Source organism: Bidens hawaiensis, unplaced genomic scaffold, assembly GCF_021521415.1.
Source record: "Bidens hawaiensis isolate Kalapana, Puna unplaced genomic scaffold, B.hawaiensis_p1.1 tig00013397_1, whole genome shotgun sequence".
Classification (NCBI taxonomy): domain Eukaryota; kingdom Viridiplantae; phylum Streptophyta; class Magnoliopsida; order Asterales; family Asteraceae; genus Bidens; species Bidens hawaiensis.
In genome coordinates this window covers 467,606-611,784 of record NW_027492135.1, presented here as the reverse complement: position 1 = coordinate 611,784, position 144,179 = coordinate 467,606, and the positions used below count along the sequence as shown (strand labels likewise).

The 144,179-nt window shown below is 36.1% G+C and overlaps 6 protein-coding genes and 2 pseudogenes across 6 annotated transcripts; all 8 read right to left on the bottom strand.

Annotated features, from left to right (window-relative positions):
• Positions 1-11,970: 11,970 nt before the first annotated feature.
• On the bottom strand, positions 11,971-14,223 carry LOC143543973 (putative inorganic phosphate transporter 1-9). The gene is made up of 2 exons (XM_077036166.1): positions 13,484-14,223; positions 11,971-12,860 (listed from the first exon to the last, which is right to left on the bottom strand). Exons 1-2 carry the CDS (start codon positions 14,221-14,223, stop codon positions 11,972-11,974), a joined length of 1,629 nt encoding a protein of 542 aa, XP_076892281.1. The 3' UTR covers position 11,971.
• A 16,811-nt stretch (positions 14,224-31,034) lies between these two features.
• LOC143543971 (putative inorganic phosphate transporter 1-9) lies at positions 31,035-56,137 on the bottom strand. Its single transcript, XM_077036165.1, has 2 exons — positions 55,330-56,137; positions 31,035-31,987 (listed from the first exon to the last, which is right to left on the bottom strand). Exons 1-2 carry the CDS (start codon positions 56,073-56,075, stop codon positions 31,081-31,083), a joined length of 1,653 nt encoding a protein of 550 aa, XP_076892280.1. The 5' UTR covers positions 56,076-56,137; the 3' UTR covers positions 31,035-31,080.
• A 4,605-nt stretch (positions 56,138-60,742) lies between these two features.
• Positions 60,743-62,618, bottom strand: LOC143543970 (putative inorganic phosphate transporter 1-9). The gene is made up of 2 exons (XM_077036164.1): positions 61,867-62,618; positions 60,743-61,698 (listed from the first exon to the last, which is right to left on the bottom strand). The coding sequence occupies exons 1-2, from the start codon at positions 62,616-62,618 to the stop codon at positions 60,813-60,815; spliced, it is 1,638 nt and encodes a 545-aa protein (XP_076892279.1). The 3' UTR covers positions 60,743-60,812.
• A 9,579-nt stretch (positions 62,619-72,197) lies between these two features.
• On the bottom strand, positions 72,198-74,290 carry LOC143543969 (putative inorganic phosphate transporter 1-9). Its single transcript, XM_077036163.1, has 2 exons — positions 73,463-74,290; positions 72,198-73,038 (listed from the first exon to the last, which is right to left on the bottom strand). The coding sequence occupies exons 1-2, from the start codon at positions 74,206-74,208 to the stop codon at positions 72,198-72,200; spliced, it is 1,587 nt and encodes a 528-aa protein (XP_076892278.1). The 5' UTR covers positions 74,209-74,290.
• A 4,586-nt stretch (positions 74,291-78,876) lies between these two features.
• LOC143543968 (putative inorganic phosphate transporter 1-9) lies at positions 78,877-80,753 on the bottom strand (annotated as a pseudogene).
• Positions 80,754-95,334: 14,581 nt separating this feature from the next.
• LOC143543967 (putative inorganic phosphate transporter 1-9) lies at positions 95,335-97,118 on the bottom strand. Its single transcript, XM_077036162.1, has 2 exons — positions 96,679-97,118; positions 95,335-96,254 (listed from the first exon to the last, which is right to left on the bottom strand). The coding sequence occupies exons 1-2, from the start codon at positions 97,101-97,103 to the stop codon at positions 95,348-95,350; spliced, it is 1,332 nt and encodes a 443-aa protein (XP_076892277.1). The 5' UTR covers positions 97,104-97,118; the 3' UTR covers positions 95,335-95,347.
• Positions 97,119-112,807: 15,689 nt separating this feature from the next.
• Positions 112,808-114,973, bottom strand: LOC143543966 (putative inorganic phosphate transporter 1-9). Its single transcript, XM_077036161.1, has 2 exons — positions 114,153-114,973; positions 112,808-113,727 (listed from the first exon to the last, which is right to left on the bottom strand). The coding sequence occupies exons 1-2, from the start codon at positions 114,896-114,898 to the stop codon at positions 112,821-112,823; spliced, it is 1,653 nt and encodes a 550-aa protein (XP_076892276.1). The 5' UTR covers positions 114,899-114,973; the 3' UTR covers positions 112,808-112,820.
• A 28,223-nt stretch (positions 114,974-143,196) lies between these two features.
• The window catches only part of LOC143543965 (alkane hydroxylase MAH1 pseudogene), a 1,517-nt pseudogene continuing 534 nt past the window's right edge, over positions 143,197-144,179 (bottom strand).

Here is a 144,179-nt window from a genome sequence, read left to right as displayed (position 1 = left end):
CAATCATCGTCAAGGTGAAGCTGTGTTGGATTTGGTGAAAAGATTTGAGAAGTTAATGGTAAGAGTTAGAGCTGCAAGTGTCAACATCACCAACTCTGAGGTCAATCACAAGTTGATAAATTCTCTACCATACAGCTGGAGTACCAACACAATTACAATCAAGAGAACCACAAACTTGAACGCCGTGACAAATTTTGATTTGATCTTAACCATCAAGTCATTTGAAAAGGACAACCAGATGAGAATGAATAATCATCTGAGTTCTCTGAATCAAGCAGGGATGAGTACTGCATCTTCAATACCAACTGCTTTTATTAGCAAAACTCAGCAGAATGTGTACCCTGTGAACACTCTAAAGTACTCCTCAAGTGTTCCTCCACAGACTACTGCCTTTATCTCAACTGGAAGTCAATCTGGATCGTCAGAGTCTAGCTCATTTCAAAAGGCAGTCGATAGTGCAGTTGAGAAAGCCTTAAAAGCTCATGGGATTTCCTCATCTTCAAAACCTCAACCTAGCAAACAGTCGATAGTGCAGTTGAGAAAGCCTTAAAAGCTCATGGGATTTCCTCATATTCAAAACCTCAACCTAGCAAACCTTCAAGCTACCGTGAATGATTCAAATATCTCAATAGTTCATGCTTTTCTGTCAAGTCATGAAGAGTTGATGCAAGGAAATCTATTGCTGCCACAATTTGAGATTGGTGATTTGAGAGATATCAATCAAAAGGATCTCAAAAAGATGGATATCAAGTACCAAATGGCAATGGCCATGCAAAGAGCTACAAACTTCATGAAGATGTATGGAAATGATAGCTTCAAGGATTCTGACAGGAAAAGGATCGGGTTTGACAAGTCGAAGCTACGATGTTACAACTGCGGTGAGATGGGTCACTTTTCACGAGAATTCACGAATCCGTCAAAGCCAGCCAATGATATTCGTGTGACTGAGGTGACTGAGAAGGAAAACAGCAAAGCTGCCGGAAAGAGGCATGAGGTGCAGAAGCCAAGCAGCTCAGCTCAAAGAATTGGAAGTCATCTACACAAGGGCAACTCAAGTTCAAACACAAAGGCCCTTGTCTCTCAAACCGAGGTCCAAGTTGGTGTGGATTGGGATGATCAATTTCAAGAGATGCAGAATCCTCTCAACATGGCAGGCATGGCTTTCACAACAAACGAGGAAGCATCCTCATCCACTGCTGCAAATTCTGATGAATCACCCATTGATGAGGTAAATCACAATCTTTGTACTCAAGCTTGCATAAACAAGGTGACATATTATAAATATCATCAAGACGAAGTTTTGAAAGAAAATGCAAAACTTCGTAAATTAAATGCTGAGTATGTTAAAGATGACAAGATCTATGTTGAAAAGATAAAAACTCACCATGATGATGTTGCAAATCTTAAACTTAAGAATTTCATAAAGGGGCAAGATGTCATCTATTATAAAAATATAATTAACGAGTTAAAAGATGAAATTGAGAAACTAAAACTTGATGCTTCTGATAAAAGAAAGAAGGAAAAACAAGTTGAAAGATTTGAAGCATCATCTGAGCAATTGGATGATCTTATTGGAGCCCAGAGAAGTACTAAAGTTAAAGCAGGGCTAGGATATGATTATTCAGCGGTACCTCCACTGATGAATGATAATTACACTATCCTGCCCCACTTTAGCTATAATACTTCTCCTGATGAAGAAATGGCATATGGAATTGGTAAACTACCAAAACCAGTGAAATTTGTTTATGCTGTATCTCCATCAACTGCTCCAATTCCATCATCTGATAAGTCTAATGCCAACGTGTCTTGTGTAGCAGGTGATGTAAGTGGTGATTGTGGGAAGGTTAACCAGGGTTGTAAGCCAAAAGGAGAGTTAGAACCCCGTTTTGAGTCTTGTGTGGGTCTAACAAAACCAATTAACAATCTAGTCTGTAATAAAGTGTGTGAGTTAATGTTAGGAAGTCTAATGTCAGGATCAAAAGCTGTATTTTGTGAAACATCTAGTGATGACAGTTGTACAAATGCCAGTAATGAAAGTGAATGTTCTTCATCTGATTATGAATGTGAAACTATTTTTGATGAAACAATCGAGGCTAAGGTTGATGAACATAAAAGTTCTAGCTGCTCATCAATTGATCATCATTTTGAGAATCTAACTAAAGAGAAATCCAGTTTTGAAAATGAAAATCCAAGCACTTCCTGTAAATATGTGCCACTAAAGAAAACTTCATTTTCTCAAAATACTTATTATAACAACAGTTCTCGATATTATGATCAGTTTGATAATGCCTATTACTATTCTCAACAAAAACCAAGGCATTCAAATTATTTTGCTTCAAAATTTTCAATTTTGCTTCAAAATTTTCAAATGTTCATTATTATCAGACAGATACAGGTTACAGACGTGTTAACCCTACTGCATCACCTTATCCCACATATCTCAGTGATCAAGATATCTATAATTGCAATAAGAGAAAATGCTGCTTTGTATGTGGCAATCTGTCTCATCTTGCAAGACATTGCAAGAACTGGCATAAGCAACAAAGAGACTTCAACAGTAAGTTTGGTCAGACATTTCCTAAGTTTAACGCTCAAACTAAGAAAATGCCTAGCCAAACTTACACTTCAGCCAGTAAGATGGATTTCAGACCCAAGAGAACTGACAAACCCAAGAAACCTTTCTGGTTAACCCAAAGAGAACGGAGGTGGTTAGCAAAAGGGTCTGAAGCTGAAAAGCCCAAGAACCCTTCAAAGGTTTTTACTAAAGAAAATAAAGAATATTTTGTGGTTAGGCCTAAACCAAAACGAAGGCAATCCAGAAAACCATTTCAAAACCGAGGAAATCATAAATCAAGTTCATCGAGGGATTGCTCTTCAGATTCTGACTCACCAAGAGACTACATTTTTATAAATCATAAAATTAAATTTGGTGATTTTGTGTTTAATTTTCTCGAGACAAGTACGTCTCGGGAAACCCTCCACTAAATGGTTGTTCGTGTGTGTAGGGTCAGCCTGGAAGGCTTGTCAACAGTATTTGGTACTTAGACAGTGGCTGCACCCCGACACATGACAGGAGACGAGTCGCTATTGTTTGACATTAAACCATTCGACGACGGGCACGTTTCTTTTGCCGGTGACATTGGAGGAGAGATTACAAAGCAAGGAAAGGTCTCGAATGGTACTTTGACATTCGATGAGGTCAATCTGGTGGAACAGCTCAACCACAACCTGCTCAGCGTATCTCAAATTTGTGATAAGAAATTCTCAACCCTATTTACAGAAAATGAGTGTCTTATTTTGAAACCAGGTTTTAAAGTCCCTGAAGAGTGGATCATTTTGCGTACTCCGAGGCACAATGATGCATACATTCTAGAAATGAGAAGCAATTATTCCATGCGTTTTGCTTCTTGTTTGATGTCCAAGGCCTCGGAGAATGATTCATCCTTATGGCATCGACGTTTGGGTCACGTCAACTTTAAGAACTTGAATAAGTTGGTTAAAGGTGACCATGTGAAGGGGCTTACTAGTAAAATCTTTTCATTGTGCTGAAAGATGTTTATCTTGCTCAAAATGCAAATAGCACAAACTCCCTCACAGACCCAAGACTGTCAATTCCATCAATTCCACTCTTCAGCTGTTGCACATGGACCTTTTTGGTCCAATTCAACCAATGGCAATAGGTCGAAAAGCCTATTGTCTGGTTATTACTGATGACTTTTCGCGTTTCAGTTGGACATTTATATTAGGGCACAAGGACGAGACATCACAGTTCCTGCTCAGGTTTATCGTGCTGGTTGAAAATCAAATTGACAAGAAGGTTAAGTGTATCAGAAGTGACAACGGCATAGAATTCTGCAATAAGGTGGTGAATAAATTCTGTCACAACAAGGGAATTCTTCATCAACTCAGCGCACCCTACACTTTAGAACAAAATGGGGTGGTTGAACGAAGAAACCGTACGTTGGTTAATGCCGTTAGAACAATGCTGTCATAATCTAAACTACCATTGATTTTCTGGGGTGAAGCCATCAACGCAGCTTGCTTTACCCAGAATCGTGTGCTTCTGAACAAAAGATTGAACAAGACTCCGTATGAAGTTTTCTATGGAACAAAGCCAAGGGTAAATTTCTTCAGAACGTTTGGATGTCCCTGTACCATACTCCAAACCAATGCTGGAACAACCTCCAAGTTTGCTGAAAAGACGGATGAGTGCTATTTTGTTGGATATACTGCTGACAAATGTGCTTATTGGGTCTACAACAAGAAAATTAGAGTGATCTTGGAGTCTTTCAACATTGATTGGCAAGAATTGAACCCTACCGATGCACACAATGGTCCGGACTGGATGTTTGATTATGAAAGATTGTTCAGGCAGTTTCGTGGGATGTATGTGACACCCGTTGTATCAACGGTTTCCCCTGTTGTTTCTGCACCGGCTCAACCTGCTGATGACCAATCTATCCTGATGCATGCCGTATTGAGAGATCTTGGACATGTTGATATAGCTACTGCTGCACCTGTACTTAATGTACAACCCGTGGCTAATCAACCAGCCTCGGTCAATAATGTGCAGCCCTCTGCAGACACCACATAAATGCCAGTTGTTGAAGACATGACTGATTCAGATTCTGATTCATATGTGTCAGCCGACAACAATGAAAATGTTCAAGTCGAACAAGCAGAGCCACCTCCTACAGAACCAAGTATGGTGGAATCTGTCCCCACACCTCCCTCAGAAGAAGACAATCAAGGTTCTGCAGTGGAGGTCGATGCATCAAATGTGCAGGTTGATCCATGTCCGAATGAAGCTTCTGATAACACTAACACAACCTCTGTTCCAACCGTTTTTGTCCCATTTTATGACAACCTATGGGAAGGTCCCATTGCTCCAGAACACTTGGTCGATCAAGAAGAAGGTGAAATCGATCCTCAACCAAGTGCTTCTGTCCCTGCGACCACTATTTTTCATCCCATAGAGAGCTTGACCATTCAACTTGAGGCAACACCAGTCGAGCATGTCGAGCAAATTCCACAGTTACCAATTCATCGTCGACATCCGACTGAGAATATCATTGGAGATCCATCCGCTGGCATTCAAACACGCAACACCTCTGGTACTATTAACAGATGTCTTTTTGCTTGTTTTATTTCATAGGTGGAACCCAAGGACTACAAAGTTGTACTGAAAGAGAACTCCTGGGTCGAAGCCATGCAAGAAGAGTTGTTACAGTTCAAGAAGTTGAATGTTTGGAGGCTGGTGAAGAAACCAGAAAATAAGAAGCCAATCGGAACGAAATGGGTGTTCCGAAATAAGAAAGACTACAAGGGGGTGATCATTAGAAATAAAGCCCGGCTTGTTGTGCAAGGCTTTTGGCAACGTGAAGGTCTTGATTACGATGAAGTCTATGCACCGGTAGCCAGATTAGAAGCAATTCGTATCTTTCTGGCATACGCCTCGTACATGAACTTCAAAGTGTATCAAATGGACATCAAGACTGCTTTCTTGTACGGGAAAGTAAAAGAATAGATTTACGTCAGTCAACCTCCAGGTTTTGAAGATCCAAGTCATCCTGATTATGTTTACCGCCTTGACAAAGCATTTTATGGTCTTCACCAGGCACCTCGTGCATGGTATGCCACACTGGCCGATCATTTAGTGAAGAATGGATACAAGAGAGGAATCATCGATCAAACTCTCTTTGTCAAGAAGGTCAAGGGTGATTTAATTCCCGTTCAAGTGTATGTTGATGATATTATCTTCGGGTCCACGAATGAGAATCTGTGCAAAGAGTTCTCTGAGGTTATGCAACAACGATTTGAAATGAGTTCCTTAGGAGAGATGACTTTCTTCCTGGGCTTACAGGTTGAACAAAAGATGAACAGGACTTTAATTCATCAAGAAAAGTACATTCACGACATTGTTCAGAAATTTGGTTTCAAGGACTCAACATCTTTCATGACACCAATCGCTATGCGACCTGTTCTCGCTCCTGATCCATTAGGAAAACCAGTCGATCAATACCTTTATAGGTCAATGATTGGTTCCCTGATGTATCTCACTGTAAGCAGACCGGACATCATGTTCCCTGTTTGTCAGTGTGCCAGATATCAGTCTGACCCGAAAGAATCCTACATGATGGCTGTCAAGCGTATTTTCAGATACTTGAAGGGTAGACCACGTTTGGGTCTTTGGTATCCAAAGGAATCTCCCTTGGAACTTTATGCTTACACCGACAGTGATTATGGGGGATGCAACTTGGACAGAAAATCAACATCGGGGGGATGTCAATTCCTGGGAGACCGGTTGATCTCGTGGCAATGCAAGAAACAAGTCACTGTGTCCACATCCACATCAGAAGCTGAGTACATTGCCACATCCAGCTGCTGCTCTCAAGTGATATGGATCCAGCATCAGCTGCTGGATTACGGTTTGAATTTCTATGGAACCACGATCAAATGTGATAATGATGAGGCCGTTGCAATTATTAAAAACCCGGTCCAGCACTCAAAGACTAAGCACATTGACATCCGAGTACACTTTATTCGTAATTGTTATGATCGTAAGCTTATCGATATAAAAAGGTCCATTCTGACTATAACTTTGCAGATCTCTTTACCAAAACTTTTAGTCGAGCCTGATTTTTGTATCTCGTTGAGTCATTGGGCATGATTTCTTTTGAGTAAATTTTATCTTTAGTTTTTAAATTGTAAATATTTGTCAAATATATCACAATTTTAGAGGGAGAAAATGAGTTAATCTTAACTCACCAAAAAGATTTTAAATTTACTTTTAGTAAAACAAAAATCAAGTTACTTGACTTAACAAAAAGATTTTAATTTTTATATATAATATTAATTTCATCTTTACTTCTATTTAAGAAAATCTTAAGAAAACTCTAAAAGTGTTGTCCCGTTTAGAGAGAGCTCCTTCGTAGAGGGAGTCGGTTATTTTAAAATTTTCAATTAAGAATTTGATCCGACCTAATGGAAAGTGATAGTACATTGGTATGTGATGATTCTAGCGCGTTAAAAGAGTAGAACAAAAGGCTACAAGGTCATTCATAGATGTGTAAATAGGCTTGACAAACAAGTAAGTGTTGGGTGATATAAACTTAAACTACTGCCGTTGCTAGTGGCTATACATTTAAGAAGCGGTTGCATGATTCCGTGAAGTCATATTCATGAAGGCAAAAATGTAATTATACATGTCATACCCAAGCCTCTCTTTACCTGATCACAGTTTTCTTATGAAATAAGTGTCAATTTTTAATTTTTATTTGAGTCAAGTAAAGCCTCATAGAAAGGCAAGAAAAAGGAAAAACAAAAAGAGTCAAGAAAAGAAAAAGAAAAACAAAAAAACAAAATGAAAAATCAAGAAAAAGAGTCTTTTAGGTTTTTAAATTCTGCTTTATTTCTTCATTTATTTTGATTCAAGGCTTGGACTTTCTCTGTTTGTAGTCATACAAGATCTGATTGTTAAGGCCCTGAATCTTCTGCTTTATTTTAACTTTTCTAGATCGAGTCAAGTGTGCAAAGCACAAAGTGTACAATATACAAAGTACAAAGTGTCAAGTATGTTAATAAGAGTACTGTGATCAAATAAGATAGGTTTAAGTCAAGTTGAGGTGATATGTTAACACAAAGTAAGCCCGATATATGATGGAATCAGCAACATGTCTGATTAAGTGGGAACCACATAATCACCGTGCCCAAATTGAACTTCAAATGTATGACTTAAGCACCAAAACATTTGTCAAGTTTAACAAACGGACAATATCTACAGTCAATGATGAATTTGTGTCACAATAATTTCAAAATGGAAACGTGATCTAGGGCTGTGCAAATCAATATGATTCCATGTCGCGATCGTTCTTTGTAAATTAACTAAAGAAAAAATCTATGTAAATTAATTCAATATTATTTTTAACTTTAGAAGATTTTAAATTTTTTTTGTTTTTGTTTTCTAAAATATTAAGTACTTGTATAGTGTAATATTTTAAGTTTTATTTTTAATTTTTACTTTGTTTTAATTTTATTTTATCTTATTTTAATTTTTATTTTTATTTCTATTTTTATTTTTATCTTTAATTTTATTTTTATTTGTATTTTTTTTAATCTTATTTCTATGTTTATGTTTAAGAGATCGTTAGTGCAAAGGTTAACAGTAACGTACCGACAAAAGAAAATTATGAAAATAAACAAGTGTCTGGATTCAGTGAGTAAATGTTTTTCGGGTTTGAATGTGAAAATAATTTTAAAGACCAAGGACCGAGAGTGTATTTTTAGGTGAATACTCGCGATGTTTTGACCTTATCGCGAGATAGGTTGACCCTATATATAAGGGAAACCTAAAATATCTTTCACAATTCACCAAACCCTTTTACTTTTCACTCTCTCTCTTCTTTCTCATCTTCATCCTTCAAACCCTAATCTTTTTCAATTTTTTTCAAAGAATCCGGCCCTCTTTATCAACTATGCCGTTGAATCCAGATCCCACTCCACCGGTATAACTTCATAAACACCATGGATCATCCTTCTTCTTCTTTGTTTCTGGGTTCTGGTGAATCGGGGTGGCGGTTCATATGAACCGTCGGCCAGATCTGGAAATCAAATCCTCATATATGTGTTCATCATTTTGAATATAAACTGATTATTAGGATTATGGAACTTGATTGTCATCATTAAATTGTTAGATTATTGGTTTGATTGTAAAGTTTGTAGATCTAGGGTTACTTCATAAGTTCAAGGGTTTAATTGACCAAGTATACCAGAGAGTTTTTGGTTTAATCTCTCCAGAAACCCAATTCGGGTCTAGGCGACAGAAACCCAATTCGGGTCTAGGCGACACAAATGGAAGGAAAGGAAATCAAAAATTGGCTAAGTCAACTTTTTCGCATAAGAGTGTTTTTCGCTTCGCATGCCCATGCGAAGCGAAAAAGGTTTCTGTTTTGCTTCGCACGCCCATGCGAAGCGAAAAGGCTTTCTGTTTCGCTTCGTATGCCCATGAGAAGCGAAACTAGACCCTATGCGAAATTCTCATGCGAAAAGGTTACACTTTGAAAATTTTTCAGAAATTGAAACTGTGGCTACTGGACTGTTTGGACTTCTTTGGACTGTTTTACCCTTGGACTATTATGGACTTGTAAAACATGTAAATTATGGTCTAATTGACTTATAAATATACCAAATTAACTTTTCAACTTATTAAAACTAAAATGTAAATAATTAGTCAACTTTAAGTTAAGTAATTAAGTTTCTTGTATATTATATAACTTATTTTATGTAAATATGTTAGATGATGATTCTCATGTTTTTAAATGTCTAATTTCAGGGTCACAATCTGTTTTGTGCTCTCAAGTTACCAAAGGCTAAAGCAGATAAAGTGTTTACTTCTATGGTCAAGGGTTTAAGACCATCACATGTTGCATATGCTATATCTGCCGATCCAGCTGTTTACTACAAGTGGGTGTTGGATTTCTGGGCATTTGCAAAGCCTGCTGATGACGCTTTATCATTTACTACAAAGGTGGCTGGGAGGGAACTGACTATCACTGAAGGAGATATAAGGAGGGTGTTGAAGATCATAGATGAGCCAGATTACAAGTATGAAAAGGGACACAGGGCTAAGTTGGAAAACTTTGTAGCACAGATGGGGTACGATACCGAGTGGAAGAGTTTGGAAAAGAAACATCTCCTTCCCCTATTGGAGTTTCCTCTTCCATATCGTCACACATTGTTTTGCTGATATTCGGGGTGGGTATGACAGCATGAGATTAGATTGGGTACGGATCATGTACACCTTAACAACAAAGGAGAAGTTCAATTACTCAAGACGGATATTCTTATGCATATTTACAAATGCAAAGAATGACTCAAAGTGGCTTATGTATCCGAGATTTGTACAGATGCTGTTAGACGATATGACTCCAGAGGTTCCAAGACCAGGGTCAAAGAAGGCTAAAGACAAGAAATCTCTTCCTGTGCCTTATCACGTCAACGAGATCAAGACGTCGATCTTTGGTGTGTTGTTGAGCACCAAAGGAAAGGGATATCAGTATGAGGGACCAAGGCCGGGTTCTAAGTTCGGGTTATTTAAGGAAACCGAGACTGCGTGGGGTTCAACAAAGGAAATTGAGGAAACCGAGGAAAGGGACCACCTGCTAAACAACCACCACAAAACCAGGACCACTAGGCGCCACAACAAACCCACCCCATTTAACAGGCTTTGAGCAAGAGAAAAAGGCCATTGGGATTATTTTAACCCCCTCCAGTATACTTTTTTTTGGGTTAGTTAATGCCCCATTGCCTACATGGCCATGATGTAGTAACAATTTATATTAACTAACCCTCTCCATAGCACATAGTCTAATCTACACATACCCTTGCAAATCTTATATACTTAACAGCATAATAAACTTTTATGCCTAAAAGTAGAGTAATAATATTTTTTAACAATATAAATTAGAATTAAACTAGTATTTTCTCTACGCATTGCGCCAGGTAGGTCCGTAAAACCAGGGTGGTGGTAAAACCCAAGTGTTGAAACGGTAAGTCGATGCGAATTCGGTTGGGTTCGGTTACGTGCGTTATTGTATCGAAACTAAAACAAAAAAAATAAAAATTGGGATGGACCAATGGCGCTGTGTCAGCCTGTAAAACTCAATCGTTGGTAAAACCCAATCATTATCGATCCTAGACGTTAAGGCGGTTGAGTCTACGCGAAATCAATCAGTTTTCGTCATGTTCGTTAGGGTACCGGAACAAAAAAAAAAGCATAAATCAGCATTCAGTCGGTTTTCGTTACGGTACTAGAACTAAAGCAAAACGCGGTGAGTCTACGCAAATTCGGTCGGTTTCCGTGACGTTTTACACGATACCGGAACTAAAACAAAAACAAAATTCACATTCGGCATGTTTTCATTACGTTTATTACGGGCTGAAACTTAGAAATAAAAATACTACCACTATGGTGCCGCAAAGTGGCCCAATAAAGGCTTTGCGGCACCAAAGTTATAAATTATTATATATAAATATAATAAGTACTAAAAAATATATCAACATACAACTTAAAAACTAGAATGATATATCTTTTAGTAAGACTACATGCATACATAATAACTAGGGTTAAGTTATTTTATAAAGGGAGACAAAAATGAGAAGAATGAAAAGTATTTATAGCAGCATAAAAAAACCCTTTTAAAAGAAAATTAAAAAAAAATCATAACTCAAAATTTAATAAAAAAACAAAAAAAGTAAAAATATAAAAATGTTTCCACCGTCTTTCTCGTTCTTAAAAAAAAACACAATGTTGAGAGAAAAAGATTATTGTGTCTTTTGTTTATCATTGTGTTTTGTGTTCATTTTCGTCATTGATTGTGTTTTTTTCCTTGACATTGTGTCTTTTTTTCTTAATATTGTAATATATTAGTCAACATTGTGTTATATTTTGTTCGGCGTTGTGTTATATTTTGTGATTTATTGTTTCTTTTTTTAGTTATAATTGTGTCTTTTGTTCATTTTCGTCGTTGTGTTTTTTGTCTCTGTATTGTGTCTTTTTCAGAGTTTTTTTTTCTTTTTTTTTGTGGTACGAGAATAACGAGGGAAACATTTTTGTTTTTTTTTTAATTTTAATTTTTTATTTATATTTTGAGTTATGATTCTTTTATTAATTTTTTGAAACTTTTTAAAAAGATTTTTTGTGTGACAACAAATCTTCTCACCCTTCTCATTTTTGTCTCCCTTTGTATTTTAATTTTTCCCTAATAACTAACACACCACATTTCCTTATTACCGAAACAAGTATGATACAATACAATATCAGTTTATCTTCGTACATATCACTATTTAACCATCTACATAACATCACCTCTACTTTCCTTATCTAAAAGGTATTTGGGACAGCTAATCGATTATGATTATTATATTGTATCAAACCATGCATAAGAATATCTTTAGACAGGATGGAGAGACATTATTCACCGATATTCATTCCATTTATTTTAGCCCAAGGCCAAAATCTCACGAACCAAACACCCGTGAACTCATCAACATTCTCATTCTCCTCCAACGACCGCCCCATTGTCTCTCTAGTAAAGAAATACGTCACAAAAAACCCTAAAACACACACCACCCCCATCACCGTTAACGTATGCGACACCCCAAACCCATGCGGAGGTTCACGAGAAGCCCACAAAAACCCGATTGTCCCGATAATCGCCCCTACTTTTCCAACCGCGCCCGAAATCCCATGGCAAGTTGCTCGAAACCTAGCTGGGAACAACTCCGCTGGAACTATGAAAGTCGTCGTGTTTGGCCCGAAATTGGAGAAAAAGAATGTAAGTCCATAGAGAATAATGAAACCTACACCTGGATCAGATCCCCAACCGCCCTTGTTAACTTTTGCGATTGTGAACAAGCTTATCGCCATGAAAAAGAACCCGGCTGCTTGAATCTTGACTCTCCCGATGTAATCAATCATGTAAACTGTCACGAAATATCCGGGAATCGTCGCACAGATCGCAACGAATGCTTGGAATTTCGCAATCTGCAGCGCATCTTTGTATATGTTCATGTGGCTCTTTGGAATCATGCGACCTCTAAATGCATGATATTGGAATAAGTTGAGACTGTAAAAAACAATGTCGATGATGCACCAATTGAGGGATGCGGCTATGAGATCCCGGCCGTGTCTTCGAAAGAATTCACGAGAGAAGAAAGGGTAGGTGTTCGAGAAAGCTGCGCGAGTGTTCGGTGTGTTCATCATCTCTACATCTTCCTGGATTGTACTCAGTGGTACATTCATCACTTTCTGCATGTCTTTAGCGGCTTGTAGTGTGTTTTTCTCAACCAAAGCTGTATATCTATGGAAGTAACATAAAAAACAAAAAATTAAATGAGTTAAGAATAGGATACCGAAAATCCCACGCCCAGATTTTAATATCCAACTCTTAACTCATTTAATTTTTATTTTAGTAATCAACTGACGGATTTTACCAACGGATTATCAACAGAATTACCAATAAATTGTTATAAATTAAAAAAAAAAAAAACAATTTGCGACAAATCATGTTGGAAACAACGCGAGCAAAAACCATCAATATCTACCTACTAAACACATTTTGGTTTACATCAAAATGGGTCGAATTTGACATAAATTGTTATCGAATCTAAAGTATATTTCTTTTGGATAAACCAAAATTTTAAAACTTGCCTATTGATGTCTCCAGACCGGTTACCACTAATTTAAAATTAAGTTTGCTACATTTATATTTTTTTAACAGAAGTATGTTACCGAATAGACTTATATTAACTATTTAACAAAAGTATGCTGTATATATCGTACTAAAATGTTTTGACTTATGTTAACTACTTAAGAAAAGCATCACGTACTCATATTACATGTTTTTATAAAAGAGTTGTTGATTTGTTTTCTCGTGACAGAAAGTTTGATAGCTACATGAAGTCAACAAGTTTTGGTTAGTACCGTGGGGTTTCAGGCATATTCATCCGCCAATAATAAGTCATAGATGCTGGAATTGCACCAATCATGAGAATAAGCCGCCATGCCAAGTCTGATTCCGGTGGTACCGGAGCAGTTTTTTCTGATAGTGGGAGGTCCGATGGAGTCGTTAGCTCGCCCGCGCTGGCTTGAAAAATAGAGCAAACGATCATCGTTATCAGAGAGCTCAAAAGTATTCCAAACCCTTGCATGGAGAACACCCCGGCAATAAACGCTCCACGAGTTCGCTTATTGGCAAACTCCGCCATAATTGTGGCCGATAACGGATAATCCCCTCCTATGCCTATACCAAGCAATATTCTAAACAATCCAAGGCTCACAAACATCATTGAGGTTAACTTCGAGAGGGAAAATCCGCATCCGATAGATCCTGCGACCATCATCATTAGTGAAACACCATACACATGGCGCCGGCCAACACGGTCACCTAGATGGCCAAAAACTAGCTGACCAATAACGGTCCCTACTAATGCTAACGCAATCATTGTGGATGCAATGATCGTTGGAACCTCGAACCATTTTTTCTGGTCCACGGTTCTATCCACTTCAGGATAATATATCCTTCCTATCATTCTCATGATAGGAGGGATACAAAATAAATCATAACTGTCGGTAAATAATCCCATACCGGCAATTATAATCGCTTTAAAATGATAATACTGCGTCTTGGCGACATCTAGAGCCGACAAAACTTTAAGTGCCATATTGTATTGAAACTAGTTTACTTTACTTGATTCGAACACAAGAATTTATAAAACAAGATAACGTACATAGTAAGTATAAATTGACATAAATACTAAAATTATTTCATTGGAAATTGCCAGGGAGTTTCATGATGGGACAGCATTCTTGAAGTTGTCGAATCTAAGGTTTATTTTTGTCTTTTATATGTGTACTGTGATGTCCTTCCATTTGGTTGAATTAAACAAATGAACGTATCCTTATGTTTGTATGGGTGTAGCATTGTTTTTTTATACTGTCGTTATTGTATAACTTGCTGACCTGTTAAAACATGACGAGTCTTGTATTCTGTTTAATAATATGTTAGTGTATAAAATATTGAATCTAAAGTACACTGTACACATTTATCCTAAGGGAGTGTCTAAATGGAATCAGCCAGAAGCAAACAACAAAATTGGAACCCGAGGACGAACCAGGAGAAATTGGCTTGCTTGGTCTCGAGTTTAATGGGCTAGGGTCGAACTAATTTTATGCTTAGTCTGGGTTTTGGAATCTAGTGGACCGATTGTATGTACATTTTGAATGTTCGATGCACAAACCGAATTTTCCATGAACTCAGGTCGGTTTTAAAACCTGTTCGGTTTTGGTCAACAAAAGTTAAACCAGTTTTAGGCCAACCCGATTATGTTTGAAACTGATTATTTAGGGAAATAATCCAAACAGAGAGCAACATCTTTGGACCGGATCGAGTTAAACTGGCTTAAAAAAAGAGGGTAAATTTCTTGATTAATAAACCACTCTCTAAACTAAAGATTCACTTGAAGTAGGCCACACTTGGATGAGGTATTTGATGATCGGCATAAATCATGTGTATATATGTATTATTTCATGTATTTCAATTGTTTATATATAGCGAACACGATTACTTTAGGTTCTTTTATGATCGCATGTGCTCGGAGCTTAAACGAGTTAATTCAGAGTCATCCAGATGAAGATTAAGCGAGTCTCGAGAAGATGGAAGCATAGGAAAGAATATATGGATGGTTAAGAAGGATTCGGGAAAGGTTTGGATGAGAAACCTAAAGCCGAAGCGAAACAGAACAAAAACAGGTTAATAGGAAAGTATGTTTAAGTAAAACGGGTATATCTCGGGCTAGAAAATAAGTTACGGGACCTATAATATATGAATTTTGGGTTTCTCATTGAGACAAATCTGATTATGAGGTTATCTTAGCTTGTGCTATGCCCAAATCCTTCGCGCTATGCGAAGGATCTAAAAAGCGGGAAAAAACACTCTAGTTGACATTATAACCAGTTTTCAGCCTTCATTCGAGAGATCCTTCATTCCAGAAGCCATAGACGAGAACTAGGGCAATTTTGTATCATCTCTTAGCATTTGGTTTGTTAAATCAGTCCATGTTTTCATACTTTCATCAGATAAGCGAGTTAATTATCATGCAAATGTTGGGCTAAAAACCTTTGTAATCACTTTAAGCCAGGGGTTTGTGTAAACTTGCTACGAATGAATTCTACGTTCTTAATTGTTTCAAAGCTTGATTGCTTATCTTATTTTATCTTGCTTGGCTTTTGTGTTGATTGTTTAAACAGTTTGTAATCTTATTATCATATTTCGAATCAACTATTCAGTTGTGTTCATCAGCATTTAGGACTAGGTTCTTATAGCCATTGATCCAATAGCCGTTAGTCATTGCTTAATATATTTTTTTTACTACTTGGAATTTTCATAGTTTAATTAAAATCAGCAAGGTAATTGGTCTTTATATTATAAAACTAGTAATTAGGTAGATCGCGTTTAGTTGTGTCAACTACTTGGACTAGGTTCTGTTTGTCGTCACAACCAAACTACTAGGTCTAATAATTACTACTTGGACTAGGTTCTGCTTGTTATCACATTACTTGAACTTGAAGTGAATCATTCTTTTCTTATAATTGTTTACAAATCATAAAAGTAATTGTGTTGCATTCAAATTATCTTTCAAAACTGTTTTCAATCGCCTGTCTATTTAGTTTAATACTTTAAAAAGTCATGAGTCAAACTTGCACTTTCCACTGATTTCCTGTGGAGACAATTTTACTTACCCGTACTAGTTATAGTTATTTAAGTGATAAAAATACTTGTTTTTTTTATTAGAATACAACATCTACATCAATGGGGATGACACTAACATGACCCACTCTGTCTGTACCCACGCCATCTGAACCTAGCCCACTTTGTTAATTGCCCTAATTATACCCATCTCAATTATTATAACCTTGGTTGCTCTGTTGATACGACCCCGTTTGGTAATTCCCTGAGCTATAATTTTGTGAATTTCCTTGAAAGTTTGGGTTGGATCGAGAACTTGCATTCCCGTAGCTAAAATTTGGGTGGTTGATGTAGACGTCGTGCTCTAATCAAAAACAAGTATTTAAAAGCTTAAATACTTTTAACTAGTATGGATAAGTAAGGTCGTTTCCTCATGCAATAAAAGGAAAGTGCAAGTGAAGTTCATGACTTAAACTATTACACTATGCGGACAAGCGATGTCAAGCAGGTTTTGAATGATGATTTAAAGCAGCACGATTACTGGTATATTTTGTAAGCAATTATGAGAAATGAGTGATTCACTTCAGGGTCAGGTAAAGTGGTAACAAGTTAGTCACGGATTTAATTTATTCGATTGCGCAATAATTATTAGACCTAGTACTTTGGTTGTGATGACAAACGAAACCCTATCCGAACTGTTGACACAACTGAACGTGATCTACCTTATCTCAAGATTATGCATTGATACTTATGATATTGTTCTTTTCTCTAAAAATACTTGTGTTTTGTAGGCCTCTTCTCTAAAGAGGCCACAGGTTCTTGGTGATATGCTAAATGGTCTTTACCTTCTCGAGGCCACTAAGCATTTTTCTGTCAATTCTTTTGTTTCAAATAATGTTATAAGTTGTGAAACTTGGCACATCAGACTTGGTCATTTACCAAGCTACAAACTGAAACAATTATCTTTCATTTCTAATGCTTTTTAAAATCTGTTGAGCATTGTGATATTTTCCTAAAAAGCGACAACATAAACTGCCATTTCCTACTAGTACCACATCAACTAGTAAGGTTTTTGAGCTAATTCATATAGATGTTTGGGGGCCGTATCATACACCTAGAAACAATGGTTTTAGATATTTTCTAACCATAGTGGATGATTTTAGTAGGACCACATGAAGACACTTGCTTTCACCAAAAAGTAATGCTTTTCTTATGCTTCAATCTTTTATTGAAATGGTTAGCAACCAATTTGGCACCAATGTGAAATGCATCAGATCCGATAATGCTTTTGAACTGGGGTCTGGATCAATCCAAAGTGCTTATTTGTTGAGTAAAGGAATTATTCATCAGACCCCACTTGTGTAGTTGTCCCTCAACAAAATGGCAATATTGAAAGAAAGCATAAACAATTTTTTGAAACCTCAAGAGCTCTTATGTTTCAATTTAAGCTCCCGGTTCAGTTTTGGGGTGATTGTGTGTTAACTACAACACATTTAATCAATCGGTTTCCAACCGAATTTCTTAAAAATAAAACCCCTTATGAGGTATTAACAGGAAAAACTCCTTCATATAATCATCTGAAGTCATTTGGCTGTCTTGCTTATGCTTCCACATTGTCTCATAGAAGAGATAAACTCAAACCAAGGGCTACGCCTTGTGTTTTCCTGGGTTTTCCTCTTGGTAAAAGGGCTTACATATTATATGATCTTGACACAAATAAAGTTATCATATCAAGATACGTTGTTTTCTTTGAACTTTATTTCCCTCAATAACTAAATCCAAAGAAAGTTTAATTTTTTTATATATCTATCTCATCAATTAATTTTTGATGATCCTTTGTCTACTCCCCCTTTAGTTCATGATCCTATTTCTCCTTCATCTTCATCTTCATCTTCCTTTCCTATTCCTAATCCACTTCCTAATGATCCTACTGAACCTGTTTAGAGATCTTCGAGAACTTCTGTTCCGCTCTCATACTTAAATGACTATGTTTGTAATAACTCTGAATCTTCTCATTATTGTTTCCATACTGTCACTAATTCATGCTCCTCTCCCATCTCTTGCTCTTCTTATCATCTTCTTCCTTCCAGTTAGTCTCTGACTCAAGCGATCTTTGATTTACATGAGCCTACTTCTTATGAAGAAGCTGCCGGTATTCCTGAATGGCAAGATTCCATGAAAGTTGAATCTCAAGTTCTTGAAACCAATCAAACTTGGGTTGTTGCTGATCTCCCCCGGAAAGAAAGCCATTAAGTTCAAATGAGCGTTTAAAGTTAAACACAACGACGATGAGACTGTTGAACGCTGCAAGGCAAGATTGGAGGTGAGAGGAGATACTCAAAAAGAAGGGATTGATCGCACTGAAACTTTTTCTCCTGTTATCAAGATGACCACTATTAGAAGCCTTGCAACTGTTGCTACAAAGATAAGTTGGCCTCTATTTCAGCTAGATGACAATAATGATTTTCTTCATGGGGATTTAGATAAAGATATCAATATGATGCCACCACCTGGTATGTAACTTCCTAATAATCACGTGCTTAAACTTCAGAAATCTTTGTATGATTTAAAACAAGCTTCTAGACAATGGTATGGGAAATTGTCTTCCGCATTAAAGTCAAGAGGGTATGTGGGTTCTCAAAATGATCATTCTTTGTTTTCAAATACTATAGGATCCTCGGTGGTATATGTTGTTGTATACGTCGATGATAAATTAGTTACTAGGAACAATTTGGAAGAGATCAATAATCTCAAGACATTCCTGGACTTAACTTTCTAAATCAAAGATATAGGGAGTTTCAATTATTTTTTGGGTATGGAAGTTCTTTACACTACCAAAGGTTCTATCATGTATCAACCAAAGTTTTCTAAAGACATACTTTCTGAATTTGATACTTTCAATCTTCCTTTCACAAACTCACCGTTGCTTCATTATTTACAACTTAAAGCTCATGAGGCACATGTTCTTGATGATCCTTTACAACTAATTGATGTCGAAAGGTCAATCAAAAACATTTATAAATTACCTTTACTAGCTAGGGAAAGTAAGGTGTCGAATCCACAGGGAATCAGTGGAAAGTGCTAATCAAGTTTAATGCTTTTTAATTAATTAAACTAGGGTGGACAAGCGATGTCAAGCGGTTTGAATATTGATTTGTTTGTAAAACAGTTAGAGAAAACAGTGACACACTTCAAGTTCAGGTAATGCAATGAACTGATTGACGATAATTTATAACAATTGGGAAATCACATAGACATGATTGTTTATTAGAATAGATAAATGATTACTAGACACAATAGTTTGGTTATGATGATTCACAGAACTTAATCCCAAGAATTGACACAACTGAACACGGTATATCTAATTACCAGTTCATTAATATAAAACTTAGCATCTATCAATGATTAATGGTAAACGGTTCAATGACAATAAGAACTTAATCCTAAATGTTGATGAACACAAACAAAATAATTGATGATAAACGAAAGTCCCAAAAACACAACTGTTTAATTAGTTCCAATAAACATGTAGATTCAATCAACCAAAAGATTAATCAAAACTAAATCCCAATACATGTAATGTTCATAAAAATAACCAGTTCATATGCAAACACTACACCTGAAGTGGTCACGAGTGATTTAGCCTTGCCTCTTCATCATAACTAGCTCGATTATGGATTGGAAGGATGAAACCATGGATAATCATGGTGATTGAGAGGTGTTAGAATAGTGGAGAATGGCCCCAAAATCGCCCAAATATGCTAGGGTATGAAGCCTAGACGTCATAGGGTTGAACTGGGCTTAAATATGGAAGAAAATACCAAAAAATCGTGTTTTTCCGCCCAGGAGACCGTAGCCTACGGTATCCCCACCGTAAGCTACGGTGGGGACCGTGTCCTACGGTCCAAGCTCACTGCCTTACGGTGACTGCCCCCTCGCGCTGTTTTACCCATAACTTCTTCGTTATAGCTCCGTTTTACGCAACGTTTTCGGCCACGTCTTCGTCTTCAAATTCTTTATCATTCCATGCAATAAAATCTCCATTCCAATCTATCTCATATGCGCCCATTTAGCTCCTTTAAGCTCCGCTCACCTGTAAATGTAAAACCACTCAAAGTAATCGTGTCCAAGTCATATAAACACATAAAATACACGATATAACTTACTTAACACACATCATTTCACCCACACATCATATTCCCACACTTATCCTTTTTCGTCCCGAAAAAGATTTACAATGGAATCAGAACCAGAAACTGTTTTTACTAAATACTCAATTTGTTTTTTATTATTAACAGATAACACAAAAACCGCGATTGTTGATATTGCTATCCATAAGGTGTGACAAATTCATTAGTTTATATGATTAAGTGGAACCCATACATCAAAGCCTTGAAGCTGCCTTACCATGCTTCATTATGGTTTTACCGAGCCAGACCACCCCAACTTGACTTAAACCTTTAGAGTCAGATGATCAAAACTATGCACAACCATGTGTACCATTTTAAGCCCATATGTAATAGCTAAAACAATCATGGATATTTTATCGAACCAATACCTAAACTTAAGCATCAAAGTCTACCAGAATGGCCATTAGATACGATTAAGGTATAATTATGCAACTAACTATCAAATAGCCCCCACTACATGGTATACCCCCGTTATCAAGCAACTCCCCAAAGTGCATCTCCATAGGTGAGTATGCACGAATTCATCTGTAGGGCTTACATATGACGTGTCCCGTGTGGTCCGTTTCTTAATGGTAATGAGACGCGAGCACGGGGATCCCATATGACTAACAGCGTGGATGATCAAGTCAATAGTGTAACTGTACTTTAAAAGTACGTAATGATCATGTTTAATGACTTATGTTTGGCAGATTGATGTGTGTCTAATAACCCTATAAATATGAACCTCACAACTAAGCTTTAATATTAAAACGAAAATCCTAAAACCACACACAACCGGCAAGTGTACCGATCGCAAGTAGTATCGAACACGTGGAAGTCCGAGTATCGAACACGTGGACACGTCAGAACGCTAAAGATCACTAACCCTAGACAAAACCTACCTTAGAATAATAATTATATTGATTTTTGATTTTTAAATACTTAACTGAACTAACTAGACTGACTAACAAAACTTACCAAAAATAGAAAACTTAACGGGGAACTAACTGTGTTAACTTAGGATGGAGAAAAACGTCTACCTAGGTCTGAATCAAATTGTAGGCCTAACAAGCTAATGGATTTAATGATATCTAGACACCGGTCCCTAAAGATGACACGACTAAGGATCGCTCGGGCTCACTGGATTACCTCTCGGTCTCACACAACAAACCCTAACTACTCAAAATCGGCTAAAACGACCAAACTGGGAAACAATTGCTAACGTGTTCTAATGAAGGATCACCTCTCGGTCTCACCAACACTCGACCCTAATGGCAATGAATACTACACAACCAAGGATAGAGGAACAATTCAACTTAAACCAAAATAGATCAACTAGTCGCTCAAACACCTAAACCTGACAAGAAACGAACTCGCTCTCGCGCAATCCTTATTCTAGCATGCAAAGGCAATGAGACAACCCTAACTTCCTATCACCTCTCGGTCTCAAGGAAGGTGTTTAACCGCTGTACTTAATCCAATTAATCCCACAACAAAACACTACGGTTGTTCCTACCGCAAACAAACCCTAAACACCAAGTCTAGAATCAAACAATGCACCGATCAATCAATACAAAACTAATCAATCAACACACGGGGTTTATGCAAAAATTCACCAAAATTTCCAGCCCTTAAACACAACCTATTTCATGTCTCAATCAAACTTTACAATAACAATTCAAGTCTATTAATCAAACAATCCATAAAACCTAACAAGAATCATCATTCCTAGGTAGAACTAACAAGATTAACCAATGATCATATTTGGACAGCCATGAACATTAAATAAAAGCATCATAAAACTCATACCAAACATCTTAACAATCATCCAACAATCAATAACAATCATAAACAAGTCAATCTCTAACACAATTGCAAAACTATGTAGTCAATTGAACAAGTGAAATAATATGATGAACAATGTAAAAGATGGAAGGATATGGAGTGATTCCGGGCTGCTCCTTGGCTGTAAAATTGATGGTGAATGATTCCGAGGCTTGGTTCTTGCTTGTTCTTCCTTCCCTAGCCACCACAAGCTCCAAACCCTAGCACACAAAACTTTTTCTCTTTTCTTTTCCTTGCTGAAACTTCCGATCGGCAGGTCCCCTTGGCTGCTAGGGTTTTTATTTATTTTATATAATATAATATAATATGGTCTTGGGCCTCCATGATGCATATGGGTCGGGCCTTGAGCTTTGTCTTGAACTTGTATGCGTAAAAGGGCTCGTAAAATTCTCGAAAAGTCCCGGTTTCTTCCTTTCTTTTACCCAAAACCTACAAGATTAATAAATGTATGTAAAACCTATCTAAAACGAGTTAAAACATATAAAATATAATATAATACGTAGATAAAACGTGCGAAAAATACGAGTGTTTTACAACATATCACAGATAAACTGCGGGTTTGCTCTTTGAGCTCTTTTAATATTCATAAATCCACTTAGGAGATATGAATATCCAGATGATATACCGCATAAAGACCCATGGTCTCTTAACCCTAGAGCATCCCATCAATACATGATTTAAGGTTATAAAACCATACACTTATAAAGCGTTAACCACTTAAACTAGAAGCGTTTCTCTTTATGTTTATATCACAAGCCATCTAGCAACTCTAACGTTAAGCCTATCCAAGCATCATTCAATAGTCTATTCATATTTTAAAATTTTCTTTTGGTGATCAACTCTAACAAAAGGCTTGAGTATGGCCCGACCTTTCATCCTGGTCCTTACACAGGCTTAGCTAAACAAACAAAACCTGTAGATGTTTCCCACTAAAATCAAGCAATTAAAAGTTCAATTAAGTCAACAACCAAATTGTCCTTTCATTCTTAAAGGCTAAGCCTACCGACACATCCCAAATTAAGTGTGTTATTGTTCTTTTATTATTATTATTATTATTATTATTATTATTATTTATTTTATTTTTATTTATATAATTTTTTTACAAAGAGTTACAGTTTTTCTATCATTTTCTATTGTTTTTGAAAAAAATTTTAAATTCGGGACATTTTTAACTTTTTTCACGTTTTCTACTCTAATCCCGCATCCCCACACTTAAAACTTTACGTTGTCCCCAATGTAATTTACTATTAAAAATTGAGTGTAGTACACGAGAACTTAAAAATTTAACAACCAAAGTAAAGGAAATAAACACATGCACCTGATTCGAATCTCTCTTGTCAAACGGGTCCTGCTGATAAGTACTTTTGCAACCTTGACCCGCACTCCTTAACTATGATGTGATAATATATGCTTCACCGAATCATGACTAGACCACCATGAACTTCCCCACACTTCGGGTTTAGTATGACTAATAAACACACACAAAAAGTAAAATGCAAAATGAAAAACAAAAACAAAGACAAACAAAACAAAAGTTCGGGTTGCCTCCAGGTCAGCGCTAAGTTTTTGTTAAGGTCATCAGCCAGACCGTTACCTCATTTTGCGGTTATAGTGGTCTAATGGAGCATTTACCTACCGAATTTCCCACGCAAGCTCGATAGTTAAGATGCCAAGGTTGTGTTTCCTCTTTCACGATCAACATCTCTAGTGAACCAATACGGGACGGTGTGAACGCACATTTGCCTTTTGAATTTCCCACATATGCTCGATAGTTAACTCGTCTAGCCCAAGCATCGTTCCTTATCTTCAAAGCATCAAATGTTGATCGGCGAACCGAGCATTTTCCCACTGAATTCCCCGTGTATGCTCGGTAGTTAAGGTGTTATGTCCAGACTTTCTTTCTTGTGGTGGACATGTTAGTAGAATCAATATGGGCCCATCTCATCATGTTTTGTTCAAGGTCTTCCAAACCCACATTCCTTTTCCTTGAACTTGAATCATTCCCCCCGAACTTCGTTTATTGGTGTGCTTAATATAAGAGAACAATTGGGATTAACATGGGCTACTTTAATCACAAGCTCTTCAAAGGTTGATATGCCTTCAACCGGGTCTAAAATTTCAACTTCATGCCCCAAAATATCTGAACCATCTCCCTCTACATCACCATAATCATCAAACCCAACCACTGCATTCAGTGACTCTTTAGTAATTGATAGAGTTGGCGTTGTATGAGTCTCCACAACCTCTTCTTCAACTTCGTTCTCTAGAAGATCAATAGCCCCGTCATCTATCACATCATCATCAGCCATGACGCCACTAGCCAACTGCTCTCGTTCTCATTTAATTTCGGCCACCTCTTCTAATAGTTGACTCATCAGTTCATCTTGGGTAGCATTAGACGTTTCTTGAATCTCTAACCTTTCATTTATAGCCTTATTCTGAGCTTCTATATCTCTCTTCATCTCCTTTAGAAAATCCATAACGTCTTTCATAGACTCTTCATTGTTAACCGAGGAATCTTCTTGATCTTGCTGATAATTCCTTTGACACATACCACCATGATTATAATGTTTAGTGACTTCCTTATATATTGGTTGTGGGTACTCATCATAATAGTAGTCTTCCTCCTCTCGATAACTTACAAAAGTTGGCGTCTTGGGCCCATCACTATCATACTCATCAGCTGACTCATAATACCCATGATCATTAGGTGGAGGCGGTGAATAATTTTGGTACTTATTGTTACGACCTTGCTGATTGAAGTTCATTTGGTTAAAATTATTTGACTTGAAGTAGCATTGAAGGTTTGGTGAAGGTGGTTCATGATATGAAAATGGAGGGTACGAATCGTAGTCCTCCACGACCTTATATCCTTCAACTAGGTCATAAACCCAACTCCACGTCGTCTTGAGTTACCTGCATATATGAAACACACAAATACCTCGCGTAAAATCAAACGAATAAATGTAAAAAACAAAAACTAAATTACTAAACTAAACTAGCACTTTGCGTTGATTCCCCGGCAACGGAGCCATTTTGATCGATGTCGAAAGGTCAATCAAAAGCATTTATAAATTACCTTTACTAGCTAGGGCAAGTAAGGTGTCGAATTGATGTGTTGTAAAACACACGTATTTTTCGCACGTTTTATCTACGTATTATATTATATTTTATATGTTTTAACTCGTTTTAGATAGGTTTTACATACATTTATTAATCTTGTAGGTTTTGGGTAAAAGAAAGGAAGAAACCGGGACTTTTCGAGCATTTTACGAGCCTTTTACGCATACAAGTTCAAGACAAAGCTCAAGGCCCGGCCCGTATGCATCATGGAGGCCCAAATCTTACATTATAATATAATATATAAAAAATAAAAAAACCCTAGGGGCTGGAACATACCTGCGATCGGCCAGAGGAAAAAAAAAGAGAAATTTTTTTTGGGAGCTAGGGTTTGGACTTGTAGCGGCTAGGGAAGGAAGAAGACACAAGAAAGGTCAATCAAAAAGCATTTATAAATTACCTTTACTAGGTATGGAAAGTAAGGTGTCGAATCCACAGGGAATCAGTGGAAAGTGCTAATCAAGTTTAATGCTTTTGAATTAATTAAACTAGGGTGGACAAGCGCTGTCAAGTGGTTTGAATATTGATTTGTTTGTAAAACAGTTAGAGAAAACAGTGACACACTTCAGGTTCAGGTAATGCAATGAACTGATTGACGATAATTTATAACAACTGGGAAATCACATAGTCATGATTCGTTTATTAGAATAGATAAATGATTACTAGACACAATAGTTTGGTTATGATGATTCACAGAACTTAATCCGAAGAATTGACAAAACTGAACACGGTATATCTAATTACCAGTTCATTAATATAAAACTTAGCATCTATCAATGATTAATGGTAAACGGTTCAATGACGATAAAAACTTAATCCTAAATGTTGATGAACACAAACCAAATAATTGATGATAAACGAAAGTCCCAAAAACACAACTGTTTAATCAGTTCCAATAAACATGTAGATTCAATCAAGAAAAAGATTAATCAAAACTAAATCCCAATACATGTAATGTTCATAAAAAGAATCAGTTCATATGCAAACCCTACACCTGAAGTGGTCACGAGTGATTTAGCCATGCCTCTTCATCATAACTAGCTAGATTATGGATTGGAAGGATGAAACCATGGATGATTATGGTGATTGAGAGGTGTTAGAATAGTGGAGAATGGCCCCAAAATCGCCCAAATATGTTAGAGTATGAAGCCTAGCCGTCATAGGGTTGAACCAGGCTTAAATATGGAAGAAAATACCAAAAAAAATTGCGTTTTTCCACTCAGGCGACCGTAGCCTACGGTCTCCCCACCGTAAGCTACGGTGGGGACCGTAGCCTACGGTCCAAGCTCACTGCCTTATGGTGACTGCCCCCTCGCACTTTTTTGCCCATAACTTCTTCGTTATAGCTCCGTTTTACGCACCGTTTTCGGCCACGTCTTCGTCTTCAAATTATCTATCATTCCATGTAATAAAATCTCTATTTCCACTCCATCTCATATGCGGAAATTTAGCTCCTTTAAGCTCCGCTCACCTGTAAACGTAAAACCACTCAAAGTAATCGTGTCCAAGACATACAAACGCATAAAATATACGATATAACTTACTTAACACACATTATTTCATCCACACATGAACAACACAGGAAGCTTGTTGATAAACTTAATTACCTTACTCACGTAAGACCTGGTCTTGCTTTTGGTGTTCAGATTTTAAGTCAATTCATGCAAGATCTGAGGATTCCTCATTGGAATGCTGCTCTTTATGCCCTCTTTTATGTCAAAGGAACTTTATCTCAGGGATTATTCTTCAATAATAATTCTTCCTTTAATCTACAAACATTTTGTGATTCAGACTGGGCAGCATGTTCGAATACTCGCCGATCGGTTAGTGGTTTTTATGTTTCTCTTGAGGGCTCTCCGATTTCTTGGACACCTGAAAAGCAACCAACAGTTTCTTTGAGCTAGACTGAAGTTGAGTACTGATTTCTTTGACGCATGACTGCTGAACTTGCCTAGATGACAAGAATTCTCTCGAGTTCAGTGTTCCTAACATTAGTCCTGTCACGCTTAAATGCGATAATCAGGCTACAATCTATATTGCCCAAAATCCTGGTTTTCATGAACGAACTAAACACATTGAAATAGATTGTCATTTTGTTCGTGAGAAGTAAGACGGTTTGTTGACTTTGTTTCATACGAACACGAAAGATTAGCTTGCTGATATTTTTACTAAGAGTTTACACGGACCTCATTTTCACTTGCTGTTGTGCAAATTGGGGTTTTCTCAACCTCCAACTTGAGGGGATGTGAAGATATCTCACATATACGTCATATATGTTATACGGCGTCTAACATATGCGCCGCATATGTCTCGCCTAAATATATAGTTTTATTTTTTCTTGTAATTGCAATTTTTCATTCTGATAAAATAAAATATTCTTTCCCTACTTTTCTCTTCTTTTCTTCTATGTCATTATTTTTCAACGATTACACCTAAATATAATAATTGCTATTCTATGTAGTCGAGAAATCAAAAGATAATAGATCTTGTGAATATAATTTTTAATTTTTAATCACTGACACATGCTTTAAATCTTTTGAGCTGGAGTGGATTCTCTTACGCATTTAACTGCATTGTGAATACGTTGGACTATTTTATTGTGTTTTTTTAGGAAGACAATGAGGGCAGTATGTTGTGAGACAGCCCCCAGTCCTAGACAATGAAGGAGGCGTCCGACCACCTCCTGATGAAATTGGCACTAACTAGTATCCTGCCAATCTTACTCAACTTAGCCCCATCATCCATTATAAACTTGAATATATTACCCCCCCCCCCCCATCTGATACTCCAATAAACTAATCGATCTGATGAAAGAGTTAGAATACCATATATAACATTATTGTCAAAGAATTTAGCGTAAAACCTTTCCTCCTTGTACCTAACTTTAACAAAAGTTCCCAAGAATGACCCACAGACTAGGACTATGATCATTCAAATTCAGGATCGCTTACTACAAATCAATCAAATTCTAATTTTTAGAAACTTTGAAAGTATTGTAATCCCATATAGAAATGAGACCTCTCGATCTCCCCATTACGTCCACCATAGCACACCCCATATTAGTTCTATCACAAAAGTTAGCCATAAAAACACCAGACCAAGCCGAGAGCTGAGTTTTCTAAAGAGCCGTGAATGATATATAACTTATTCTTTAACTTCAACTTTCTCACCGACGCAGGTTTATCCAACCAGCCGACAACTTTCAGAAGTAGGGACATAAAATTCATCAGGAATTTGTAGTCCCCATGTCTCCCTAAACCAATTTCCTAACCTGATTGATTATGGAGCCTCTTCACCCCATGCAATTTTTCATATATTCTTTAATTTATTTATTATCTTATAAATTAAGTTGTGTACCCTATAAACTTCTAGATTCCTAGACTGTTGTACACATTTATTTTGAGTATTATAAAAACCTCATGCTAACTACTAATTACATGTATTTTAAGTGTTTAATTATATAATAATATAATTTTAATTCTAAAATTTTGTCTTTTGAAGAGATTTAAGTACCTTGAAAATAATCCTTTTAAACTTTAATGAATTCTTATATTTACTCTTAGAAGAATATGGAGATCATGAAACAATTTCTCAAAGCATGTTGTTAGATTAATTTTTTAGATTATTAGAATTAGGTATGAGATAAAAACAAAGAAAAACAAAAATGATAAGGATGAGAATAAATCTAATCCATTGATATTATATTTGAATGGTGAAAATTAATTTAATAATAAAAATTGATTAGAAGAACTTGAAAGTAATAACCCATTTAAGATGACTTTATCTCTCCAAATGCAAGACACATGTCAATTCCCCCATCATTTAAAACGTCTATAACTTTTTCATACGACATTTTTTTATAAAAAAATTTGATCATAATAACTATTGTTTTTTATCTTTAATATGAATATTATATTATTATATAAAAATAAAAAAAAATTAGTGGGTTTTTTATTGTGTTATTTGGTTGTTCAATGTGTTTTTTAATTGAGTTTTTCTATGTATTATGCTGTAGATTTTGGTGATTGTGTTTTTCAATTGATACTCATATTGAAGATAAAAATTTACAAAATCATTACATCATTGTGTCTTTTGTTCGTCATTGTGTCTTTGTTCTCAACATTTGTCTTTCTACTTATTATTGTGTTGTAGTCATTGTGTATTACGTTCATTGTCTTTTGTTCTGGATTGACATGTGGCATTCACTTAATTTGAGAAAAATAATTTACGTTCATTGTGTAGTACGCTCAAGTCATTGTGTAATATGTAGTTCTCAATGTGTTTTACGTTTCAAATCATTGTGTTACATGTATTCACCATTATGTCTTAGGTTTCAGGTCATTGTTTTAAATGTATTCACCATTGTGTTATATGTATTCATATTGTGTTTTATGTATTAGATAATTTGTTTTTTTTATCATTATATTTACAAATTATTATTACATAACGATGTTATTAGTATTAAAAAAACACAATGATGAGTTGAAAGACACAATGACGAAAAAAGACCCAATGGTGAGTTAAAACATACAATGATGCAATTTTTGTTTTAGTTTTTATATAACAAAATCATACTAATGTTAAAAATAAAAAAATGCTTGTTATTATACGATTTTTTTTAAATAATATCATATGAAAAAGTTATAGACGTTTTAAAATAATGGAGGAATTAACATGTGACTTGTATGTGAAGAGAGAAAATATGTACTATTACTATATACTCTTTTTATCCGTTGTTCCTTAATTGACACATACCAATTAATTATGACTTGTTACACTTCTCATTTTTGTTAGCCTTTATAGAATAGCTCAACCCATTAGTGTTAGTACTTTTTTCTGTTGCAACATGTATGGAGAAATTTTTGCAGTGTGAATTCTGATTTGCATAACTGAATTGGCGATTAGAATTTGATTGATGCTTGTATTTGCTATACTAACTGAATTGGCGATTAGAATTTGATTGATGCTTGTATTTGCTATACTAAAAAACAGTTACACGGAAATCTTTCTAGATAATGTACTAACTAGGTATTAAAAATTAAACCTGTGGACAGCGAATGCACGAATGTTGTATTTCTATATATCATGGGTTTGACTTATACTTGTATTTGCTATACTAAAAAGTAGTTACTCAGAAATATTTCTAGATAATGCACTGACTAGGTATTAAAAAAGAAACCTGTAGAGAGCAAATGTGCGGAGGTTGTATTTCTATATATCATGGATTTCTGGTTACGTTGAACATATTTTTATAACGTTTTAAGTTTGTTTTTAAATTTTAGTTGTGTGGCCAACCCGACCCAAACGAACCATGGAAAAAGTAACATTTGGCAACAGTCATCGATCCCAAATAACTTCCGTCCACATGAAAAACATACTGTAGTTTTGCATTTTATTCTCGACAATCGGTTTTGGGTTAACACATATTACATATCCAAAAGAGACACCGTTCGCCTTTCTTTATTTCATTTCTATTCTCCCAAACTTATTCACCTTTCTTTATTTCATTTCTATTCTCCCAAACTTATTCACCTTTCTTTATTTCATTTCAGTTCTCCCAAACTTATTCATCTTTTTTTATTTCATTTCTATTTTCCCAAACTTATTAACCTTTCTTTATTCCATTTCTTCTATTCTCCCAAACTTATTCACCTTTCTTTATTTCATTTCTTCTATTCTCCCAAACTTATTCAACTTTGTTATTTCATTTCCATTCGCGCAAAACTTGTTACATCATTTCTTTTCGGCCAAACCTTATGAGGCCAAAATCTCACGAAACAAACACCGGTAAGCTCATCAACATTCTCATTCTCCTCCAACGACCTACCCATCGTCTCTCTTGTAAAAAAATATGTCACAAAAAACCCTAAAAGACAAACCAAGCCCATGACTGTTAACGTATGCCACTCCTCAAGAGCATGTGGATGATCCGGAGAAGCCAATATAAACCAAACCGACCCAAATATTGCCCCTATTTTTCCAACCGCACCTGAAATCCCATGGCAAGTTGCACGAAACCTAGCTGGAAACAACTCCGCTGGAACTATGAACGTGGTCATGTTGGGACCGAAATTGGAAAAAAAGAAAGTAAGTCCATAGGGAATAATGAAACGGACATCTCGATGATCTACTTTCGTGTGGACATGCTCGAGTGTAAGCAAGCTTATTGCCATGAAAAAGAACCCGACTGCCTGGATCTTGACTCTCCCGATGTAATCGATCATGTAAACGGTCACAAGATATCCAGGGATCGTTGCACAGATTGCAACTAGTGCTTGAAATGTCGCGATTCGCAATGCATTATCATACACATTCATGTGGCTCTTCGCAGTAAGCTGGCTTCTAAATACATGATATTGGAAGAAGTTAAGACTGTAGAAGACGAAATCGATGAGAAACCAATTGATGGATGCCGCGATGAGATCACGACCATGGCGTCGAAAAAATTCCTGAGAGAAGAAAAGGTAGGTGTTCGACATAGCTGCACGAGTGTTTGGTGTGTTCATCATCTCCACATCTTCTTGGATTGTACTCAGTGGTACATTCATTACTTTCCCTATATCTTTTGCTGCCTGTAATGTGTTTTTCTCGACCAAGGCCGTGAATCTACGGAGAAAAAAGCCAGGATCAGTTGATAGTTAAGAAAACCTTACCTTTTTCTTGACAAGACTTATGCTCTTTCTAATTTTGTTTGACGTGGAAACTCAAAGTGAAATTTACACGATTTAGAAAGATATCTATAATGTATGTTGGAAATTTATTATAATAATTGTAATATAAATATGATTACTAAATACAACTGTATTTGAATGAGAAATTGATAAGTTGTAAGAGTTAATTGAATTATTCAAGTCTCATAACTGTTGCATTCAAATTCAACTTAACTTTTATATTTAATGGTGTGCTAACTCAAGGCTTTTGGTTGAGACTTGGCTCATGTATACATACTACCATAGGTCTTGGTTCATTTTTGGTGGAGAGAAAAATTGTTCATGCAATCTCACATACAAGCAAAAGTATTTCCCGACTTTTCGATCTTGCACACTCTTTTTTCAGGTATAGTTTAGGTGCTAGGCTAATCTTGACAGTACAGTCTGCTTAGGCTGGTGTACCCTGTGAAACAGACGGGTTCACCTGGGTGGCCCGAAAATCTGTTTTAAGGGAAACTTGTTTTACACATGCCTCAATAACCTTGTTTCTCGTATTGTTATTTCTTTCTAATCTTTTTGTAATCTAGTTTCTATATTGTAATTTTTCATTTCTTGTTCGTGTATTGTAATTTGGATTATTGTTAATAAAATTTTTAGTTTTTGTTTATTTAATAAACGATTTCCTACAAGCTTAAACAGATTTAAAAAAAACAAAAAAAAAAACACCATTCATTAGTTTATTTCTTTTAAAGTTCCATGGACTTTCAAATAATGAAATAATAATGTTCTCTTTATATTTTTTCCTTTATACCGAGCTGTTCCCTTTTGACATCTTCTATTATTTTTTATAAAATTTTTCCTTTTATCCAATCTATCTTTTAACATTTGTTGACTGATCTCTACCATTGTCGGATTGGTATTAATAAAATTTCCGGTTAAGTTTTCTATTAAATCTCCATTTTATGTAAACCAAATTTTGTATTAATTGACTAATATGCTCTTGTTTCAGAAATGGCGAGTAATGTTTCATCCTCTACTACCGTGTCTACTGGATGCATTATTATTGGATCAACTTGTTCCACCATGGGACCATTGGTTGGTACCCACGCAACCCAACTGTTGCTAACCACGCAGAAAAACCAGGAAAGAATTCTAGTGTGAACTTCAAAAGTTGGTAACAAAAGATGATGTTTCACTTAACCACTTTGAACCTTGTGAGGTTTTTGACCGAGTCTTCCCCTCAACTAGAGGAGGGTGCGGGAGTTCAAGCGTTGAGTGATCTTGATGCTTGGAAGCACTCCGAGTATATTTGCCAAAACTATGTTTTGAATGGCCTTGCTGATAAATTGTACAATGTGTATTGCAAAATACCAACTGCGAAAGAATTATGGGAAACTTTGGAACGCAAGTACAAAACTGAAGATGCGGGTTCAAAGAAATATGAGGTGGGCCGGTTTTTGGACTTTAAGATGATTGATTCTAAAACTCTTATGAGTCAAGTTCAAGACTTGCAAATCTTAATTGACGATATGATTTATGAAGGAATGACTTTTATTGAGACATTCCAAGTGGTTGCCATGATTGAAAAATTGCCTCCAAGTTGGGTAGATTTTAAGAATTATCTTAAACACAAGCGAAAAGAGATGACTGTTGAGGACTTAGTTGTCTGTCTTCGAATTGAGAAGGACAATAGGGTGGTACTAAAGGGAACTCAAGTGGAAATTTCTGCAAAGGAAAATATGGTTGAACATGGTCAATCGCCAAGGGAGTACAAAGGCAACAAGAACCACAAACCGTGTGGCAAAGGCAAGGGTAAGTTTGATCTTGGCCTAGAAAGGGTGGTGTGAAGAAAAAGTTTTCGGCCTTCAAGGGAAAGTGTTATAATTGTGAAGAATTTGGTCACCGTGTTGATCGATGCAACAAACCGAATAAGGAGAGGGAAAACATGATTGATGAAGATGAGAAACTTGTAGCTATGATCACTAATATTACTTATATGATGGATGAGGTAAACTTAGTGTCTAACCACCCTAAGGGGTGGTGGATCGACACTGGGGCTACTCGTCATGTGTGCCCGGACAAGACCCTCTTTAGCAAGTTTTTGAGGAGGTTGTAGGAGACGAAAAACTCTACATGGGAAACTCAGCTATAGCAAATATCAAGGGTGAAAGTGAGGTTAAGGAGTCTTGTGTTCCCGATCTGCGCAAGAGTCTTGTGTTCGAATGGTTACTAAATAAGTTTGATTTTTATTTAGTTTTTGAAAGTGATAAGTTTGTGTTAACTTAGAATGATGTGTTTGTTGGAAAGGGCTATGCCCTTAATAGTATGTTTAAGTTAAATGTAATGGCTGTGACCAAGAATAATATGAATGAAAAGGCTACAACTTCTGCTTACTTGACTGAGTCTTTTAATGTGTGGCATGGTCGTTTAGGTCATGCTAACTATAATTCAATGTGTCGTTTGACTAAACTAAATTACATACCATTTATTACTTTCAACTCAAAAACTAAATGCGAAACATGTGTTTGCCAAAGAAACAAGATCATCATTTTAATCGGTTGAATGAATAACCAAGCCCCTTGACATGATACACGTTGACGTATGTGATCTACTTAAAGTATTTCATCACATTTGTTGATGATTGTACAAGGTATTGTTATGTATACCCAATGTTGTAAAAGTCGTTAGGCGGTCCTAGGTGGTTGACTGGGGAGTTGTGAGTACTCGGGAGTAGTCGGGGATAACTTGGAAAATACCTAAGGAGTACTCGGCCAAGGCGGGGAGTTCCTGATCTAGGCGGGGAGTAATCGGGGAGTACTCGGTCGCCTACTCGGGAGTTTTACAACATTGTGTATACCTACTTAAAAGTAAAGATGAAGCCATGAACAAGTTTTTCATGTATAAAAATGAAGTTGAAAACCAACTAAACAGGAAAATTAAAACTGTAAGAAACAATAGAGGTGGTGAATATGTTGCACCATTTGTAGCTCTATGAGCACAAAGTGGGATTGTTCGTGAGAGTACCCCACCATACTCCCCACAATCTAATGACATTTTCAGAACGTAAGAATCGCACCTTAAAAGAAATAATAAATGCCTTATTGTTGAATTTCGGGTTAAGCCTGGACATGTGGGGGGGGGGGGGGAAACGTTTTATCAGCTAATTATCTTTTGAACAAAATACCTTTCAAGAATAAGGATGTAACTCCTTATGAATTATGGACGGGTAGAAAATCATTTTATAAATACTTGAAAGTGTGGGGTGCCTCGCAAAAGTGGTTGTACCACCACCAAAGGCTCAAAAGATAGGACCCAAAACAATAGATTGTGTATTTATAGGGTATGCTCATCATAGTAGTGCATATCGGTTTCTTATTTATGTGTCAAAGAATCCTGAAATACACAAAAATACTATAATGGAATCAAGGAATGCATCATTCTTTGAAGATGTGTTTCCATGTTTGAAAATGCACATGCTAGCTCATCTACACATGCTAGTTCATCAATGCGTGCTAGTACATCAACACCTGTTGATGAGATTGTTCAAGATGAAACTCAAGAGCAATCTGAGCCTGAGGAGGTTTAGCCAAGAAGAAGCAAAAGGCAAAGGACTGAGAAGTCCTTTGGACCTGATTTTCTTACCTACATGGTTGAGGGTGAGCCCCAAACCTATCAAGAGGCGGTCAACTCTTCAGAATGACCACAATGGAAAGAAGCTATTAAAATGAAATTGATTCTATCTTGCAAAATCATACTTAGGAACTAGTGGATCTTCCACCGGGTTGTAAACCACTTGGATATCATTGGATATTCGAAAAAAATATGAAAACTGATGGTTCCATTGATAAGTACAAAGCAAGATTAGTAATCAAATGGTTTAGACAAAAGGAAGGTCTTGACTGTTTTGATACATACTCACCTATGACTCGAATAACCTCTATAAGGTTGGTGCTTACAATTGCTGCTTTGAGAAATTTGAAAATACATCAAATGGCTGTAAAAATTGCATTTCTAAATAGGGAGTTAGACAAAGAAATATATATGGAACAACCTGAGGGTTTTTCAACTCCTGGCCAGGAGGGTAAAGTTTGCAAACTCGTCAAGTCCCTATATGGTTTGAAGCAAGCTACAAAACAATGGCACCAAGAGTTTGACTAAGCCATGTTGGAAAATGGTTTCAAAATTAGTGCGACAAATGTGTCTACGTGAAAGACACATCTAGAGGTTATGTGATTTTATGCCTGCATGTGGATGATATGCTTATCATAGGGAGTGATGATAAGATGATCAAATCTACTAAAGATATGTTGAAGGAGAGATTTGACATGAAAGACATGGGTTTAGCCGTTGTGATTCTTAGAGTTAAGATCACTAGAACCCAAAATAGTCTTGTGTTAAGTGAATCTCATTATGTAGATAAAATCCTTAAAAATTTCAATGCGGGAGACACGAGTATAGCTCAAACTCCGATTGATACTAGCCAATATTTGCGAAAGAATAGAGGTGAGGGTGTTGCTCAGTTGGAGTATTCAAGGATAATTGGCAGTCTTATGTATCTTATGTCTTGTACCCGGTCGGACTTAGCATATGTTGTAAGTAGGCTAAGTAGATATACTAGTAATCCTAGCTCTGAACATTGGAAGAGTATGACAAAACTATTAAGATATTTAAGATACACAAGAAGTTATGGATTGCATTATGGCCAAGACCCAGCTGTTGTAGAAGGATACAGTGATGCTAACTGGATATCCAACATGAAAGATCGAAAATCCACAAGTGGTTTTGTGTTTACCCTTGGAGGAGCTGCTATACTTTGGAAATCCTCCAAGCAAACGCTTATAGCTAGATCTAAGATGGAATCTGAGTTAATTGCATTGAACAAAGCTGGTGAAGAGGCAGAATGGTTAAACCAATTTTTGGAATATATTCCACGATGGCCAAAACCTGCTACGGCTATTTGCATACATTTTGACTGCCATTCGGCGATCGAAAGAGCTCAAAGTGCAATGTATGACATAATACTATACAACTACTTCTCTTAATAGGAGTTATCACTATTGACTATGTGAAGTCAGGGGATAACATTGCGGATCCACTTACAAAAGGCTTAAGTAGAGAGGTCGTATACAAGTCTTCGAGAGGAATGGGACTAAAGCCCATGAAGTAAGTTTCTACTAAGGAAAACCTATCCTAGAAGAGTGGAGATCCCATGATCTAGGTTCAATAGGACAACCAAACTGTACAAACTGAGGTAACTATGGGGGAGTACCTTAACATATAAAAGGGAGTTCTATACTTCCTAGTCCATTCTGATAATAAATAGTGATATCAAAGGAGGTTAAGCATAACGCTTTTAATGATTTATAAAAAAAAAACACCTATGTGAGAGAGAAGTGGGGGTCGCTTCAAATGGATTTGTGGGGCGCGCAAATCCTAGAGCTCTTGCCGAACCAGGCTAGTGTTCCATGACCATAACGGACACGACAATGAGGGGTTAGCCAGACCAAGAAAAGTGTTTTGTGAAATGTAATAACGTCTACGTCAAAAGGGGTTGGTTCAAGGACATCGCGTCTACTAACCGCTAGGAGACAAAGTATATTTCACAAAGGAGGGTTCAAAGGGAACACCTACTTCTCCTACAGCACTCAACCGTTGTAACTATATTTGACACTTGGGTGTACGGACCGATCTCCTTTCATCTGGAGAATTTTTAGAAATTTATTATAATAATTATTGTAATATAATTATTATTACTAAATGTAACTATATTTGAATGAGAAATTGATAAGTTGCAAGAGTTAATTGAATTATTCAAGTCTTATAAGTGTTTGTATTCAAATTTAACTTAACTCTTATAGTTAATGGTTTGTTAACTCAAGGCTTTTGGTTTGGACATTGCTCATGTATATATACTACCATAGGTCTTGGTTCATTTTTGGTAGAGAAAAAAATTGTTCATGCAATCTCACACACAATCAAAAGTATTTCTGACTTTTCGATCTTGCACACTCTTGTTTCAAAAGTCTTAATACATTAGTTTGAAATTCAGACAAAACTTAATGGGGTTAACTTGTTTTTAACAGAGACACAATGAGAAAAAAAATATAAAAGGTGGGATTGGTAACAAGAATATTTTTATGTGTGTTTATTATCAGTCAACTCAAAAAAAATGGAATTATAATTAAAAATCCAATTTCCAAAATAATAATATACAAGGGAGATGTGAAATTGCCTTTGATCGTATGATAACAAATGGTTCGTTACACGTAGAGGTCATTGAGTGACTCTGCATTTGTATTATATAATTAGAATACACCTGAATAACGTTCTTTATTTCTTTCTTATTCATTTTGTTTACTTTTACCCTTTTTCTTATGTCCTTCTATTTTATTTTCAAAGAAGTTTCTAAAAATGTTTCATTATTTTTACACGTTTATTTTATTTGGAGCTATAAAATAGTCTGGACCATTACGACCGAAAAACATTCGTAATTTCGGAAACAATACTAATATTCATACAGTTTGTATGATTTCCTATCAATTTAAAATACATGTCGATATTCTTTTAGACATCACGAATTTATTTTTTTGTTTTTCTCTTTGGTTGCCATATCAAGTCCTCAAAACGTAACGAAGCGAACTGATACTGATCGTGTCCTCACCGCGAAACATGAGTTCAGTCTTACTAGTTATGATCATAAGAATAAAATTTATACTAGGACCCGAATATGTATTTCACTTAGGACCCAAGAATACTAACAATTAGCCTCTAATGAAACTATGATACAACTAGATCACATACCGTTTGGTATCTATTTTTGTATGCTATGCATACACTTTCATTTGTTTAACTTAAATAAACAAATGGAATTATAGTTTTGTTATTGATATATATATACCACGATATTCATATAATCATATTATCAACATCTTGCTTTCTTGTTATGGGAAAAATAGATAAACTTAAAATGAGAAAATACTTAATTGGAAAATTATTGTTTATTGTTTATGTTTATGTCCACATCATAATAACTGCATCTTGGTCCTCGTAATTAACTTCTTCTTTAATTAGTACTTCTAAGGCTGAGGGGTGTGGGGGGCTCTAATGGGGGCGCGAGTGGGGGCAACAGCCAATAATATTATGACGTGTGACAGAGAGAAAAGGACAGATGCAAATAATCAATGTCACTGGGACACTTGACTTATAAACCACACGAATATTCTTTCTTAGAAAGATCCCTTTTTGCGATAATTGATGACTTGGATACTTGACAGTCGAACCTTCCTACAATCATACCACCTACACAAAGTCATTTGAGGTTTCTGAAACCTAGACCAACTAATTAATAACTTATTGTCTTAGCATTTTTTAACAACTATAACAGTCTTCAAACTATTATTTGCAAAAGATCATGGAAGTTTCAGAGCGGTTGGACCGGGAACTAGCCTGGTTAAGCCTATTGAAACGTTCCCTGTTGAGCCTATTGAAACGTTCCCTGTTGAGCCTATCGGTTATTGGTCGGACAATATTTTCAGTATTCCTTTTCGATCATTTCCTTCCCTTCAAAAACTCATTTTATGGTTCATATTCCTCATCTTATTTATATTTTAATAAACTTACAGAGTCATATCAAAACAGAAAGTATTTTCATATTTTTTTATACTAGATATCGAGCCAGGGGTCTCGCTGGAAGCAGCCTCTCTATTCTTATGGAGTAGAGGTAAGGCTGTCTACATCTTACCATCCTCAGACCCTACCATAGCTTTGCTATTGGTGGGATATACTTGTTAGGATTAAACGCACACACGAAACTGAACACACACGCGAAAGCAATAACGAACACGAGGATTTAACGTGGTTCGGTCTAAACTGACCTACATCCACGGGTGGCAACTAAGTATTTCTTTATTGAGTGACAAGGGATTACAAGTACATATCGTTGTTTAAATAGAGACTACTCTAGGGTTTGTAAATTATTGAACAAGAAATCTAAACCGGGCCGGGCTTCGGTCTGGCCACCCTACACCCGTCTGCCCTTTGGACTTCAAATTATAAATCGGGCCTAAACAAAAGGCCTACGAAACCCAACAATCTCCCACTCGGAGGCCTTGAGCACTCTTGTCTGCACTCCTGATCGTACTTCTTCAATCTAACCATTTAACTTCCTCTAGTTGCCACCGCCTTCTCATCAATGAACTTGAAGGCCCGTTGAAGCTCCCCGGAGCTCCAACACGTCAGTCATGGCTAAAACTGCCCCTGACTCGTTCTCTGTCCCTACCGGCTCCCACTGTAACGAACTACCGGATCCTGAGATAACCTGAGAACAAACACTCTCCAAATTCAGCAAGTAATTCACTGGAGAGACTTTTACAGCTAGAATACTGGTTTTCTTAATCCACTGCCGACCTGGAACTGTAACTGAAAGACGACCTGTGCTCCCACTGTCACGATGTCCCCCAACTGATTTAACCTTCCTAGCTCGTTCATCCTGAATCTTCACTTTGGCTCTGGGTTTGTTACTTGCAAAACGAACCTTCTTCTGCCCACGAGATTCTGTGAACCGGATTTTGTCTTTCACCAAAACTGGATCCACTCCTTTCGGTGACAGATCAACCATATACAATGAACCTTTTTTCTTTCCACGAGCAACCACGAGATTCCCTTTGATTACCTTCCACTGCCCATTCCCGAACTTAACATCATGCCCCTGGTCATCCAACTGCCCAACTGAAATCAAACGTTTCTTCAAACTTGGAATTACCTTCACGTCTTTCAAAGTCCAAGAAGTACCAGCTGAAGTTATCAAATCAACGTCTCCCATACCCGTAACATCTAAAATATCATCATTCGCTAGTCGAACCTTCCCAAAATCCCCAAACTTAAGATTCTTCATCGTTTCACTACAGTGAGTGGCATGAAACGATGCACCAGAATCCATCACCCAAGCATCAACGTACTCTCAACACTGCAAACCAAAGCCTCATCACTACTGACTCCGTCATTTGTGTCGTCTTCTATATTGTTCACCTCTTTCTTACCATTCGGACATTGATTTCTGAAGTGTCCCTTCTCTTTACAATTCCAGCATTCAATATCTTTACGAGTCTTACACTGACTCCTCTTCCTGCTCCCACTGCCTCGCTGTTTTCCCCTACCTCTACCTTCTGTGACTAACATATTTCCTGATGATTCACCTGAACTTCTGCGTCCTGAATCTTCTCCCAGAATCAGGTCTCGAATCCCATCAAATGTAATTTTTGTAGACGAACTACAAAACGCAGTCACCATTTGCGACCAACTTTCGGGTAAAGAGGATAATAACAATAGGCCTTGAACTTCATCATCAAACTTAATGCCAACTGACACTAAGCGGGACATGATTGAATTAAGATTATTGATATGCGTTGTAACTGACCCACCCTCTTTCATTCTTGTTGTCACTAGCTCTCGGATAAGATAGACCTTATTCGCTGCCGAATGCTTCTCATACATGTTAGATAGTGCCTCCATCATACCATGGGCTATGGTTTCTTTCATGATGTTAAACGCGACATCTTCCGACAACGAAAAAGTAATGCAAGCCCTAGCCTTCTTGTCTAACTTCTTCCAATCTGCTTCTGACATCTTTTCTGCTTTTTTATCCTCAAGCACTACATCCAAGTCTTTCTGACAAAGTATCGCTTCAATCTGCATCTTCCACCAACCAAACTTCTGTCCGTCAAACTTCTGTATCGAAACCTTTCCATCTTCTGCCATGAAAATGACTAAACGAAAAAAAACTAGATAAAAACAGAGACAGACACAACAATGGCACGGGCCTGAACTTAACGGCTGTTCTACTGAACTCTGTTAAAAAATCAACCTATTCAACGCAGTGGAATAACGAACCGAAAATCAGAAACTGAAAATTTTAAACTGAAACGATAAAACTTGACAATCGCAGTTGGCACTGGTTCCCCGTTTCTTTAAACGACTTCTTCTAACTTAACAACTGTTATTCAATAAAATAGGATCTTGATTCAACGCCCCGTACTTTGCAAGATAGGATTTCGACTTAAATTAACTTTTTGGCAAAGCTACCAAAAAATATTAATATAACCCAAAGTAATTCAATCACACCCTATCCTTTTTCTTTTTACGGCTCAATACCATAAAAAATTTGGTCCAAAACTTCTTCCAAGTTCACGGCTCAAATAAAAAAAGGGAGATCAAAAAATAGGCCCAACAGTATAACTTGTAACTAAGCAAAAACCCAAATCTCATGCTCCTGCCTATCTGCCAAACTTATGACCTTCTTTGTAAGACCCCGAATCCCAGGAATCCTACAGTTGGTAATCATATCCAAGATTCATACCAATTTAAAACCATGTAAAATTCGTTTTATTTAAAACCGATTCAGAGTAAATAACAGCGGAATAATAAGTATCAAGATTCCCAAAAACTTAACAAAATTTTAACCCACAACAATTCATTTTATTTGAAAACCAGATCAGAGTATAAAATCAGCAGAAAATCATAAGTACTAAAACAAGTTCCCCAAACCCGGGGACTATGCCCAAAACCAAAATTAAATAAAACTAGTAATAATTGAAAAGAAACAGTGTTCATTATTTAAATCCCTGACTAGATATGCCTTCAACCGTCCAAGTAGTCTCGAGCACGTCCAAGCGGTGAGCGTCCTCTTCTTAACCTGAAACTCACACTAACATACACACAAAGTCAGCTTAAGCTGAGTGAGTTCAAGTTTTAATAATTGACATTTTTATAAATCATCCCAAGAATTTAAATATAAAACGGGATATGAACGGTTAGGCCAAAATAAACGATAAGTCGTCATACTTATATATCTATAGAATCATATCCCTATACATGACATCCAACTAATAACATCAGGGTCGAGCACACGTACAATCCAAACACGTAACATTCCATCCAAGTAATAACATCAGGGTCGAGCACACGTACAACCCAAACATGTAACATTCCATCAACGTATGCAAACACAAAGTAGGCATACGCAAACATCCTTAGTCGATAACGACTAATAAACATCGCCAATTATTGGCCATAAAATAACACATATATAAACATACATAAATATCATCCCAAGGCATACTCTATACAAGAAAGCCCATGCAAAATAGTTTAAACGGTTCATCAAGCAAAATCAGTTAGGTGTGTATGCTAGCCCAAAACTTGAAAAGAGTGAAAAGGGGCATCATGAACTCACCTGACACAAGGCACGAAATCACCACGAGCTAGAGAACTCCTAAGTATCCCCACAACTCAAACGCCTGTTGGTTTACAAACAATCATTACTAACAATACCGAAAAGACTCGTTTATCCTACGAGACGTTCTAACATGGTTCGAGTTGCCTAAAGTCTCGACCTCATCAAGTTCAATTATAACAGCCCCCGGGGCCTTATATTCATCAAAACCACCCCTTAGGTAATCCCGAGAACAAAGAATTCCCCAAATTACCCCCGGAAGTGCTAGGTGAGATGAATACGCGCGTTTAAGAGTTGTTTAGGCACTTAACATCCAACTCAGCCCCTTGTGGGCCAAATTTGATAAAATCACAGCCTACTCGCCCACACGACACTACACGAGTTGGATGGGTCGGTAGCTCGCAAGCACAACGCACCAAGTATTCAATAAACGCGAATTTGCGTTGTACCGACCCGATTGAGTAACCGACAACCAATTCAGCCCCATTACCTTTAAAAATCAGTTTCTTAAAGCCCACAACTCATACCGAGGCTACAACATTCGAACTAGTTGTTAGTTCCCTCAAACAACGCGCTAGACATCACAATTCACAAACTAGTCAACCGAATACTAGTTTTCAAGCTACAACTAGTTGACCAATCAAACGAACACCAATGCACATGATTTTAAAGTATGTTATATGGAACATACCTAAGAAGATTGTGGTGCGAAAACCTTAGCCGAAACAGCCCCGAAACTGCCCAATTGGACAGCCACCCGGTAAGCCTAAAACAAGCGGTTTAACGATCAATACGCGATGTATAAGGATGGTTTATGGTGTAAAAGACTAGAGGGGACATGGGACTAACCTTGAATTGAAGTTTTACACCCCAATGTTGGCTGGAAAAAAGAAAATCGTGGCCTTGAGCTACTGCCCTGGTTGCGATCGGCTGGAACAAAGAGGAAGGCTAGGGTTTTGTTAACATATTATAAAAGTTACACTCTAGCCGCCTGAGTTGAAAGGATGTAGCAATATTGGATGAAAAGTAAGTTATTTTAACGTACCGGGATGACGAGAGTGTCCCCGAGAAAGGCCAGATAAACCCCGAGAGATGTACATACTTTACATGCTTTGAATCATTGAACCGAAATTAACGGGCGTTACATTCTTCGTGGTAAACCCTAGAGGTTCTCTGCCGGTGACCTTTAATTCTTTCTTTGCTCGGTAATGAAAGCTGATGACTTAAATTTTCTGCAATCCTCGCGCGTCGGCTTAACTGCCCTACACAGCGATTTGTTGCGGAGGTAAACGGTGGTCGATAAAGCTTTCGAAATAAGAAACAGAACCTAAAACTCCAGCAACTATCCTTCCTGCCGCGGCGCAAAGAAAACAGACTGTGGGTATCGCAGCGAAACCCTAGCTCCGACTCTTGGTGCGGCGACGACGTACGAGACTGGTTCAAAAAAAACGTGTTCTTCGTGTGATACGAACCTAAGCTCTGATACCACTTGTTAGGATTAGACGCACACACGAAACTGAACACACACGCGAAAGCAATAACGAACACGAGGATTTAACGTGGTTCGGTCTAAACTGACCTACGTCCACGGGTGGCAACTAGGTATTTCTTTATTGACTGACAAGGGATTACAAGTACATATCGTTGTTTAAATAGAGACTGGTCTAGGGTTTGTAAATTATTGAACAAGAAATCTAAACCGGACCGGGCTTCGGTCTGGCCACCCTACACCCGTCTTCCCTTTGGACTTCAAATAATAAATCGGGCCTAAACAAAAGGCCTATGAAATCCAACAATACTGAGTACGATGATTCTATACTAGATATATAAACTGTCTTAATTTTATTTTATTTACAACATCATCTGATTGTTTCTAAATCTAATCCAACCAGTCCGACGGTAATACAACACCGCCAATCTTGATCAACTTAATATCAATGGCATTACAAAGGTTTTTGTACAAAACAGCAAGAATAACAGTGCTCCAACTAATCAGAATTTTTTTTCAAAATAGGAAATTAAAGAAGGGTGAAATGGTTTTTAGGAGAGAGAAATGGTTGTAATGGTTTATAGGAGATCCGCCATTTAAAATGGCGGATCTCAGATTATATATAGGTCATGTTAGTTTGTGACGGGTGAGGTAGACAACTATTGGGTGTTCCGCCATTTGAAATGGCGGATGTGATACTTTATTGTGTGTTCCGCCATTTCAAATGGCGGATGTCACTTTTCTGATTCGCCACTTTGACTGACGATTCACGTTTCCCAAAATAGCTTGCCCCTATGTGTAAAAAAGACATCTGCCATATGAAATGGCAAGTGTCGTCTTGACATCCGCCATTTCAAACGACAAGTGTGAACTGTACATGTACTAACAGATTTGACCATTGATTGACAAGCATAATGCCCCATTTTTCTTTTTATATTTATTAATATATGTTTTTTACTTTTATTTTATTTTTAAAAAGACATTATTTATAAATAATATAATTAATTATTAAAAAATAATTTATATGTTAAAAGGACTAATCTGTTCTTACTTTTAATTGTTAATTGTTAATAATTAATTAGCATTATCTAAAAAGCTAATAATTAGTATTATTAATTAAAATTAGAAAACTAATAAATATAAAAATTGAGTTACTACCATAAAGCAATGGCTCGTACGGTTCGATCTACAACACAACAATTGAACATTTGAAATAGTTATCTACTTACTCAAATCAAAAGTTCGTATAATCTAATAAACCAAACATGTAACTCATGAATCTTTTTTCAAAATACGAAATTAATAATACTAATTAATTTTAATAATAGTGAGAGGTAGGAGGTTCAAAGCTCACTATTACCAATTTATATGGGAGATATGAGGGATAACCCTGGCTTGCCAGGGTTCGAGTCTTGATCTCACCCGGTTTTACTGGCTCCTCGCTGTCGTGCCGTTTGGCGGGCGTGAGGGTCGGGTTTTATCCGGGGAATCCCTCAATAGGTGGACCGCTAGGGGCTCCGTCCGTCCGGACTCGTGGCCGGCTCAGACTACCTTTAGCCATTGGGGGCCGCGTACAGAGTACCTGACGTTACTTAGTTGGTCGTTCCAAAAAAAAAACCAAACATTTGAAATAGTTCTCTAATTACTTTTATTTATATTTATTAGCTTTTTAATGTTAATTAATAATACTAATTATTAGTTTTTTAATAATACTAATTAATTATTAATAATTATAAAAATAAAAATAAAAACAGATTAGTCCTTTTAGTAATACAAATTATTTTTTTAATAATTAATTATATTATTTTTATAATTAATGTCTTTTTAAAAAATAAAATAAAATTGAAAAACATATATTAATAAATATAAAAAGAAAAATGGGGCATTGTGCTTGTCAATCAATGGTCAAATCTGTTAGTACATATACTGTTCACACTTTTCATTTGAAATGGTGGATGTCAAGACGACACTTGCCATTTCAAATGGCAGATGTCTTTTTTACACATAGGGGCAAGCTACTTTGGGAAACGTGAATCGTCAGTTAAAGTGACGGATCAGAAAAGTGACATCCGCCATTTGAAATGACGGAATACATAATAAAAGTATCACAAATGGCGGAACACCCAATAGTTGTCCACCTCACCCGACACAAACTGACATGACATATATATAATCTGAGATCCGCCATTCAAATGACGGATCTCCTATAAACCATTACAACCATTTCTCTCTCCTAAAAACCATTTCACCATTTTTTAATTTTCGATTTGGAAAAAAAATTCCAACTAATCATATCATATTCATTTAAATCATTTGGGTGATTTAAAAATTTAACAAGGACCCAATTGTTGTCGGATTCAGAAAATATTGTTCCACCGATTACAAGTAAAATTACTGCTCTTGCTCGTTGCATACATCGAAGTTCTCGGTAGGAATATCAAGAAGTTAAGTTGCCTGAGTGGCTTTTAGAATAAATGTCGAGTTTAGTCTTTGCGATCTCATTTCATCACTGGTGATCATATTACTGGTTAATTCATAAAAACTTGATATAATTTCCTCGTTTGACTATTAACGTTCAACGCCACACAATACAGTACCATCAATCGTAAACCGAACAAAGTTTCCACATCTTGTAAGGCTACATTTACTTTTCCGAATAACATATGAAACGTGTGTGTTGCTAGACACATCTTTCAACTAGTGAAGATATTAGAGCATCGTCAACCCTCGGGGTCTCACATTGAACGAACACCCTTGAAACTAGCCACACGTATAAAATGCTTTACATCATCAGAGATTGGATTTTCATGAATTTGTAATACTACTATTCTTTGTCACCCCATATCAACCTAAGTACACAAGCATCTTTCAAAGTCTCTGGTTGATTAAAAGCATAACTGGTTGTATGATTATTTGTTAAGAACAACAAATCATTTGCTAAAGGACTTAAAACTTAAACACAATGCTAATTTTTTAGCATGGTCAGAGAAAATAATATTGAAACACTTACAGAAATTATAAGGTGATCTAAGGGTTGGAAGAAATGTTAATGAATTTATTTTATTATAAATGAGGTAGCTGCCATTTTTAGTGGAGAACTAGCTGCGGTGCGACGGAGGTGTGAACCCATAATTAAAGAAACTAAGGACGTCCAAACGTTACCACGAAATAGGTCGTTGATTAGCATTAATGAAGTTACAAACCGAAGTAATTATTCATAGTGTGTGTGGAATCGAAAGAAATACAACTATGAAGAAGGGTATTTTGGGTTCGTCCCAAAATTCTTTGCCTTGCAGTCTTGCACTCCATGCCACAAGTAATGAATAATCATTGTAGAACGATAAATAGAGGTCAAATTTTATTGTATTTTGATTTAAAAAGGATTACTTATGGCATTTTTGCTTGTATTAGTGTGCTAAACGAATTGCATATATATGCTATCATATGTCCATTCCCTTCAAGATACCATTTTTCTCCACAATATATTAGACCTGTTATATATTTGTTTTGTCAGTTGTATGAATAAATGTTTTTGTAATGTAATAATGTTGAACATGTTACCTAGTTGCCATTTGTTGATGACAAGTTGGTTTGGGCCTGCTCCAACTCGACAACCCTGTTTACATATTATTTTACATTGTCACATGAACTTAGATTGGGCTTGTTTTCAACTCCAACAGTCCTGTTAACGTCAACTTAGAATGTTCGTCTTTTAGGAATATTGGATTTTAATAATCCTTACTTTGATCCATTGGCCGGCGATAAGCCTAACTTAAGAAATAATTTTTGACGGCCCCAAATTTTAACCTATTTTCTCCATTGAGCCTTTTTTTAACGGAGTTTAAATTCATTAGTTTTTGTTTCTCCATTGAGCCTTTTTCAACGGAGTTTAAATTCATTAGTTTTTGATGATGTGAATGATGACACAGATAATATTGGGCCCGCACCATCAGAAAAGGTTTTGTTACCGAAAACCACCAACCATGACAAAATATCACCGTGACCACTCCACCGCCATCAAGGGCTTCGAATCGGAACCCGACAACGATAGACGACGGCGAACCACCATCATGCCAATGCCGCCTATGGTTCACAATGGAACCTGGGCTGCGATAGAGAGCCGTATAGCCATTGGCAATAGTATATCGGAAAAGGTATAACCCCCCGCGTTGTCGGGAAGGGGGGGGGGGTGCTGGTGAAACCGCAACTGAAGAAAGTAATGGTGTCCAAACAACACCACAAATCGGTCATTTTAATCAAAGAAAGTTTTAGAAGGCTCATAGCATTAACTCATTATAGCTGCGAATATATTGTCACACCGAAACAATCACACCGAAACAATGAACACATCAATATTTTTCGGATCATAATTGGCTTCGACCATTTAAAAGTCAAAGTCATCAAATTAGGGTAAAAATCAGTTGCAATTTTCATAATAGGCTCAGGCAATCACCATTTCCCTCAATGCTCAGCTATGCATCATCGCATCAACATCAAGAAATTTTTAGAAAGCTCGGAAATGATAGCTCATCGAGTCATTGTAGCTGCAAATAAATTGTCGTGCCAAAACAATGAACACAGCACTATCAGAATATATTGAACTTTCGTTCATTTATGCTTGTTTCTTAATAAACCAACTTAGTAGTGACAAACACACAATGAACCAAAAAGCAATGCCCTTGTTTCTTAATAAACCAATTTCGTAGTGACAAACAAAAGGCAATAGAACCTATCACAACTCAGTTCTCTCAATCATTTAATTAAATGCATCTTCGATTCAAACTCATCTTTTAAATGCAGTTATCCATCACTAAACAACAACAACATAGTCTCTACTGAAACTCTACAAAACTCTCTACTCAAAACATAAAAAATGGATTATTCCTCTTCTTCAGATATATACCAGAAGATGTTCAAGAACAAACCCAAGCAATATGGATGAGAGAGTGGAAAATGTTGCCTAGAAATATAAGAAATTAAGATGAAGATTCTGAATAAAAATCAAACTATAACTGAATTGCAAAAGGTATAAATTTCATTAGATATATATAGAACACAAATCGTTCATGTATTAATGCTGATTACAATTTCAACCCTTCTGCAATACATAAATATTAAAACTAACTAAAACATAGTTTGAAACTTTATATAACTACCCTAAACTTTACATGGAAGGAATTAATTCTAACATTCACATCCTTAATCATGAACATGTAAAGATAGAGTCTTCTGATCTTCAAGTCTTCTATCTTCGTCTTTTCACGCCATTATTCTTTAATCCTTAAACTTTGGCTTCGTTCATTTCTTTAAATGCTCTATTTGATTTAATTCACACGAATTCGTTTGCTTATCATGACTTTATTTCTTCTGACGATTTGTTTCTCACGACTTGCTTTTCATTACTTGCTTCTCGTGATTTGCTTCCCACTACTTGCTTCTCACGATTTGCTTATCACTACTTGTTTCTCACGATTTTGCTTCATTCGATTTGCTTCTCACGACCATGGCTTCTCATAACTTCATTTTGCTTCTCACGAACTTTGCTTCACACGATCCTTGCTTCACACGAGTTTCTTCTACATTTTGATCAATGTTGTAAAATTAGGTCTCCAAGGCCGAATACTCCCTGACTACTCGCTACAAGGTATGACGCCGAGTAGAGTTTCTTCAACTCCGCCTAGTTACTGAGAATCGATCAAATGTGATCAACGCCAGCCAGAATCACATCTAGTCGGTTAACTTAGGACGATTTTGACCTAAAAACGAAAACATAATTCATAGTTAAATAATATTATAAAAAAATATCAGTTTTTTTAGTTAATGATTAGTAGATTTTAAAATAATTAAGTATTTAAAAATATATGTTCTATTATTTATATCGATATTCACTTATTTTGTTATAAAATATTAGCGTACTTATGATATTTGACATATATATAATATCCAAAAATTAATTTTCTTTATATTCACCATTTCCGAGTACTCTCCGAGTACACCCAACTCCCCAGTCGGCCGCCTAGGGTCCGCCTAGCGACTTTTGCAACCTTGATTTTGATCATATCTCATGATCAACTTTTGTCTTCTCTATATCAACATTAAGAGGGTAGGCTATTCATCTTCACTTTCAACTAAGAGAGCCTTACCATTTTTGTGTTTTCTATTTGGACATTTGTAGGCATAATGTCCAACCTTACCACATTTGTAAGACACAATGCGAGACTTATCTTTTGTGCCCGCTGTGGGGTGCTCACTATTATTTTCTTGTGGTTTATTGTCAGATATTTTTGATTAAGGAGGTCTCCTCTCTATCTTGGTAATATTTCATGCCTCGTCCTCATGACGAGTGGAATTTACCTCATCCACGATTTCCAAGTTGTTGGCCACGACCATGTTCATTATCGTGTCGAGTGAACAAGAGTTATCTTGATAATCAGGTACAATTCCTCTTTTAGACTTAATCCTTTCTCCAAAAGGTTTAAGTCTCCTGATGACATCATCTATGGGTACACTGTCTAGATCCGTAAATTCCTCTATTGAAGCAATTATTTGCAAAACTCTATCCAGCATAGAGGTTAAGATTTTTTTTACTAACGTGGGTTGTTCGAATTTTGCACCACAGCTAGTTGATTTACTTGTTAACAATATTTGTTAGCCTCGTTGTGAAAGAATCAATAGTCTCATCGTCTTTCATTTGTAACTTATCTAACTCAGACTTGATGCTTTGCAACCGAGCCTGTTGCATTTGTGTTGCACCAAGATGTCTTGTTTTAAGTGCATCCCACACTTCTCTTGCAGTTTTACATTCTGCCACTTGTAGAAGTAGATCTTCTGATAGAGTTTGAAACAAAAATGCAATTGCACACTTGTATTTCTTGATGACCGCATTTGTTTCAATAGTGGGCTCTATTGCTTCCCAAAGACCCTTTGCATCTAATATGATCTTCATTCGAATCGCCCATATTGTATAATTTGTGGACTTTAACATAGGGCATTGGTAAGGATTTCAAGAGAATTCTTATCCTTTGGTGTTTCTAACATGATCATCAGTCAAGAATAATAATTATACACAAAGTACAATTTAAGGTTCCAATACCCTCTTAAACTTATAAGAATCAAAAGAAAAGTTTGCAAAAAACTTGGTTCTCTTTAAACAAAGATTACATCTTTGTATGATAAACTAAATAAACCTTAAACCAAATATAATAATGGATACCCACAATCCAATATTTGGCTTAGTTTATCAAAATTTGGTTTCTTAAATAAATATAAAGAACAAATTCCTTATAAATGAATTTTTTAAGCAAAACAATTATCTAACAAGTCCTAATGATATGATGCTTTAACATAAAGGATTATTAGGTTACTTGGCTAGGGTTAAAATGGTCCAGAACAAAATTTAATAAATCACAACAAATGTGTTTCTGGGTATCTTTTGTTCGACCGGGTGTAGCAACACAAAAAGGTGTGCCCCTTTTACAATCAAAACACAACAAACAACAAACGTTTGCTATTAACCAAATCACAATTTGATTCTTTTGTTTATTATTATAAAGACAAAACCAATTAGAGTGGCTTTAATTCACCAAAAGAACAAATCCAATGGCCTTTCTTCCTTGTTTGACCGTGAAACATAACAGGTCCAACCAACACCACAAACTTGAATTTCAATTGTTTCAAGCAATACGTTCACCAACGTTGATGGTTTATCAAACTAGAAGATATTTGACATATATATAATATCCAAAAATTAATTTTCTTTATGTTCACCATTTCCGAGTACTCTCCGAGTACACCCAACTCCCCAGTCGGCCGCCTAGGGTCCGCCTAGCGACTTTTGCAACCTTGATTTTGATCATATCTCATGATCAACTTTTGTCTTCTCTATATCAACATTAAGAGGGTAGGCTATTCATCTTCACTTTCAACTAAGAGAGCCTTACCATTTTTGTGTTTTCTATTTGGACATTTGTAGGCATAATGTCCAACCTTACCACATTTGTAAGACACAATGCGAGACTTATCTTTTGTGCCCGCTGTGGGGTGCTCACTATTATTTTCTTGTGGTTTATTGTCAGATATTTTTGATTAAGGAGGTCTCCTCTCTATCTTGGTAATATTTCATGCCTCGTCCTCATGACGAGTGGAATTTACCTCATCCACGATTTCCAAGTTGTTGGCCACGACCATGTTCATTATCGTGTCGAGTGAACAAGAGTTATCTTGATAATCAGGTACAATTCCTCTTTTAGACTTAATCCTTTCTCCAAAAGGTTTAAGTCTCCTGATGACATCATCTATGGGTACACTTTCTAGATCCGTAAATTCCTCTATTGAAGCAATTATTTGCAAAACTCTATCCAGCATAGAGGTTAAGATTTTTTTTACTAACGTGGGTTGTTCGAATTTTGCACCACAGCTAGTTGCTTTACTTGTTAACAATATTTGTTAGCCTCGTTGTGAAAGAATCAATAGTCTCATCGTCTTTCATTTGTAACTTATCTAACTCAGACTTGATGCTTTGCAACCGAGCCTGTTGCATTTGTGTTGCACCAAGATGTCTTGTTTTAAGTGCATCCCACACTTCTCTTGCAGTTTTACATTCTGCCACTTGTAGAAGTAGATCTTCTGATAGAGTTTGAAACAAAAATGCAATTGCACACTTGTATTTCTTGATGACCGCATTTGTTTCAATAGTGGGCCATATTGCTTCCCAAAGACCCTTTGCATCTAATATGATCTTCATTCGAATCGCCCATATTGTATAATTTGTGGACTTTAACATAGGGCATTGGTAAGGATTTCAAGAGAATTCTTATCCTTTGGTGTTTCTAACATGATCATCAGTCAAGAATAATAATTATACACAAAGTACAATTTAAGGTTCCAATACCCTCTTAAACTTATAAGAATCAAAAGAAAAGTTTGCAAAAAACTTGGTTCTCTTTAAACAAAGATTACATCTTTGTATGATAAACTAAATAAACCTTAAACCAAATATAATAATGGATACCCACAATCCAATATTTGGCTTAGTTTATCAAAATTTGGTTTCTTAAATAAATATAAAGAACAAATTCCTTATAAATGAATTTTTTAAGCAAAACAATTATCTAACAAGTCCTAATGATATGATGCTTTAACATAAAGGATTATTAGGTTACTTGGCTAGGGTTAAAATGGTCCAGAACAAAATTTAATAAATCACAACAAATGTGTTTCTGGGTATCTTTTGTTCGACCGGGTGTAGCAACACAAAAAGTTGTGCCCCTTTTACAATCAAAACACAACAAACAACAAACGTTTGCTATTAACCAAATCACAATTTGATTCTTTTGTTTATTATTATAAAGACAAAACCAATTAGAGTGGCCTTAATTCATCAAAAGAACAAATCCAATGGCCTTTCTTCCTTGTTTGACCGTGAAACATAACAGGTCCAACCAACACCACAAACTTGAATTTCAATTGTTTCAAGCAATACGTTCACCAACGTTGATGGTTTATCAAACTAGAAGATATGTTTTCTTTTTCTTTTCCAATTACTACAAACAGAAACACAATTCTGTTTCAGTGAAATTGACCAATTCGAATAGGCCGGTATGATCATTTTTGGTAAATCCAAAATTGTAGCCGATGATTACATGAATCCAATTTCGAATTCTGTTGAATCACTCAACCAAATCCGCAAAGACCTAATTGCTTACTGAATCCAATTCCAATGATGATTCTATGATCAGCCTATTGCAAATCTTCAAATCAGCGGGCAATTAAACGTGGCTCTGATGCCAATTCGTTGCCTAGAAATGAGCAGATAGCAATGAGTGCTTGGAATTTTGCGATCTGCAATGCATCTTTGTAAAGATTAATGTTTTCTTTCCGTTTCATATGGCCGCTAAATGCATGGTATTGGAATATGTTGAGACTGTAGAAGACAATATCGATGAGGAACCAGTTGACAGATGCGGCGATGAGATCTCGACCATGTCGTCGAAGAAATTCCCTAGAGAAGAAAGGGTAGGTGTTCGACAAAGCAGCACGAGTGTTTGGAGTCTCCATCATCTCGACATCTTCCTGGATTGTACTAAGTGGCACATTCATCACTCTCCCTATATCTTTTGCTGCTTGTAATGTGTTTTTCTCGACCAAAGCCGTGAATCTGTAATTTTTACGGTGTTAAGTCTTTCTTGATTACAAGATGTAGAACTAGGTAATTCCTTTTTATATATCAGTAAAATAAATTATTTTGTAGCGATTGTGTTTTTTTAACAATTACAGTAAAATAAAGACACAAGAAAATAAAAATAAAAATTGTGTATTTAGATTACTAAAATGAATTTAAGTAACAACTTATTAAAGCAATCTAAACTATTTGTTAAATGAACTGTTAATAAATGATGATCTTGACCTCCAAATAATTCATTGTCCACCCTAATAAAAATCTTGAATGTGCGTTTGTTGTTTCATGATACACTTGTACCACAAAAAATTATCTAGTTTTATGAATCTTTCCAAAAACCATCTAGAAATACTATTGGTTAAAGTTCCTAGATAGAAAGAATTAAGGATCAGTTGTTCATACCGTGCGGTTTCAGGCATCTTCATCCGCCAATAGTAAGTCATAGATGCTGGAATTGCACCAAACATGAGAATGAGCCGCCATGCCAAGTCCGCCTCAGGTGGGACCGGAGCATTGGTTACTGGTGGTGCGAGGTCGGACGGCCTCTTTAGCCTGTACTCGTTGGCACTAGCTTTAAAAATGGAGCACACTATCATGGAAACAAGCGAACTCAAAAGTATCCCAAACCCTTGCATGGAGAACACACCCGCAATAAACGCTCCACGAGTCCGCTTGTTAGCGAACTCCGCCATAATAGTAGCCGATAACGGGTAATCCCCTCCTATTCCAATCCCGAGCAAAAACCGAAAGAACCCAAGGCTAACAAACACCATTGATGTCAATTTAGATAGTGAAAATCCGCATCCAATAGACCCCACCACCATCATCACCAGAGAAATTCCGTACACACGGCGTCGTCCGACACAATCACCAAGCCGGCCGAAGACCAGTTGACCAATCACGGCCCCCATTAACGCGACGCATATCATCGTCGAGTTAATGACTGTTGGAACCTCAAACCATTTCTTCTGGTCCACGTCTCTATGTATCTCAGGATAATATATCCTTCCTATCATCCTCATGATAAGAGGGATACAAAACAAATCGTAACTATCTGTAAACAAACCCATACCTGCGATTATGATCGCTTTAAAATGGTAATATTGTGTCTTGGCGACATCAAGAGCTGATAAAACTTTGAGCGCCATTTTTCAGATTAGTTTATGGATTGGTTCAAACAGAAGACTTTATAAGAAATATAAATAACAAAATATAAATGATTGGAAACTGCCTGGGAGTTTCCAAGTTACAAATTTTTAGCATATGCTTCCGAAGACTTTTGAGATAAACAATATCTAAGTGAATAGGTTTCATGTTTGTTTGTGTGATTCATATTGTGGTGCCCATTTGGTTGTATTAACATGACAAGTGAATTTAATGTTTTGACATCATATATAATAATAACGGGTTGGTTACTGCCATTTTTAATTTGATTTTACTCTCTATTATCATTAATATTATTTCATTTTAACTTTATTTTTAAAACAGTGATTGAAACTACCCCCGACATCTGAGCGAGTCTTTTTAAGATGGGATGTCAATTGTTAATATTGATTTTGACATCTCAAGCTTGACCACACAAGAACACAGGGGCGGATCTACCTTGATGGTTGGTGGTGCACGGGAACTCCCGAGTTTTGAAATAGTAGTGTAATGCTATATATAAATTCTGGAGTGCACCACCTTATAAAATTAAAATGCACCCTCTAAACAAATTAGAAAAATAATGGAGCGGCTAAGATGTTGGTTGTTAACATTATAGTCTCGTGTTTGATTCTTGTTAACATTGGAGTGGCTAATGCCTTTATTTTTTAACTTATATCTCATTTCATGATTAAATTTATTTGTTTTTAACTTTTTATAAATAGTTTTTTATCTAGTAAGTTAATATTAATACTTTATGAAGTATTAATATTTGTAACTTGGATGCAAAGCGTGTAATACTAACACTCCTTTAATTAGCAAATCACTCACGATGCAAAGCGTGTAAAAGTAGAGAGGGGGGTGAATAGTTTCTTTACTGAATCTAATTTTAATGAGCTAATGACTTTGTTATACTCTTTTCAAAACTTATAAAGAAATAAACACAAATAAGTAAAGAGTTTAGGGTTAGAGATAACACAACTAGATTTCTAGAGGTTTAAGTGAATGTTAACTAATTCACTCTACCTCTACCTCTACGTCCTCTCCACGATCCAGGATCGAGAGTTTTCTTCACTAGTCGTCTCCCTAAAATGGTAAGGATCACCAATAGAATCGTGTCACTCTTCAAAAGAAGTGATCACCTTCTTCACCAAGTACTTAGTTTTACAATTTATTCTAATCTCACTATATCAAGATAGTTAGTCTTCTCCTAACACTAATTAACTGTACATCAAAATAGAGTTACCAACCCAATACAAAGCAATACTATGTGAAGGTAGTATGTTCCCATCTCAAATCATCAACTAATGATGAATCCTTACTTGTCAAAACATTAGAACAACCTCTTGTGTTGACCCCTCAAATTAAAAGTAAGATGGTTGGAAATTGGCTTTGAAAAGCCCTTCTTTTTGCTATACACTTTGATCTCTTCATTATATAATTGAAGTTTGATTAGACTTGATTAATGGAAGAGATTAGCCTTGAATTGTATAAGTAAATATTGTAGAGCAAAAAGATGAAGACTTAGTTTGGATAAGTCTTCTATTTATAGCCAAGTATGTGAGGGACAAGGATAAGGGACTAGTGGCCAACGATCGCTTTGGACTTACCAATACGAACATTGTCTGTGGTCATTGTCTTCAATTTTTGGATTCTAAGGTTAACCAACACATGTGGGAACATGTCCTTATCACTTCCCACTTCTTTGTATAACACAACCCAAGTATTTCACCAATTTGGTTAAACATAGTTTTTAAATTTTAACCCTTACCTTCTTTGAGTTTGACTTGCCCATGTGGTGAGTTTAGTTGTTCGATGCATGGATAGAATAGAAAACTTACCAAGAGTGAAAAAAGTCTTTTAAATATTTGAAATTCAAATATTTTTATATTTAAACAAATGTTTTTAAATATATAATTTTATAAACTTTTCCTAAGTTTATAAATACTAACAACCTATCATAATTAAGTTGTTAATTGATCTTCAACGGATTAATCCTATAATTTCTTCATCTTCGTATAAAAATCTTGATTTAACTTTTAGTAAACATAAACTTGATAATCTTGATCTTAGATGTGTGTAGTGTTGATTAAAGTCTCATGTTGCTTAATTATGACTAATGATTATCAGTTATGTGTTAAGGGATATGTGTGTGGCATATAGTTATCAATGATGAACTAAAACTATTTTATGTCACATTGTGTTAATCAAGTCATTATCAAAACGTTAAAATTGATTAAAGTTAAAACCATGTTTTCCCAAAACAAAGAAACTAAAATCGAATGACAAAAGATAAATACTAGAACACACACACAATTCGTTTAAATTAATAAAACACAAGTGTTTTTTAATCAACGAAAAACAATCCGAATTACTAGGATAAGCATAGTTCATGCTTAAACAAAAATAGACCGTCAACAAGGAGGTGATTACGAAAACAATTAGGCAATTATAGTTACGAAGAAAATAAATATTTCCAATAGAAAATTCTTCATTAGACTATGTGTTATGGCTCGCGAAGGTAGCCACGAGCGAGGTGGCGCAAGCGACATCAGTAGCACACACCGCAAGATGGTGGCACGATCCAAGGCGCGAGAGAGGGGGCGCGAGCCCACTTGCAGCTGGAAAAGAAACGTCAGGTATTGGGAATTGTGAAAGAGCCGTTCGGTGTCGTTGGAGGTATTTATTTATTTATTTTTTGTGTGTAGGAGCAGTAGGCGATGAGGAAGATGAAGAGGAAGTGGGTTGTTTGAACTTGGGTTATACAAGGGATTTATTAGTATTTCTTTCTTTCTTTTTTTTGTTGGTGTTTGGTGGCCTTTTTTGTTTGGAATGCTTAAATAGTTGGGCTTTATTAGTGTTTTTTTTTTTTTCTATTTTATGTTTTTTCATATATTATTTTTATTATAATTTTTATTGTTTGGGTTGCTTTATAAAACTAGTATAAAATTTGGTTTTTTTTTATATAATTTATTCGTTGAAGCCCGTTCACATGAACCGCAACAGGCTTAGGTGGCTTTAACAGTGTTTTCGGCGAATGTCCAGTTAACGCATAGTTAACACTGTATGACAGAGTATTATAGAATGAATTCATAAGATAGATGACTTTAACAATAACGCACATTATTAAAAATATAATTAACCAAAGTCCATAGAGGAAACGAGTAAATAACTAAATGAGTACACACTTTTGCGTCCACAGGTAGCGTTGAATTCGTGACAGCCAAAGGTTGCTGTCCTTTTTGTGCCACTCCCGTTCTAGCCGCCTGCCAATCAAAACCCTTCTACGACCTACTGTCTTTCAACTCTTTTGATTCCCTAATTCTTGTGGGCCTCATAGTCCGCATAAATGTAATCCACCACATTATTATTATTATTTTAGTCTACTATGCTAGTCAACTCAAGAATTAGTTAAGGAGCCCATATTTCTTTCTTTCAAATGCTAGCCCAACTCCATTTCTTTTAATACTTCTTCGTATTTTCTTTGATGCAAACCTCCAAGTCTCAAAACGACTTTGTTCTATATATCTTTTCCTATTACACATATATGAAAAACCAAAATGACTTCAATCTTCTTTTCTTTTCTTTACTTTTCTTTGACGTGATATCAAGTTTTGTTGGCTTATTTTAAAGCAAGACTTGGTGTTAAACTATAAATATTCAACAGTCGAATATAATAAGTTCGTTTTAACTCGTTTTCAGTTTAACCTACACAATATAAAATGCAATTAATATAATATATATAATAACTCGTTTTCATTTTAATTCCATTTCTTTGATCATACATGTCACATGTGCCATCGTCTTGAATGGTTGTGTTGTGAAACCCATACGTATTACTTATCTATGTTCTTTGTGCCAACTAAAACTAAAATGTCTAACCAGCTTTGTTTTACTGGTTTTTTTTTTTTTTTTTGAAAAGGAAATGGCTAAAATGACTGCTTATAATGATTTTATTATAATAAGGTTATACACATTATTTTACCTACAACCTAAATCATTGACCATGACAAGCTCTAGTCTTCTGGTTAAACCAAGTTTTTATAGTTGAAAGTAGGGGTGGCAAATGTGACCTATGGGTTGAATGAGTTGTATTAAAATGTATATAATGAGTCAGAATGGGTCAAGCTAAAAAAAGAAAAGGATTGAAACGGGTCAAAACGGGTTGACATCTCATGAGTATTTTTTTTTATGAAACGAAAAAAATGGAGGAAACTTTTTAGTTTTTTTACTTTTTTAGTTTTAGATTTACATTTCGAGTTATGATTTTTTAATTATTTTTTTTGAAATTTTTAATGAGGGGTTTCTTAAATCTCAACCCATTTTGATCCATTTCAAAAACCCCTCATTAAAAAATTCAAAAAAATAATTAAAAAATCATAACTCGAAATACAAATCTAAAACTAAAAGAGTAAAAAAAACTAAAAAGTTTCCTCCGTTTTTCTCGTTTCATAAAAAAAAAATCAAGAGATGTCAACCCGTTTTGACCCTTTTCAATCCTTTTCTTTTTCTAGCTTGACCAATTCTGACCCATTATATACATTTTAATACAACCCATTCAACCCATGAGTCAAATTTGCCATCCCTAGTTGAAAGTAAACGTAATTTCCAACACCGTATTTCCTTATTACTAAAATAGTTATGATATGATACAAGCTCGGTTATATATCGTTGTATAAACTGCAAACCATGATTTAACCATCTATGTAAGTAATAATCATGTATGTACTTCGGATAAGCAATCATTCACCGGGGCTTATCTCATTTCTTTTAGCCCAAGGCCAAAATCTCACGAACCAAACACCGGTGAACTCATCAACATTCTCGTTCTCCTCCAATGACCGACCCATCGTCTCTCTTGTAAAAAAATACGTTACAAAAAACCCCAAAACACAAACGCAACCCATCACCATTAACGAGTGTGAGATCCCATGCCCATGAGATTCACGGGAAGCCCACAAGAACCCGATTGAACCGATTATCGCACCTACTTTTCCTACCGCACCCGAAATCCCATGGCAAGTTGCACGAAACCTTGCAGGGAAAAGCTCCGACGGAACTATGAACGTGGTTGTGTTTGGTCCGAAATTGGAAAAAAAGAAAGTAAGTCCGTATAGAATAATGGAACCCACGCCTTGATCAGATCCCCAACCGCGAGTATTGACCTTTGCGATCGTGAACAAGCTTACTGCCATGAAGAAGAACCCGCCTGCCTGGATCTTGACTCTCCCAACGTAATCAATCATGTAAACTGCCACGAAATACCCAGGGATCGTCGCACAGATTGCAACGAGTGCTTGGAATTTCGCTATCTGTAATGCATCTTTGTATATATTCATGTGGCTCTTCGGAGTCATGTGGCCTCCAAATACATGATACTGGAACATGTTGAGACTGTAGAAGACGATATCGATGAGAAACCAATTGATGGATGCCGCAATGAGATCACGACCATGTCGTCTAAAAAATTCGCGAGAGAAAAAAGGGTAGGTGTTTGAGAAAGCTGTGCGAGCGTTGGGCGTGCTCATCATCTCTACATCTTCCTGGATTGTACTTAGTGGCACATTCATCACTTTCCCTATGTCTTTTGCTGCTTGTAATGTGTTTTTCTCTACCAATGCCGTGTACCTGTGGAAGCAAACCTTCATGTCAGAAATGATTTATATTCTTGTGACTGAAAAGTAGTCTTTATATGGAAAGAAAATTAACATATACACTCTTGTGAGGCAAGTCATGTTCGGACCCACCCTAAGTTTGTAAAAAGAGATACGTTTAGCAGCACCAAAAGAAAATTACCGTGCCGTTTCAGGCATCTTCATCCGCCAATAGTAAGTCATAGATGCTGGAATTGCACCAATCATGAGAATGAGTCTCCACGCCAAGTCCGCCTCTGGTGGGACCAGGGAAATGTTTGCTGATAGTGGAACTTCGGATGGCCTCGTTAGCTTGCTCTCATCAGCACTAGCTTCAAAAATGGAGAACACAATCATGGATACGAGCGAACTTAAAAGTATCCCAAACCCTTGCATGGAGAACACGCCAGCAATAAACGCTCCTCGAGTCTGCTTATTGGCAAACTCGGCCATAATAGCGGCCGATAACGGGTAGTCTCCTCCAATTCCGATCCCAAGCAAGAACCGAAAGAACCCAAGACTCACAAACACCATTGATGACAATTTAGAGAGCGTTAATCCGCATCCAATAGACCCCACCACCATCATCACTAGAGTAACACCATACACACGACGACGCCCAACACGGTCACCAAGGTGGCCGAAAACCAGTTGACCAATCACGGCCCCCATTAACGCGACACCAATCATCGTCGAGTTAATGACTGTTGGAAACTCAAACCATTTTGTCTGGTCCACGTCTCTATCTCTATGTATCTCAGGATAATATATCCTTCCTATCATCCTCATGACAAACGGGATACAAAATAAATCGTAACTATCAGTAAATAAGCCCATACCTGCGATTATGATTGCTTTAAAGTGGTAATACTGTGTCTTGGCAACATCTAAAGCCGATAAAACTTTCAGTGCCATTTTAGTGTAATTTCTTGACTAGATAATATACAAAACGAAAAATAGCAACCATGTATTTATATAAATAATATACATGTCAATGGAAACTGCCTGGGAGTTTCCTAGTCAAAATCCTGAGACGATGCTAGGTAAGCCACTAAGACGTTAGATGATGTCAATATCGATCTTTGAAGTCGTCAATGTCAAGGTTTATCGTTTGTTTTGACACCCATTCTAAATCAACACCCCATTTATTGCGATCATTTAAGCATCGTTTAGAGATAAGTTTTACATCAATATAACCGTATTTTTTTTTCGATCAAAAGTCTTAATACATTAGTTTGAAATTCAGACAAAACTTAATGGGGTTAACTTGTTTTTAACAGAGACACAATGAGAAAAAAAATATAAAAGGTGGGATTGGTAACAAGAATATTTTTATGTGTGTTTATTATCAGTCAACTCAAAAAAAATGGAATTATAATTAAAAATCCAATTTCCAAAATAATAATATACAAGGGAGATGTGAAATTGCCTTTGATCGTATGATAACAAATGGTTCGTTACACGTAGAGGTCATTGAGTGACTCTGCATTTGTATTATATAATTAGAATACACCTGAATAACGTTCTTTATTTCTTTCTTATTCATTTTGTTTACTTTTACCCTTTTTCTTATGTCCTATTTTATTTTCAAAGAAGTTTCTAAAAATGTTTCATTATTTTTACACGTTTATTTTATTTGGAGCTATAAAATAGTCTGGACCATTACGACCGAAAAACATTCGTAATTTCGGAAACAATACTAATATTCATACAGTTTGTATGATTTCCTATCAATTTAAAATACATGTCGATATTCTTTTAGACATATCACGAATTTATTTTTTTGTTTTTCTCTTTGGTTGCCATATCAAGTCCTCAAAACGTAACGAAGCGAACTGATACTGATCGTGTCCTCACCGCGAAACATGAGTTCAGTCTTACTAGTTATGATCATAAGAATAAAATTTATACTAGGACCCGAATATGTATTTCACTTAGGACCCAAGAATACTAACAATTAGCCTCTAATGAAACTATGATACAACTAGATCACATACCGTTTGGTATCTATTTTTGTATGCTATGCATACACTTTCATTTGTTTAACTTAAATAAACAAATGGAATTATAGTTTTGTTATTGATATATATATATATACCACGATATTCATATAATCATATTATCAACATCTTGCTTTCTTGTTATGGGAAAAATAGATAAACTTAAAATGAGAAAATACTTAATTGGTAAATTATTGTTTATTGTTTATGTTTATGTCCACATCATAATAACTGCATCTTGGTCCTCGTAATTAACTTCTTCTTTAATTAGTACTTCTAATACATAAGGAGTCCAGAATACAAAATTCAAAGTCAACTTCGTAGAAAAGGACAGATGCAAATAATCAATGTCACTGGGACACTTGACTTATAAACCACACGAATATTCTTTCTTAGAAAGATCCCTTTTTGCGATAATTGATGACTTGGATACTTGACAGTCGAACCTTCCTACAATCATACCACCTACACAAAGTCATTTGAGGTTTCTGAAACCTAGACCAACTAATTAATAACTTATTGTCTTAGCATTTTTTAACAACTATAACAGTCTTCAAACTATTATTTGCAAAAGATCATGGAAGTTTCAGAGCGGTTGGACCGGGAACTAGCCTGGTTAAGCCTATTGAAACGTTCCCTGTTGGGCCTATCGGTTATTGGTCGGACAAGATTTTCAGTATTCCTTTTCGATCATTTCCTTCCCTTCAAAAACTCATTTTATGGTTCATATTCCTCATCTTATTTATATTTTAATAAGCTTACAGAGTCATATCAAAACAGAAAGTATTTTCAAATTTTTTTATACTAGATATCGAGCCAGGGGTCTCGCTGGAAGCAGCCTCTCTATTCTTATGGAGTAGAGGTAAGGCTGTCTACATCTTACCATCCTCAGACCCTACCATAGCTTTGCTATTGGTGGGATATACTTGTTAGGATTAAACGCACACACGAAACTGAACACACACGCGAAAGCAATAACGAACACGAGGATTTAACGTGGTTCGGTATAAACTGACCTACATCCACGGGTGGCAACAAAGTATTTCTTTATTGAGTGACAAGGGATTACAAGTACATATCGTTGTTTAAATAGAGACTACTCTAGGGTTTGTAAATTATTGAACAAGAAATCTAAACCGGGCCGGGCTTCGGTCTGGCCACCCTACACCCGTCTGCCCTTTGGACTTCAAATTATAAATCGGGCCTAAACAAAAGGCCTACGAAACCCAACAATCTCCCACTCGGAGGCCTTGAGCACTCTTGTCTACACTCCTGATCGTACTTCTTCAATCTAACCATTTAACTTCCTCTAGTTGCCACCGCCTTCTCATCAATGAACTTGAAGGCCCGTTGAAGCTCCCGGGAGCTCCAACACGTCAGTCATGGCTAAAACTGCCCCTGACTCGTTCTCTGTCCCTACCGGCTCCAACTGTAACGAACTACCGGATCCTGAGATAACCTGAGAACAAACACTCTCCAAATTCAGCAAGTAATTCACTGGAGAGACTTTTACAGCTAGAATACTGGTTTTCTTAATCCACTGCCGACCTGGAACTATAACTGAAAGACGACCTGTGCTCCCACTGTCACGATGTCCCCCACTGATTTAACCTTCCTAGCTCGTTCATCCTGAATCTTCACTTTGGCTCTGGGTTTGTTACTTGCAAAACGAACCTTCTTCTGCCCACGAGATTCTGTGAACCGGATTTTGTCTTTCACCAAAACTGGATCCACTCCTTTCTGTGACAGATCAACCATATACAATGAACCTTTTTTCTTTCCACGAGCAACCACGAGATTCCCTTTGATTACCTTCCACTGCCCATTCCCGAACTTAACATCATGCCCCTGGTCATCCAACTGCCCAACTGAAATCAAACGTTTCTTCAAACTTGGAATTACCTTCACGTCTTTCAAAGTCCAAGAAGTACCAGCTGAAGTTATCAAATCAACGTCTCCCATACCCGTAACCTCTAAAATATCATCATTCGCTAGTCGAACCTTCCCAGAATCCCCAAACTTAAGATTCTACAACCCTTCACTACAGTGAGTGGCATGAAACGATGCACCAGAATCCATCACCCAAGCATCAACGTACTCTCAACACTGCAAACCAAAGCCTCATCACTACTGACTCTGTCATTTGTGTCGTCTTCTATAATGTTCACCTCTTTCTTACCATTCGGACATTGATTTCTGAAGTGTCCCTTCTCTTTACAATTCCAGCATTCAATATCTTTACGAGTCTTACACTGACTCCTCTTCCTGCTCCCACTGCCTCGCTGTTTTCCCCTACCTCTACCTTCTGTGACTAACATATTTCCTGATGATTCACCTGAACTTCTGCGTCTTGAATCTTCTCCCAGAATCAGGTCTCGAATCCCATCAAATGTAATTTTTGTAGACGAACTACAAAACGCAGTCACCGTTTGCGACCAACTTTCGGGTAAAGAGGATAATAACAATAGGCCTTGAACTTCATCATCAAACTTAATGCCAACTGACACTAAGCGGGACATGATCGAATTAAGATTATTGATATGCGTTGTAACTGACCCACCCTCTTTCATTCTTGTTGTCACTAGCTCTCGGATAAGATAGACCTTATTCGCTGCCGAATGCTTCTCATACATGTTAGATAGTGCCTCCATCATACCATGGGCTATGGTTTCATTCATGATGTTAAACGCGACATCTTCCGACAACGAAAAAGTAATGCAAGCCCTAGCCTTCTTGTCTAACTTCTTCCAATCTGCTTCTGACATCTTTTCTGCTTTTTTATCCTCAAGCACTACATCCAAGTCTTTCTGACAAAGTATCGCTTCAATCTGCATCTTCCACCAACCAAACTTCTGTCCGTCAAACTTCTGTATCGAAACCTTTCCATCTTCTGCCATGAAAATGACTAAACGAAAAAAAACTAGATAAAAACAGAGACAGACACAGCAATGGCACGGGCCTGAACTTAACGGCTGTTCTACTGAAATCTGTTAAAAAAATCAACCTATTCAACGCAGTGGAATAACGAACCGAAAATCAGAAACTGAAAATTTTAAACTGAAACGATAAAACTTGACAATCGCAGTTGGCACTGGTTCTCCATTTCTTTAAACGACTTCTTCTAACTTAACAACTGTTATTCAATAAAATGGGATCTTGATTCAACGCCCGTACTTTGCAAGATAGGATTTCGACTTAAATTAACTTCTTGGTAAAGCTACCAAAAAATATTAATATAACCCAAAGTAATTCAATCACACCCTATCCTTTTTCTTTTTACGGCTCAATACCATAAAAAATTTGGTCCAAAACTTCTTCCAAGTTCACGGCCCAAATAAAAAAAGGGAGATCAAAAAATAGGCCCAACAGTATAACTTGTAACTAAGCAAAAACCCAAATCTCATGCTCCTGCCTATCTGCCAAACTTATGACCTTCTTTGTAAGACCCCGAATCCCAGGAATCCTACAGTTGGTAATCATATCCAAGATTCATACCAATTTAAAACCATGTAAAATTCGTTTTATTTAAAACCGATTCAGAGTAAATAACAGCGGAATAATAAGTATCAAGATTCCCAAAAACTTAACAAAATTTTAACCCACAGCAATTCATTTTATTTGAAAACCAGATCAGAGTATAAAATCAGCAGAAAATCATAAGTACTAAAACAAGTTCCCCAAACCCGGGGACTATGCCCAAAACCAAAATTAAATAAAACTAGTAATAATTGAAAAGAAACAGTGTTCATTATTTAAATCCCTGACTAGATATGCCTTCAACCGTCCAAGTAGTCTCGAGCACGTCCAAGCGGTGAGCGTCCTCTTCTTAACCTGAAACTCACACTAACATACACACAAAGTCAGCTTAAGCTGAGTGAGTTCAAGTTTTAATAATTGACATCTTTATAAATCATCCCAAGAATTTAAATATAAAACGGGATATGAACGGTTAGGCCAAAATAAACGATAAGTCGTCATACTTATATATCTATAGAATCATATCCCTATACATGACATCCAACTAATAACATCAGGGTCGAGCACACGTACAATCCAAACACGTAACATTCCATCCAAGTAATAACATCAGGGTCGAGCACACGTACAACCCAAACATGTAACATTCCATCAACGTATGCAAACACAAAGTAGGCATACGCAAACATCCTTAGTCGATAACGACTAATAAACATCGCCAATTATTGGCCATAAAATAACACATATATAAACATACATCCAGACATACATAAATATCATCCCAAGGCATACTCTATACAAGAAAGCCCATGCAAAAAGTTTAAACGGTTCATCAAGCAAAATCAGTTAGGTGTGTATGCTAGCCCAAAACTTGAAAAGAGTGAAAAGAGGCATCATGAACTCACCTGACACAAGGCACGAAATCACCACGAGCTAGAGAACTCCTAAGTATCCCCACAACTCAAACGCCTGTTGGTTTACAAACAATCATTACTAACAATACCGAAAAGACTCGTTTATCCTACGAGACGTTCTAACATGGTTCGAGTTGCCTAAAGTCTCGACCTCATCAAGTTCAACTATAACAGCCCCCGGGGCCTTATATTCATCAAAACCACCCCTTAGGTAATCCCGAGAACAAAGAATTCCCCAAATTACCCCCGGAAGTGCTAGGTGAGATGAATACGCGCGTTTAAGAGTTGTTTAGGCACTTAACATCCAACTCAGCCCCTTGTGGGCCAAATTTGATAAAATCACAGCCTACTCGCCCACACGACACTACACGAGTTGGATGGGTCGGTAGCTCGCAAGCACAACGCACCAAGTATTCAATAAACGCGAATTTGCGTTGTACCGACCCGATTGAGTAACCGACAACCAATTCAGCCCCATTACCTTTAAAAATCAGTTTCTTACAGCCCACAACTCATACCAAGGCTACAACATTCGAACTAGTTGTTAGTTCCCTCAAACAACGCGCTAGACATCACAATTCACAAACTAGTCAGCCGAATACTAGTTTTCAAGCTACAACTAGGTGACCAATCAAACGAACACCAATGCACATGATTTTAAAGTATGTTATATGGAACATACCTAGGAAGATTGTGGTGCGAAAACCTTAGCCGAAACAGCCCCGAAACTACCCAATTGGACAGCCACCCGGTAAGCCTAAAACAAGCGAGTAGAGTTTCTCACGACTTGCTTTTCATTACTTGCTTCTCGTGATTTGCTTCCCACTACTTGCTTCTCACGATTTGCTTATCACTATTTGTTTCTCACGATTTTGCTTCATTCGATTTGCTTCTCACGACCATGGCTTCTCATAACTTCATTTTGCTTCTCACGAACTTTGCTTCACACGATCCTTGCTTCACACGAGTTTCTTCTACATTTTGATCAATGTTGTAAAATTAGGTCTCCAAGGCCGAGTACTCCCTGACTACTCGCTACAAGGTATGACGCCGAGTAGAGTTTCTTCAACTCCGCCTAGTTACTGAGAATCGATCAAATGTGATCAACGCCAGCCAGAATCACATATAGTCGGTTAACTTAGGACGATTTTGACCTAAAAACGAAAACATAATTCATAGTTAAATAATATTATAAAAAAATATCAGTTTTTTTAGTTAATGATTAATAGGTTTTAAAATAATTAAGTATTTAAAAATATATGTTCTATTATTTATATCGATATTCACTTATTTTGTTATAAAATATTAGCATACTTATGATATTTGACATATATATAATATCCAAAAATTAATTTTCTTTATGTTCACCATTTCCGAGTACTCTCCGAGTACACCCAACTCCCCAGTCGGCCGCCTAGGGTCCGCCTAGCGACTTTTGCAACCTTGATTTTGATCATATCTCATGATCAACTTTTGTCTTCTCTATATCAACATTAAGAGGGTAGGCTATTCATCTTCACTTTCAACTAAGAGAGCCTTACCATTTTTGTGTTTTCTATTTGGACATTTGTAGGCATAATGTCCAACCTTACCACATTTGTATGACACAATGCGAGACTTATCTTTTGTGCCCGCTGTGGGGTGCTCACTATTATTTTCTTGTGGTTTATTGTCAGATATTTTTGATTAAGGAGGTCTTCTCTCTATCTTGGTAATATTTCATGCCTCGCCCTCATGACGAGTGGAATTTACCTCATCCACGATTTCCAAGTTGTTGGCCACGACCATGTTCATTATCGTGTCGAGTGAACAAGAGTTATCTTGATAATCAGGTACAATTCCTCTTTTAGACTTAATCCTTTCTCCAAAAGGTTTAAGTCTCCTGATGACATCATCTATGGGTACACTGTCTAGATCCGTAAATTCCTCTATTGAAGCAATTATTTGCAAAACTCTATCCAGCATAGTGGTTAAGAATTTTTTTACTAACGTGGGTTGTTCGAATTTTGCACCACAGCTAGTTGCTTTACTTGTTAACAATATTTGTTAGCCTCGTTGTGAAAGAATCAATAGTCTCATCGTCTTTCATTTGTAACTTATCTAACTCAGACTTGATGCTTTGCAACCGAGCCTGTTGCATTTGTGTTGCACCAAGATGTCTTGTTTTAAGTGCATCCCACACTTCTCTTGCAGTTTTACATTCTGCCACTTGTAGAAGTAGATCTTCTGATAGAGTTTGAAACAAAAATGCAATTGCACACTTGTATTTCTTGATGACCGCATTTGTTTCAATAGTGGGCTCTATTGCTTCCCAAAGACCCTTTGCATCTAATATGATCTTCATTCGAATCGCCCATATTGTATAATTTGTGGACTTTAACATAGGGCATTGGTAAGGATTTCAAGAGAATTCTTATCCTTTGGTGTTTCTAACATGATCATCAGTCAAGAATAATAATTATACACAAAGTACAATTTAAGGTTCCAATATCCTCTTAAACTTATAAGAATCAAAAGAAAAGTTTGCAAAAAACTTGGTTCTCTTTAAACAAAGATTACATCTTTGTATGATAAACTAAATAAACCTTAAACCAAATATAATAATGGATACCCACAATCCAATATTTGGCTTAGTTTATCAAAATTTGGTTTCTTAAATAAATATAAAGAACAAATTCCTTATAAATGAATTTTTTAAGCAAAACAATTATCTAACAAGTCCTAATGATATGATGCTTTAACATAAAGGATTATTAGGTTACTTGGCTAGGGTTAAAATGGTCCAGAACAAAATTTAATAAATCACAACAAATGTGTTTCTGGGTATCTTTTGTTCGACCGGGTGTAGCAACACAAAAAGGTGTGCCCCTTTTACAATCAAAACACAACAAACAACAAACGTTTGCTATTAACCAAATCACAATTTGATTCTTTTGTTTATTATTATAAAGACAAAACCAATTAGAGTGGCTTTAATTCATCAAAAGAACAAATCCAATGGCCTTTCTTCCTTGTTTGACCGTGAAACATAACAGGTCCAACCAACACCACAAACTTGAATTTCAATTGTTTCAAGCAATACGTTCACCAACGTTGATGGTTTATCAAACTAGAAGATATGTTTTCTTTTTCTTTTCCAATTACTACAAACAGAAACACAATTCTGTTTCAGTGAAATTGACCAATTCGAATAGGCCGGTATGATCATTTTTGGTAAATCCAAAATTGTAGCCGATGATTACATGAATCCAATTTCGAATTCTGTTGAATCACTCAACCAAATCCGCAAAGACCTAATTGCCTACTGAATCCAATTCCAATGATGATTCTATGATCAGACTATTGCAAATCTTCAAATCAGCGGGCAATTAAACGTGGCTCTGATGCCAATTCGTTGCCTAGAAATATAAGAAATTAAGATGAAGATTATGAATAATAATCGCAAAAGGTATAAATTTAATTAATCTTGGAAGATATATATAGACCACAAATTGTTCATGTCTTAATGCTAATTACAATTTCAACCCTTCTACAATACATAAATATTAAAACTAACTAAAACATAGTTTGACACTTTACATAACTAACCCTAAACTTTACATAGAAGGGATTAATTCTAAAAGAATATACGCACGACCCTGTGTTCAAAAGAGTTACATAACGAGTTAATGGTGGATTTGGTCCAACATTCTTATACGATTCATACGATTCGAAAAGAAGGTGAAAGTGAAACCGAAGATGAAGATAAAAATAAAGGCGAAGATGAGTCTTTAGTTGAAAATGAACATAAAGATGAAGGTGAAGACGAATAGTATTTCATTCTCTTATAAATATATTTTCAATCATTAGTTTCAATGAGAACATTATAATATATAACTAACACACCAATCTCTTTAAATCGAAATAACGAATCAAATATGATATACGCACGTAATTTATTTTCCTAAACTTTCATCTAACCATCTATCACTAGTCATCACCTCTACTGCCTATAAAGTTTTTATGGTTGTAATCTAAACAATAAGAATATCTACATATTATACATAAAGAGACGCCATTTCACCCGTGTTAGTTTCATTTCTTTTAGCCCAAGCCCTATGAGGTCAAAATCTCACAAACCAAACACCGGTGAACTCATCAGCATTCTCATTCTCCTCCAATGATCTCCCCATTGTCTCTCTTGTAAAAAAATACGTCACAAAAAACCCTAAAACACAAACCACGCCCATGAACGTTAACGTATGCGACGCCGAATGACGATCACGAGAAGCCCACAGAAACCCAACTGACCCGATTATCGCCCCTACTTTTCCAACCGCACCCGAAATCCCATGGCAAGTTGCACGAAACCTAGCCGGGAACAACTCTGCTGGAACTATGAACGTGGTCGTGTTTGGCCCAAAATTTGAGAAAAAGAAAGTGAGCCCATAGAGAATAATGAAACCGAAATTTTGCTTGGATTCCCAATCGCCCTTGTTAACCTTTGCCATTGTGAACAAGCTTACCGCCATGAAGAAGAACCCGGCTGCCTGAATCTTGACTCGCCCAACGTAATCAATCAAGTAAACTGTCACAACATATCCAGGGATCGTTGAACAGATAGCAATGAGTGCTTGGAATTTTGCGATCTGCAATGCATCTTTGTAAAGATTAATGTTTTCTTTCCGTTTCATATGGCCGCTAAATGCATGGTATTGGAATATGTTGAGACTGTAGAAGACAATATCGATGAGGAACCAGTTGACAGATGCGGCGATGAGATCTCGACCATGTCGTCGAAGAAATTCCCTAGAGAAGAAAGGGTAGGTGTTCGACAAAGCAGCGCGAGTGTTTGGAGTCTCCATCATCTCGACATCTTCCTGGATTGAACTAAGTGGCACATTCATCACTCTCCCTATATCTTTTGCTGCTTGTAATGTGTTTTTCTCGACCAAAGCCGTGAATCTGTAATTTTTAAGGTGTTAAGTCTTTCTTGATTACAAGATGTAGAACTAGGTAATTCCTTTTTATATATCAGTAAAATAAATTATTTTGTAGCGATTGTGTTTTTTTAACAATTACAGTAAAATAAAGACACAAGAAAATAAAAATAAAAATTGTGTATTTAGATTACTAAAATGAATTTAAGTAACAACTTATTAAAGCAATCTAAACTATTTGTTAAATGAACTGTTAATAAATGATGATCTTGACCTCCAAATAATTCATTGTCCACCCTAATAAAAATCTTGAATGTGCGTTTGTTGTTTCATGATACACTTGTACCACAAAAAAATTATCTAGTTTTATGAATCTTTCCAAAAACCATCTAGAAATACTATTGGTTAAAGTTCCTAGATAGAAAGAATTAAGGATCAGTTGTTCATACCGTGCGGTTTCAGGCATCTTCATCCGCCAATAGTAAGTCATAGATGCTGGAATTGCACCAAACATGAGAATGAGCCGCCATGCCAAGTCCGCCTCAGGTGGGACCGGAGCATTGGTTACTGGTGGTGCGAGGTCGGACGGCCTCTTTAGCCTGTACTCGTTGGCACTAGCTTTAAAAATGGAGCACACTATCATGGAAACAAGCGAACTCAAAAGTATCCCAAACCCTTGCATGGAGAACACACCCGCAATAAACGCTCCACGAGTCCGCTTGTTAGCGAACTCCGCCATAATAGTAGCCGATAACGGGTAATCCCCTCCTATTCCAATCCCGAGCAAGAACCGAAAGAACCCAAGGCTAACAAACACCATTGATGTCAATTTAGATAGTGAAAATCCGCATCCAATAGACCCCACCACCATCATCACCAGAGAAATTCCGTACACACGGCGTCGTCCGACACAATCACCAAGCCGGCCGAAGACCAGTTGACCAATCACGGCCCCCATTAACGCGACGCATATCATCGTCGAGTTAATGACTGTTGGAACCTCAAACCATTTCTTCTGGTCCACGTCTCTATGTATCTCAGGATAATATATCCTTCCTATCATCCTCATGATAAGAGGGATACAAAACAAATCGTAACTATCTGTAAACAAACCCATACCTGCGATTATGATCGCTTTAAAATGGTAATATTGTGTCTTGGCGACATCAAGAGCTGATAAAACTTTGAGCGCCATTTTTCAGATTAGTTTATGGATTGGTTCAAACAGAAGACTTTATAAGAAATATAAATAACAAAATATAAATGATTGGAAACTGCCTGGGAGTTTCCAAGTTACAAATTTTTAGCATATGCTTCCGAAGACTTTTGAGATAAACAATATCTAAGTGAATAGGTTTCATGTTTGTTTGTGTGATTCATATTGTGGTGCCCATTTGGTTGTATTAACATGACAAGTGAATTTAATGTTTTGACATCATATATAATAATAACGGGTTGGTTACTGCCATTTTTAATTTGATTTTACTCTCTATTATCATTAATATTATTTCATTTTAACTTTATTTTTAAAACAGTGATTGAAACTACCCCCGACATCTGAGTGAGTCTTTTTAAGATGGGATGTCAATTGTTAATATTGATTTTGACATCTCAAGCTTGACCACACAAGAACACAGGGGCGGATCTACCTTGATGGTTGGTGGTGCACGGGAACTCCCGAGTTTTGAAATAGTAGTGTAATGCTATATATAAATTCTGGAGTGCACCACCTTATAAAATTAAAATGCACCCTCTAAACAAATTAGAAAAATAATGGAGCGGCTAAGATGTTGGTTGTTAACATTATAGTCTCGTGTTTGATTCTTGTTGACATTGGAGTGGCTAATGCCTTTATTTTTTAACTTATATCTCATTTCATGATTAAATATATTTGTTTTTAACTTTTTATAAATAGTTTTTTATCTAGTAAGTTAATATTAATACTTTATGAAGTATTAATATTTGTAACTTGGATGCAAAGCGTGTAATACTAACACTCCTTTAATTAGCAAATCACTCACGATGCAAAGCGTGTAAAAGTGGGGGGGGGGTGAATAGTTTTTCTTTACTGAATCTAATTTTAATGAGCTAATGACTTTGTTATACTCTTTTCAAAACTTATAAAGAAATAAACACAAATAAGTAAAGAGTTTAGGGTTAGAGATAACACAACCAGATTTCTAGAGGTTTAAGTGAATGTTAACTAATTCACTCTACCTCTACCTCTACGTCCTCTCCACGATCCAGGATCGAGAGTTTTCTTCACTAGTCGTCTCCCTAAAATGGTAAGGATCACCAATAGAATCGTGTCACTCTTCAAAGGAAGTGATCACCTTCTTCACCAAGTACTTAGTTTTACAATTTATTCTAATCTCACTATATGAAGATAGTTAGTCTTCTCCTAACACTAATTAACTGTACATCAAAATAGAGTTACCAACCCAATACAAAGCAATACTATGTGAAGGTAGTATGTTCCCATCTCAAATCATCAACTAATGATGAATCCTTATTTGTCAAAACATTAGAACAACCTCTTGTGTTGACCCCTCAAATTAAAAGTAAGATGGTTGGAAATTGGCTTTGAAAAGCCCTTCTTTTTGCTATACACTTTGATCTCTTCATTATATAATTGAAGTTTGATTAGACTTGATTAATGGAAGAGATTAGCCTTGAATTGTATAAGTAAATATTGTAGAGCAAAAAGATGAAGACTTAGTTTGGATAAGTCTTCTATTTATAGCCAAGTATGTGAGGGACAAGGATAAGGGACTAGTGGCCAACGATCGCTTTGGACTTACTAATACGAACGTTGTCTGTGGTCATTGTCTTCAATTTTTGGATTCTAAGGTTAACCAACACATGTGGGAACATGTCCTTATCACTTCCCACTTCTTTGTACAACACAACCCAAGTATTTCACCAATTTGGTTAAACATAGTTTTTAAATTTTAACCCTTACCTTCTTTGAGTTTGACTTGCCCATTTGGTGAGTTTAGTTGTTCGATGCATGGATAGAATAGAAAACTTACCAAGAGTGAAAAAAGTCTTTTAAATATTTGAAATTCAAATATTTTTATATTTAAACAAATGTTTTTAAATATATAATTTTATAAACTTTTCCTAAGTTTATAAATACTAACAACCTATCATAATTAAGTTGTTAATTGATCTTCAAAGGATTAATCCTATAATTTCTTCATCTTCGTATAAAAATCTTGATTTAACTTTTAGTAAACATAAACTTGATAATCTTGATCTTAGATGTGTGTAGTGTTGATTAAAGTCTCATGTTGCTTAATTATGACTAATGATTATCAGTTATGTGTTAAGGGATATGTGTGTGGCATATAGTTATCAATGATGAACTAAAACTATTTTATGTCACATTGTGTTAATCAAGTCATTATCAAAACGTTAAAATTGATTAAAGTTAAAACCATGTTTTCCCAAAACAAAGAAACTAAAATCGAATGACAAAAGATAAATACTAGAACACACACACAATTCGTTTAAATTAATAAAACACAAGTGTTTTTTAATCAACGAAAAACAATCCGAATTACTAGGATAAGCATAGTTCATGCTTAAACAAAAATAGACCGTCAACAAGGAGGTGATTACGAAAACAATTAGGCAATTATAGTTACGAAGAAAATAAATATTTCCAATAGAAAATTCTTCATTAGACTGTGTGTTATGGCTCGCGAAGGTAGCCACGAGCGAGGTGGCGCAAGCGACATCAGTAGCACACACCGCAAGATGGTGGCACGATCCAAGGCGCGAGAGAGGGGGCGCGAGCCCACTTGCAGCTGGAAAAGAAACGTCAGGTATTGGGAATTGTGAAAGAGCCGTTCGGTGTCGTTGGAGGTATTTATTTATTTATTTTTTGTGTGTAGGAGCAATAGGCGATGAGGAAGATGAAGAGGAAGTGGGTTGTTTGAACTTGGGTTATACAAGGGATTTATTAGTATTTCTTTCTTTCTTTTTTTTTGTTGGTGTTTGGTGGCCTTTTTTGTTTGGAATGCTTAAATAGTTGGGCTTTATTAGTGTTGTTTTTTTTTTCTATTTTATGTTTTTTCATATATTATTTTTAATATAATTTTTATTGTTTGGGTTGCTTTATAAAACTAGTATAAAATTTGGTTTTTTTTTATATAATTTATTCGTTGAAGCCCGTTCACATGAACCGCAACAGGCTTAGGTGGCTTTAACAGTGTTTTCGGCGAATGTCCAGTTAACGCATAGTTAACACTGTATGACACAGTATTATAGAATGAATTCATAAGATAGATGACTTTAACAATAACGCACATTATTAAAAATATAATTAACCAAAGTCCATAGAGGAAACGAGTAAATAACTAAATGAGTACACACTTTTGCGTCCACAGGTAGCGTTGAATTCGTGACAGCCAAAGGTTGCTGTCCTTTTTGTGCCACTCCCGTTCTAGCCGCCTGCCAATCAAAACCCTTCTACGACCTACTGTCTTTCAACTCTTTTGATTCCCTAATTCTTGTGGGCCTCATAGTCCGCATAAATGTAATCCACCACATTATTATTATTATTTTAGTCTACTATGCTAGTCAACTCAAGAATTAGTGAAGGAGCCCATATTTCTTTCTTTCAAATGCTAGCCCAACTCCATTTCTTTTAATACTTCTTCGTATTTTCTTTGATGCAAACCTCCAAGTCTCAAAACGACTTTGTTCTATATATCTTTTCCTATTACACATATATGAAAAACCAAAATGACTTCAATCTTCTTTTCTTTTCTTTACTTTTCTTTGACGTGATATCAAGTTTTGTTGGCTTATTTTAAAGCAAGACTTGGTGTTAAACTATAAATATTCAACAGTCGAATATAATAAGTTCGTTTTAACTCGTTTTCAGTTTAACCTACACAATATAAAATGCAATTAATATAATATATATAATAACTCGTTTTCATTTTAATTCCATTTCTTTGATCATACATGTCACATGTGCCATCGTCTTGAATGGTTGTGTTGTGAAACCCATACGTATTACTTATCTATGTTCTTTGTGCCAACTAAAACTAAAATGTCTAACCAGCTTTGTTTTTCTGGTTTTTTTTTTTTTTTTTTGAAAAGGAAATGGCTAAAATGACTGCTTATAATGATTTTATTATAAGGTTATACACATTATTTTACCTACAACCTAAATCATTGACCATGACAAGCTCTAGTCTTCTGGTTAAACCAAGTTTTTATAGTTGAAAGTAGGGGTGGCAAATGTGACCTATGGGTTGAATGAGTTGTATTAAAATGTATATAATGAGTCAGAATGGGTCAAGCTAAAAAAAGAAAAGGATTGAAACGGGTCAAAACGGGTTGACATCTCATGAGTATTTTTTTTATGAAACGAAAAAAATGGAGGAAACTTTTTAGTTTTTTTACATTTTTAGTTTTTGATTTATATTTCGAGTTATGATTTTTTAATTATTTTTTTTGAAATTTTTAATGAGGGGTTTCTTAAATCTCAACCCATTTTGACCCATTTCAAAAACCCCTCATTAAAAAATTCAAAAAAATAATTAAAAAATCATAACTCGAAATACAAATCTAAAACTAAAAGAGTAAAAAAAACTAAAAAGTTTCCTCCGTTTTTCTCGTTTCATAAAAAAAAAAAATCAAGAGATGTCAACCCGTTTTGACCCTTTTCAATCTTTTTCTTTTTCTAGCTTGACCAATTCTGACCCATTATATACATTTTAATACAACCCATTCAACCCATGAGTCAAATTTGCCATCCCTAGTTGAAAGTAAACGTAATTTCCAACACCGTATTTCCTTATTACTAAAATAGTTATGATATGATACAAGCTCGGTTATATATCGTTGTATAAACTGCAAACCATGATTTAACCATCTATGTAAGTAATAATCATGTATGTACTTCGGATAAGCAATCATTCACCGGGGCTTATCTCATTTCTTTTAGCCCAAGGCCAAAATCTCACGAACCAAACACCGGTGAACTCATCAACATTCTCGTTCTCCTCCAATGATCGACCCATCGTCTCTCTTGTAAAAAAAATACGTTACAAAAAACCCCAAAACACAAACGCAACCCATCACCATTAACGAGTGTGAGACCCCATGCCCATGAGATTCACGGGAAGCCCACAAGAACCCGATTGAACCGATTATCGCACCTACTTTTCCTACCGCACCCGAAATCCCATGGCAAGTTGCACGAAACCTTGCAGGGAAAAGCTCCGACGGAACTATGAACGTGGTTGTGTTTGGTCCGAAATTGGAAAAAAAGAAAGTAAGTCCGTATAGAATAATGGAACCCACGCCTTGATCAGATCCCCAACCGCGAGTATTGACCTTTGCGATCGTGAACAAGCTTACTGCCATGAAGAAGAACCCGCCTGCCTGGATCTTGACTCTCCCAACGTAATCAATCATGTAAACTGCCACGAAATACCCAGGGATCGTCGCACAGATTGCAACGAGTGCTTGGAATTTCGCTATCTGTAATGCATCTTTGTATATATTCATGAGGCTCTTCGGAGTCATGTGGCCTCCAAATACATGATACTGGAACATGTTGAGACTGTAGAAGACGATATCGATGAGAAACCAATTGATGGATGCCGCAATGAGATCACGACCATGTCGTCTAAAAAATTCGCGAGAGAAAAAAGGGTAGGTGTTTGAGAAAGCTGTGCGAGCGTTGGGCGTGCTCATCATCTCTACATCTTCCTGGATTGTACTTAGTGGCACATTCATCACTTTCCCTATGTCTTTTGCTGCTTGTAATGTGTTTTTCTCTACCAATGCCGTGTACCTGTGGAAGCAAACCTTCATGTCAGAAATGATTTATATTCTTGTGACTGAAAAGTAGTCTTTATATGGAAAGAAAATTAACATATACACTCTTGTGAGGCAAGTCATGTTCGGACCCACCCTAAGTTTGTAAAAAGAGATACGTTTAGCAGCACCAAAAGAAAATTACCGTGCCGTTTCAGGCATCTTCATCCGCCAATAGTAAGTCATAGATGCTGGAATTGCACCAATCATGAGAATGAGTCTCCACGCCAAGTCCGCCTCTGGTGGGACCAGGGAAATGTTTGCTGATAGTGGAACTTCGGATGGCCTCGTTAGCTTGCTCTCATCAGCACTAGCTTCAAAAATGGAGAACACAATCATGGATACGAGCGAACTTAAAAGTATCCCAAACCCTTGCATGGAGAACACGCCAGCAATAAACGCTCCTCGAGTCTGCTTATTGGCAAACTCGGCCATAATAGCGGCCGATAACGGGTAGTCTCCTCCAATTCCGATCCCAAGTAAGAACCGAAAGAACCCAAGACTCACAAACACCATTGATGACAATTTAGAGAGCGTTAATCCGCATCCAATAGACCCCACCACCATCATCACTAGAGTAACACCATACACACGACGACGCCCAACACGGTCACCAAGGTGGCCGAAAACCAGTTGACCAATCACGGCCCCCACTAACGCGACACCAATCATCGTCGAGTTAATGACTGTTGGAACCTCAAACCATTTTGTCTGGTCCACGTCTCTATCTCTATGTATCTCAGGATAATATATCCTTCCTATCATCCTCATGACAAACGGGATACAAAATAAATCGTAACTATCAGTAAATAAGCCCATACCTGCGATTATGATTGCTTTAAAGTGGTAATACTGTGTCTTGGTAACATCTAAAGCCGATAAAACTTTCAGTGCCATTTTAGTGTAATTTCTTGACTAGATAATATACAAAAGGAAAAATAGCAACCATGTATTTATATAAATAATATACATGTCAATGGAAACTGCCTGGGAGTTTCCTAGTCAAAATCCTGAGACGATGCTAGGTAAGCCACTAAGACGTTTGATGATGTCAATATCGATCTTTGAAGTCGTCAATGTCAAGGTTTATCGTTTGTTTTGACACCCATTCTAAATCAACACCCCATTTATTGCGATCATTTAAGCATCGTTTAGAGGTAAGTTTTACATCAATATAACCGTATTTTTTTTTTCGATCAAAAGTCTTAATACATTAGTTTGAAATTCAGACAAAACTTAATGGGGTTAACTTGTTTTTAACAGAGACACAATGAGAAAAAAAATATAAAAGGTGGGATTGGTAACAAGAATATTTTTATGTGTGTTTATTATCAGTCAACTCAAAAAAAATGGAATTATAATTAAAAATCCAATTTCCAAAATAATAATATACAAGGGAGATGTGAAATTGCCTTTGATCGTATGATAACAAATGGTTCGTTACACGTAGAGGTCATTGAGTGACTCTGCATTTGTATTATATAATTAGAATACACCTGAATAACGTTCTTTATTTCTTTCTTATTCATTTTGTTTACTTTTACCCTTTTTCTTATGTCCTATTTTATTTTCAAAGAAGTTTCTAAAAATGTTTCATTATTTTTACACGTTTATTTTATTTGGAGCTATAAAATAGTCTGGACCATTACGACCGAAAAACATTCGTAATTTCGGAAACAATACTAATATTCATACAGTTTGTATGATTTCCTATCAATTTAAAATACATGTCGATATTCTTTTAGACATATCACGAATTTATTTTTTTGTTTTTCTCTTTGGTTGCCATATCAAGTCCTCAAAACGTAACGAAGCGAACTGATACTGATCGTGTCCTCACCGCGAAACATGAGTTCAGTCTTACTAGTTATGATCATAAGAATAAAATTTATACTAGGACCCGAATATGTATTTCACTTAGGACCCAAGAATACTAACAATTAGCCTCTAATGAAACTATGATACAACTAGATCACATACCGTTTGGTATCTATTTTTGTATGCTATGCATACACTTTCATTTGTTTAACTTAAATAAACAAATGAATTATAGTTTTGTTATTGATATATATATACCACGATATTCATATAATCATATTATCAACATCTTGCTTTCTTGTTATGGGAAAAATAGATAAACTTAAAATGAGAAAATACTTAATTGGAAAATTATTGTTTATTGTTTATGTTTATGTCCACATCATAATAACTGCATCTTGGTCCTCGTAATTAACTTCTTCTTTAATTAGTACTTCTAATACATAAGGAGTCCAGAATACAAAATTCAAAGTCAACTTCGTAGTAAAGGACAGATGCAAATAATCAATGTCACTGGGACACTTGACTTATAAACCACACGAATTTTCTTTCTTAGAAAGATCCCTTTTTGCGATAATTGATGACTTGGATACTTGACAGTCGAACCTTCCTACAATCATACCACCTACACAAAGTCATTTGAGGTTTCTGAAACCTAGACCAACTAATTAATAACTTATTGTCTTAGCATTTTTTAACAACTATAACAGTCTTCAAACTATTATTTGCAAAAGATCATGGAAGTTTCAGAGCGGTTGGACCGGGAACTAGCCTGGTTAAGCCTATTGAAATGTTCCCTGTTGAGCCTATCGGTTATTGGTCGGACAAGATTTTCAGTATTCCTTTTCGATCATTTCCTTCCCTTCAAAAACTCATTTTATGGTTCATATTCCTCATCTTATTTATATTTTAATAAGCTTACAGAGTCATATCAAAACAGAAAGTATTTTCATATTTTTTTATACTAGATATCGAGCCAGGGGTCTCGCTGGAAGCAGCCTCTCTATTCTTATGGAGTAGAGGTAAGGCTGTCTACATCTTACCATCCTCAGACCCTACCATAGCTTTGCTATTGGTGGGATATACTTGTTAGGATTAAACGCACACACGAAACTGAACACACACGCGAAAGCAATAACGAACACGAGGATTTAACGTGGTTCGGTCTAAACTGACCTACATCCACGGGTGGCAACAAAGTATTTCTTTATTGAGTGACAAGGGATTACAAGTACATATCGTTGTTTAAATAGAGACTACTCTAGGGTTTGTAAATTATTGAACAAGAAATCTAAACCGGGCCGGGCTTCGGTCTGGCCACCCTACACCCGTCTGCCCTTTGGACTTCAAATTATAAATCGGGCCTAAACAAAAGGCCTACGAAACCCAACAATCTCCCACTCGGAGGCCTTGAGCACTCTTGTCTACACTCCTGATCGTACTTCTTCAATCTAACCATTTAACTTCCTCTAGTTGCCACCGCCTTCTCATCAATGAACTTGAAGGCCCGTTGAAGCTCCCCGGAGCTCCAACACGTCAGTCATGGCTAAAACTGCCCCTGACTCGTTCTCTGTCCCTACCGGCTCCAACTGTAACGAACTACCGGATCCTGAGATAACCTGAGAACAAACACTCTCCAAATTCAGCAAGTAATTCACTGGAGAGACTTTTACAGCTAGAATACTGGTTTTCTTAATCCACTGCCGACCTGGAACTGTAACTGAAAGACGACTTGTGCTCCCACTGTCACGATGTCCCCCAACTGATTTAACCTTCCTAGCTCGTTCATCCTGAATCTTCACTTTGGCTCTGGGTTTGTTACTTGCAAAACGAACCTTCTTCTGCCCACGAGATTCTGTGAACCGGATTTTGTCTTTCACCAAAACTGGATCCACTCCTTTCTGTGACAGATCAACCATATACAATGAACCTTTTTTCTTTCCACGAGAAACCATGAGATTCCCTTTGATTACCTTCCACTGCCCATTCCCGAACTTAACATCATGCCCCTGGTCATCCAACTGCCCAACTGAAATCAAACGTTTCTTCAAACTTGGAATTACCTTCACGTCTTTCAAAGTCCAAGAATTACCAGCTGAAGTTATCAAATCAACGTCTCCCATACCCGTAACCTCTAAAATATCATCATTCGCTAGTCGAACCTTCCCAGAATCCCCAAACTTAAGATTCTACAACCCTTCACTACAATGAGTGGCATGAAACGATGCACCAGAATCCATCACCCAAGCATCAACGTACTCTCAACACTGCAAACCAAAGCCTCATCACTACTGACTCCGTCATTTGTGTCGTCTTCTATAATGTTCACCTCTTTCTTACCATTCGGACATTGATTTCTGAAGTGTCCCTTCTCTTTACAATTCCAGCATTCAATATCTTTACGAGTCTTACACTGACTCCTCTTCCTGCTCCCACTGCCTCGCTGTTTTCCCCTACCTCTACCTTCTGTGACTAACATATTTCCTGATGATTCACCTGAACTTCTGCGTCTTGAATCTTCTCCCAGAATCAGGTCTCGAATCCCATCAAATGTAATTTTTGTAGACGAACTACAAAACGCAGTCACCGTTTGCGACCAACTTTCGGGTAAAGAGGATAATAACAATAGGCCTTGAACTCCATCATCAAACTTAATGCCAACTGACACTAAGCGGGACATGATCGAATTAAGATTATTGATATGCGTTGTAACTGACCCACCCTCTTTCATTCTTGTTGTCACTAGCTCTCGGATAAGATAAACCTTATTCGCTGCCGAATGCTTCTCATACATGTTAGATAGTGCCTCCATCATACCATGGGCTATGGTTTCTTTCATGATGTTAAACGCGACATCTTCCGACAACGAAAAAGTAATGCAAGCCCTAGCCTTCTTGTCTAACTTCTTCCAATCTGCTTCTGACATCTTTTCTGCTTTTTTATCCTCAAGCACTACATCCAAGTCTTTCTGACAAAGTATCGCTTCAATCTGCATCTTCCACCAACCAAACTTCTGTCCGTCAAACTTCTGTATCGAAACCTTTCCATCTTCTGCCATGAAAATGACTAAACGAAAAAAAACTAGATAAAAACAGAGACAGACACAGCAATGGCACGGGCCTGAACTTAACGGCTGTTCTACTGAACTCTGTTAAAAAAATCAACCTATTCAACGCAGTGGAATAACGAACCGAAAATCAGAAACTGAAAATTTTAAACTGAAACGATAAAACTTGACAATCGCAGTTGGCACTGGTTCTCCGTTTCTTTAAACGACTTCTTCTAACTTAGCAACTGTTATTCAATAAAATAGGATCTTGATTCAACGCCCCGTACTTTGCAAGATAGGATTTCGACTTAAATTAACTTCTTGGCAAAGCTACCAAAAAATATTAATATAACCCAAAGTAATTCAATCACACCCTATCCTTTTTCTTTTTACCGCTCAATACCATAAAAAATTTGGTCCAAAACTTCTTCCAAGTTCACGGCCCAAATAAAAAAAGGGAGATCAAAAAATAGGCCCAACAGTATAACTTGTAACTAAGCAAAAACCCAAATCTCATGCTCCTGCCTATCTGCCAAACTTATGACCTTCTTTGTAAGACCCCGAATCCCAGGAATCCTACAGTTGGTAATCATATCCAAGATTCATACCAATTTAAAACCATGTAAAATTCGTTTTATTTAAAACTGATTCAGAGTAAATAACAGCGGAATAATAAGTATCAAGATTCCCAAAAACTTAACAAAATTTTAACCCACAGCAATTCATTTTATTTGAAAACCAGATCAGAGTATAAAATCAGCAGAAAATCATAAGTACTAAAACAAGTTCCCCAAACCCGGGGACTATGCCCAAAGCCAAAATTAAATAAAACTAGTAATAATTGAAAAGAAACAGTGTTCATTATTTAAATCCCTGACTAGATATGCCTTCAACCGTCCAAGTAGTCTCGAGCACGTCCAAGCGGTGAGCGTCCTCTTCTTAACCTGAAACTCACACTAACATACACACAAAGTCAGCTTAAGCTGAGTGAGTTCAAGTTTTAATAATTGACATCTTTATAAATCATCCCAAGAATTTAAATATAAAACGGGATATGAACGGTTAGGCCAAAATAAACGATAAGTCGTCATACTTATATATCTATAGAATCATATCCCTATACATGACATCCAACTAATAACATCAGGGTCGAGCACACGTACAATCCAAACACGTAACATTCCATCCAAGTAATAACATCAGGGTCGAGCACACGTACAACCCAAACATGTAACATTCCATCAACGTATGCAAACACAAAGTAGGCATACGCAAACATCCTTAGTCGATAACGACTAATAAACATCGCCAATTATTGGCCATAAAATAACACATATATAAACATACATCCAGACATACATAAATATCATCCCAAGGCATACTCTATACAAGAAAGCCCATGTAAAATAGTTTAAACGGTTCATCAAGCAAAATCAGTTAGGTGTGTATGCTAGCCCAAAACTTGAAAAGAGTGAAAAGGGGCATCATGAACTCACCTGACACAAGGCACGAAATCACCACGAGCTAGAGAACTCCTAAGTATCCCCACAACTCAAACGCCTGTTGGTTTACAAACAATCATTACTAACAATACCGAAAAGACTCGTTTATCCTACGAGACGTTACATTCTTCGTGGTAAACCCTAGAGGTTCTCTGCCGGTGACCTTTAATTCTTTCTTTGCTCGGTAATGAAAGCTGATGACTTAAAGTTTCTGCAATCCTCGCGCGTCGGCTTAACTGCCCTACACAGCGATTTGTTGCGGAGGTAAACGGTGGTCGATAAAGCTTTCGAAATAAGAAACAGAACCTAAAACTCCAGCAACTATCCTTCCTGCCGCGGCGCAAAGAAAACAGACTGTGGGTATCGCAGCGAAACCCTAGCTCCGACTCTTGGTGCGGCGACGACGTACGAGACTGGTTAAAAAAAAAACGTGTTCTTCGTGTGATACGAACCTAAGCTCTGATACCACTTGTTAGGATTAGACGCACACACGAAACTGAACACACACGCGAAAGCAATAACGAACACGAGGATTTAACGTGGTTCGGTCTAAACTGACCTACGTCCACAGGTGGCAACTAGGTATTTCTTTATTGACTGACAAGGGATTACAAGTACATATCGTTGTTTAAATAGAGACTGGTCTAGGGTTTGTAAATTATTGAACAAGAAATCTAAACCGGACCGGGCTTCGGTCTGGCCACCCTACACCCGTCTTCCCTTTGGACTTCAAATAATAAATCGGGCCTAAACAAAAGGCCTATGAAATCCAACAATACTGAGTACGATGATTCTATACTAGATATATAAACTGTATTAATTTTATTTTATTTACAACATCATCTGATTGTTTCTAAATCTAATCCAACCAGTCCGACGGTCATACAACACCGCCAATCTTGATCAACTTAATATCAATGGCATTACAAAGGTTTTTGTACAAAACAGCAAGAATAACAGTGCTCCAACTAATCAGAATTTTTTTTCAAAATAGGAAATTAAAGAAGGGTGAAATGGTTTTTAGGAGAGAGAAATGGTTGTAATGGTTTATAGGAGATCCGCCATTTAAAATGGCGGATCTCAGATTATATATAGGTCATGTTAGTTTGTGACGGGTGAGGTAGACAACTATTGGGTGTTCCGCCATTTGAAATGGCGGATGTGATACTTTTATTGTGTGTTCCGCCATTTCAAATGGCGGATGTCACTTTTCTAATTCGCCACTTTGACTGACGATTCACGTTTCCCAAAATAGCTTGCCCCTATGTGTAAAAAAGACATCTGCCATATGAAATTGCAAGTGTCGTCTTGACATCCGCTATTTCAAATGACAAGTATGAACAGTACATGTACTAACAGATTTGACCATTGATTGACAAGCATAATGCCCCATTTTTCTTTTTATATTTATTAATATATGTTTTTTACTTTTATTTTATTTTTAAAAAGACATTATTTATAAATAATATAATTAATTATTAAAAAATAATTTATATGTTAAAAGGACTAATCTGTTCTTACTTTTAATTGTTAATTGTTAATAATTAATTAGCATTATCTAAAAAGCTAATAATTAGTATTATTAATTAAAATTAGAAAACTAATAAATATAAAAATTGAGTTACTACCATAAAGCAATGGCTCGTACGGTTCGATCTACAACACAACAATTGAACATTTGAAATAGTTATCTACTTACTCAAATCAAAAGTTCATATAATCTAATAAACCAAACATGTAACTCATGAATCTTTTTTCAAAATACGAAATTAATAATACTAATTAATTTTAATAATAGTGAGAGGTAAGAGGTTCAAAGCTCACTATTACTAATTTATATGAGAGATATGAGGGATGACCCTGGCTTGCCAGGGTTCGAGTCTTGATCTCACCCGGTTTTACTGGCTCCTCGCTGTCGTGCCGTTTGGCGGGCGTGAGGGTCGGGTTTTATCCGGGGAATCCCTCAATAGGTGGACCGCTAGGGGCTCCGTCCGTCCGGACTCGTGGCCGGCTCGGACTACCTTTAGCCATTGGGGGCCGCGTACAGAGTACCTGGCGTTACTTAGTTGGTCGTTCCAAAAAAAAAAAACCAAACATTTGAAATAGTTCTCTAATTACTTTTATTTATATTTATTAGCTTTTTAATGTTAATTAATAATACTAATTATTAGTTTTTTAATAATACTAATTAATTATTAATAATTATAAAAATAAAAATAAAAACAGATTAGTCCTTTTAGTAATACAAATTATTTTTTTAATAATTAATTATATTATTTTTATAAATAATGTCTTTTTAAAAAATAAAATAAAATTAAAAAACATATATTAATAAATATAAAAAGAAAAATGGGGCATTGTGCTTGTCAATCAATGGTCAAATCTGTTAGTACATATACTGTTCACACTTTTCATTTGAAATGGCGGATGTCAAGACGACACTTGCCATTTCAAATGGCAGATGTCTTTTTTACACATAGGGGCAAGCTACTTTGGGAAACGTGAATCGTCAGTTAAAGTGACGGATCAGAAAAGTGACATCCGCCATTTGAAATGACGGAATACATAATAAAAGTATCACAACCGCCATTTCAAATGGCGGAACACCCAATAGTTGTCCACCTCACCCGACACAAACTGACATGACATATATATAATCTGAGATCCGCCATTCAAATGACGGATCTCCTATAAACCATTACAACCACTTCTCTCTCCTAAAAACCATTTCACCATTTTTTAATTTTTGATTTGGAAAAAAATTCCAACTAATCATATCATATTCATTTAAATCATTTGGGTGATTTAAAAATTTAACAAGGACCCAATTGTTGTCGGATTCAGAAAATATTGTTCCACCGATTACAAGTAAAATTACTGCTCTTGCTCGTTGCATACATCGAAGTTCTCGGTAGGAATATCAAGAAGTTAAGTTGCCTGAGTGGCTTTTAGAATAAATGTCGAGTTTAGTCTTTGCGATCTCATTTCATCACTGGTGATCATATTACTGGTTAATTCATAAAAACTTGATATAATTTCCTCGTTTGACTATTAACGTTCAACGCCACACAATACAGTACCATCAATCGTAAACCGAACAAAGTTTCCACATCTTGTAAGGCTACATTTACTTTTCCGAATAACATATGAAACGTGTGTGTTGCTAGACACATCTTTCAACTAGTGAAGATATTAGAGCATCGTCAACCCTCGGGGTCTCACATTGAACGAACACCCTTGAAACTAGCCACACGTATAAAATGCTTTACATCATCAGAGATTGGATTTTCATGAATTTGTAATACTACTATTCCTTGTCACCCCATATCAACCTAAGTACACAAGCATCTTTCAAAGTCTCTGGTTGATTAAAAGCATAACTGGTTGTATGATTATTTGTTAAGAACAACAAATCATTTGCTAAAGGACTTAAAACTTAAAACAATGCTAATTTTTTAGCATGGTCAGAGAAAATAATATTGAAACACTTACAGAAATTATAAGGTGATCTAAGGGTTGGAAGAAATGTTAATGAATTTATTTTATTATAAATGAGGTAGCTGCCATTTTTAGTGGAGAACTAGCTGCGGTGCGACGGAGGTGTGAACCCATAATTAAAGAAACTAAGGACGTCCAAACGTTACCACGAAATAGGTCGTTGATTAGCATTAATGAAGTTACAAACCGAAGTAATTATTCATAGTGTGTGTGGAATCGAAAGAAATACAACTATGAAGAAGGGTATTTTGGGTTCGTCCCAAAATTCTTTGCCTTGCAGTCTTGCACTCCATGCCACAAGTAATGAATAATCATTGTAGAACGATAAATAGAGGTCAAATTTTATTGTATTTTGATTTAAAAAGGATTACTTATGGCATTTTTGCTAGTATTAGTGTGCTAAACGAATTGCATATATATGCTATCATATGTCCATTCCCTTCAAGATACCATTTTTCTCCACAATATATTAGACCTGTTATATATTTGTTTTGTCAGTTGTATGAATAAATGTTTTTGTAATGTAATAATGTTGAACATGTTACCTAGTTGCCATTTGTTGATGACAAGTTGGTTTGGGCCTGCTCCAACTCGACAACCCTGTTTACATATTATTTTACATTGTCACATGAACTTAGATTGGGCTTGTTTTCAACTCCAACAGTCCTGTTAACGTCAACTTAGAATGTTCGTCTTTTAGGAATATTGGATTTTAATAATCCTAACTTTGATCCATTGGCCGGCGATAAGCCTAACTTAAGAAATAATTTTCGACGGCCCCAAATTTTAACCTATTTTCTCCATTGAGCCTTTTTTTAACGGAGTTTAAATTCATTAGTTTTTGTTTCTCTATTGAGCCTTTTTCAACGGTGTTTAAATTCATTAGTTTTTGATGATGTGAATGATGACACAGATAATATTGGGCCCGCACCATCAGAAAAGGTTTTGTTACCGAAAACCACCAACCATGACAAAATATCACCGTGACCACTCCACCGCCATCAAGGGCTTCGAATCGGAACCCGACAACGATAGACGACGGCGAACCACCATCATGCCAATGCCGCCTATGGTTCACAATGGAACCTGGGCTGCGATAGAGAGCCGTATAGCCATTGGCAATAGTATGTCGGAAAAGGTATAACCCCCCGCGTTGTCGGGAAGGGGGGGGGGGGGTGCTGGTGAAACCGCAACTGAAGAAAGTAATGGTGTCCAAACAACACCACAAATCGGTCATTTTAATCAAAGAAAGTTTTAGAAGGCTCATAGCATTAACTCATTATAGCTGCGAATATATTGTCACACCGAAACAATCACACCGAAACAATGAACACATCAATATTTTTCGGATCATAATTGGCTTCGACCATTTAAAAGTCAAAGTCATCAAATTAGGGTAAAAATCAGTTGCAATTTTCATAATAGGCTCAGGCAATCGCCATTTCCCTCAATGCTCAGCTATGCATCATCGCATCAACATCAAGAAATTTTTATAAAGCTCGGAAATGATAGCTCATCGAGTCATTGTAGCTGCAAATAAATTGTCGTGCCAAAACAATGAACACAGCACTATCAGAATATATTGAACTTTCGTTCATTTATGCTTGTTTCTTAATAAACCAACTTAGTAGTGACAAACACACAATGAACCAAAAAGCAATGCCCTTGTTTCTTAATAAACCAATTTCGTAGTGACAAACAAAAGGCAATAGAACCTATCACAACTCAGTTCTCTCAATCATTTAATTAAATGCATCTTCGATTCAAACTCATCTTTTAAATGCAGTTATCCATCACTAAACAACAACAACATAGTCTCTACTGAAACTCTACAAAACTCTCTACTCAAAACATAAAAAATGGATTATTCCTCTTCTTCAGATATATACCAGAAGATGTTCAAGAACAAACTCAAGCAATATGGATGAGAGAGTGGAAAATGTTGCCTAGAAATATAAGAAATTAAGATGAAGATTCTGAATAAAAATCAAACTATAACTGAATTGCAAAAGGTATAAATTTCATTAGATATATATAGACCACAAATCGTTCATGTATTAATGCTGATTACAATTTCAACCCTTCTGCAATACATAAATATTAAAACTAACTAAAACATAGTTTGAAACTTTATATAACTACCCTAAACTTTACATGGAAGGAATTAATTCTAACATTTACATCCTTAATCATGAACATGTAAAGATAGAGTCTTCTGATCTTCAAGTCTTCTATCTTCGTCTTTTCACGCCATTATTCTTTAATCCTTAAACTTTGGCTTCGTTCATTTCTTTAAATGCTCTATTTGATTTAATTCACACGAATTCGTTTGCTTATCATGACTTTATTTCTTCTGACGATTTGTTTTTCACGACTTGCTTTTCATTACTTGCTTCTCGTGATTTGCTTTCCACTACTTGCTTCTCACGATTTGCTTATCACTACTTGTTTCTCACGATTTTGCTTCATTCGATTTGCTTCTCACGACCATGGCTTCTCATAACTTCATTTTGCTTCTCACGAACTTTGCTTCACACGATCCTTGCTTCACACGAGTTTCTTCTACATTTTGATCAATGTTGTAAAATTAGGTCTCCAAGGCCGAGTACTCCCTGACTACTCGCTACAAGGTATGACGCCGAGTAGAGTTGCTTCAACTCCGCCTAGTTACTGAGAATCGATCAAATGTGATCAACGCCAGCCAGAATCACATCTAGTCGGTTAACTTAGGACGATTTTGACCTAAAAACGAAAACATAATTCATAGTTAAATAATATTATAAAAAAATATCAGTTTTTTTAGTTAATGATTAGTAGATTTTAAAATAATTAAGTATTTAAAAATATATGTTCTATTATTTATATCGATATTCACTTATTTTGTTATAAAATATTAGCGTACTTATGATATTTGACATATATATAATATCCAAAAATTAATTTTCTTTATATTCACCATTTCCGAGTACTCTCCGAGTACACCCAACTCCCCAGTCGGCCGCCTAGGGTCCGCCTAGCGACTTTTGCAACCTTGATTTTGATCATATCTCATGATCAACTTTTGTCTTCTCTATATCAACATTAAGAGGGTAGGCTATTCATCTTCACTTTCAACTAAGAGAGCCTTACCATTTTGTATTTTCTATTTTGACATTTGTAGGCATAATGTCCAACCTTACCACATTTGTAAGACACAATGCGAGACTTATCTTTTGTGCCCGCTGTGGGGTGCTCACTATTATTTTCTTGTGGTTTATTGTCAGATATTTTTGATTAAGGAGGTCTCCTCTCTATCTTGGTAATATTTCATGCCTCGTCCTCATGACGAGTGGAATTTACCTCATCCACGATTTCCAAGTTGTTGGCCACGACCATGTTCATTATCGTGTCGAGTGAACAAGAGTTATCTTGATAATCAGGTACAATTCCTCTTTTAGACTTAATCATTTCTCCAAAAGGTTTAAGTCTCCTGATGACATCATCTATGGGTACACTGTCTAGATCCGTAAATTCCTCTATTGAAGCAATTATTTGCAAAACTCTATCCAGCATAGAGGTTAAGATTTTTTTTACTAACGTGGGTTGTTCGAATTTTGCACCACAGCTAGTTGCTTTACTTGTTAACAATATTTGTTAGCCTCGTTGTGAAAGAATCAATAGTCTCATCGTCTTTCATTTGTAACTTATCTAACTCAGACTTGATGCTTTGCAACCGAGCCTGTTGCATTTGTGTTGCACCAAGATGTCTTGTTTTAAGTGCATCCCACACTTCTCTTGCAGTTTTACATTCTGCCACTTGTAGAAGTAGATCTTCTGATAGAGTTTGAAACAAAAATGCAATTGCACACTTGTATTTCTTGATGACCGCATTTGTTTCAATAGTGGGCTCTATTGCTTCCCAAAGACCCTTTGCATCTAATATGATCTTCATTCGAATCGCCCATATTGTATAATTTGTGGACTTTAACATAGGGCATTGGTAAGGATTTCAAGAGAATTCTTATCCTTTGGTGTTTCTAACATGATCATCAATCAAGAATAATAATTATACACAAAGTACAATTTAAGGTTCCAATATCCTCTTAAACTTATAAGAATCAAAAGAAAAGTTTGCAAAAAACTTGGTTCTCTTTAAGCAAAGATTACATCTTTGTATGATAAACTAAATAAACCTTAAACCAAATATAATAATGGATACCCACAATCCAATATTTGGCTTAGTTTATCAAAATTTGGTTTCTTAAATAAATATAAAGAACAAATTCCTTATAAATGAATATTTTAAGCAAAACAATTATCTAACAAGTCCTAATGATATGATGCTTTAACATAAAGGATTATTAGGTTACTTGGCTAGGGTTAAAATGGTCCAGAACAAAATTTAATAAATCACAACAAATGTGTTTCTGGGTATCTTTTGTTCGACCGGGTGTAGCAACACAAAAAGGTGTGCCCCTTTTACAATCAAAACACAACAAACAACAAACGTTTGCTATTAACCAAATCACAATTTGATTCTTTTGTTTATTATTATAAAGACAAAACCAATTAGAGTGGCTTTAATTCATCAAAAGAACAAATCCAATGGCCTTTCTTCCTTGTTTGACCGTGAAACATAACAGGTCCAACCAACACCACAAACTTGAATTTCAATTGTTTCAAGCAATACGTTCACCAACGTTGATGGTTTATCAACTAGAAGATATGTTTTCTTTTTCTTTTCCAATTACTACAAACAGAAACACAATTCTGTTTCAGTGAAATTGACCAATTCGAATAGGCCGGTATGATCATTTTTGGTAAATCCAAAATTGTAGCCGATGATTACATGAATCCAATTTCGAATTCTGTTGAATCACTCAACCAAATCCGCAAAGACCTAATTGCTTACTGAATCCAATTCCAATGATGATTCTATGATCAGCCTATTGCAAATCTTCAAATCAGCGGGCAATTAAACATGGCTCTGATGCCAATTCGTTGCCTAGAAATATAAGAAATTAAGATGAAGATTATGAATAATAATCGCAAAAGGTATAAATTTCATTAATCTTGGAAGATACATATAGACCACAAATTGTTCATGTCTTAATGCTAATTACAATTTCAACCCTTCTACAATACATAAATATTAAAACTAACTAAAACAAAGTTTGACACTTTACATAACTAACCCTAAACTTTACATAGAAGGGATTAATTCTAAAAGAATATACGCACGACCCTGTGTTCAAAAGAGTTACATAACGAGTTAATGGTGGATTTGGTCCAACATTCTTATACGATTCAGACGATTCGAAAAGAAGGTGAAAGTGAAACCGAAGATGAAGATAAAAATAAAGGCGAAGATGAGTCTTTAGTTGAAAATGAACATAAAGATGAAGGTGAAGACGAATAGTATTTCATTCTCTTATAAATATATTTTCAATCATTAGTTTCAATGAGAACATTATAATATATAACTAACACACCAATCTCTTTAAATCGAAATAACGAATCAAATATGATATACGCACGTAATTTATTTTTCCTAAACTTTCATCTAACCATCTATCACTAGTCATCACCTCTACTGCCTATAAAGTTTTTATGGTTGTAATCTAAACAATAAGAATATCTACATATTATACATAAAGAGACGCCATTTCACCCGTGTTAGTTTCATTTCTTTTAGCCCAAGCCCTATGAGGCCAAAATCTCACAAACCAAACACCGGTGAACTCATCAGCATTCTCATTCTCCTCCAATGATCTCCCCATTGTCTCTCTTGTAAAAAAATACGTCACAAAAAACCCTAAAACACAAACCACGCCCATGAACGTTAACGTATGCGACGCCGAATGACGATCACGAGAAGCCCACAGAAACCCAACTGACCCGATTATCGCCCCTACTTTTCCAACCGCACCCGAAATCCCATGGCAAGTTGCACGAAACCTAGCCGGGAACAACTCTGCTGGAACTATGAACGTGGTCGTGTTTGGCCCAAAATTTGAGAAAAAGAAAGTGAGCCCATAGAGAATAATGAAACCGAAATTTTGCTTGGATTCCCAATCGCCCTTGTTAACCTTTGCCATTGTGAACAAGCTTACCGCCATGAAGAAGAACCCGGCTGCCTGAATCTTGACTCGCCCAACGTAATCAATCAAGTAAACTGTCACAACATATCCAGGGATCGTTGAACAGATAGCAATGAGTGCTTGGAATTTTGCGATCTGCAATGCATCTTTGTAAAGATTAATGTTTTCTTTCCGTTTCATATGGCCGCTAAATGCATGGTATTGGAATATGTTGAGACTGTAGAAGACAATATCGATGAGGAACCAGTTGACAGATGCGGCGATGAGATCTCGACCATGTCGTCGAAGAAATTCCCTAGAGAAGAAAGGGTAGGTGTTCGACAAAGCAGCGCGAGTGTTTGGAGTCTCCATCATCTCGACATCTTCCTGGATTGTACTAAGTGGCACATTCATCACTCTCCCTATATCTTTTGCTGCTTGTAATGTGTTTTTCTCGACCAAAGCCGTGAATCTGTAATTTTTACGGTGTTAAGTCTTTCTTGATTACAAGATGTAGAACTAGGTAATTCCTTTTTATATATCAGTAAAATAAATTATTTTGTAGCGATTGTGTTTTTTTAACAATTACAGTAAAATAAAGACACAAGAAAATAAAAATAAAAATTGTGTATTTAGATTACTAAAATGAATTTAAGTAACAACTTATTAAAGCAATCTAAACTATTTGTTAAATGAACTGTTAATAAATGATGATCTTGACCTCCAAATAATTCATTGTCCACCCTAATAAAAATCTTGAATGTGCGTTTGTTGTTTCATGATACACTTGTACCACAAAAAAATTATCTAGTTTTATGAATCTTTCCAAAAACCATCTAGAAATACTATTGGTTAAAGTTCCTAGATAGAAAGAATTAAGGATCAGTTGTTCATACCGTGCGGTTTCAGGCATCTTCATCCGCCAATAGTAAGTCATAGATGCTGGAATTGCACCAAACATGAGAATGAGCCGCCATGCCAAGTCCGCCTCAGGTGGGACCGGAGCATTGGTTACTGGTGGTGCGAGGTCGGACGGCCTCTTTAGCCTGTACTCGTTGGCACTAGCTTTAAAAATGGAGCACACTATCATGGAAACAAGCGAACTCAAAAGTATCCCAAACCCTTGCATGGAGAACACACCCGCAATAAACGCTCCACGAGTCCGCTTGTTAGCGAACTCCGCCATAATAGTAGCCGATAACGGGTAATCCCCTCCTATTCCAATCCCGAGCAAGAACCGAAAGAACCCAAGGCTAACAAACACCATTGATGTCAATTTAGATAGTGAAAATCCGCATCCAATAGACCCCACCACCATCATCACCAAAGAAATTCCGTACACACGGCGTCATCCGACACAATCACCAAGCCGGCCGAAGACCAGTTGACCAATCACGGCCCCCATTAACGCGACGCATATCATCGTCGAGTTAATGACTGTTGGAACCTCAAACCATTACTTCTGGTCCACGTCTCTATGTATCTCAGGATAATATATCCTTCCAATCATCCTCATGATAAGAGGGATACAAAACAAATCGTAACTATCTGTAAACAAACCCATACCTGCGATTATGATCGCTTTAAAATGGTAATATTGTGTCTTGGCGACGATGCTAGGTAAGCCACTAAGACGTTTGATGATGTCAATATCGATCTTTGAAGTCGTCAATGTCAAGTTTTATCGTTTGTTTTGACACCCATTCTAAATCAACACCCCATTTATTGCGATCATTTAAGCATCGTTTAGAGGTAAGTTTTACATCAATATAATCGTATTTTTTTTTCGATCAAAAGTCTTAATACATTAGTTTGAAATTCAGACAAAACTTAATGGGGTTAACTTGTTTTTAACAGAGACACAATGAGAAAAAAAATATAAAAGGTGGGATTGGTAACAAGAATATTTTTATGTGTGTTTATTATCAGTCAACTCAAAAAAAAAAATGGAATTATAATTAAAAATCCAATTTCCAAAATACTAATATACAAGGGAGATGTGAAATTGCCTTTGATCGTATGATAACAAATGGTTCGTTACACGTAGAGGTCATTGAGTGACTCTGCATTTGTATTATATAATTAGAATACACCTGAATAACGTTCTTTATTTCTTTCTTATTCATTTTGTTTACTTTTACCCTTTTTCTTATGTCCTTCTATTTTATTTTCAAAGAAGTTTCTAAAAATGTTTCATTATTTTTACACGTTTATTTTATTTGGAGCTATAAAATAGTCTGGACCATTACGACCGAAAAACATTCGTAATTTCGGAAACAATACTAATATTCATACAGTTTGTATGATTTCCTATCAATTTAAAATACATGTCGATATTCTTTTAGACATATCACGAATTTATTTTTTTGTTTTTCTCTTTGGTTGCCATATCAAGTCCTCAAAACGTAACGAAGCGAACTGATACTGATCGTGTCCTCACCGCGAAACATGAGTTCAGTCTTACTAGTTATGATCATAAGAATAAAATTTATACTAGGACCCGAATATGTATTTCACTTAGGACCCAAGAATACTAACAATTAGCCTCTAATGAAACTATGATACAACTAGATCACATACCGTTTGGTATCTATTTTTGTATGCTATGCATACACTTTCATTTGTTTAACTTAAATAAACAAATGGAATTATAGTTTTGTTATTGATATATATATACCACGATATTCATATAATCATATTATCAACATCTTGCTTTCTTGTTATGGGAAAAATAGATAAACTTAAAATGAGAAAATACTTAATTGGAAAATTATTGTTTATTGTTTATGTTTATGTCCACATCATAATAACTGCATCTTGGTCCTCGTAATTAACTTCTTCTTTAATTAGTACTTCTAATACATAAGGAGTCCAGAATACAAAATTCAAAGTCAACTTCGTAGTAAAGGACAGATGCAAATAATCAATGTCACTGGGACACTTGACTTATAAACCACACGAATTTTCTTTCTTAGAAAGATCCCTTTTTGCGATAATTGATGACTTGGATACTTGACAGTCGAACCTTCCTACAATCATACCACCTACACAAAGTCATTTGAGGTTTCTGAAACCTAGACCAACTAATTAATAACTTATTGTCTTAGCATTTTTTAACAACTATAAAAGTCTTCAAACTATTATTTGCAAAAGATCATGGAAGTTTCAGAGCGGTTGGACCGGGAACTAGCCTGGTTAAGCCTATTGAAACGTTCCCTGTTGAGCCTATCGGTTATTGGTCGGACAAGATTTTCAGTATTCCTTTTCGATCATTTCCTTCCCTTCAAAAACTCATTTTATGGTTCATATTCCTCATCTTATTTATATTTTAATAAACTTACAGTCATATCAAAACAGAAAGTATTTTCATATTTTTTTATACTAGATATCGAGCCAGGGGTCTCGCTGGAAGCAGCCTCTCTATTCTTATGGAGTAGAGGTAAGGCTGTCTACATCTTACCATCCTCAGACCCTACCATAGCTTTGCTATTGGTGGGATATACTTGTTAGGATTAAACGCACACACGAAACTGAACACACACGCGAAAGCAATAACGAACACGAGGATTTAACGTGGTTCGGTCAAAACTGACCTACATCCACGGGTGGCAACTAAGTATTTCTTTATTGAGTGACAAGGGATTGCAAGTACATATCGTTGTTGAAATAGAGACTACTCTAGGGTTTGTAAATTATTGAACAAGAAATCTAAACCGGGCCGGGCTTCGGTCTGGCCACCCTACACCCGTCTGCCCTTTGGACTTCAAATTATAAATCGGGCCTAAACAAAAGGCCTACGAAACCCAACAATCTCCCACTCAGAGGCCTTGAGCACTCTTGTCTGCACTCCTGATCGTACTTCTTCAATCTAACCATTTAACTTCCTCTAGTTGTCACCGCCTTCTCATCAATGAACTTGAAGGCCCGTTGAAGCTCCCCGGAGCTCCAACACATCAGTCATGGCTAAAACTGCCCCTGACTCGTTCTCTGTCCCTACCGGCTCCCACTGTAACGAACTACCGGATCCTGAGATAACCTGAGAACAAACACTCTCCAAATTTAGCAAGTAATTCACTGGAGAGACTTTTACAGCTAGAATACTGGTTTTCTTAATCCACTGCCGACCTGGAACTGTAACTGAAAGACGACCTGTGCTCCCACTGTCACGATGTCCCCCAACTGATTTAACCTTCCTAGCTCGTTCATCCTGAATCTTCACTTTGGCTCTGGGTTTGTTACTTGCAAAACGAACCTTCTTCTGCCCACGAGATTCTGTGACCGGATTTTGTCTTTCACCAAAACTGGATCCACTCCTTTCGGTGACAGATCAACCATATACAATGAACCTTTTTTCTTTCCACGAGCAACCACGAGATTCCCTTTGATTACCTTCCACTGCCCATTCCCGAACTTAACATCATGCCCCTGGTCATCCAACTGCCCAACTGAAATCAAACGTTTCTTCAAACTTGGAATTACCTTCACGTCTTTCAAAGTCCAAGAAGTACCAGCTGAAGTTATCAAATCAACGTCTCCCATACCCGTAACCTCTAAAATATCATCATTCGCTAGTCGAACCTTCCCAGAATCCCCAAACTTAAGATTCTTCATCGTTTCACTACAGTGAGTGGCATGAAACGATGCACCAGAATCCATCACCCAAGCATCAACGTACTCTCAACACTGCAAACCAAAGCCTCATCACTACTGACTCCGTCATTTGTGTCGTCTTCTATAATGTTCACCTATTTCTTACCATTCGGACATTGATTTCTGAAGTGTCCCTTCTCTTTACAATTCCAGCATTCAATATCTTTACGAGTCTTACACTGACTCCTCTTCCTGCTCCCACTGCCTCGCTGTTTTCCCCTACCTCTACCTTCTGTGACTAACATATTTCCTGATGATTCACCTGAACTTCTGCGTCTTGAATCTTCTCCCAGAATCAGGTCTCGAATCCCATCAAATGTAATTTTTGTAGACGAACTACAAAACGCAGTCACCGTTTGCGACCAACTTTCGGGTAAAGAGGATAATAACAATAGGCCTTGAACTTCATCATCAAACTTAATGCCAACTGACACTAAGCGGGACATGATCGAATTAAGATTATTGATATGCGTTGTAACAGACCCACCCTCTTTCATTCTTGTTGTCACTAGCTCTCGGATAAGATAGACCTTATTCGCTGCCGAATGCTTCTCATACATGTTAGATAGTGCCTCCATCATACCATGGGCTATGGTTTTTTTCATGATGTTAAACGCGACATCTTCCGACAACGAAAAAGTAATGCAAGCCCTAGCCTTCTTGTCTAACTTCTTCCAATCTGCTTCTGACATCTTTTATGCTTTTTTATCCTCAAGCACTACATCCAAGTCTTTCTGACAAAGTATCGCTTCAATCTGCATCTTCCACCAACCAAACTTCTGTCCGTCAAACTTCTGTATCGAAACCTTTCCGTCTTCTGCCATGAAAATGACTAAACGAAAAAAAACTAGATAAAAACAGAGACAGATACAGCAATGGCACGGGCCTGAACTTAACGGCTGTTCTACTGAACTCTGTTAAAAAAATCAACCTATTCAACGCAGTGGAATAACGAACCGAAAATCAGAAACTGAAAATTTTAAACTGAAACGATAAAACTTGACAATCGCAGTTGGCACTGGTTCTCCGTTTCTTTAAACGACTTCTTCTAACTTAACAACTGTTATTCAATAAAATAGGATCTTGATTCAACGCCCCGTACTTTGCAAGATAGGATTTCGACTTAAATTAACTTCTTGGCAAAGCTACCAAAAAATATTAATATAACCCAAAGTAATTCAATCACACCCTATCCTTTTTCTTTTTACGGCTCAATACCATAAAAAATTTGGTCCAAAACTTCTTCCAAGTTCACGGCCCAAATAAAAAAAGGGAGATCAAAAAATAGGCCAAACAGTATAACTTGTAACTAAGCAAAAACCCAAATCTCATGCTCCTGCCTATCTGCCAAACTTATGACCTTCTTTGTAAGACCCCGAATCCCAGGAATCCTACAGTTGGTAATCATATCCAAGATTCATACCAATTTAAAACCATGTAAAATTCGTTTTATTTAAAACCGATTCAGAGTAAATAACAGCGGAATAATAAGTATCAAGATTCCCAAAAACTTAACAAAATTTTAACCCACAGCAATTCATTTTATTTGAAAACCAGATCAGAGTATAAAATCAGCAGAAAATCATAAGTACTAAAACAAGTTCCCCAAACCCGGGGACTATGCCCAAAACCAAAATTAAATAAAACTAGTAATAATTGAAAAGAAACAGTGTTCATTATTTAAATCCCTGACTAGATATGCCTTCAACCGTCCAAGTAGTCTCGAGCACGTCCAAGCGGTGAGCGTCCTCTTCTTAACCTGAAACTCACACTAACATACACACAAAGTCAGCTTAAGCTGAGTGAGTTCAAGTTTTAATAATTGACATCTTTATAAATCATCCCAAGAATTTAAATATAAAACGGGATATGAACGGTTAGGCCAAAATAAACGATAAGTCGTCATACTTATATATCTATAGAATCATATCCCTATACATGACATCCAACTAATAACATCAGGGTCGAGCACACGTACAATCCAAACACGTAACATTCCATCCAAGTAATAACATCAGGGTCGAGCACACGTACAACCCAAACATGTAACATTCCATCAACGTATGCAAACACAAAGTAGGCATACGCAAACATCCTTAGTCGATAACGACTAATAAACATCGCCAATTATTGGCCATAAAATAGCACATATATAAACATACATCCAGACATACATAAATATCATCCCAAGGCATACTCTATACAAGAAAGCCCATGCAAAATAGTTTAAACGGTTCATCAAGCAAAATCAGTTAGGTGTTTATGCTAGCCCAAAACTTGAAAAGAGTGAAAAGGGGCATCATGAACTCACCTGACACAAGGCACAAAATCACCACGAGCTAGAGAACTCCTAAGTATCCCCACAACTCAAACGCCTGTTGGTTTACAAACAATCATTACTAACAATACCGAAAAGACTCGTTTATCCTACGAGACGTTCTAACATGGTTCGAGTTGCCTAAAGTCTCGACCTCATCAAGTTCAATTATAACAGCCCCCGGGGCCTTATATTCATCAAAACCACCCCTTGGGTAATCCCGAGAACAAAGAATTCCCCAAATTACCCCCGGAAGTGCTAGGTGAGATGAATACGCGCGTTTAAGAGTTGTTTAGGCACTTAACATCCAACTCAGCCCCTTGTGGGCCAAATTTGATAAAATCACAGCCTACGCCCACACGACACTACACGAGTTGGATGGGTCGGTAGCTCGCAAGCACAACGCACCAAGTATTCAATAAACACGAATTTGCGTTGTACCGACCCGATTGAGTAACCGACAACCAATTCAGCCCCATTACCTTTAAAAATCAGTTTCTTACAGCCCACAACTCATACCGAGGCTACAACATTCGAACTAGTTGTTAGTTCCCTCAAACAACGCGCTAGACATCACAATTCACAAACTAGTCAACCGAATACTAGTTTTCAAGCTACAACTAGTTGACCAATCAAACGAACACCAATGCACATGATTTTAAAGTATGTTATATGGAACATACCTAGGAAGATTGTGGTGCGAAAACCTTAGCCGAAACAGCCCCGAAACTGCCCAATTGGACAGCCACCCGGTAAGCCTAAAACAAGCGGTTTAACGATCAATACGCGATGTATAAGGATGGTTTATGGTGTAAAAGACTAGAGGGGACATGGGACTAACCTTGAATTGAAGTTTTACACCCCAATGTTGGCTGGAAAAAAGAAAATCGTGGCCTTGAGCTACTGCCCTGGTTGCGATCGGCTGGAACAAAGAGGAAGGCTAGGGTTTTGTTAACATATTATAAAAGTTACACTCTAGCCCCCTGAGTTGAAAGGATGTAGCAATATTGGATGAAAAGTAAGTTATTTTAACGTACCGGGATGACGAGAGTGTCCCCGAGAAAGGCCAGATAAACCCCGAGAGATGTACGTACTTTACATGCTTTGAATCATTGAACCGAAATTAACGGGCGTTACATTCTTCGTGGTAAACCCTAGAGGTTCTCTGCCGGTGACCTTTAATTCTTTCTTTGCTCGGTAATGAAAGCTGATGACTTAAATTTTCTGCAATCCTCGCGCGTCGGCTTAACTGCCCTACACAGCGATTTGTTGCGGAGGTAAACGGTGGTCGATAAAGCTTTCGAAATAAGAAACAGAACCTAAAACTCCAGCAACTATCCTTCCTGCCGCGGCGCAAAGAAAACAGACTGTGGGTATCGCAGCGAAACCCTAGCTCCGACTCTTGGTGCGGCGACGACGTACGAGACTGGTTCAAAAAAAAACGTGTTCTTCGTGTGATACGAACCTAAGCTCTGATACCACTTGTTAGGATTAGACGCACACACGAAACTGAACACACACGCGAAAGCAATAACGAACACGAGGATTTAACGTGGTTCGGTCTAAACTGACCTACGTCCACGGGTGGCAACTAGGTATTTCTTTATTGACTGACAAGGGATTACAAGTACATATCGTTGTTTAAATAGAGACTGGTCTAGGGTTTGTAAATTATTGAACAAGAAATCTAAACCGGACCGGGCTTCGGTCTGGCCACCCTACACCCGTCTTCCCTTTGGACTTCAAATAATAAATCGGGCCTAAACAAAAGGCCTATGAAATCCAACAATACTGAGTACGATGATTCTATACTAGATATATAAACTGTCTTAATTTTATTTTATTTACAACATCATCTGATTGTTTCTAAATCTAATCCAACCAGTCCGACGGTAATACAACACCGCCAATCTTGATCAACTTAATATCAATGGCATTACAAAGGTTTTTGTACAAAACAGCAAGAATAACAGTGCTCCAGCTAATCAGAATTTTTTTTCAAAATAGGAAATTAAAGAAGGGTGAAATGGTTTTTAGGAGAGAGAAATGGTTGTAATGGTTTATAGGAGATCCGCCATTTAAAATGGCGGATCTCAGATTATATACAGGTCATGTTAGTTTGTGACGGGTGAGGTAGACAACTATTGGGTGTTCCGCCATTTGAAATGGCGGATGTGATACTTTATTGTGTGTTCCGCCATTTCAAATGGCGAATGTCACTTTTCTGATTCGCCACTTTGACTGACGATTCACGTTTCCCAAAATAGCTTGCCCCTATGTGTAAAAAAGACATCTGCCATATGAAATTGCAAGTGTCGTCTTGACATCCGCCATTTCAAATGACAAGTGTGAACAGTACATGTACTAACAGATTTGACCATTGATTGACAAGCATAATGCCCCATTTTTCTTTTTTATTTATTAATATATGTTTTTTACTTTTATTTTATTTTTAAAAAGACATTATTTATAAATAATATAATTAATTATTAAAAAATAATTTATATGTTAAAAGGACTAATCTGTTCTTATTTTTAATTGTTAATTGTTAATAATTAATTAGCATTATCTAAAAAGCTAATAATTAGTATTATTAATTAAAATTAGAAAACTAATAAATATAAAAATTGAGTTACTACCATAAAGCAATGGCTCGTACGGTTCGATCTACAACACAACAATTGAACATTTGAAATAGTTATCTACTTACTCAAATCAAAAGTTCGTATAATCTAATAAACCAAACATGTAACTCATGAATCTATTTTCAAAATACGAAATTAATAATACTAATTAATTTTAATAATAGTGAGAGGTAGGAGGTTCAAAGCTCACTATTACCAATTTATATGGGAGATATGAGGGATGACCCTGGCTTGCCAGGGTTCGAGTCCGATCTCACCCGGTTTTACTGGCTCCTCGCTGTCGTGCCGTTTGGCGGGCGTGAGGGTCGGGTTTTATCCGGGGAATCCCTCAATAGGTGGACCGCTAGGGGCTCCGTCCGTCCGGACTCGTGGCCGGCTCGGACTACCTTTAGCCATTGGGGGCCGCGTACAGAGTACCTGGCGTTACTTAGTTGGTCGTTCCAAAAAAAAAAAAAAACATTTGAAATAGTTCTCTAATTACTTTTATTTATATTTATTAGCTTTTTAATGTTAATTAATAATACTAATTATTAGTTTTTTAATAATACTAATTAATTATTAATAATTATAAAAATAAAAATAAAAACAGATTAGTCCTTTTAGCAATACAAATTATTTTTTTAATAATTAATTATATTATTTTTATAAATAATGTCTTTTTAAAAAATAAAATAAAATTGAAAAACATATATTAATAAATATAAAAAGAAAAATGGGGCATTGTGTTTGTCAATCAATGGTCAAATCTGTTAGTACATATACTGTTCACACTTTTCATTTGAAATGGCGGATGTCAAGACGACACTTGCCATTTCAAATGACAGATGTCTTTTTTACACATAGGGGCAAGCTACTTTGGGAAACGTGAATCGCCAGTTAAAGTGACGGATCAGAAAAGTGACATCCGCCATTTGAAATGACGGAATACATAATAAAAGTATCACATCCACCATTTCAAATGGCGGAACACCCAATAGTTGTCCACCTCACCCGACACAAACTGACATGACATATATATAATCTGAGATCCGCCATTCAAATGACGGATCTCCTATAAACCATTACAACCATTTCTCTCTCCTAAAAACCATTTCACCATTTTTTAATTTTCGATTTGGAAAAAAAAATTCCAACTAATCATATCATATTCATTTAAATCATTTGGGTGATTTAAAAATTTAACAAGGACCCAATTGTTGTCGGATTCAGAAAATATTGTTCCACCGATTACAAGTAAAATTACTGCTCTTGCTCGTTGCATACATCGAAGTTCTCGGTAGGAATATCAAGAAGTTAAGTTGCCTGAGTGGCTTTTAGAATAAATGTCGAGTTTAGTCTTTGCGATATCATTTCATCACTGGTGATCATATTACTGGTTAATTCATAAAAACTTGATATAATTTCCTCGTTTGACTATTAACGTTCAACGCCACACAATACAGTACCATCAATCGTAAACCGAACAAAGTTTCCACATCTTGTAAGGCTACATTTACTTTTCCGAATAACATATGAAACGTGTGTGTTGCTAGACACATCTTTCAACTAGTGAAGATATTAGAGCATCGTCAACCCTCGGGGTCTCACATTGAACGAACACCCTTGAAACTAGCCACACGTATAAAATGCTTTACATCATCAGAGATTGGATTTTCATGAATTTGTAATACTACTATTCCTTGTCACCCCATATCAACCTAAGTACACAAGCATCTTTCAAAGTCTCTGGTTGATTAAAAGCATAACTGGTTGTACGATTATTTGTTAAGAACAACAAATCATTTGCTAAAGGACTTAAAACTTAAACACAATGCTAATTTTTTAGCATGGCCAGAGAAAATAATATTGAAACACTTACAGAAATTATAAGGTGATCTAAGGGTTGGAAGAAATGTTAATGAATTTATTTTATTATAAATGAGGTAGCTGCCATTTTTAGTGGAGAACTAGCTGCGGTGCGACGGAGGTGTGAACCCATAATTAAAGAAACTAAGGACGTCCAAACGTTACCACGAAATAGGTCGTTGATTAGCATTAATGAAGTTACAAACCGAAGTAATTATTCATAGTGTGTGTGGAATCGAAAGAAATACAACTATGAAGAAGGGTATTTTGGGTTCGTCCCAAAATTCTTTGCCTTGCAGTCTTGCACTCCATGCCACAAGTAATGAATAATCATTGTAGAACGATAAATAGAGGTCAAATTTTATTGTATTTTGATTTAAAAAGGATTACTTATGGCATTTTTGCTAGTATTAGTGTGCTAAACGAATTGCATATATATGCTATCATATGTCCATTCCCTTCAAGATACCATTTTTCTCCACAATATATTTGACCTGTTATATATTTGTTTTGTCAGTTGTATGAATAAATGTTTTTGTAATGTAATAATGTTGAACATGTTACCTAGTTGCCATTTGTTGATGACAAGTTGGTTTGGGCCTGCTCCAACTCGACAACCCTGTTTACATATTATTTTACATTGTCACATGAACTTAGATTGGGCTTGTTTTCAACTCCAACAGTCCTGTTAACGTCAACTTAGAATGTTCGTCTTTTAGGAATATTGGATTTTAATAATCCTAACTTTGATCCATTGGCCGGCGATAAGCCTAACTTAAGAAATAATTTTTGACGGCCCCAAATTTTAACCTATTTTCTCCATTGAGCCTTTTTTCAACGGAGTTTAAATTCATTAGTTTTTGATGATGTGAATGATGACACAGATAATATTGGGCCCGCACCATCAGAAAAGGTTTTGTTACCGAAAACCACCAACCATGACAAAATATCACCGTGACCACTCCACCGCCATCAAGGGCTTCGAATCGGAACCCGACAACGATAGACGACGGCGAACCACCATCATGCCAATGCCGCCTATGGTTCACAATGGAACCTGGGCTGCGATAGAGAGCCGTATAGCCATTGGCAATAGTATATCGGAAAAGGTATAACCCCCCGCGTTGTCGGGAAGGGGGGGGGGGTGCTGGTGAAACCGCAACTGAAGAAAGTAATGGTGTCCAAACAACACCACAAATCGGTCATTTTAATCAAAGAAAGTTTTAGAAGGCTCATAGCATTAACTCATTATAGCTGCGAATATATTGTCACACCGAAACAATGAACACATCAATATTTTTCGGATCATAATTGGCTTCGACCATTTAAAAGTCAAAGTCATCAAATTAGGGTAAAAATCAGTTGCAATTTTCATAATAGGCTCAGGCAATCGCCATTTCCCTCAATGCTCAGCTATGCATCATCGCATCAACATCAAGAAATTTTTATAAAGCTCGGAAATGATAGCTCATCGAGTCATTGTAGCTGCAAATAAATTGTCGTGCCAAAACAATGAACACAGCACTATCAGAATATATTGAACTTTCGTTCATTTATGCTTGTTTCTTAATAAACCAACTTAGTAGTGACAAACACACAATGAACCAAAAAGCAATGCCCTTGTATCTTAATAAACCAATTTCGTAGTGACAAACAAAAGGCAATAGAACCTATCACAACTCAGTTCTCTCAATCATTTAATTAAATGCATCTTCGATTCAAACTCATCTTTTAAATGCAGTTATCCATCACTAAACAACAACAACATAGTCTCTACTGAAACTCTACAAAACTCTCTACTCAAAACATAAAAAATGGATTATTCCTCTTCTTCAGATATATACCAGAAGATGTTCAAGAACAAACTCAAGCAATATGGATGAGAGAGTGGAAAATGTTGCCTAGAAATATAAGAAATTAAGATGAAGATTACGAATAAAAATCAAACTATAACTGAATTGCAAAAGGTATAAATTTCATTAGATATATATAGACCACAAATCGTTCATGTATTAATGCTGATTACAATTTCAACCCTTCTGCAATACATAAATATTAAAACTAACTAAAACATAGTTTGAAACTTTATATAACTACCCTAAACTTTACATGGAAGGAATTAATTCTAACATTCACATCCTTAATCATGAACATGTAAAGATAGAGTCTTCTGATCTTCAAGTCTTCTATCTTCGTCTTTTCACGCCATTATTCTTTAATCCTTAAACTTTGGCTTCGTTCATTTCTTTAAATGCTCTATTTGATTTAATTCACACGAATTCGTTTGCTTATCATGACTTTATTTCTTCTGACGATTTGTTTCTCACGACTTGCTTTTCATTACTTGCTTCTCGTGATTTGCTTCCCACTACTTGCTTCTCACGATTTGCTTATCACTACTTGTTTCTCACGATTTTGCTTCATTCGATTTGCTTCTCACGACCATGGCTTCTCATAACTTCATTTTGCTTCTCACGAACTTTGCTTCACACGATCCTTGCTTCACACGAGTTTCTTCTACATTTTGATCAATGTTGTAAAATTAGGTCTCCAAGGCCGAGTACTCCCTAACTACTCGCTACAAGGTATGACGCCGAGTAGAGTTTCTTCAACTCCGCCTAGTTACTGAGAATCGATCAAATGTGATCAACGCCAGCCAGAATCACATCTAGTCGGTTAACTTAGGACGATTTTGACCTAAAAACGAAAACATAATTCATAGTTAAATAATATTATAAAAAAATATCAGTTTTTTTAGTTAATGATTAGTAGATTTTAAAATAATTAAGTATTTAAAAATATATGTTCTATTATTTATATCGATATTCACTTATTTTGTTATAAAATATTAGCGTACTTATGATATTTGACATATATATAATATCCAAAAATTAATTTTCTTTATATTCACCATTTCCGAGTACTCTCCGAGTACACCCAACTCCCCAGTCGGCCGCCTAGGGTCCGCCTAGCGACTTTTGCAACCTTGATTTTGATCATATCTCATGATCAACTTTTGTCTTCTCTATATCAACATTAAGAGGGTAGGCTATTCATCTTCACTTTCAACTAAGAGAGCCTTACCATTTTTGTGTTTTCTATTTGGACATTTGTAGGCATAATGTCCAACCTTACCACATTTGTAAGACACAATGCGAGACTTATCTTTTGTGCCCGCTGTGGGGTGCTCACTATTATTTTCTTGTGGTTTATTGTCAGATATTTTTGATTAAGGAGGTCTCCTCTCTATCTTGGTAATATTTCATGCCTCGTCCTCATGACAGGTGGAATTTACCTCATCCACGATTTCCAAGTTGTTGGCCACGACCATGTTCATTATCGTGTCGAGTGAACAAGAGTTATCTTGATAATCAGGTACAATTCCTCTTTTAGACTTAATCCTTTCTCCAAAAGGTTTAAGTCTCCTGATGACATCATCTATGGGTACACTGTCTAGATCCGTAAATTCCTCTATTGAAGCAATTATTTGCAAAACTCTATCCAGCATAGAGGTTAAGATTTTTTTTACTAACGTGGGTTGTTCGAATTTTGCACCACAGCTAGTTGCTTTACTTGTTAACAATATTTGTTAGCCTCGTTGTGAAAGAATCAATAGTCTCATCGTCTTTCATTTGTAACTTATCTAACTCAGACTTGATGCTTTGCAACCGAGCCTGTTGCATTTGTGTTGCACCAAGATGTCTTGTTTTAAGTGCATCCCACACTTCTCTTGCAGTTTTACATTCTGCCACTTGTAGAAGTAGATCTTCTGATAGAGTTTGAAACAAAAATGCAATTGCACACTTGTATTTCTTGATGACCGCATTTGTTTCAATAGTGGGCTCTATTGCTTCCCAAAGACCCTTTGCATCTAATATGATCTTCATTCGAATCGCCCATATTGTATAATTTGTGGACTTTAACATAGGGCATTGGTAAGGATTTCAAGAGAATTCTTATCCTTTGGTGTTTCTAACATGATCATCAATCAAGAATAATAATTATACACAAAGTACAATTTAAGGTTCCAATATCCTCTTAAACTTATAAGAATCAAAAGAAAAGTTTGCAAAAAACTTGGTTCTCTTTAAACAAAGATTACATCTTTGTATGATAAACTAAATAAACCTTAAACCAAATATAATAATGGATACCCACAATCCAATATTTGGCTTAGTTTATCAAAATTTGGTTTCTTAAATAAATATAAAGAACAAATTCCTTATAAATGAATATTTTAAGCAAAACAATTATCTAACAAGTCCTAATGATATGATGCTTTAACATAAAGGATTATTAGGTTACTTGGCTAGGGTTAAAATGGTCCAGAACAAAATTTAATAAATCACAACAAATGTGTTTCTGGGTATCTTTTGTTCGACCGGGTGTAGCAACACAAAAAGGTGTGCCCCTTTTACAATCAAAACACAACAAACAACAAACGTTTGCTATTAACCAAATCACAATTTGATTCTTTTGTTTATTATTATAAAGACAAAACCAATTAGAGTGGCCTTAATTCATCAAAAGAACAAATCCAATGGCCTTTCTTCCTTGTTTGACCGTGAAACATAACAGGTCCAACCAACACCACAAACTTGAATTTCAATTGTTTCAAGCAATACGTTCACCAACGTTGATGGTTTATCAAACTAGAAGATATGTTTTCTTTTTCTTTTCCAATTACTACAAACAGAAACACAATTCTGTTTCAGTGAAATTGACCAATTCGAATAGGCCGGTATGATCATTTTTGGTAAATCCAAAATTGTAGCCGATGATTACATGAATCCAATTTCGAATTCTGTTGAATCACTCAACCAAATCCGCAAAGACCTAATTGCTTACTGAATCCAATTCCAATGATGATTCTATGATCAGCCTATTGCAAATCTTCAAATCAGCGGGCAATTAAACGTGGCTCTGATGCCAATTCGTTGCCTAGAAATATAAGAAATTAAGATGAAGATTATGAATAATAATCGCAAAAGGTATAAATTTCATTAATCTTGGAAGATACATATAGACCACAAATTGTTCATGTCTTAATGCTAATTACAATTTCAACCCTTCTACAATACATAAATATTAAAACTAACTAAAACAAAGTTTGACACTTTACATAACTAACCCTAAACTTTACATAGAAGGGATTAATTCTAAAAGAATATACGCACGACCCTGTGTTCAAAAGAGTTACATAACGAGTTAATGGTGAATTTGGTCCAACATTCTTATACGATTCAGACGATTCGAAAAGAAGGTGAAAGTGAAACCGAAGATGAAGATAAAAATAAAGGCGAAGATGAGTCTTTAGTTGAAAATGAACATAAAGATGAAGGTGAAGACGAATAGTATTTCATTCTCTTATAAATATATTTTCAATCATTAGTTTCAATGAGAACATTATAATATATAACTAACACACCAATCTCTTTAAATCGAAATAACGAATCAAATATGATATACGCACGTAATTTATTTTTCCTAAACTTTCATCTAACCATCTATCACTAGTCATCACCTCTACTGCCTATAAAGTTTTTATGGTTGTAATCTAAACAATAAGAATATCTACATATTATACATAAAGAGACGCCATTTCACCCGTGTTAGTTTCATTTCTTTTAGCCCAAGCCCTATGAGGCCAAAATCTCACAAACCAAACACCGGTGAACTCATCAGCATTCTCATTCTCCTCCAATGATCTCCCCATTGTCTCTCTTGTAAAAAAATACGTCACAAAAAACCCTAAAACACAAACCACGCCCATGAACGTTAACGTATGCGACGCCGAATGACGATCACGAGAAGCCCACAGAAACCCAACTGACCCGATTATCGCCCCTACTTTTCCAACCGCACCCGAAATCCCATGGCAAGTTGCACGAAACCTAGCCGGGAACAACTCTGCTGGAACTATGAACGTGGTCGTGTTTGGCCCAAAATTTGAGAAAAAGAAAGTGAGCCCATAGAGAATAATGAAACCGAAATTTTGCTTGGATTCCCAATCGCCCTTGTTAACCTTTGCCATTGTGAACAAGCTTACCGCCATGAAGAAGAACCCGGCTGCCTGAATCTTGACTCGCCCAACGTAATCAATCAAGTAAACTGTCACAACATATCCAGGGATCGTTGAACAGATAGCAATGAGTGCTTGGAATTTTGCGATCTGCAATGCATCTTTGTAAAGATTAATGTTTTCTTTCCGTTTCATATGGCCGCTAAATGCATGGTATTGGAATATGTTGAGACTGTAGAAGACAATATCGATGAGGAACCAGTTGACAGATGCGGCGATGAGATCTCGACCATGTCGTCGAAGAAATTCCCTAGAGAAGAAAGGGTAGGTGTTCGACAAAGCAGCGCGAGTGTTTGGAGTCTCCATCATCTCGACATCTTCCTGGATTGTACTAAGTGGCACATTCATCACTCTCCCTATATCTTTTGCTGCTTGTAATGTGTTTTTCTCGACCAAAGCCGTGAATCTGTAATTTTTACGGTGTTAAGTCTTTCTTGATTACAAGATGTAGAACTAGGTAATTCCTTTTTATATATCAGTAAAATAAATTATTTTGTAGCGATTGTGTTTTTTTAACAATTACAGTAAAATAAAGACACAAAGAAAATAAAAATAAAAATTGTGTATTTAGATTACTAAAATGAATTTAAGTAACAACTTATTAAAGCAATCTAAACTATTTGTTAAATGAACTGTTAATAAATGATGATCTTGACCTCCAAATAATTCATTGTCCACCCTAATAAAAATCTTGAATGTGCGTTTGTTGTTTCATGATACACTTGTACCACAAAAAAATTATCTAGTTTTATGAATCTTTCCAAAAACCATCTAGAAATACTATTGGTTAAAGTTCCTAGATAGAAAGAATTAAGGATCAGTTGTTCATACCGTGCGGTTTCAGGCATCTTCATCCGCCAATAGTAAGTCATAGATGCTGGAATTGCACCAAACATGAGAATGAGCCGCCATGCCAAGTCCGCCTCAGGTGGGACCGGAGCATTGGTTACTGGTGGTGCGAGGTCGGACGGCCTCTTTAGCCTGTACTCGTTGGCACTAGCTTTAAAAATGGAGCACACTATCATGGAAACAAGCGAACTCAAAAGTATCCCAAACCCTTGCATGGAGAACACACCCGCAATAAACGCTCCACGAGTCCGCTTGTTAGCGAACTCCGCCATAATAGTAGCCGATAACGGGTAATCCCCTCCTATTCCAATCCCGAGCAAGAACCGAAAGAACCCAAGGCTAACAAACACCATTGATGTCAATTTAGATAGTGAAAATCCGCATCCAATAGACCCCACCACCATCATCACCAGAGAAATTCCGTACACACGGCGTCGTCCGACACGGTCACCAAGCCGGCCGAAGACCAGTTGACCAATCACGGCCCCCATTAACGCGACGCATATCATCGTCGAGTTAATGACTGTTGGAACCTCAAACCATTTCTTCTGGTCCACGTCTCTATGTATCTCAGGATAATATATCCTTCCTATCATCCTCATGATAAGAGGGATACAAAACAAATCGTAACTATCTGTAAACAAACCCATACCTGCGATTATGATCGCTTTAAAATGGTAATATTGTGTCTTGGCGACATCAAGAGCTGATAAAACTTTGAGCGCCATTTTTCAGATTAGTTTATGGATTGGTTCAAACAGAAGACTTTATAAGAAATATAAATAACAAAATATAAATGATTGGAAACTGCCTGGGAGTTTCCAAGTTACAAATTTTTAGCATATGCTTCCGAAGACTTTTGAGATAAACAATATCTAAGTGAATAGGTTTCATGTTTGTTTGTGTGATTCATATTGTGGTGCCCATTTGGTTGTATTAACATGACAAGTGAATTTAATGTTTTGACATCATCTATAATAATAACGGGTTGGTTACTGCCATTTCTAATTTGATTTTACTCTCTATTATCATTAATATTATTTCATTTTAACTTTATTTTTAAAACAGTGTTGAAACTACCCCCGACATCTGAGTGAGTCTTTTTAAGATGGGATGTCAATTGTTAATATTGATTTTGACATCTCAAGCTTGACCACACAAGAACACAGGGGCGGATCTACCTTGATGGTTGGTGGTGCACGGGAACTCCCGAGTTTTGAAATAGTAGTGTAATGCTATATATAAATTCTGGAGTGCACCACCTTATAAAATTAAAATGCACCCTCTAAACAAATTAGAAAAATAATGGAGCGGCTAAGATGTTGGTTGTTAACATTATAGTCTCGTGTTTGATTCTTGTTAACATTGGAGTGGCTAATGCCTTTATTTTTTAACTTATATCTCATTTCATGATTAAATTTATTTGTTTTTAACTTTTTATAAATAGTTTTTTATCTAGTAAGTTAATATTAATACTTTATGAAGTTTCGTTTTCTAGTTTGATTAAAAAATGTTGGGTTATTTATTAGTTTTTATTTTATATATGTTATTTTATTTCTAATATATGGTTAATTTTATTTTGTATTTTATATAGTGATTAATTAAGAAACCTATTTTGTTTCACAAGGTTTTTTACTGATTGTTTTAATTTTACTTATTTGTGTTTTCTAGCATTTAAGACATCACTTCATCAGTTAAACATTTAAGGGACGAGGAGGGTCCCGAACCCCTATTTTTTTTTCTAGAAGTATAAATATAGCTCGTATACTTTGAATAATGTAATGTTTTAATTTTTTCGGATCCTAATTTGAATGTTCAAGTCCGCCTTCTATTGTATCATATATTTATTATGTTATAAACTTTTCCCGAATCGAACCGTCTAACCGACTCGAACCGTCTAACCGGCCCTATTTTCTTTTATCCGATTATATGAAATTGAAGCATCTAAAAACAGTGCACCCCTCTAAAAAACATTCTCGAATCCGTCGCTTCAAGAACACCCAAAAGAAAGAAACCCACAACTACGAGAAACCCCTACTCGAGTCATGTTTCAAACTCAAGACCTTAAGATAGAAAGTTTTAACCATCATCCCCATATCAGTATACCATAAACCAATTGCATAGATATTAATTCTAAAACCTAAAAACTAGTATTACTAGTCAACCTTTCTAGAGTAATGCACAAGTCTTCTTTGTGTTTTAATAACATGATCATTTGGTTAGGAAGTATCAATGACGCATGGGTCTATTCATTTTATCTTTCTTTTTTATTTGATATTAGTTGGTCTGAATATTTAATTTCTAGACATTGTATATCTAACTAATATATTAAAGTGACACAATTTTGTCCATATGTCCTTCACCTAAATTGTCTGCATAGGCTTCCATGTCATCAACCTTCCATAAATTTATTTTCCACATGTTCACAATAAAATTTTTATCAATGATATTGACTTTTATTTTTTGTAACTTATTAATGTAATTATGATATTAATTATTCTAATGATTGTTAGAATTATATTTACTGAATTATTTATTTATAAAGTATTTTCTTTTTATGTTATAGACATAGATTTGTGTTGATTGAATATGTTTTTTTACATTTTATATTGTTTTTTGATATGTTTTTCACACGTGTGTAACACGGGTTATTATCCTAGTATTATATATATAGCAGGAAACTAGTCAATTATGTTATCGAGTAATACACGTCTTCGTTAAAAATTAAAAAGTATGTCAACTGACGGTTAGCTTCTATCAGTTATATATAGTTACATTAATGGAAAAATCCAAAGGAAACACTATTAGTACCACCGGTTAATTAATAATGTTCGAAGTCATCACAGTGGGGCCAAAGAAAATCCCGATTAACTAAAATGTTTTGATAACACTAAAATCACCAATATAAAATAATGAAAGTTATAATTATAAATATACAAATTAGTTCAAAGATCCTTAAAAATTTGTAGTAGTTTGACGGTGTAACTTTTTATTTCATGAATTGAAAACACAAATTGAATCAAACATTAAACTTGCAAATTTTGGTTTAGTCTCTAGACAGGTTTTTGTCGGTTTCTCATCGAAGTAGCTAGTAAACATGTTTAGCCAAAAAAGCCAGAGTTCGCTACTATTTGGTCAGTTTTGTGCTATGTTTAAGCTCATGTAAATGCTTTTAGTTTGTATTAGATTCGAATAGCTAACTTATTAAATATGTTTATAGTATAAGTTATAGCTGGTTTTAATTTGGTAAGTTGATTCACAATGTAATAATAGCTATGTGAGAAGAATATGCGTCTGGTTTATAAACAAAAAAAGTTTGTAATTATTGTTTAGAGTTAGCCTAGGTCTTCAAACTGAAAGTAAGTTATGATTTCATAATACTAAAATATATAAAATAGAAAAAATTAACAGAGAAAAATCATAAATGGACGTACACAAGAAAATATTAAAATATTTGGAAGGAAACTGCTAGGGAATTTCATATATAGCTATAATAAATTGTTTGTTGATTATAGCTATTTGTTTTCATATAATAAAAACATCTTGTGACCTTGCAGTTAATTACTATTTGTTTTATACTTGAATTACGAAAGAAACTAGAATACCGTTATCCAAAAATGCAGTCAACTTTACTAGAAAAAAAAAACTTTCGTAAATATCGCCTACGGGACTCTTGACTATTTAGTTACAACCTACACAAAGTTTCATTCTTGAAAAGAGACCCATTGGCGATACATGTCACTCGCATATTTGGCAAGCGAACCTTCCTGCTTCCTACCACCTAAATATACATATACAATTATGGACTAACATAAATTTGATTTCTCGTTCTACCCTCCCTCTCTATCAAAGCCTTAAAGGCAGGGTTGGTCCCGACCAGGATTTAAATACCTCAGCCGAGCCAAAATAAAAGATATGGAAACCATAACGATTAACGAAGTATATAAGCTAATCTTTTAGTTCTTTTTTAAATTTAGTTTTGACCCAATAGTTTAAATGGATTATGTATAAAAAAAATGTCTGATCCCAATATATTTGAGATGATTAAGATTCATACCTATTTAAAAAAAATTAAAAAATATGTATATTTACAAAAAAATTTGCCTCTTAAAATTACAGGTATTGATCGGTTATCAGGCTCGCACTACCTAGGGCCGGTTCTGCAATCAAAGGGATAATTAAATACACATATGTTTCATTTGGTTTTCCCATATTGATTATTAGTTTCTACCTGTCTCAATGTAACACATACAGCTCTTCAAATTGAAGGGAGTTAGCATTTATGTTAAGTTGCTACTTGCAACAAAATGAGGAAAATGCCCACTGTTCATGTTGTTGCCCGCTACCGATCTCCAAAAACAAAATAGAAACCATTTCTTATGGTCCACGATTATGATCCTTAACAAACCCATACCCGTGAAGGCTGTGATTACAATCGCTTTATAGTGGTAATCTTGTGTCTTGGCGACATCAAGAGCCGATAAAACTTTGAGCGCCCTTAATTTTCAGATTAATTTCTTGATTGATTCAAACAGAAGACTTTATAAGAAATACACAGAATAAAAATATGTGATTAAAAATTGCCTGAGTTTCCAAGTGATAAGTTCTTAGCATATGCTACCGAAGACACTTGAGATCAACAATATCTTTAAAGCCGTCAGTAAAGAAGTTTCTGTTATGTTTTTGTGTATTGTATGACTTATGTTCTGCCATTTGGTTGAATTACCTAACATATGAATTTATTGCTTTGAAAAAAAAAAATTCACATAATAATATGTTGCTTACTGGTATTTTTAATTTAGTTTTGATTTCTATAGTCATTGATATTACTTCTAAAACCATATTTAATCACCTTTATCCTGGACTTATATTCCCCTCCCTTTATTCTCTCATGGCGATCCACCAACAGAACATGATGGAGCATCTTATATCTTTGAAGGATGGGGCTACCTACGGTAATTTATCGCGGACAATTGATGGCAGTGAAGTGATTTAATCCGTCAATAACGAGGAAGTGTCGGTTACCTTAAAATATGGGGCTGATTTGCAACTTGCAAGGTTGATTAAATGAGGTTCGAGCAATTGCTATTGGTGAAGGTGGAGTCAATGGTGGCAAATAAATTGTTTGACAGCTAACATATGGGGACATGCAATGTATCTGAATGAAATTGAATAAGAGTCCTGAAATCTAGCTATGGGGTGTTTGGGCTAAGATCTTGGCTGTTCGAAACTCGCTTTCTGGGATGTGGATATTATTGGGAGATTTTAACAATGTGAGGGACCAGTCAGAAAGAGTCAATTGAGAATTCATTGCGCTAAAGCTTTTTACTTTAACGACTTCGTAATGGTTGCTAATTTGATGGAGTATAACATCCGCGGTAACAAATTTACATGCATTAACGATAAAGGGGATAAAATGAGCAAGGTTGATCAGTTCTTGGTGAGTATTAATTTTCTTAATATAAGACCACTGGCCTATGTAACTAACCTAGATAAGGATAGATCTAGTCATTGCCCATTACTCTTATCCACATTGCCAATGACTATGGTCATATCGCCGTTGAATTCTTTAACTCTGGCTCAAATTCCCAGTGTTTGCTTTGCCAATCTTTTAAATATATTCCGGTTCAGCCGATTCGGGTTTTGCTACAAAGCTTAAATGGCTTATCATTGCCCATTACTCTTATCCACGTTGCCAATGACTATGGTCATATCCCCGTTGAATTCTTTAACTCTGGCTCGAATTCCCGATGTTTGCTTTGCCAATCTTTTAAATATATTCCGGCTCAGCCGATTCGGGTTTGGCTACAAAGCTTAAATGGCTTAAAGGACGGGTAAAAAAGTGGATAAGGAGAAGGTAAAGACTATTGAGAAACTATTGGAACAACACAAATTAGTTGTGAGCGTATATGTTTATACCCTGTATAGCATATGCGGTGTATAAACATAGACGCCACACATGTTTTAGTATATATATATTGTTTTCTTGTTTCTTATTAATTGTAATTTTCATTCTGATGAAATAAAATTTTACTTCCCTGTTTCTCTTATTTTCCTTTCTTTCTGTGTCATCGTTCTTCTACGATTGCATGGTATCAGAACAGAGTTCTTAATCCTGCTCTTTGTTTCAACTGGTTTCTCTCGTTTCGCCGGTTTTCTCTCTTCATCTGTTGTTTGTTCTTGATATTTTGATTATTTTCTTTGATCATTCTCGTGTTTGTTTGGGAATTGATTTTTCCTTGATCAATTCTGTTCATTTCATTCAATCTCTTTTGAAATTGGATGATTTCTTTGTTTATCGACATACTCTATTTTCGTTCCGTCAATGATTTGTTCCGACGTTGGATTTTGTTCAACGGAGTTTTGTATTTCTTCTATGGATTTTCTTTGATTTTTCTGGATTTTCTGCGTATATCTTATACGGTGCTTAAGTTACACGCCGTATATGTTACACGATGCATACCTTATATACCGCATAAGTCTTCTCTTATACGTCGCATAAGTTGTTTTCTTCTCGTGCATTTGTTTTGTTATGCTATGATTCAATGGCAAACTCGAACAGTTCTGTTCTTCCGAATTTGTCCATCGATTCTTTGAACCCTCTTTACCTTCACCCTTCAGATCATCCTAGTATGATCCTTGTTTCGAAATTTTTTGATGATACTGGCTACGGTGCATGGAAAAGATCAATCACGATCGCTTTTTCTACTAAAAACAAGCTTGGTTTCATTTACAATAGTTTAACTATGCCAAATAACGAGCTACATCTTGCAATTTGGTAGCGTCGCATTGATATGGTGATATCATGGATTCTCAACACCCTTACTCGTGATATCAGTGATAGTGTCTTATATGCTAAAACTGCTCAGATTCTTCCGAATGAGTTGAATACTCGCTATGGTCAGGCAAATGGTGCTAAGTTTTATCAATTAAAAAAGAATCTTTGCCAAATCACTCAGGGTAGTAGTGATATCGCTACATACTTTACCAAGACGAAATCAAATTGGGATGAGCTGAATGCTAATAATACTATTTCCTCCCGCACATGTGGAGCTGCACAATTGTTTGCCAAGAGAGAAGAAGATCAAAGGTTGATTCAATTTCTTGCTGGTCTTAATCCTAGCTATGGCACGATCAGAAGCAACATTTTGATGATGTAACCACTTCCTTCTATCAACCATGCTTATGGTATTCTCATACAAGATGAGAAAACAGAACGAGATTCCTATCACCATTGATTTCATTGCTTCTTCTGCATTTATGAATGCCAGCAGTGGAGGAACATGAGAGAATAGAAGAACCTTGGTGTGCACTCATTGCAAAAAGAATAGGCATTCGGCCAACAAGTGTTATCAGTTGATTGGTTTTCCCAAGGATATCAAATTCACCAAAGGCAAGAAGTTTTCTATTCTTGCTGAAGATCAAGGGCAAAGTGGTCATAAGAATCAATCTAAACAGCAACAAGCCATAACTCAGCAACAATACGATGATCTCATGTTTCTATTACAGCAGACTAAAGTTCAATATGGTGCTTTAACCACATCTACTGTTAATCATGCCACAACCATCAATCAGGAATCTTTCAGAGGTATAATGTCTTGCAATTCTTCAAAACATTATTCTAAATGGATTATTAACACCGATGCCAATTATCAAATGTGCCACGATCAAAGTCTGTTTTCAAGCGCTTCATTTCTTAAAAATCTTATTTTTATCACTCTTCCTAATGTCACATCTTTCACATTCTATCAATATGGGACTGTTCCTCTAACCAATCCTTGTCGAATGTTCTTCTTGTGGCACATTTTACGCATAATCTTCTTTCTGTGTCAAGATTATGTATTGATTCTAACGGTATTGTCTTTTTCTCTAACAATTCTTGTGTTTTGCAGGCTCCTTCTCTGAAGAGGCTACAGGCTCTTAGTGATATGCTCAATGGTCTTTACATTCTCAAGGCCACTAAACATTTTCCTGTCAATTCCTTTGTCTCCAATAATGTGTGTAATTCTGTTGTAAGTTGTGAAACTTGGCACAACAAACTTGGTCTTTTACCAAGTTACAGACTGAAACAATTACCTTTTATTTCTAATGATTCCTTAAAATCTATTGAGCATTCTGATATTTATCCTATGACACAACAACATAAACTGTCATTTCCTACTCATCAACTACAAAAGTTTTTTTGAGCTAATTCATATTGAGGTTTAGGGGCCGTACCACACACCTACATACAGTGGTTTTAGATATTTTCTAACCACAACGGATGATTTTAGTAGGACCACATGGGCACACTTGCTTTCAACCAAAAGCAATGTTTCTCCTGTACTTCAATTTTTTTATTGAAATGGTTAGGAACTAGTTTGGCACCATTGTGAAATGCATCAGATCCGATAATGCTTTTGAACTAAGGTCTGGATCAATTCAAAGTGCTTATTTGCTTAGTAAAGGAATTATTCATTGGACCACTTGTGTAGCTGTCCCTCAACAAAACGGCATTGTTGAAAGAAAGCATAAACATTTGCTTGAAACCTCAAGAGCTCTGTTGGTGCATTATGCCAGTAGTTCATTTGTCTCGAGTTTATCGTGTCTGTAATCATTACGATGTTTGGTTTGTCATGATAAACTAGTTAGTTTTGTTTTTGGTTTTGGCGAACTTAGCTTTTGGCGAAGTTAGGGACAACTTCGCCTAGGGTGTTAGGCGAAGTTGTCGTGATATATTAACCTAACTTGCGCCGTTAGTTGGTAAGGTTTTTAGGGTTGTTCGTTTTGTAAGGTGTAGCAGGTTCTTGGTGCTACGTGTCTTCACATCTAATAGAAAAGTAACCTTTGTCTTACGTGTTACGTGTTCCTTTACGTGTCTCTCGTCTAAACACTCGTATTGTATACGTAGGGGATTCCGCACCCTCGTGTTACGAGATAATCCTGTGTTGATCCGGCTGGGAACCTACAATTGGTATCAGAGCATTTGCTCGTGATTGTGTGGTTCGGGATTATCACACTTGTGTTAAACGAACTCCGCTAGACTTTTCACGGAATCGTTTCACGTAAAACACCAATCGTTCAGTCCATTCCTACACTATATTACCCTCGTCGCACTCCATACTACCTTTTACTCATTCGAAACAAGAAAAACACTGCTCAAAATCAGATCTCGCGACCTGCAGTTGCCGTCACCTGAAGTTAGGGTTTCAGCGAAGTTATAACTGGTGAAGTTGTACGTTGGTGAAGTTAGTTGGCGAAGTTATTATTTGGCGAATTTATACTTTGGCGAAGTTATTCTTTGGTGAAGTTGTACGTTGGTGAAGTTAATTGGCGAAGTTATTCTTTGGTGAAGTTGTACGTTGGTGAAGTTAATTGGCGAAGTTATTCTTTGGCGAAGTTATACTTTGGCGAAGTTATACTTTGGTGAATTTGTGCGTTGGCTAAGTTACGTGGTGAAGTTATAATCTGGTGAAGTTAACACGAGGTGAAGTTGTACTATCTTCACCTTCACGAAAGATCGTTTCATTTTGTTCCAACTCCTGTTTCGGTTTAATATGACGTCAATAAACATCACGGAACTGGTGAAAATGGAAGTTGAAGCTGGGTCAGCGACTAAAGCTCCAAAGTTACTTAAAGGCACTGATTTTGTTGCGTGGAAAGACATATTTGAGCAGTATGTGAAATATCAAGATGCAAAGATGTGGGTATGCATTTAGGATGGTTATATCCCTCCAACAACTGAGTTTGAAGGACGTGAGCAACTGAAAAAATATAATAAGATGGAGGACGATGAGAAGAAGATGTACGAGGCAGAAAGTAAGGCACTAGCTGCAATCACCATGGCACTACCTCAGGAAATTCTTCATACTTTCCGAAAGTACAAGACGGCTAGAGAATTGTGGGAAGCATTGGAGAGCCGCTATGAAGGTAACGTCGGAATTCGAAACTCCAAGATAAAGTTACTAAAAACTCAGTTCTCGATATTCAAGTATTTTAAGAATGAATCACTTGATGACATCATTACAAGATACTATCACTTGATGACCAAATTGGACAACTACTCCATAAGGTATTCTGAGAGTGAGGTTTGGAAAAACTTCTTGATGCTCTTCCATCAAGATGGGAGATGTACACAGTTCTGATGAAAGAAGATAAAGAATTTGATAGTTTTGATTTAGAGAAGGTGGTTAACAAGTTACGTAATTATGAGCTTAACATGTTACGAAAAGAGACGCCTACTGATCAGGTTCAGGATCCGGGAATGTATGGTGCAAAAGGCTCTGCAAACTCAAGCTCTAAAACAGATTCGACTGCCTATTACTCAGGCGGGGAACCAAATTCTACGCAAGATGGTCATGTGATGATGAATATGGATGGAGATATATGCTTTGTAGCAAGTGGAAGTGGTTCTTCAAAATCTCAATCCTCAGTCAGTAATTCTTCTACTAGTCCTTCCAATGTAAATTACTCAAAGATGCCTATAAGTGTAAAATCTGCTGAACAACAATTTGCCCTTTATGCCTCTTTCATTGCGTCTTATGAAAATTACATCAAGGGAAAGATAGTTGACCCTGCAACCTTGGATGAGGACTATGATCAGATAGATGCTGATGACATGGAAGAAATGGATCTGCAGTGGCAAATGGCGATGATAGTAAGAAGGGTAAAACGGTTTATGAAGAAGACTGGACGAAAATTCGTGGGAGAGAGACCGGGATTTGACAAGTCAAAGGTTCGTTGCTACAACTGTCAACAGAATGGACACTTTGCGAGAGAGTGCCCAAATGAGAGAGTTGAACGGGGTCAGAACAGGCCTACTCAGCAGAATGGGAATGGAAGTGAAATAAAAGCCATGGTTTCTTAACAGAATGGTGGATATAATTGGAACATCAAAGTTGAGGAGGTGATTGAGCAAGCCCATCTGGTGAATATCGTGAGTGAAAGAAGTGACAAGGAACCAGTGGAGGATCAAGCATACATGGCAGAAGTGAATGATCAGCTCTCAGAGGTATGTTCTGAACCTCATTGTGAACAATGTGAAAAACTGTCTGATCAATTAAATGCTTTAACTGATCAGTATGTAAGTTTGGAAAAAGAATTAAAAATTATAAAAGAAGAACATCATTACTCTAAACAAAGGGAAAACAGTTACTCAGTCAAAATTAATGCTGGTGAAAAAGACATAAGATGCCTTGAGGCAACATTAGCTGAGAAAATCCAAGTAATCGATCTAAGTTATGAAGTTGTGGAAGAAAAAACCAAACTTATTGCTGAAAAGGACAAACAGATAGCTGATTATCAAGTGAAAGTGGTGGAACTAAACAGAAAACTTGAACAGTTTAAGAACTCTTCAATGATGCTTAATCATGTCCTAAGTGTTCAACGTTCTCCTAACGATAAAGGAGGAATTGGATACAATGAAGTTCCACCACCTTTTAACAATAACTACACTTATAATCCTTGTAATCAGCCACCTGTCTTTGTTAAACCTGATCAGACAGTAACGGGAAATGTCAGCTCCATCGACTGACCCGTTAGAGTTCAATCAAGCATCACCAACGTTAAATTGAGCAATCATGAGAACCTCAATAAAGATGTTAATGAATCGGTTCAGACAGAATCGTCAGTTGTGGATCAAGACTCCACGCATAAGGAGTCTGTGAACATTCGCAAAGTGGATGATGAAGTTGTGTTACTCAGAAGGGGGAGAGTGATACTTTTAGCAAAACGAAATTTTCTCTAAACCCATTCGTTCCCCCTTATGTGAAACAAACTGTCAGTGAAGTAACTTCATCCTCTGCTGCAACTTCTGAAAAGAATGTTCGGATAGACACAGATTGTCCAAAGAAAATTAATTGTCCGAACAAAAGCTGTTTTCGATGTAACAAGGTAGGTCACTTTGTCAGCAACTGTCCGCTGAAGAGGAAGAAATCTAAAAATTTGAGGCCAACCAAAGCTGAAAATGGAACGAACACTAAAACTGGTACGGGTAAAAATTCTAATGCATCCAACTTTAATCGTTGGACAAATTTAAGATTTCAAAGAAACCAACCTCGTTTTTTCCCAGTTAATCATAGAATGGGTAACTTCGAATCCATTAACGCTAGAAAATCAAGGATGTATGGATGGCCTCATAATCAGTTTTCTAGAAATCTTCCATTCAGATCAAATGAAAACCTCCCTTAAGGGAACTTTGGGCAACCAAGGAGTTGGATGCCGTTTGACAGGTTTGACCAACCCAAGACCAGAAGGGCTTGGGTCCCCCGCTTTTAATTCGTTTCTTTAACTGTGCAGGAACAGTCGAACAGGGCTGTGAACAACATGTGGGTTGTCGACAGCGGCTGTTCCCGGCACATGACTGGTAACAAGAATTTGTTACGTGATTTGAAAGCTGTACAAGGAGGAAGAGTTAGTTTTGCAGGAGAAAGTGGAGGAAGAATTTCTGGAGTCGGTACTGTTACTAATGGGAAAATCAAGTTGGAGAAGGTTAATTTTGTGGAAGAGTTAAAGCACAATCTTCTGAGCGTCTCTCAGATTTTATGGAAGATTAAAGCACAACTCCTATTTGCATTGATAACACTGCTGCTATCTCCGTAACTAACAATCCCGTAAAACATAGTAAAACAAAACATATTGACATTTATCATCATTTCATACGGGATTGTGCTGAGAAGAAATTAATCGTGCTTGAAAAGGTTGATTCACTGGATAATTTTGCCGATCCTTTTACAAAAGCTTTTGACCGGTCCCGTTTTCAAAACCTTATTGAGCTCAATGGGATGATCAATCCCGAGTAACCATGTTTTACCTTTGTTCTAAAAAAAAAAGTTCACTATCCCTAAGAATTATGTCGGTCGCTCAAGTTTGAAGGACATGTTCTTGAATATGTTTGGTCCTTGTATCTACGTGTAGATTCAAAGGATATCCATTAACCTAATAACTGAAATCCACCGGGGCGGTTGTGATGAGTTTCTATTCCTTCGCTGAAAATTATGTCAATTACACTAAGTTGGAGGGACACCTATGTGTATGTGTTTGGTCCTGCTAATCCACTGGATTTTTGGGATAGCCATTTACCCAAAGACGTAGAAGTGATCGGGGCGTCTGAATATAAAACTTTTTCTTAAAGGGGACATGATATACTTTTTCAGTCTATAGCTTCTCATGAAGCTTCAAAATTGATGTTAAATTGAAAATTGATCCAACCTTTGGAAAATGATAGATGAACTGATTTTGTGCGCCTAACGGGTGAAGTTATTAGGCTTAAAAGACTTTAGAACAGTCATTGTTTGGTACGGTAGCTTTCCATGGTGCGTAAAAGTAAATGTGATACAAATTAAATCTGCTCGATTTACTGTGGAGAGTCATTTTGAAATGTGCATGTCTCCACATATATCTCCCTGAATGATAGGCAGAAAAGTGATTACCCAGTCATACACGAGCCCGTTAGTGTCTTGATCCCCGCGTAGATTGTGTTATCCTTCTGCAGTGATCCAGATTCGGGACTTGCAGGTATTTGTTATAGTTTCTTAAAAAAAAAACACCACCAACTGAGTCTTGTGCAAGATGTAAGGATTATGAAGCCGACTCAAATGTACAATGTTTGAATAACAGACACTACAGGTCGAAGTCAACTCGGGTGATCTGGGGAAAACCAAAATACACCTTGAGAATAGATAGGAGGCATCACAATTCCTTAAGTGATGTCCATCTAAATTTTGAGCCTAATTGGACCTAATCCGTATCACTGGAGCAATGAGAATCATGCTAAGTTTTATACCTGCCTTCAACCTGTTTCTCTATGTCATAATAATGCTGAACATGGATCTTTGTAACAGCATCTTAATCAGTATGATTCCATGTTCGGATCTTTTCTTAAACATGCTGGGTTCTCTACATACTGAAATTTGATCCCGTCAATGCTATTTTTCTTATGTTTATTTTATATTATTTTATACGTTTGTCTTCTGTGAATAACATAAACTCTTCAACGGCTAGTGGTTGAGAACCAAATTTAGTCATCTCTTCTTATTGAACATGGTAAACTTTTTGATACGCTTAAACAGTTCTTAGCATCTCAGGGGGAGACCAGTTGCAAAGGGGATGAGTTGAGAACCAAGAGGAGAGAGGACAGAGACGATGATCCCAATGCTTCGAAATATGTAGGTGGTGAGCTGCCAAGAACTGAACAAACTCCTGGAGCTTCCACATCTCATGGGGAGTCTACTGATCCATCTGGCAGTACAAGTGGTGAAACTGTTGTGGTGGATGATGAGGAAGATATGGATGAAGATGTGTTGCCTCTTAGTGAGATTGAAAAGCTTGGTGAACAGATTGAGATTGACAGTGGCTTAGAGGAAGGTGAGATACCTGATGATAGTGTTGAACATGATATTCCAAGTCAAGAACGTGTGGGTCAAGATGATAATGTCTCGGGTGATTCTGAATGGGAGGAACAGCCACGGTGGAAAGAAGAATATGCTCATTGGTTTAACAAAACAAAGAAGCCAGTGGTACCAACGATGTTCAAAAAGAGTTATAATATTAAAGGGTATGCTGAATCGAAAAAGGGTATTGTATGTTGGTTGTATGATGATCAGCTAAAAGTATTTGCGGTGAAAAGATATGATGGGATTCAGTATTTTGCTAAGAAGTTGAGATCATTCAATACGTTACTTGAGTGTGAGGTGAAGGACTTGGCTCGTTTAAGGTTGATTAATAGAAGTGGGGATAACTTTGCTAGTTGGGTTGGTAAAATAGTGTGGAGTGAAGTCGTTAAGGAGAAAAATTTTGAGTTGTTGAAGCCTCAAAAGGGGAAGTTGGTTGAAGATACAGATCGAGGAATGCGGGCTGATGGCAAGCCCTGGATGGTGATGAAGTACAAACCGATTCGTTGTATGAAAGAAATTCCAATGAAGATTATGCCTCAAGATGTGTTAAAAGATCTTAAATGGTGGTATGTTGATTGCCAAACTGCTGAAGCCATGATGGAAGATCAAGATGAACAGGAGATCTTAAGGGTGTATGATCCTATGCACTTGGTTAATTTGTCTCAAGCTGATTTGCAGGTACTCAACGAAAAGAAGATTTTTTATATTCCTGCCTGGAAAGATGAAGCGAAAAAATATCAAAGGGTGGTCTCAGTTTGTGTGAGACAAGGTGTACATGCTTGAAGATGGAAGGTACGGCTTTTTGGATTACATGACGAGACAAAGATATAAGAGAAATGAAGCTACTGCCAAGGGGGAGTCTGTTGGTGCATTATGCCAGTAGTTCATTTGTCTCGAGTTTATCGTGTCTGTAATCATTACGATGTTTGGTTTGTCGTGATAAACTAGTTAGTTTTGTTTTTGGTTTTGGCGAACTTAGCTTCTGGCGAAGTTAGGGACAACTTCGCCTAGGGTGTTAGGCGAAGTTGTTGTGATATATTAACCTAACTTGTGCCGTTAGTTGGTAAGGTTTTTAGGGTTGTTCGTTTTGTAAGGTGTAGCAGGTTCTTGGTGCTACGTGTCTTCACATCTAATAGAAAAGTAACCTTTGTCTTACGTGTTATGTGTTCCTTTACGTGTCTCTCGTCTAAACACTCGTATCATATACGTAGGGGATTCCGCACCCTCGTGTTACGAGATAATCCTGTGTTGATCCGGCTGGGAACCTACAAGCTCTTATGTTTTAATCTAAACCGCCGGTTCAGTTTTGGGGTACTGATTGTGTGTTAACTGCAACACATTTAATCAATCGATTTCCAATCGAAATTCTTAACAATAAAACCCCTTTTGAGGTTTTAACAAGAAAGGCTCCTTCATATGATCATCCGAAGTCTTTTGGTTGTCTTGCTTATGCTTCCACCTTATCTCATAGAAGAGATAAATTCAAACCAAGGGTTGTGCCTTGTGTTATTCTGGGTTATCCTCTTGGTAAAAAGACATACAAATTGTATGACCTTGACACAAACAAAGTTGTCATATAACGAGACGTTGTTTCCTTTGAAGCTTTATTTCTCTCTATAACTAAATCCAAAGATAGTTTCAATTTTTCATCTATTGATCTTATCAATCATATTTTTGATGATCCTTTTGTCAACTCCTCTTTCTACTCCTACTAATCCTGCTCCTAATCCTTTGTCTTCCATTCCTATCCATGTTCCTCTTTCTAATGCTCACCCTGATCTTGTTAGAAGATCTTCGAGAACATATGTTCCGCCCTCATACTTAAATGACTATGTTTGCAACAACTACGAATCTTCTCATCATTGTTTCCACACCATCACTAATTCTTGCTCTTTTTCTATCTCTTGTTGTTATTCTCATCTTCTTCCTTTCAATCAGTCTCTCACCCGAGCAATCTCTGATTTACATGAGCCTACTTCATATAAGGAAGCTGTTTGTATTCCTGAATGGTAAGATGCTATGAACACTGAATTTAAGGCTCTTGAAACCAATCAAACTTGGGTTTTTACAGATCTTCCCCTCAAAAGAAAAGCATTAAGTACAAATGGGTGTTTAAAGTTAAACACAACATGGATGGGACTGTTGAACGTTGTAAGGCTAGATTGGTAGTGAGAGGATGCAACATCTATGGATTTTCTTGCCAAAAAAAAAAACATTAGTTTTGTACTCGTATTTAATTATGTTTTCGTATTTATTTCATCATCTACATTTGTTAGTGTTGAATTATTGTTATTTATTGAATAACATTATATTTGTATATGCAACTATATGATATTATGTTCATTCCATCATAATCATGCTTAAACGTTAATATGACACGTTGAACCAGAATGACTAGATTAATATTTTCTAACATGTAACAAAATATTTTGTTATTATTAATTTTATCTCAAGTATTTAGATTAATCATGTGATTAAAAAATTGAACAATCTAGAACCTTCTAACTTCATTTTGTTCCTTAAGTTTCAGTTTATCTAATCCTTTAATTTGAAAAAAAAAAGAAAAAAAAAGTTGAAAAAAGATGGCCGTGAAAAGCCATTCAAATCTATTTATATATTTTTATTTTTTTTACTATTATCATTATCATTATTATTATTTGTTTATCTTTTGATCTTTAAACAAGTTTTATCTCTATCTCAATTGTATTCAAACCTTCTACCCTTCACTACAAATAGAGCCTCCCATCCTCATTATTTTTCACACCAAATCTAATTCTCTTTAAGCATAAACAAGCAAGTCTTTATAATTATTTTGCTTTTCATTGTTGTTTTTTTTACATTCTTGCTTTCTATTATGAATTTCTTTTGTTTATTCTTATGTTCTTGAGTTTCTTTTAAATCTTCATAGTTGTTCATCTACTCTCATCATGATCATCATAAATTGTTCATAAAACCTTAATTTTTACTCTAAAAGATTATGATGATCATGTTATTCCAAAAAACCATAATTATTTTCTCTAGATCTTGGATCAAAAGTAGAATTTTTCCATGATCGAACAACTATGATATTCTTATGATCTTCAAAGAACTTATAATGTTATCATAACTAAAAACTATAATATTTACACTTTAAACCCTGTACGTTCATTAATGTCATATTCTAAATTATAATATTTACACTTTGAACCTTATACTTTCATAAATGTCAATAAATATCCTAAGTTATAATATTTATACTTTGAAATCTATGCTATCCTAAATGTCAATAAACACTCTAAACTATATGATTTTAAAATTTTAATCTCGTACTTTCTTATTTATCAAAATCATCCTAAAACATTTTGAGCTAGTATAAAAATAGAGTATAAACCAGGTATGCATGTATCTGACAGGCAAATGGTTCTGTCGAAGGCAAGAGTGGCGTAAATAATCCCATTGGAGCCGTGACTTTTACTTGGGAATTAACTTGCTGGAGTTCGTGCTCTTGGTTTAAAACATTCTAGTACGCGACACTTTAACTAATTTAAAAATTAAAATTTAATCTAGGGAATCCCGTGACCGGTTCAACAAACTCTTGCCCGTGTTCATCCATCAATTAAGGTGAGTTCATAGCCCCTCTTAAATGCTTTTCAATGTTCAATACTTTGGGGTGAAAAACACGCATAATTAATTTGTTTTACATGCTATTTGATTCAGGCTTTATTTTATAATATTCGTTATGTGTGATCATTGCAAGTTTATACATATTCACATTGACAACCATTACCTTGTTAAGCTCGTGGTAGTATGATGATAGATCTATTAGCCCGACCCGCCCACTCAAGCCTCGGGTAGAGGCATGTGTGTTCAGAATCCGACTATCATTAAACATTAAACATAATAGTCTAATCGTGGATTAGACGACTCGCTAAGCGTGTTAGAGGTTTGGTTTTCTAAAGTATACAAAGTAACTTAACACATATGGAATGTTTTCAACAAAAACATATTTTTCTATTATTTTAAAATTAAAACCTATGTTCTCACCAACTATTTTTAGTTGACACTCTCTCATGTTTTCAGGTAATAGATATTAGTGAGGAATATTCTTGAAGTTTCATATAGGAGATGAGTCAGACTTAGATGTTTAATGGATAAATTGCTATGTCATGTTTTTTTACTTGGATTATGTTTGGTTTGAACAATGTGTTGGTTTATTTTAATAAGAGTTTTTACAATTAATACAATGTACGTGATTTCAATATATGCATGCCCCAGCGTTTCCGCCTTTGGTCGGGGTGTGACAGAGGATAAACTCAAAAAGAAGGGATTGATTACAATAAAACCTTTTCTTCTGTAATCAAGATGACTACTATTAGAAGCCTTGTAGTTGTTGCTACAAAGAGTAGTTGGCCTCTATTTCAGCTAGATGTCAATAATGTTTTCTTCATAGGGATTTAGATAAAGATATATATATATATATATATATATATACATATATATATACATACATATATATATATATGTGTGTGTGTATGTGTGTGTGTATGCTGCCATCACCTGGTATGCAACTTTCTGGTGATCAAGTGTTGAAACTTCAAAAATCCTTATATGGTTTGAAACAGGCTTCTAGACAATGGTATGAAAAAGTGTGATATACTTTAAAGTCAAGGGGGTATCTTGGTTCTCAGAATGATTATTCTTTATTTTCAAAGACTATGGGATCATAGTGGTGTATGTCGTTGTATATGTCGGTAACATATTACTTACTGTGAACAATTGGGAAGAGATCAATAATCTCAAAATTTTCCTGGATTTGACGTTCAAAATCAAGGATCTTGGGAGCCTCAATTATTTTTGGGCTATGGAAGTCCTTAACACCGCTAAAGGTGTTATCATGTGCTAAAGGAAGTTCGCTACATATATGCTTTTTGAATTTGATACTTCTAATCTTCATGTCACAAATTCTCCGTTGCCTCATCATTTGCAACTTTATGCTCATGAGGGAGTTTTCTTGATGACCCTTTACAATACTGGAAGCTTGTTGGCAAACTTAATTACCTTACTTATACTCGGCCTGATCTTGCTTTTGCTGTTCAGTTTTTAAGTCAATTCATCCAAGATCCGAGGATTTCACATTGGAATGCAATGCTTCATACCCACTCATATGTCAAAGGAACTTTATCTCAAGGTTTATTTTTTAATAATAATCCTTCCTTTGATATGCAAGCATTTTGTGATTCCGACTGGGCTACATGTCCTAATACTCGTCGATCGGCTAGTGGTTTTTATGTTTCTCTTGGCGGGTCTCCGATTTCTTGGAAATATAAGAAGAAGCCTACTGTTTCTTTGAGCTCGGCTGAAGCCAAGTACCGATCTCCTCGACGGGTGACTGCTGAACTTTCTTGGCTGACAAGACTACTCTCGGAGTTCAATGTTCCTAGCATTACTCTTGTCATGCTTAAATGTGATAGTTAAGCTACAATTTATATAACCAAGAATCCTACATTTCATGAGCCTACTAAACACATTGTAATTGACTGTCATTTTGTTTGTGAATAGTTGCAAGAGGGATTGACCACTTTGGAGCATACCAAACGAAGGATTAGCTTGCTGACATTTATACTAATAGCGTACCAGGGGTTCATTTTCACTTGATGTTATGCAAGTTTGGGTTCTCTCAACCTCCAACTTGAGGGAGGAAGTGAGCTTATATGTTTATACGTTGTATAACATATGCGCCGCATATGTTATGTGCCGTATAAATATATGCGCCGCATATGTTTTAGTATATATACTGTTTTCTTGTTTCTTGTTAATTATAATTTTCATTCTGATAAAATAAAATTTTCCTTCCTTGCTTCTCTTCTTTTATTTTCTTTCCGTGTCATCATTTTTCAATGATTACATTAGTACACTCGAAATTGGAACAAGAGCTTATAGTAAGAATTAAATTTGGTGGATTTTGAAGATTTGAGACAACTGGAGCTCAAAAAACATCAAAGGGCTAAATGGGCTTTGAATGGAGAAGAGAATTATAGTTTCTTCCATGGCATTATGAATGCTAATATATCAACATCTGGATTAACTTTGGTGGGTTTTGAAGATTTAAGGCAACCAGAGCTCAAAAAACATCAAGGGCTAAATGGGCTTTGAATGGAGACGAGAATTCTAGTTTCTTCCATGGCATTATGAATGCTAATATATCAACATTTGTATTAATGGCCTGATGATAGATGGTTTGTGGATAAACAATCCAACGAGTTATAATGAATAGTTCGAGGCCTCACTTGCCCTAATCTCTGTTAGAAAAGTGGTATTCGATATCTTCAAACAAACAATTTTAACCAGAAATATTATAATATAAATCAAGCAAAACTAGAATCTCTGTTTTGAACAAATACAATTACTTGAAGTGAAAATAGGTATGAAAAACAGAGTAATAGAATAGATGGAGTTTAAACCCTAGATAAATAGACCAAATATATAAGAAGATTACTGATACAATTGATTCTTTGAGGACAAGGAGCAGCTTCAATTTATATGGAGCAATCATGGCTGGAGCTTGAGTAATCAACGCGATATGCCAAATCAAGGATCGAAGAATCCGCAGTGCCAGTTGTAATAGACGCTCCCTTCCAAAGATAAAGATGCAGAGATGAACCAAAAATAAGTCTTGTAAGCCCAAAAACTCCAGCCCATAAGCAATAGGGAAATAGCCCATACAAAAGAATAAAACAAACACGAGATTAGATAAATAAACAATGATTATAAATTGAAAAAATATAAACTTATATTTTAACAATCTCTCTATATATGCTCTCCGATGAGGAGGCAGACTCTCATGTAATGTTGTTCTCCTCGTCTAAAATTAAATATGCTATTTGGGATGTGATCGGGAGTTCAGGACCAATCCCCGAGCTGGACAGTTTTATTTTCCATTTGTAGAAAGGTGCTGGCTTAGTTTTAGTTGGGTTTTGATAAAAATTTGAGCACTTTTACATGTGCGGTTCTTTAAATCACGGGTGTACAACGCTTTTCTTTTTCGGCTCTTATAAGACTTCCATCCGATAAGCCTCATTGGGTCTGTCAACAAAGTGTTGACAAATGTTTCCGTTAATCGATTTAAGGGAGTACTTAGTAAATTTATTTTAGAGAAAGAAATGGCTATCTTGTACGGAAGAAGCATTTGGATGGCCTACTAATCCTATAAACGAAACTTCTTGGAAGTAAAGATCAACCAGAAGGGTATGGCATTCAAAGTGGATATGGACAAAGCATATGACTCGTTAAACTGGCGTTTCTTGGATGACATTATGGGGCTAAGACCGTGGATATGGACAAAGCATATTGAGTGGATATGGACAAATAGATCATGGCGATACAACGACCGCCTACGACTTTGGTTCGGCTAAAAGGATCTCCCACGCACGAGTTCCCATGTTTTACGGATTAGGACATGCAAACCCATTATCACTGTTCTTATTCATTATTGACATGAAAGCTCTCTCTGAAATCATTAAGCGGAATATATGGTGGGATTGTTTTGGTGATCCATGTACTACCAATGGGCTGGTTCTCGCACATTTTTTATATGTGGATGACATCATTTTCCTTGGGGCTTGGGAGAAACTAAATACACTAAACCTCGTCCGTATCCTTAGATATTTTTATATGGTGTCCGGACCTCGTATTCGGAACATGTATGGATGATTTGGGATTGCAAAATTTAGCTTTGATATTCAGATGCAAAGTTTGTTCCTTTTCAAACGTCGCATGTACAAGTTGGGGTGGATATGAACTTGGTTATGTCATGGAAACCGGTCTTTGATATTTTTTACAAACCATTTGTCCCAGATCGATAATCAAGCACGAAGTAAACGAATAACTCTCATTTATACTAATCAGAAAATCTAACTCAAAAAACTGATTACAACTCTTAAACCCTAACTCGGTTTGACTCTTTATGAACCCTAACTCGGTTACACCAACTTCACAATCTAATGTCTGACCATAACTCGGTTTATATAGACTAACCAAACTTGCTAGCCAAGGCATTACCAAATATATAAAACCCTAACAATTCTTGGACTGGGCCTTAAACTTGGGCCAAACAACAATTGATCCAACAATCGCCCCCTCAGTTGTTGTATTCGACTCACCCGACTCACCCCCTAATTTCCTACTCGAAATTGGCGGATCTTCAACTTCACGCTTGTCATCGTTCTCTTGATTCTCAAGAGGCTTTTCTTGATCTCTTATAATGTTCTTTGGGCTCCACTTAGCTTGAAGTAACACTTGCTTCGTTTGATCATTAGACGCCTCCCCTTGGGCTTGAATAACTTTCTTGACCACACGCTTAGTTTCTTTAGCACTCTTCTTTGGACTTTGAATTTTGGAATTTGGATCTTTGATTGGAATCTGACTCGTAACCGGCTTGTCTTCTTTTAGTCCAATTCTTTGAAGATCCCAACCTGCAAAATTCTTCATTCCAGTGATTGCTCATCTACCGGGACTTGCTATCTTGAGGTTAATCTTGTACAATCGGTTCTTGGTCCTTGTCACCTTCATCAAAAGCTTACCTGTATCATCTTTAATGGTTAGAAAATCACGTTTCATGTGAATCTCACATCCACCTTCCGTTGCTTGACCAAGACTTATGATATTGCATTGTAAGCTCGGGATGTAGTAGACATCGGTCAACAGGCGCTGCTCCCCCGTTTTCCCTTCAATTAAGACCGACCCTTTTCCCTAATATCAATACAAGATTCATCTCCGAACTTCACCGTTCCCGTTTCTTGTTCATTCAATTCATAAAAGTACGCTTTATTACCCGTCATGTGATTCGATATTCCGTTATCGAGATACCAAACATCATTCTCCATCTGCTCGGTTTCGAAACGCTTTGGAACCACACCGTCTTCATTCAGTAAAACCTCTTTGATCACCTTTTATCATAAATAAAGATGGATCAAAATCATCAACTTTGTTCAAATTAGATTCTTCCTTTTTCTTCATACATTCCGGACACATAGACGCAAAGTGACCAAACTCACCACAACGGTAACACTGAACCTGTGATCTATCCTTTCTACCCCTTTGACGAGCATTCGTTTTTCTTTGACCCGTCTACCTTGACCCATGATATTATTGACCATCTCGGTTTTCGCAACCATCTTAATCATCATTGTCTCGGTTTTGGCCTCCAGTATCATGGCCTCTTCCACGTCCCTGTGAACTCAGCCAACCCTTACCTCGGCTACAGGACTGATCATACGACTTGCCTTTGTAACTACCTTCCGATCGATTGAAAAGTAACTGACTTTGTGAATTTGAAATGCGTTCTCTCCCTCGTAGACGTTCCTCAAACGCTTTAAGTCTTCCAACAGCATCTTCAAACATCAAACAATCAAGATCAACACTTTGCTCGATTGAGGCTACGAGTTGGAAATATTTATCTAGAACTGCATCCAATAACTTCTTCACCAAGACATCTTGCTCGAACACGTGACCTAGTCTCGTTGCCTTTGGAACCATACTTGTTATTTTTCCTGCAAACTCGTCAACAGTCTCGTTTCCTGCCATCTTGAGTTTCTCAAATTCACTTTTCAGAGTTAACAGTCGAGCCTTTTGAACTTGCTCGGCCCCAACATACCGTGCCTTCAAAGCCGTCCATATATCCCGAGCATTTTTGTATTGAGAAATCTGAAGAAGTATATCACCATCCACCACTTGAAACATAAACGATCTTGCCGTTTTATTCTTCTTCGCATCAATAACCGCACCCTCTTCTGGTTGAACAACTTCCCATAGGTCTTGATCATCCAAGATCGCTTCCACTACAATCGCCCATGCGATGTAATTAGTTCAATTCAGCTTTGGAACCTGTAACGAAATCCCCCCACTCGCTTTAGGTTGGATTACCGGTCTTTCTTCATCTCCTACCATTGACGTAGAACCCCTTTTCTCCACTTAGTTGGAACAAATACAAACCAATAAATTCCGAACAACTTTTCAGAACCAAACACGCTTGCTCGTACATTAAATATATCAAACCTTGGTTAAAACTTAACTCATTTAACCCAATAAATTACGAACTCTGAATTGAACCGTCTTGTTCAACCCAAATAAAAATATCTAACAAAGGTGATTAAACCAACTTGTTTAATCAAAAGAACTCGACCAAGAAAAAAACAACCAATTAATAACTTCTTTTTTCTTGTTCTTTCATGTGCGATGCAAGAAAACAAACCAACTGTTGAGTTTTGAGAATAACAAAACCCAAACTCCTATTTTTGTTTTTCTTCGTGCAACTTGTGTCCACAATATATGGAATAGTAGAATTGTCAAAAAAGACAAAACACTTTGACTTTATATCGAGCACGGGATAGGTTATTGATAGTTCGGGAAGAATGCTGAGGTTCTTTTCGCAAGGAGGTGAGGTGGAGATATAAAAAATAGATTACGTTTCATGGCAAAAGATAAAACCGTTAGCTCAGGTGGGTTAGGGTTAGGATCATTACATAGACATAGTTGGCTTGATAGTTGAAATGCCCCTAACTTAGGGGGAGGGGGGTCTCAACGTTTGGGTTTACACATGCTATATAGTTATTAAATATGATAAATTTCATAAGCATGAAGCGGAAACATTCGAAACATGCCCATCATCCTTACGCAAATGTATCAAATCCATACACCAACAGAGTTCCGTTAACATTAAAAAAATAAACATAAATATTGGGATGCCAATTTTTGCTAGGTGGCCCTTGCTTTAGTGCATGTCATACCCATCCTTGATCAAACTAACCAACTAATCTACCTATATAATAAAAGAGTGGATTTAAAAAAAAACCTTCCTTTTTTATAGTTAACAAGAAGTCTTCAAAGTGTCACATGGCAATTCCTATTATTTTTTAATTATTTTAAATTCAAAACTCAATATTTTTCCTTAAAAGGATAATTTCATAAAATAGTAACAAAGTTTCCTCAATATTCTAATGAGGTCACTCCATTTTTTATTTGTCTCAATTAAGTCATTAAGTTTAATTTAATGTTCTAATCCTAGGGTTTTAACTTTTATAAAGGTTACCATGTCTTCTTGTCATCCCCCCCCCCACCCCCCTTTCCTTTCCAAGTATGGTGATTACATTAAGATTTTAAAGCATAAATCTATTTATTAACCAAAGTTCTCACTATCGTTCATAAAATTGTGACTGTAACATAAGTTTTGATCAAATTTTTGCTAAATTGATGGTGCAAAATCCAAGATTCAAAATCAATTTATTCGAAAACGATTGAGAAAAGTCATGCATGAAATCCGTCACCATTCAATTACTAAATAACAGCTTCCAAATTTTTTTCCATCGGTTATCATCATCGGCGATGTCACTGGTGCTGGCGGCATGAAGTACTCCTCAGAACAGAATTAAGATAAGATTATTTGTATGAATGAAATTCCAACCAGCAACTTGCGTACCTAAAATTTTTAACCCACCTTGAAGATTAAATTACATACCTTTGTTCAAAAAAGATGAGAAAATCTTTACGCTATCAATTTATATCTAAAAATCGTTCCGTGTTCAACCCTAAACCGTAAAGAACCTGGTGGTTTTTAGGTATTCAAAACACAGTTATGTTATTTTGATTTGAAATCCTAATGCCATTTGATGGTAAGCATATTTAAAACAGGGGAAAAAAAAGAAAAAATTGCCAAAGAAGACATGATAACCTGCTATGTGGGTTAAAAACCTAAGATTAGAACATTAAATTAAACTTAAGTGACTTAATTGAGACAAACAAAAAATTGAGTCACCTAATTAGAACAGTGGAAAAACTTTGTTACTATTCTATAAAATTATCCCTTAAAAATATTTTAGATCAATAAGGAGTCTTCAAAGTGGCACATGGCAAAGGGTTTTCCATCAAATTCTTCTTTTATTTTTACCAAATTTCTTCAAAGTGCCACATGGTATTTCTTAATTCTTTTTAATTACTTTAATTCAATTTCAAAATCAAACTTGCTATGCCTATTATATTCAGAATTGTTTTCATCCCAATTCACATGTTCTAACCCTAGCAATCACTATCTACCTATTACATTGAAATTCATCAGTATTCAAGGTAACTATCAAGCATTTGTAATCAGATTCACAGATTCAATCGGGTTAACATCCTCAATCGGAGTCAATCGATTCACCTACGCATATTCAATCGGATTCAATCGATTCACAGGTTCAACCGATCAATCTTCTTAATGTGATTCATTTCATCCGAATCATGTAATCTAATCCACGTAGTTGATATATATGTAATCCGTCGTCTTTCAATTGAAACCCTAATTCTTGATCATTATATAACACCAATTTTTTACTTAGAGATATATTGCAAACAAAATAAAGTATGTCATCAGTTATCGATAAGTATTATTTAAATAAATATATATTATCTTTAAAAACACACATTAAGATATCCAAAAAGCAAGTTGATATAGTATAAGATTCAATGTTTAATAGATTAACGAGTAAATGTCTTCGAATATGCAATGATTGAATTACTTTTATTCTTAGTTGATTGTTTTCGAAGAACTATGGATTTTTTATTATTTTTAAGGAGATGATGTGTTCTACATTTAGTAATACTACCTTGCGAATATCTCTATCTAATATTACTAATGGTATATTTTTCTAAACTGTTATTATTGATTACATAATAGTTATTTATTTATTTAGTAAAATTATCGTCTTTAATTTTTTATTTTTTTTATATAGGTATCACCAATGAAAATTTAGTCTCTTCACAACAAAGATTGACCACAAATTGTAAGTTTCATTTTTTTAACTTGCCATGTTACTATCACTATTTTATTTTATTATACATATCTTTTAAAGTTTAGCTATCTTAAAGGAAAACCGAAGGAAAAAAAAAATAGTTTGTGATAACAAAAAGAAGAACCCCTCCCAAATATCTTACCAGTCTGCACATCATAATGCAACTTTATATCGTCCTTATCATACAGTTAATTGTAAATAATTTTACTAAAATTTAATTGATATAAATTAAAATTTTCCGATACACATGTTGCGATGACTATAAACCAAAGTTAAGGAAATATTTAGAGAATTGTAATTTATATGTTTACTTAAAGTAATATAATTGTTTAACTAATATGAACCCGTTATCTATCATATTATGTATATATATATGTTTTTTTATTTTGTTTTATTATATTTTTGACCAACCCTGGTGTCACACGGGTTCTAACCTAGTTATCTTATATGCATATAAAAAAATAAGCGTTGTTAAGTGAATTATAGTATACTTAGATACATATCATTCATAAAAGTTATTATTGAAGTAGTTGGGCATCGTTAATAAAAATATTTAAAAAATTATATTTTATCAACGGAGGCGTCACAACTATTTTCTGATTTTCTTTTAAAATTATAAATATGACAAACTAAAACATGCTAATAAAACATTTACAATTTATTGAATATGTTAGTTCATTATGAACTGAGACGTTGAAAATTGTTTAAGTAGTACGCTAGGATATTTTACTTTGTTTTAGTATATATCAAAATTAACCATACATAGTTAGACCATCCGCTGTGGGCGTCTTGAGGGGTGATTGGTGATTTGCATAATTTTATGAATGGTTTTGGGGTCAGAGTACTTAGTGTGAGCAGCGTCTCTAACATTTGGACTAGATGTAAAGTTTTCCTATAACACCATCCAAAAATCCTACTATTAGCTCAATTATGAGTGGAGTTGTACTTTTGTTTGTAGGCTTTTATAATTTATCTATTTTTTGTTTGGTTTTTATTTCTCTTTGTAGATATTATAGAATCCGAATACAAAATCCTGCAAAATAATGCTGGCACGGGAAAGTTTCTCTTTTTGGTTAAATTTTAACTTTTTTTAGGTCATAGTTAAAACTTGGAAGAGGTTTACTTTTTTGATCACTTACGGGCCTGTGTGCTATTAAGGATTTGTGGTCCAACTGTACAGAGAGGAAGGATGGTAACCCAAGAGTATGATTATTAGGCCCATATGCAAAATTATCATCACAACAGCAGATGAGCCCAGTTGTTAGAAAATAAAAGGCAAAAAAAGAATAAATAAATAAATGAAGCCTAGTGTGTTGATGCTTTTGAAACGTCTATAGTCAATTCGGGCTTGAGTTTGGTTATCTGAAATTATGAATTGTGTTTTTGTTTTGTAATAACATATATGTTATTAGGTTAGGTTCTTGGAACATGTTGTTTAGATTTCTAATCTTTGTTAGTAGACAGGTTAGAAACTTTACTTGGGGCATTGTCCCAACAAAATGTTTTTCAACCTTTACTCACTGTAATTGTTTAAAATTTTAAAATCTTCACTGGGGCACTGTTACCCTTTACCCATAAAGAAATATGTATGCATAACATATAATCAGTGTCTTAGAACTTTACCATCTGTTACCACCAAGTTTAGTATGCATAGATACATATAATAATCATATTCTTTTTTAATTACAAGAGCACCTTATTGTACCTAGATTGCATTGATGATATAAATACAATAGCAAGTAGTACACAATATAATTATACGAACCTAGTATGCATCGAGGTTATAAAATATTCAAATAGCAAATAGTACACAATAAAATTATGCCAAGTCGATATTTAACTCACTTTGGTTTAATCACTTCTTTTATTTAATCGGACCTTAAGACCATGCTTCATCATAAGTACCATTGAATCTGCTGGAACTACTTGATGACCTTCCACTAACTGAGTGTGGTAATGGTAGATTATTGTGGTTGCCACTATCTTCATCTCGCACAACGCCATATTCTTACCTAAACAAGCTCTTGGTCCTGCGTTAAATGTAGGGAACTTGTATGATGGCTCATGTTTAACTCCTCCGGTGCTAGAAATCCACCTTTCGGGCTTAAAGTCCATGCAATCTTCCCCCCATATCGATTTCATCCTTCCCATAGAATAGAAACAAAGAATAATGTTCGTGCTTTGATCAACTTTGTTTCCACTTGGAAGGATTTCTGGTTGTATCGGAGATTTGTTGTTTAAAGGGATTGGAGGATATAACCTTAAGGTTTCACATAAAGCTCCATGCAGGTAAACCATTTTATCTAACTCTTTAATGTTCCATCTTTTACCTGCATTAGCCCCCAAATGTATATAAATCTCTTCTAGAATTTTATCTTGGACGATTGGGTTTCTCGCAAGCAGATAAAAGAACCAAGATAGAGCACTGCCGATGGTATCTTTTCCTGCAGCCATCAGATTAAATAAGATGTCTCTTAGAAATTTTGTAGGATCCGTAAAGGTGCCGATCTGATCTTTAAGCTCTCTCATAATTGCTGTGAAAAATGCGAATGTTTTCGCGTCATGGTTCGTGTTATTGTACTCCTTTTGTTTATTAGCCAAGTCTTTGTATATGAATTCATCAAGGTTTCTCCATGCAGCACTCAACTTCTTCTCCTTCCCCACTCTAAGAGCTTGTTGCAATTTCCAAAGCCATGGGGGCGTAACATGTCTAAGCAGAACAGCTTCTTCAGCATCCATTAAGGCTTTCAAACACGGATTGTAAGGAAAACCAAGAGATAAGCTTTCGGGGTCATTATCAAATAGTAGTTTGCATACGTTGTCAAAAGCAAACC

Coding starts and splice junctions, on each gene's coding strand:
- LOC143543966 (XM_077036161.1), bottom strand. CDS start 114,898: ATGGCGCTCAAAGTTTTATCAGCTCTTGATGTCGCCAAGACACAATAT. Junction 113,728..114,152: donor AAGATGCCTGAAACCGCACG/GTATGAACAACT, acceptor TAAAAATTACAG/ATTCACGGCTTTGGTCGAGA.
- LOC143543970 (XM_077036164.1), bottom strand. CDS start 62,618: ATGGCACTGAAAGTTTTATCGGCTTTAGATGTTGCCAAGACACAGTAT. Junction 61,699..61,866: donor AAGATGCCTGAAACGGCACG/GTAATTTTCTTT, acceptor TTGCTTCCACAG/GTACACGGCATTGGTAGAGA.
- LOC143543973 (XM_077036166.1), bottom strand. CDS start 14,223: ATGGCACTTAAAGTTTTGTCGGCTCTAGATGTCGCCAAGACGCAGTAT. Junction 12,861..13,483: donor AATATGCCTGAAACCCCACG/GTACTAACCAAA, acceptor TTACTTCCATAG/ATATACAGCTTTGGTTGAGA.
- LOC143543971 (XM_077036165.1), bottom strand. CDS start 56,075: ATGGCGCTCAAAGTTTTATCAGCTCTTGATGTCGCCAAGACACAATAT. Junction 31,988..55,329: donor AAGATGCCTGAAACCGCACG/GTATGAACAACT, acceptor TTTTCTCCGTAG/ATTCACGGCCTTGGTCGAGA.
- LOC143543969 (XM_077036163.1), bottom strand. CDS start 74,208: ATGGCGCTCAAAGTTTTATCAGCTCTTGATGTCGCCAAGACACAATAT. Junction 73,039..73,462: donor AAGATGCCTGAAACCGCACG/GTATGAACAACT, acceptor TAAAAATTACAG/ATTCACGGCTTTGGTCGAGA.
- LOC143543967 (XM_077036162.1), bottom strand. CDS start 97,103: ATGATGGTGGTGGGGTCTATTGGATGCGGATTTTCACTATCTAAATTG. Junction 96,255..96,678: donor AAGATGCCTGAAACCGCACG/GTATGAACAACT, acceptor TAAAAATTACAG/ATTCACGGCTTTGGTCGAGA.